This window comes from Erigeron canadensis, chromosome 3, assembly GCF_010389155.1.
Source record: "Erigeron canadensis isolate Cc75 chromosome 3, C_canadensis_v1, whole genome shotgun sequence".
NCBI classification, from domain to species: Eukaryota; Viridiplantae; Streptophyta; class Magnoliopsida; order Asterales; family Asteraceae; genus Erigeron; species Erigeron canadensis.
Window position 1 is genome coordinate 27,232,629 of NC_057763.1, and position 132,240 is coordinate 27,364,868.

The 132,240-nt window shown below is 32.8% G+C and overlaps 15 protein-coding genes and 3 long non-coding RNA genes across 22 annotated transcripts; 11 read left to right on the plus strand and 7 right to left on the minus strand.

The window, feature by feature from the left end:
* The first annotated feature begins 1,912 nt into the window (after positions 1–1,912).
* Positions 1,913–6,698, plus strand: LOC122592878. Of its 2 annotated transcripts, XM_043765201.1 has the most exons (6): positions 1,913–2,441; positions 2,542–3,260; positions 3,339–3,428; positions 4,902–5,352; positions 5,434–5,591; positions 6,257–6,698. In XM_043765201.1, exons 1-6 carry the CDS (start codon positions 2,360–2,362, stop codon positions 6,353–6,355), a joined length of 1,599 nt encoding a protein of 532 aa, XP_043621136.1. In that variant the 5' UTR covers positions 1,913–2,359; the 3' UTR covers positions 6,356–6,698. The 2 variants fall into 2 exon arrangements, with proteins under 2 accessions (XP_043621136.1, XP_043621135.1); XM_043765200.1 differs by having other exon boundaries at positions 1,915–2,441; positions 4,902–5,591.
* Positions 6,699–11,479: 4,781 nt separating this feature from the next.
* Positions 11,480–12,839, minus strand: LOC122594421. Of its 4 annotated transcripts, none has more exons than XR_006322994.1 (4): positions 12,566–12,839; positions 11,869–11,970; positions 11,661–11,757; positions 11,480–11,569 (listed from the first exon to the last, which is right to left on the minus strand). It is a non-coding gene; the product is annotated as an uncharacterized LOC122594421 (long non-coding RNA). The 4 variants fall into 4 exon arrangements; XR_006322992.1 differs by having other exon boundaries at positions 11,869–12,243; XR_006322993.1 differs by lacking the exon at positions 12,566–12,839 and adding an exon at positions 12,146–12,372.
* A 2,206-nt stretch (positions 12,840–15,045) lies between these two features.
* LOC122592313 (riboflavin biosynthesis protein PYRR, chloroplastic) lies at positions 15,046–19,273 on the minus strand. The gene is made up of 9 exons (XM_043764516.1): positions 18,750–19,273; positions 18,396–18,530; positions 18,214–18,313; positions 17,998–18,123; positions 17,608–17,921; positions 17,185–17,304; positions 16,854–17,099; positions 16,148–16,273; positions 15,046–15,504 (listed from the first exon to the last, which is right to left on the minus strand). The coding sequence occupies exons 1-9, from the start codon at positions 19,083–19,085 to the stop codon at positions 15,229–15,231; spliced, it is 1,779 nt and encodes a 592-aa protein (XP_043620451.1). The 5' UTR covers positions 19,086–19,273; the 3' UTR covers positions 15,046–15,228.
* Positions 19,274–25,962: 6,689 nt separating this feature from the next.
* LOC122593678 lies at positions 25,963–27,466 on the plus strand. The gene is made up of 2 exons (XM_043766119.1): positions 25,963–26,666; positions 27,124–27,466. The coding sequence occupies exons 1-2, from the start codon at positions 26,025–26,027 to the stop codon at positions 27,208–27,210; spliced, it is 729 nt and encodes a 242-aa protein (XP_043622054.1). The 5' UTR covers positions 25,963–26,024; the 3' UTR covers positions 27,211–27,466.
* Positions 27,467–29,452: 1,986 nt separating this feature from the next.
* Positions 29,453–31,103, minus strand: LOC122593723. Its single transcript, XR_006322856.1, has 3 exons — positions 30,762–31,103; positions 29,841–30,039; positions 29,453–29,751 (listed from the first exon to the last, which is right to left on the minus strand). It is a non-coding gene; the product is annotated as an uncharacterized LOC122593723 (long non-coding RNA).
* A 1,243-nt stretch (positions 31,104–32,346) lies between these two features.
* On the minus strand, positions 32,347–36,606 carry LOC122591805. Its single transcript, XM_043764039.1, has 9 exons — positions 36,410–36,606; positions 35,759–35,993; positions 35,478–35,647; positions 34,851–34,993; positions 34,571–34,748; positions 33,772–34,342; positions 33,549–33,661; positions 33,153–33,396; positions 32,347–32,574 (listed from the first exon to the last, which is right to left on the minus strand). Exons 1-9 carry the CDS (start codon positions 36,604–36,606, stop codon positions 32,347–32,349), a joined length of 2,079 nt encoding a protein of 692 aa, XP_043619974.1.
* Positions 36,607–42,905: 6,299 nt separating this feature from the next.
* LOC122594517 (probable helicase MAGATAMA 3) lies at positions 42,906–51,333 on the plus strand. Its single transcript, XM_043766964.1, has 20 exons — positions 42,906–43,113; positions 43,285–43,438; positions 44,498–44,625; positions 44,862–45,068; positions 45,598–45,792; positions 46,019–46,054; positions 46,442–46,527; positions 46,620–46,670; positions 46,800–46,911; positions 46,987–47,092; positions 47,549–47,646; positions 48,016–48,129; positions 48,197–48,289; positions 48,470–48,523; positions 49,161–49,219; positions 49,290–49,374; positions 49,804–50,172; positions 50,261–50,383; positions 50,741–50,827; positions 50,942–51,333. The coding sequence occupies exons 1-20, from the start codon at positions 43,006–43,008 to the stop codon at positions 51,146–51,148; spliced, it is 2,472 nt and encodes an 823-aa protein (XP_043622899.1). The 5' UTR covers positions 42,906–43,005; the 3' UTR covers positions 51,149–51,333.
* A 64-nt stretch (positions 51,334–51,397) lies between these two features.
* LOC122594519 (fasciclin-like arabinogalactan protein 19) lies at positions 51,398–52,470 on the minus strand. The gene has a single exon (XM_043766965.1). It carries the CDS (start codon positions 52,341–52,343, stop codon positions 51,501–51,503), a length of 843 nt encoding a protein of 280 aa, XP_043622900.1. The 5' UTR covers positions 52,344–52,470; the 3' UTR covers positions 51,398–51,500.
* A 5,505-nt stretch (positions 52,471–57,975) lies between these two features.
* Positions 57,976–61,694, plus strand: LOC122590901 (bZIP transcription factor 12-like). Its single transcript, XM_043763078.1, has 4 exons — positions 57,976–58,655; positions 58,829–58,900; positions 59,019–59,048; positions 61,289–61,694. Exons 1-4 carry the CDS (start codon positions 58,140–58,142, stop codon positions 61,361–61,363), a joined length of 693 nt encoding a protein of 230 aa, XP_043619013.1. The 5' UTR covers positions 57,976–58,139; the 3' UTR covers positions 61,364–61,694.
* A 98-nt stretch (positions 61,695–61,792) lies between these two features.
* LOC122590900 (protein RETICULATA-RELATED 1, chloroplastic-like) lies at positions 61,793–65,174 on the plus strand. Its single transcript, XM_043763077.1, has 7 exons — positions 61,793–62,584; positions 63,242–63,340; positions 63,438–63,661; positions 63,740–63,809; positions 64,060–64,139; positions 64,545–64,609; positions 64,740–65,174. The coding sequence occupies exons 1-7, from the start codon at positions 62,057–62,059 to the stop codon at positions 64,931–64,933; spliced, it is 1,260 nt and encodes a 419-aa protein (XP_043619012.1). The 5' UTR covers positions 61,793–62,056; the 3' UTR covers positions 64,934–65,174.
* Positions 65,175–65,465: 291 nt separating this feature from the next.
* Positions 65,466–68,080, plus strand: LOC122594123 (protein RETICULATA-RELATED 1, chloroplastic-like). The gene is made up of 7 exons (XM_043766600.1): positions 65,466–66,042; positions 66,664–66,762; positions 66,872–67,095; positions 67,182–67,251; positions 67,323–67,402; positions 67,536–67,606; positions 67,728–68,080. Exons 1-7 carry the CDS (start codon positions 65,548–65,550, stop codon positions 67,919–67,921), a joined length of 1,233 nt encoding a protein of 410 aa, XP_043622535.1. The 5' UTR covers positions 65,466–65,547; the 3' UTR covers positions 67,922–68,080.
* A 703-nt stretch (positions 68,081–68,783) lies between these two features.
* On the minus strand, positions 68,784–71,227 carry LOC122591806 (protein ROH1-like). The gene is made up of 3 exons (XM_043764040.1): positions 69,963–71,227; positions 69,157–69,208; positions 68,784–69,081 (listed from the first exon to the last, which is right to left on the minus strand). Exon 1 carries the CDS (start codon positions 71,225–71,227, stop codon positions 70,031–70,033), a length of 1,197 nt encoding a protein of 398 aa, XP_043619975.1. The 3' UTR covers positions 68,784–69,081; positions 69,157–69,208; positions 69,963–70,030.
* A 7,172-nt stretch (positions 71,228–78,399) lies between these two features.
* On the minus strand, positions 78,400–81,797 carry LOC122592614 (tubby-like F-box protein 8). The gene is made up of 5 exons (XM_043764890.1): positions 81,577–81,797; positions 80,332–80,727; positions 79,782–79,869; positions 79,433–79,568; positions 78,400–79,231 (listed from the first exon to the last, which is right to left on the minus strand). Exons 2-5 carry the CDS (start codon positions 80,686–80,688, stop codon positions 78,508–78,510), a joined length of 1,305 nt encoding a protein of 434 aa, XP_043620825.1. The 5' UTR covers positions 80,689–80,727; positions 81,577–81,797; the 3' UTR covers positions 78,400–78,507.
* Positions 81,798–96,847: 15,050 nt separating this feature from the next.
* Positions 96,848–100,636, plus strand: LOC122593853 (cytochrome b-c1 complex subunit 6-1, mitochondrial-like). The gene is made up of 5 exons (XM_043766303.1): positions 96,848–96,931; positions 97,005–97,065; positions 97,619–97,703; positions 99,043–99,132; positions 100,332–100,636. Coding segments are annotated over exons 2-5 (210 nt in total). The 5' UTR covers positions 96,848–96,931; positions 97,005–97,063; the 3' UTR covers positions 100,365–100,636.
* Positions 100,637–101,856: 1,220 nt separating this feature from the next.
* LOC122594474 lies at positions 101,857–105,421 on the plus strand. The gene is made up of 3 exons (XR_006323014.1): positions 101,857–102,300; positions 104,906–105,006; positions 105,338–105,421. It is a non-coding gene; the product is annotated as an uncharacterized LOC122594474 (long non-coding RNA).
* Positions 105,422–116,748: 11,327 nt separating this feature from the next.
* On the plus strand, positions 116,749–121,009 carry LOC122592977 (cytochrome b-c1 complex subunit 6-1, mitochondrial-like). Its single transcript, XM_043765310.1, has 4 exons — positions 116,749–116,879; positions 118,026–118,110; positions 120,612–120,701; positions 120,792–121,009. Coding segments are annotated over exons 1-4 (210 nt in total). The 5' UTR covers positions 116,749–116,877; the 3' UTR covers positions 120,825–121,009.
* A 2,073-nt stretch (positions 121,010–123,082) lies between these two features.
* On the plus strand, positions 123,083–123,823 carry LOC122591807 (vesicle-associated protein 1-3-like). The gene has a single exon (XM_043764041.1). It carries the CDS (start codon positions 123,083–123,085, stop codon positions 123,821–123,823), a length of 741 nt encoding a protein of 246 aa, XP_043619976.1.
* Positions 123,824–128,329: 4,506 nt separating this feature from the next.
* On the plus strand, positions 128,330–129,103 carry LOC122591808 (vesicle-associated protein 2-2-like). Its single transcript, XM_043764042.1, has one exon. The coding sequence runs from the start codon at positions 128,330–128,332 to the stop codon at positions 129,101–129,103; it is 774 nt and encodes a 257-aa protein (XP_043619977.1).
* Positions 129,104–132,240: the final 3,137 nt, after the last annotated feature.

The window sequence follows — 132,240 nt, forward strand, 5'->3', positions numbered from 1 at the left end:
CATGGCCTTCGTATGGTGATTCGAAGGGGTACATCGTCAACCCCTAAGGTAATGTGAGCCTTTAATGTTATTATCCCTTTAAGTGTTTTTTTATGTAAACTAGTAGATTTGTCAAATTAATTAATTAATACAAAATTATTTTAAGGATTTTATGTGTTTAAGAATAGTAAAATTACTTCTATTACTAATTAACACACGGTACATTTAAGCGACATTACAAAATTAAATTTTAGGATAAACTGGAAATTATAATGATTATTAGTTGTTTAATTGTAATCTAAAATGAAAGAAATTGAGAAAATAACATATTTTCTTTGGATAACAAACATTATTTATGCGACACAATGACATATAATAAATGATTTTAAAAAATCTATACAGATATATAAACTTTTTATGTAATATCTATTAAAATTGTCAAAAGTTAGATAAAAGTAGTTGTAAAAAACAAAAAATCAAATGAGAAGTTCACGTTAGATGAAAGCATGACTGGAAGAACAAAATCTTAAAAAAAAATTAAACAAAAATCAAGCAAGTAATGTGACAAGTAGTTACATAGGGGATCCTTACATTAGGAGCCTGTTAACCATAACACTTTACAATGCAATGAATAGTAATAATACACTCAATGACTCAATGCATCAAACCATAGGCACAGGACCAGTTTTGAATGGTTATAGTAAAGAATGTGATATGAAAGTCAACACAATGACACAAAGGAAAGTGTCAATTAAAGGAAAGCTAGGTTGCGATTAATAGTCCATTTAGAAATTCATACGCATAATTTGGATTGGTTTTAAAGGAGTACAAGATACGAATCAAGATGGCATAAAATTTCATTTATTTAAGCCAATGTAATGATCGCATAATGCCAATGGTACGAGTCATGATGTTGTTTTGACTATCTACATGATCTAGTGATAACACATTATTTAGTATTGCTTCATTAGGCATACAATCCTTTATATATTATAAGTAAACTAAAGTAACTATCAATATTTTCTTTCACAAGTTATGTGTTTTAAATTTTAATGTCTTTAACGAGATAAGACAAAAGTTGAGATATAAAAAATTTTACCCTTACCTAAAATAAGAACACTGTTTTTAGATTTTTCCTAAAGTAGAAAAAGGTATCCTATTTTACAAGAAATAGATATCAAATTCTAAGACCTCTAGCTATGTTTTACACTAAAACTATACTAGAAATACTAAATTAATTATACTTTGGACAATATTTATCACACATAATTATACTTATCGTTGTTAAATCTTACACCATGTAAACTAATTAATGAAACAAAATTACATCATGAATCTAATAATTGATTCACAAGTATGAAAAGAAGTCATCACAAATAACAGGCTAATCTTTAAAACGTTTAACAGTTTGTTATAACCATTGAAATCTCAACTTCATATCTCTTTGTTTCTTGTAGGGTTTGATTGGTTTAGGAAGTAGTAATCTAATTTCTAACTACTAAAACAAAATTAGGGTTAATAATACAAAACCTAATTTCAAAAATTTTTTTTTTTCTAAAATACAAAATCATAATAACTCACCCACATTCACACACTCACACACAACACCAAAGTCACCTATACACACAAGAAAACTTCCGGAATCCCAACCCTTCTTTCCATCTCTTTTAACAAACACACACATTACACATACATACTTGTGACATAAAAATTTCTTCTTCTACAAGGCCAAACGAATTACTCACAAAAAAGGTTTTATCTTTTTTCTCTCCCTCTACACTCTTTACATACAAACAATATATATATATATATACACACACCATAATCTCTGTTTAAGAAAAAAAACCAATTCGAAACTGTTGGTTTTTTTCCTTACAAACCCAATTTTAGGTTGCCCATTGGAATTAAATTACAAAAGGATAATAAAAATTCAAAGGCTAATTAGGGTTTTCTTGGGTTTTTTATATTTTTTTGAATTAAGTGGTTTTTAGGTGTGTTTAGTTTAATTGTTGGTAATTAGTGGCTAATATTGTTGCAAATTTACAATACCCATTTGGGTTTTAGGGATTATTTGTTTGTTTTTAATGAGTGTGGCCTAGTTTCATCAACAATGGTTGTATGAGTATGGCCCAAATTTGGAATTAAGTGCTAGTCTTGAGGGGGATTCGATATCGAGAGAGTTTTCGATTCTTTTGTTCGATAGTTTTGTTGGTTTCGTAGGGTTCGGATTTTAGTTGGATGAGGGTAATAGGTAGTTGGAGTTAACTAGGTAAATTGACAATCTTGGTTTGTTAAAGAAAGGAAAAAGGTGGATGCTTTTTCAGAGTTATTACTCTGATGCAATTTGGGAACTTTTTGTTCGTTATGTTCGGTACTAGTTATGGAAAAAACTGAGCCAACGTTCATACCCGAATGGTTAAAGAGTAGCAGCGGGTTGAGCACGTCGTCTTCTTTGAACCTTGGTAATTTTTGTATTTGTGCTTGTTTTTCAATAATGTTGGTTTCAATGGTTATGATATATGGTAGTTTTTACAATATTTGATCGTAAATTTGTTGGTGTAGGTAACCAAGGCGTTAAAAAAACTGTGAGAAATAAATCATTAAATAGTGATTTAGGACGTCCTTCTGTTTCAGATAGAACAACATCTTCATATACTCAACGTTCTTCTGTTAGTAACGGTTCAGCTTCTTCAAGATCTTACAGTAGTTTTAATCGGAACAACCGTCGTGATAGGGACCTGGATAAGGACATATATGAGTTTAGGAATAAAGAAAGGTCTGAGAACAGACATCGGGAGTATTCTGATCATTTAGGAAACATTTTGCCTAGTAGATTCGGAAAGGACGGGTTAAGACGATCAAATTCAAGTATATATGAGAAACGAGGTGAGTCATGGCCAAGAAAATCAGCTAGTGATTTTGCTATTGCCAACAAAAGCAGTCACAATAATGGTTCTATCAGCAGTGTAAAGACATCATTTGAGAGAGAATTTCCGTCTCTTGCAGCAGATGAAAAGCAAACAGATACTGGTATAGGAAGGGTGGCATCACCTGGTTTGAGCTCTGCCATTCAGAGCTTGCCAACAGGTAGTTCGGCTGTGATTGGTGGGGATGGATGGACCTCTGCTTTGGCAGAGGTGCCTGTAATTGTTGGTAGCAATGGAAATGGAGCATCCTTGTCACAACCAACTACAGTCTGTGCAACTACAGGAATGACAAGTGGTCGCAACATGGCAGAGACTTTGGCTCAAGGTCCACCTCGAACTCAGAGTGCTCCACAGGTAGCATTAGTGTTCTCAATTATTGTGGCAATTCTGAGTTATTGCATATGCTAACATTTATTTGTAAATTCATTGTAGGTGGCTGTTGGAACTCAAAGACTTGAAGAGCTTGCTGTTAAGCAATCCAGACAGTTGATTCCCATGACTCCTTCCTTGCCTAAAGCCTTGGTAAGTCTTTTATTTGCTATCCCATGTTAATTTTTGCGTAGCCCATATTCTTTTATAAATTTGTGTCAAATATTCAATGTTGTCATCTCATTATTACAAAACCTATTGGTAACTAGAAGTTGTGTTTTGGATACAACAAGGAATTGTAATCAGTCTACAATAAAATTTTGTAATAAAAAGGGAAAAAAAGGAAGTCAAAGTGAACGATAAATGTCTTTTATAGACTTGAAGTTGGTTATTTGGTTGAATCTAAGTCAACTAATCAGAATAGACATGCATTTGGAAACAAAAGAGAATCTGGAAAGGTTCAGAAACATACCTTACATGTATCTTTCTGAATTCCATTTCTTGCCTTGGTAGGAGCTTTTTTGGTAGTAGTTTATTTGGTCCCATGACTCCTTGTCTAAAGTCTTGATAAGAGCTATTTTGGTCACCTGATTCTTATAATTATGAGTTTGTGTCATTATATGCATTAAGGGGGGTTTATCTTTCCCTCAATACTAACAACTTGTTAAGAATCACAGTTCACGAACCGACAATATTATTAGGTCAATATCCTTCGTAAATCATGATTTGATTTAATCATTACATAGCCCATTAGTACATATCATTATCTTAAGAATCTTAAAACTGGAATTACTATTTTGGGTAAAATAAGGAAATGTGTTCAGTCTACGGTGTGTCTTAGTTATAGGCTTAGCTATATAAAGGAAAGAAGGAAGTCAAAATAAAGTATAATGTGGGAGAAAAAGACGTTTTTTCTGAGACTTAAAGTTGGTTACTCTGTGTAACCCTAGTCGACCAATCAGATTAGCAGATATAATGGAAGAATTGGAGAATTTGGAAAGGTTCCGGGCATGATAGGTAATCTTTTTTTTTTCTTTCCAAGGGTATAATAATTAAGAGGTTGTTATTCATAACCTTTCCTTACAAGGGACCTTGAATGTCACACTTAATGTTTACATGCGTCTTATACAATTAGCATTTTTTAGGAAGTTTCCGTACAATTTACATTGAAGTTACAAAATGTTATATATTTTGTCTGTAATTTGTGTTGTAGTTACTTTTAGCTTTAGGATCTTTTGTTATAAATGACTAGGCTTTTAAATTAAATTACTTCAAGTTTACACGTGGTTTAATTCTTGTGTCAGAAAATGAGAAAACCAGACACCGACAATCTAGACCTAACTGTTGACAACACCTTTGCATGTATCTTCTACGTATTCCGTACTATGAAGAAGTTTCCATGTTTAGAAACTTTGAAGTTGGAATATTTCAGTTTCAGTTTCTAGTTTGTGCCTAATTATTGTTTTTAATGTTCTAATCCTGAAATTTTGAATATTTGTTTGTGTTTATTCTATACCCATGTGTTATATATTTATGCATACAGTCGGAACAGAATATTTATTTGTATGCCCCCTTCTTAGATGTTATTCATTTTCCTCTAATTTTTTGAACTTTTGTTGCAATTAGGCCTTAAACTCTTCTGATAAATCAAAAACGAAGGTTGTGCAATCACAGCTTCAGAGTTCTCACCTTGTCAACCTTCAACACACTCCACGACCTGTATCAGTGAAGCCAGAAGTTTCTAAGGCACCTACTGTGGGAAAACTTCTTGTCCTTAAGCCCTCACGAGAAAGGAATGGTATCTCACTGACTGCAAAGGAGAGCTTGAGCCCTACAGCTGGCAGTAAAATATCAAATAGCCCGCTTGCTTTACCTTCGGTTGGTGGACCTGCTCCATTGAGCAAGCTTAGTGTACCTACTTTGGAGAAAAGACCCTCGTCACAAGCTTTGAGCCGAAGCAATTTTTTCAAACTTATGAGGAAGAAATCCATGTCCAGTAATTCTTCCGTGGCCCCTGAAATCAGTTCTGTCTCATCCAGTGGCAAGTCTGGTGAACCCATGTCTCTAGCTGCCCAGGGTGAGCCTGGTGATCTTGTTGTGAACAGTTCCAGTGACACTAAGGTTGATTCGACCTGTAATGGTGATGATTGTGTTGCAGCTATGGGATCTACTAATAATGGGAAGAGTGGTTCAGGCTCTGTTGTCATTCGTTGCTCAGAGGAGGAAGAGGCTAGGTTCTTACGTTCACTGGGTTGGGAGGATACTGCTGAGGAGGAAGGCCTCACTGAAGAGGAGATTAGTTCATTCTTACAAAGTGTAAGTATTCATAAATATTTCTTATTTTCTTCTAGTTCCACTATCTTAGAATTCATTTTCGTTGAGGTAGCAATTTTGGCTCGTTGAGTTAATAGGTCAATTTTGCTTGTAATGTGTCGTTAATGTTTAAATGGGTCAGTTTTGAAAAAAATAGGTCAAAAAAGAACTGCATCGAGACCTGCCTAAAGTGTAGTTTTAATACATTTATAATAAAATAAAATGGTAGCACTTGAATCATTTTGAAGCTAGGCAAGAGACCTTGAAAATATCAAAACTTGGAGAGATTTTGTAGAAATTCTGAACCTATTATTTGTGGAGGTTCTGTGAGAATTACGTGTTGTGTCTTGCAAACATTAATTATATCTTTAACTGCCAAGGTAGCCTAGTGGGTTGGCAACCTGAGGTCCCTTTCCAAGAGGGTCTCAGGTTCGAACCTTACTAGGTAACATGTTGGGGATGACCAGGGAAAGGACTTAGAAATGGCTACCAGGCCATTGGGATACTCTGCTTAGGCCCCGTTCTTCTGAGTCAAAGACTTGCCCCATTTTGGGTAACCAGAACAGAATTCTCATCCGACTACTTTTAGCACTAACAGTGTACATATTTTATTGTTTGATACAAATTATTGAGTTGGCACTGAAGTTTGCACTTGTTTGTAATTGCAGTACCGCATAAATATGAAGCCAGCCTCAAAAATTTTAAAGGTGCCAAAGCCATTAATGCCAATGGGAGAGATCTCTTCCAACTCTAATTTGGAATCTTGAAGAAAGGCATTATTTGGCTTTCCTTTTGTTTGTTTTTGTCTTTGATCAACATGAGCATCAATCAAGATTCGAAAATCCTTGCAGTAAAGGTATAAGTACATAACATATGGGCCAGGATAGCTTGAAACTATTATGGGTCGACTTTTGAGGGTAGAATTTAGGGTTCTTTTATGTGGGCTGGAATTACTCCTGGTTGTGCAAAGAAATATCGGGTTTTGCTGGTACGGTTTTGGTTTTATTTTCTTCTTTCTTGAAAGGGGGGTTCAGCTCAATATAACAGAAATAGCTTATGATGGTTTAATAGTCATTTTCATGAAAAAGCAAGAAATTTAGTTTTTATACATTTCTTGTCCCTTTTGTTGGTTTATTATTTCATTACTTCCCATATTTATTTATTTATCTCCGGTTTATGCTTGTGGTTCTTTTTGCATATATATGATGATTTGTATATAATTCAATCATGATCTAATTTGCATGCCCTATAAGTCTATAACTCCCAGTCTTTCATCGGATAAAAGTTGTGACCCTTAAAAATGGGACTATGGGTCATGACGCTTGTATTTGATCTTCCCATCCAAGTTTCTATGAAAGATGTTTTAACTTATGGGATCATCTATTGAGATTGACTGCATAAGCTTCAAAAAGAATTATAGTATTTGTTAAATTCTTTTGGTGTTCAGATTTTTGTATGCTGGGAAGTCTTCACGATATACAACATAAGTGTCACATTCACCTTTCTGCAAAAATGTCTCAAATAAAAACTTTGTTTGGATGTAACTAATTTGAATGTTTGGATGTAACTAATTTGAACTTTTATTTTTTAAGGAGAAAAATTCTAATTGAAATGCCAATTGAATTAGCGTTTTGAGATCTTTTCGTTTTGATTTATCTTTTCAATTTACAAATATCCTTTTTTTAATTTTTGGTTGAAGCATTTGATATGGAAATTGATATTAATACCACATTTTTATAAATCTACCAATAATTTATATCTATATAATTATTAAAATAGTAATTAACTGGATGATTTTAGAGTCTTTCCAACCTAAAACTAGCTTCTACCATGTAGGATTTAATCCTATGTGTCATTCTCATATTTTTTTACAATTACAATATCAAACAAAAATAATGTGGAACGGATTGGATCCAAAACATTTGGCTAACAAAATTTTAGAAACTATTAAAAAAAACATATATACAGCGTATATGCAATAATTTATTATATCTATTAGATCAAGATTAATTTGTATGGTAAAGATATATATGATTAAAAATATATCAAATTATATAATATTAAATCCTTTCATTATAGGAATTTAAATCTTTCTAATTAGATGAATGATATCAATTACCATTAACCAAAAAATCACACCCACGTTCACCCTATACATACACGAATATTATGTGTTCTTGCATTTTTCCTCTACACGATATAACTAGATTCGTAAGTTTTCATATTACTTTCTTATTTATTTAAAATATATGTATCTATGGATTTTAGTTCCTATTTTTCTCGTGAAAAGTACGTATGTAGGATATTGATATGATAAATTTTTTTTTCTTGAATTTGAGTTGTATGTATGTATTTTGTGGATTTAATATGGATGATGATTTTATTTTATTAGTTATTCTCCAAAGGATTTTCTAACTTTTCTTTTCTTAGTTTTTAATTGATTCATATGGTGTGCATTTGTGTTTTGATAATTAAAACACCTTTATTATGAAAAGTCTGAGTTGGTATTGATATTTACGGATTTGTTCTTTATTATCAAACGTGGTTACATTCTATTGACTTTAAACCAATCATAATGCAATACAAATTGTATGTTGTTAGATAAGTTTTAATGCAATTAATGGTACACACATATATGGTATTTTTTGAGAACTATGGTAGTGGGATGCTCTACATCATGCTCATATGCTAGAGTCGGACAACACAAGTTGAAACTCGAGTTAATAACAACTATCAATTTTTGACAAACTTTTAGATATTTGAATAATTAACTTGAAGTCTTTAGGTAATGCCGATTGCTTAGCATTTGTTTGCAAAAGAGGTGGCCGACATGAAGTAAAGTTTTGACTTGATGGACACACATCATGTCTACCCGTTCGTAACTATTATACGACATGTAAAGTTTCAAAAGTAAACAATGTCTTGCATATATATAGTATGTGAAAGTTTTTTTGAAGACCAAATAAATAAATTTTGTAAGATTGAGTTGTTGAAAGCTTTCAACTAAATAACATTTCTTTAGTCATTACACTTTTTACAATATTCGTGTAATTGTGCATCTATCATGTCAAAAATGTCAAAGCAAGCTTAACAAAAGTTGCGCTAAATCCGTTAATTCGTCGCATTAGTCGATTGTTCATAAGACGATATTTAAACAATCTGCGCATCGCACGGATAAAAGACCTAGTATGTATTATATACTTGTACTGTTTGTTATAACGGTTATACTGTGTGGTAGATTAATAAGAAAGTATGGTATCATTGTGGCTCCTTTTTAATATCTACTTTTATCATTTTAAACTCTTAAGTTGGAGTTGCAGCTATCATATCAATCATCTTTTAAATAAAAGCTATAACTAAAAGTTTTGCTTAAAAGCTATGGGTTATGTTCCAATTAAAAACTATAGATAATCATTCCAAACATACACATGGTTTACCAAAAATACCCTTAATAAACTAAACCTCTATGTATTAACTACACTGTCATTTTAACATTGATTATCTATACATGAGTGTGGAAATCCATCTAGTACAGTGATATAGATAAAGATAAGATGAAATGTAAAAATAAAAATGAAATGAAATGTATAATTGAAAGTGGCTAGTCATTCTCATATGTAAATATATGTAAACTTAACTTGTTTCATGTATACTTGATTAAAGTTTAATAATATGTCGCAACTTGATGGATTACAATGTGGTTGTTGGTTGTCCGAGTATTGCTACTTTGAAGGAATCAAGGAACATTAGAGTGAGATAATCAACTACTTGAAGCAAGAGAGAGCTTACGTTATCTCAATAACCAGTTTCTTTACAATAACTTGCCACATGCTTATTGCTAATCCTGTAGATAAAATAAAAACCAGAATCACTTATTGCAACCCTCAAACAGATCATTATGATTTCGTGTTAAAATAACTGGCTCAGAGTCGATCCCACTAAATAGTTTCCACCTTCATTTTCTTTGTTGATTCTTGTTGTAGCATTTTGTACGGTCTTGAGTTTGCAAGAACGTTTATTTTTGTATACTTTTTTGTTGTCATTTGGGTCATTTTTTGATTGTGTAGCTTGCAGAAGCTTAAATGATCGAGACCCTTTTTGTTGCTCTCAAGTAATTTTATTCATGATATTATTACTGGATTTTTAAACAAATGCATATAGTTCTTGATTTAGTATATTCTTTTCTTGTAGTTATGTCCAATCAAGCATAGTATGTGTCGTTGAACCCACTAGGAAAACCGTATGGTTCCGTCAAGACGTCCATGTATAGAGTATGAGTGTCTTCGTTTATTCTTCTTTTGCGTCTATTTTGTTTGGAGATTCAGATTATTATTGTAATTATAGTTAATGTGTGAATACTTTAAATTATTAGAAATTAAAAAAAAAAAAAAAAAAGGTGATTCACTCTAACCCATTCTGAAGAACGACCAGTTCAAAACTTCAACCAGAACTCATTCTACCATGTTTGATGTTTCCGCATAAGGCCATCTTGCCATTCCTTTTTTTAATACATATAGGCATCATATAGTTCTTATTTTTGTTCTTTAATGTTCTCATTGATATTTTTCATTGGCAGACTTTCTCTCGTATTGAAGCTAAAGGTTTTCTGTTCCCATCTAACTTGAAGGTTGTAGAAGTTACTTATCCTGTTTATGATTTTGATGATTCGACGGAGCTAGGTGATTGCTCTGATAATGACTCGTTTGCTGCTAATGATACTGATTCGAAGGGGCATTGCTTTGATAATGACTCATCTGTTGTTAATGATACTGATTCGATGGAGCTAGGTGATTGCTCTAATAATGACCCATCTGTTGGTGGCTTATCCCGGGTTGATTTGCAGTCACTACAAAATAAGTGACATTTAGTGACTGAAAAAAAGTGTCACTAAATTTGTATAATCAGTCACTAAAATCCAATTTGGTCTTCTCCTCCTGAAAAAGAAAGTGTCACTAAAGGAACGGTCGCTAAAAGTCTATTATTACACTAAATTTCAGTCACAAAAGGTCAAATACTATAGTGTCTAAGTCTTTCAGTCACTAAATGTAGTTAAAACTCCTTCAATCAAAAGGCATTTAGTGCAGTTACTTCAGTCACTAAAAGTCTTCTTCTACCCATTTCAAATTTCACTCTTCGATATTATATAGCCTCCAACTAGAAAGAAATGAAAAGGAAACTGTTCACTCATAGTTAACAGCAAATCAAGCTATATATATTGAATCTCCAACTAGATATACAATATGTTTGTAAGACATAAATTTCAGAAACATAGAATGACATCAAATCTAAGTTTGAAAACATAGAAATACAATATGAAGTTATTTTTTTGCTCTAGATATCTAACTGGAGTTAAGACCTTATTTTCCAATCCAACTCAATAGCAGCAAGTGCAAAATCCTGTTCTCGTTACATCAGCTCAATATGTCTCCCCATTGATCCTTTAAAATTCTGCAATTCTGCATAAACAACCATAAGCACTTAATATGAACTGCTTCATTTGCTTAGAAACATAACTCAATTATGTATCCACATTACATTGTAAGAATTTAGACCTAACAGACTTATAAAAAATCGTTGAGGCTTAACAGAGTTACACATACAAAATTTGGTAAAAGAATCACTTTCATATCTTATAAAAAATAGCCCAGACTACATCCTGTTGCACCTCCTCATTATATAACCATTATAACCAAAAAAAAGTAACCCAATTCCGATATGGTTTTATCTACCCTGCCTACGAACTACAGCAGTCCACACTATCAGAGCCTCAACCATATACACTAAGATCATACATTTAGAGTAACACGTGACATACCTCATTAATTAATGACCATAAACAGAAAATTAAAGCCAACACATAAAGGTTGCATGAGATCAACAATTTACAAACCTTGTGGATCAACCTCACGAGAAATTTTGATAGCAACATATGTAGCAAGATCCTAGTTGACAGAAGAAACTGCTAGAATAATGCAGTTAGGCTACAAGGCAAGTGACCTATATGGTATTAGTATAAGAAACCAAAGTAATACGCTTGGTTAGACTGGTTAAAATATAACTAAGATAACATACCGTTTCTATGTTTATGAGTTCATTTCCTAACATTGCTTAGAACGGTGTGAATGGAGCATCGCTTTACAAGAAGTTAGAAGTGCTAACAATTCATTTTCTGAAACAAATTACAAAAACTAACAATGAGTATTTAAGACATCAATATATAAGAATAACAATTATCATCAATGATTTAATAGCCATATAGATATATAAACCGAAACCATACCTTGGAGCATAGGGTATTTTACATCCAGAATTCGCCATAGTTGCCTTCTGTTTGGTGCAGCCTTGCATCAATTTTATCACTTTCTTCCATTTCAAGCTGGAACTGAACATAATATATGTTAGCGCTTAAGGTGGCAACGTCATCCCAATTACACATAAACAGATCAGTATGGGTAGTATTGTAGTGGTAATGGCAAAAGACTCTCATTTTGTATTAAGGCCATTAATTCACACACACTTTGTCCATAGTCGAACTACATTCACACCTTTGCCCCTACCTCATGACCTCTTGGTTGGTGCCTACATTGATGCAATTGCAAGGCATGTCTATCTAGTTCTACACACATGGTTAAAGCCACTCATGTAGGCCAGACAGCTGAGAAAAACAATCAATTTACGCAATTAAATCGATTAGAGAGAACAACTTACACAATTAAACCTAAGTACAATTAGATTAAATAATATGCATACTAGTAATTAATTTCAAACCACAAATAAGTAAACCACAAATCAGTAAACCTCAAAATTAAGAAAGCAATCCACGCTATCAAACTTAATTACAATAAAAATATGCATAAATGAGATTAATAATAAAAATCAAAAAACCTAATCGCAATAAAGAATTGCAATCAAGAATCATAAACCTAAATACAAAGCAATTGAACTTAGGATTGAAAACAAAAAGAGTGTAGCAAAACCTCGGTAGCTAACAGAATCGCATTGGAGAAGACTGAGGCGGATCTCCGATGACGGTGATGTAAATGCAAACAGAATCACGGAGAAGGCAGAAGCGGTGACGGTGACCGAATTACAGAGGAGACGGAGGCGGAGGTGCCGGCGATGTCTGGTTGCCGGAAATGTCTGGTCGCCGTAAGAAGGTAGGAGCGGTTAGGGTTTATTAAAAGATGCGAGAAGTATGAAGTGATCCGTTTTCTAATTTTATGGTTTTAACTTTTAACCTTCTGAAATGATTTATTAGATTTTACGAGTATTACTTTTCTTATAAAAAGGATATAAATATTGTTTTAGTTACCGAAGATATTTCAGTTAGGAAAAGTCTCAGTCACAAAATGTCATTTGTGTTGTAGCGAGTCCAATGCCGCTACAAAATGTCAGCGGGTGACTCCAAGCCAGTTAGTTGCACTTCTTTATGATCGTCAGCGTTATCAGCCTCTGTTAGAGAGATTGGCACAGGAGGATGCTAGGACTGCTGGGGTGAAGTTAGCTGCATATGGCCCTCCACAAGTTGATAATCAAGATGTTGAGCAGGTTGGTGATGAGGGAGATCTGACTACAAGACGTGAGGTAGGAGCTGAAGACGACGGGTCGGGTGAGATTATGGTGATGTTGGAGCCGAGGAGGCCATTGTGGGACCTGAGATTTAGATTTGATTCTATTGGGTTGTGCGGTATTCTGATATTTTTGATACTAAGGGTTGTAAAACACCTTTATCGGTGCTCACTTTACTCCTAATTATTTTCTATTATTTAGGTTATGTGTGTATGTATATATGTTAAAAAAAAGAGGGTAATGGGGGAACCCTAGCCCCGGTACCATAATTGGATACCCATTGACCCACCCCATATAAGCCATATGATGCTGGTAAAATACCCCCATCCTAATCCTCACATGATCTAGGCACCCCAAAGGATTGAACCCGCGTATTTAAACTTTACATATGGATCTAGGCTTCATTGGTAACGGGTACCTTAAAGGAATAATTTTTTGTCCCTAGCGGGGATCGAACCAGAGACCTTAAGGTCACCAAGTGTTTGCCTTACCATTAGGCTAATTCCTTGTTATCTTAAATGGCAATCTATCCTTCGGCTACTTTTAAACTAACTCCGATGTTTAGGATGGAACCTAGGACTTTACGAAAATGCTCAAACATACCCTCCCTCTCAAGTGTTGAACCTTAATGGGAAACCCAGGTATAACTACCTGGCATTTAGGTCATGTATATTATTCATATCATGTGATTATATTGTGTATTATCTATAATACTTCTGGCTAAAAAGAATACTGTGATGAATGCAGCCTAATTTAAACATTGATCTCTTACGAGACTTTCAGGTCTCCTACTAGGCTACTACTATGAGAATAAACAACTGGTCCTTTGGTTTTAAATGAGATGGTTGCCTGGTTTAGGAAAAGGCATGAAAAACCGTATTCTAGGATAAGACTAGGAACAAATGGTGATAGATGGTCGTGGCTGGGTAATAGCACAAGTGTTCTCTGTCAAGACTGTCAAGGAGTTTCTGCTTAGCTATAAGGACTTGAGCAACAGAATATAGGAAGCGATAGAATATAAGAGGCTGATGTGATATCAGACCCCTAATTATCTTCTCGGTTGAAGACTAAGGTTCACGATCATGTGGGGATAATAAGAAGATGTTTTAAAGGCATCGTAGTGGTTGGGTGTCGATGCATCTAGATTGCTAAGAATGGACAAAGGTTCTCCAATTCGGCGGTTTGCCCATAAAAAAATACTCAAATTGTTAAAGTCTCTTGGTTACTTATGGTATAAGAACAGATCGAGGAATAGGATCAGTTGGGAAGATTGGGTTTATATCTTGTTTGGTACAATACAAAACAAAAGAAAATATGATCGTAATAAAACATTCCCAACCCCGAGTCACCAACCCAATCATTTTGAAGTTTTAAAAACTTGAAATGTCAAATATATATTCTCATATATTAAATCATCTATCAAAAATACATCTCTCATATAGTCACATATTACATCATCTATTGCCTTATCCTCAAACTACATAGAATACCCTTTCAATGACTTCTTAATCAGGAAAAGAAACCCATATTCCTGAAACACGAAACACTTGTTACACTGATGAATAACTCAAACAAGTTCGGTATATGAATAACTCAAACAAACCCTACCCACGTCTCGCCACAGTCTCCATTACTAATATATGTATCAAAAGGAATTTTGTTTGACATGGACTTCCATATATATTATCACACAACATCCATATAAATTGTCATGTAAAGATAAAGTAAAATACTACACCGGATAAACATCCATATAAATGTTTATAAATTGTAATTAAAGTGTGTAAGTTGAATAAATATTTTGGCTTTTAACATAACACATCTCTAGACATTTGTCCCTTCAATTTAGCTACGAGATAATAAATATAATCTTCTATAAGACCTACAATGAACCAAATCAACCAAGTATTCATGTATAACATCTATTTTTTTCGTTTTTTTTCTTTCTTTCCTTGTATACACTGTTAATTGATACAAATAAAATGTCCACGACATGGTACATATACATTGCAAATTAATGTACTAACTTCTGCTCAAAACCACACAAGCAATAAGACCATATCAAATGTATTTATGATTGTGATTCAGCAAAATCTGCAGAGAACTCAGGCTTGTTTGTGTCGTCCCCTAGAAACTCGGATCTTAACATCATAAGTAACCGCCCTAAATAATTGAGGCCTTCACCGTCTCGGCCTCCACCCCAAAAGAGATCATGAGGAGAAGCTTCAACCAGTACACAACCGGTAGTTGATAAAAGCATCGATTTCAAGTGTGGGTAAATCGAGAACTTGCATTTTAATGCTTTGTACATCACTACAGTCTTCACGCTTTCCCAATCAGATCTTACCTGCATGACCAATGTGATCTATCAACATGTCCTCCAAAACCTCCAAATATAGTTTATATGTCTATATATCTCGACTTCTGATATAAACTAATAATAGGTGAAAATGTCAGCTCATTTGCATATGACTATTGAATAGGTCTATTTAGTTGTGTTTTAAACGGGTAGAAAGTCAGTCAAAAGTATATTTTTTTAATAACATAGTTCTTATCCTATTTAACTTATTGAATCTTTTTAAAGAAATATCTTAGATGGACAAAAAAATTTGTTTGTGCGAACCCATCTTGATCCAACCCAGCCATCTCCCCAAAGTATAGTAGGCTAGAAAAAACATTTGAGAAAATTATATAAAATATGCGTTTTGCAAAGTGTGATGTAAGTTTTTTGGGCAGTTTTCCACGTTCTGCTACTCATTTGCAACTTTTGCTCGCATACACTTAAGTACATAAGAAAAGATATTGGAAGCACAAGACAACCCTAAAGCTTCCTTATTCCTTTGAAAATATCTAAACTGATAAATAAGGTTTCTTGATTGCTTTAATCCGTGAACTCTTGTGCTCATGTGAACCTAAATTTAAAAAAAGGATTATCTTCTATCTAGAGCTGAATTTGGAAATAAATCACATTAAGTGTGTAGAAGGCATACCATATCTGGATGCTCCCTTTGTATTTTCCTTCCCATTCGTGCAGCTTCTTCAGGACTTTTTGTCATATATATTGCTTCAACATAACTTCTAGCATTAGGATTGCTTGACCCCACAAACTTGTGTGCCTGCATTTTAAGAGGTAAAATACTTCAGAGAGCATCACATGGATATCTCAACCCATTTAATTAGATATGGTCAGTTAGGGTTTAGAATAAAATTTTAACAACCTGAAAAATAAAGGATCGATACTACCCCAAAAGTAGAATTAAAATATATAGAACCACATTTCTAGTAAGCGGGAAATCCCATTAGATCAAACTGGCGGCCAAATCCATTCTCCATGATTATGAATATTTATTAAAGTAGGCAAGTGGCATAGGGGATTTCAAACCATCGTGATATGGACTAAGGACCTCCTTGGGAGAATTCGAGTGCCTCAATGCTAAGCCACCTATGTGCCCAGCCACCCCTTTGGGGTTAAGCATAAAACCTCTTAAATCAGTGTAATTAGAAAACTAAAATTATTATTGAATTATATAATATTTGTAATCATATTTGAGATTTATTATATATTAAAAAATGTAGACTGTTTTGGGTCAACCTGACCAAATGTACTTCAACCCACAACGAATATTACCCATTTTGACCCCAGTCTGTTTTTACCTGTTATCAACTCCCACAGCTACAAGTAGTTTAGATGATAACCTGATAAAAGTGCTCTACACTTGACCAACTGACAAAACTACCACTTTCATCAGGCAGCTGAATTGGATGAGGAGAAAAGTTGGAGAAACTTCCATATGGGTCCCATGTCTTATAGAAGAATATGATTTGCGATTCATAAGGAGATAAAGATGGATCAATCACTGAAGTTTCATCAACTGAAGGAATCACAGGTGTCAAATCAGGAATGGGTTGCAGATATCCACTAATAAGCACATCAGATCCTATCTGCAATTATAGTCAACAAATGAACATTTAGAATTAAGAACATGTACTCGTAATACATAGTAACATTTAGAACATGTATATCAACCTGCTCATAAGAGATATCAATTAACTCTAAAGCTTGTGTCATTTCAACCATTCCAAGTTCCCCAACCGGAGAAGGTGCATTCTTTCCGCCGATTATTTTAGGAGCAACAAAAGCATGCACCTGTATCACAGAAGCATGTACATATATATATGTATATATATACATATATATATATATTGGTATGCAGTCAGAAATCACTATGGTTTGTATATGATAGCAGTGTAGTACAGGAATGGAAATGAGAATAAATTTCAAAAACCCACCCTCTTTGGCAGGTATGGGGACTCCCAAATTTTGAGGATATGATTCCTACTTTTAAAACCCATACCTGCAACCCAAACACCTTCTATGATTACCATTTACATTCACTCGTACTCAATCACATTGTTATTATAACACTTAAATCAGAACACAATCACACACCTTGTGTATAACACCAGAAGAAATAGCTGAAGCAGATAATGTCCCTCCACATTCCCACAAAATCGAAAGATGACCACGATCATAAAGGTAGTCCACAACATCTCTGGGATTCAAGATGTCAAATTCCACTACTTCAACACCTTTTGATGCAAGAAACTTCTGAAAACTTCTTCTTGCACCTCTCTGAGTGACGACCATTGTGGGCACCTCACTGACATCCCATAGATTTGCAACCTCAGGAAGATCAAGAGTTTGTGACATAACAATTCGCATAGGTAAATGTCCACCTCCATGTCTTGGAGTTAACCGCGGATCTATATACAAAATTAAAATTAGATAATAGTAGTAAAGGATACATTAAGAATCAGCAGAAGTCATAAAGTTGCATACTATCTTTGCGCACAGTATTTCCTCCTACAATAACCGCATCACTTCTACCACGTAATTCAAAAACTCGAGATCTAGACTGCTTGCTACTTATCCACGATGCATGCCCACTACTAGCAGCAATTTTTCCTATCAGAATTTGGTCAACAAAAAAAAATCGTTTAAATTAAGTCTTAAAAGATTAAATTTTTAATATTTATACAAGTGCATTGTACTAACCATCAAGGGTCATTGCATACTTCAGAACCGAGAATGGGACACGGGAAGCTGATCTATAAAGCAAAGGAGCATTGACAACGAGACAGGATTTTAGAGCATCCTAGAAAAATGCAATATAACATCAACAAACGTATGACTCTCTTAAGAAAGAACATCCAATATAACAAATATAGGCAGCATACCTCAATGGATGAATTTCTTATATCCTCCCCAAGAACATCGACTTGCAGGCCTTCGTTTCTTAACGTGTGAATAGCTTTTCCCCTAAGATGTTGTAACGGATGTCTGATCCCGATAACAACTCTAGTGATTCCTGACTAATGCTTAAACGTCAAATACACGTAAAATTTAAGTAATCCACTCGGCTAGACCTTATCCTACCTATCGGGTATTTTGTTATCGTATTTAGCAAGAATAATTAGAGGCTTATTATTCGAAACACAACCGAAAGGCACAATTTTTATCCCTAATTAACAGATAAATTTAAAAATTGGGGGGGGGGGGGGGGGGGGGGGGGGAGGGGGGGGAAGAAAGACCTGAATAATAGAAGAAATGGCTGTAAAATCACCATGGCAGTCACCAGGTTCCATATTAACATACGCAGTGGCGCCACGGGAAAACTCTCCGGCGGCCTCCACCGCCTGAACCTCCGCCGGCTTTGTTCCCTGTGCATAAAGATACCCTTCTCCGACAACTTTTCCGGTTGTTGTTGCAATCACGCAGCCAAAGTTAGGATGTGGGGAAGTGAAACCGGCGGATTTGTCGGAAAGTTCGGCGGCGCGTTTCATGTACGACGCATCAAGCGAGTGGGAATTGATAATGGGTGTTGCATTGCATCTGATTGGAGTCATAAACCCCATTGCCATCGTCATTAGGTGGTCGGTTGACGGTGGTGGCGGCTGGAAGTTTAGGTGGACGCCGGTGGCCGGAATTTCAAGTGGAGGGGTGTTGGTGGTGGAAATGAGCACACGGTGTTCACGGTTTGGTTTCAACACACTCTAAAACTGAACCATTTTAAAAGTCAAATAAAATCAAACAGTTTTTTAAATTGATGCTCAATCTGGTTAATAGTCTGATGGGATGAGAAATTTGTTTCCGGCTACAATTATCTTATCAATTAAAAAATATATAATAAGTCACAGCGTTTTTGTTTCAACTCGACTCGTAAAATTTAACTCGTGCCTCATAAGTGGAATCCACTTGTGACAAACATATGATTTTTGAAGGATTTTTAGGTTAATGTTTAAGAAGATTTGGTTCAATTCGGTTAACTACATCAATTGGATATAAAAATCGGGTAACCGAACCTTTTACACTGGTTTTTCAGTTTTTTAAGACTCCGCTTTTTTTTTTAATCGGATCAAGTTGTTTCGTTTTCCAATTTTATAGCTCTTTTTTACACACTTAATATCTTATATTATATGGCTTATTTGAAAACATTTTCCACGACTGAACGTATCCGTAATGACTCAGCTTAATATCTTATAGGAGTATGAGTATGACGACTCAATAACGGATCTTGAAGGAACTCAGGGCCAAAAGTCACGGGAACCAAAAGTAATACTAAGAAATTTTTTTCACACCATATACGTATAAAGTAAGACCACGGGGCGAAAAAACAGAGGGTGGTCGGAGGCCTCACGGGTTCTTAATAAAATCCTCCCATGTGACGATCATTACGGGCATTAATCCTTGCAATAACCAAAAACACAATTAACTAATGCATATTCACTTTTAAATTTGATACATCTAAAGTGGTTTTATGTATTCGTGAATTACTAAAATTAATAGGCGTTGTTAATGGGTTAAGAACTGCACTTGCGATCACCTAATCATCAGACTTATTACGCAACAACCATCTAAATCTAAACTTTAAACAAGAACCTAATATCAACTCTTAAATTAAATAGATTAAAAAAAAAGTTAGAAACAAACTCAAATCAATCACCATTTCGCCAATGAAAGAGGTTATAAACAATAAACTTATGATCTCATAGGAAATATTGGATCAAATAATGTAGGCAAGACAAAGAATTGAATCCGTTGGATGCGGGTTATAAGTAATTGGGCTAGATCACTATATTAATGGGTCACTGGATTTAATGCAATGAGTGCCAGTCTTTTAGCTTTTTGACGCCAATAGTCCAATACATTAATCTCGACCCAATGTTATATATTGGGTATTTGGATGTGTCATGGGAAATTGAGAAGTTGATTAGTCTTCTTGTTAGCAAATAAATTTAGAAGAATATATAGACATATAGTTGTTTCCATGATTCAAACATTGAACTTTGAACATTGTTTGGATTATTTTAGTTCACATAATATTTTTAAAAGAATCAAAATTTGTTAAAAAAATTAGAACTTGAAAGTTTCAAACTTTATCATGTGTTTGGTTAATAAAATTATCAATAAAAATAGGTTAAAAAAGTCCAAACAACAAGGTATGTGTGATTTTCATAATCACAAGACATACTTCGCGATCTTGATAGGTACATTGTGAAAATTTGAAAAAAGTGATTAAAAAGGTTTATCTTATGTAACTGCGATTTGTCAAAAATTATGTTGTGATTTCATCGCATGCTACCAAGCCAAATTGTGTTGCAATACACCCGAAAACCCTATTTTTGTTGCGGCATGGCTGGTAACCCAATAAATGTTTAAAAAAAAAGAAGCTCAATTGTGATATTTAATATTTTTTAAAATACTTTTGATCTTTTTTTGAGTGGCATATATTCTACTCATACTCTTAAAACACAAATGTATTTAATGAAACTCAAGAGACTCAAAAAACATTCTATTAGTCAACCAACACAAATGTGGGAAGTAAGATCGACTTAAACCTAAATGGATTCTCTTAAGATCTAAAACTTTACCAATAGGCCTTATCAAATACCCGTCATCTGTCATCCATCATTTTACATTGTATTGTATATGTATATATTTTGTGCACCACCTAAGTTTTTGTTCTAAAACATGTTCTTTAGCTCTAATTTCTTTATGTTAGCACCAGTGGCGTTTCTATATATAAGTTATAGTGGTCAATGGATCACCCTTGGAAAAGGAAAAATTATATAGGTTTTGTAAGAAAAATTAATATGAACCTCCTTATAAATTGAAAAGGAACCCCTTAGACTTTAAAATGGTAAAATAAAGAAAGCAAATAAAGTAAAAATAAAGACTCTTTGGCTCCATACACTTATAGATATTATGATATCGGTTAGTTTATTTGTGGTTATTATCTAGAGTATGAAGATAGTTCAGTTATATATTTTTAGTCAGTAGCAAATAATACTTTGTATATATTTTATTTGTGGTGTATCATTGTTTCCTGTTTCGATTTTGTTACTTCAAAAGTTTAGGGCAACTTTATAGTTTTAGTTAGAAATGAGCAATGAAATCGATTAAAATCAAAGTGTGAAAGAAAATAATTAAGAAAACTGGTGTTGTATGGTATTAATATGATCAAGTAATATGCTCGAATTTATGTTTATGTGTTTGGACTTGTGACCCGTTTGGTTAACCATGCCCGTTTTAGTTTTTTCTCATCCATTAACTTGTCGAGTCAAAGTATTATGGACCCCTATGACTTAGAATGCTAGATCCGTCACTGGTTAGCACCCAATGTTTATGTTTGATATCTTAAATTCTTTTTAGAAAAACAATACGAACAACATGTATATAATTCACACAAAATTGTTCATCCTATCACGTGGTTTGACCCACAATCCTAATGCAACACATTTTATGCTAGCTAGCAAGTAGCAACCGACGTCGAAACCTCTTTTTATGGTCGTTTTGAAAAGTTAAGTAGATTTAAATGTACAATGACATCTCATCTAATTATCTTATAAGAAGATGAAAAGATATTGGTGAAGTAGAAGATTATTGCACATTTGCACATGATTTGATTTCCCTTAGTCCCTAAGATATATATAAAGTAGTAACATGCTTTAGAAACTAAATCATCTTTTTTCCTTCATATATGATGCGGTCATGCATGTTTTTACATTCTTTTTTTCCCTTTTGGTATAAGTTCACCTCAGATTAAACTATGAAAGCATATAAAGTTGATGAACCACTTGCAAAATGATGACTATGCTTATATATTATTATGTCAAATATGTAAAAGCTTTTAATTCCGATTCTCCAACTTTTATTAACTAAAACTATGATGTTTATATGTGTAATTAAACATGGTCGTGCATGTGAATATGTGATAATGCGCATCTAAAAGCTTTCATTTTCCTATTAATAATAATTAACTAGCTGGAGCAAATTAAGTATGCATGTTATTTTGGCAAAGTTACGAACTTAAATTTATAGAAAAATCACGGATTGTGAGTTTAAGATCGACTCTCATAGTCTCATGATATGTTCATAGACATTAATTTATTTATTTTTTCTTACTCATTTTTTAAGAACACCCGTTATGAGACAAGGACAAGAGCAAAGTTAATTTCCGGTTATTAGATGGAATTAGAGGTATATCATATATTATTATTTTTTATTTAATCACTGAATTAATAACTTATTGTACGTGTAGATTAAAATATAACAAACTTCATTTATAGCCATCTACTAATTGTCTCTGGTTGTTGTCTAATGTTGTGTTTAGCTCGATTTGGCATCATCCGGCTTGCAACGCCTAGGTATTTTGTTTTTCACATATATATTGCAACACAAAAAATGACAAGTACACACACAATGGTGGTGGCTGACTGGCTGAGACAATGGTCTAGTAGGGTCGACGACAAATGATGATGACGACGATTATTCGTGGTGGTGGCAGTGTCTAATGATGTAGATCGATGTAAATATAACTAATTCAAAAGTGTTAATGTAAACATTTTAAAATATTAATGTTTAGAGCGTTAATTTGTAAAATAAAAGTTTATGGTGTAAATTAGTTCATTAAGTATAAATTTTGTATTTTTTTTCCAAAAGAGTACTAAAATTTTTACATGATGAAGATATGATTAATACAAATATGATTTTTTCTAACACATGTGAAGTAAACTGAAGTGACCTTCAGAGTGGCAAAGTCGGTCCTTATCTCGTAATACAATTTCTGTTTTTTGCCATACAACACACCAACAACCACAACAACAAAAAAGACCCAATCTCTCAGCGTGTTACAGAGGAGGTGAGCTGTAGACAGTCTTACCTCTACCAAAAGGTAAAGAGTCTGTTTCCATAAGGACCTCTGACCACAAAGAAGTGAAAGTCAAAAAGAGTAAAGAGGTTAGTTATCATACTTGTTGTTCGACGATAGCAGAGAAGGAAATACATGTCTGTTAGTGTCACCTGGCTACATTAAGCGTAGGGGGAAGTAGCAAGCATGCAACCTAACATATTTTAGTACAAGTTCGACAATACATATACACTAGCAACCCTATTGAACATATTAAACAATATAAAAGTGTAACAATATAATAAACTTAGCCTACAGCAAGAAACCCAATATGGGGTATGGAAACAACCATGCATATATACATATAAAAATGGAAACAACCATGCAAAAAAGATAACCGGTGTTAAACGACCTATGAAACTAAAGTACTAAGGCCACCTAGCTAGACTAATCCTAGTCCTCACATATACTTTCAAAATCCCTAAACTAATCATAATCCTCTAGATCCTCTCCCATTAGTCATGTCCTCCGACAAACAGAACATTTTAGAGCTTTGTTTATATATTTGAATTTATACACCCTTTTTCTGACACGTTTTGGGTATTTAAATTCTCCAGACCGTTTTTCAACACAAATAGATGATGATTAATCTACAACAACCTTTAACACTCCATAACAATATAAGCTATGCGGTTATACATTATTTATATTTGATGATTGATGACTAATTGGTTATATGTTGTAGACATAAATTTAACAATAAATTTGGTCTTAATGATATTACCTGTTCATATCTATATATTAACTAAAAAAAATAATAGCTCCTATGTTAAAAGTTATATAAAGAAAATGTCTAAAATATCTTTAATGGTTATATTACACTATCGATATTTTATTCTTTAAATATCTTTATTAACCCTTATATTAATTACTTTTACATCAATTATCCACACCATTAGACACCCCATATACCACCAACAGTCGTCCCCCTTCTACACCAACGCCATTACCGTCACAAACACCGCCGCATTACGCAGATATTGTACATGTATCCAATTATATATATACTAAAAACCTATGTAAATGTACAAGTATTTTATGCGTGGAATGTGCAACCTTTTAAAGCCATACTAATTTTAATCAAATTTCGTTTTAACCCCCTAAGATTTTTTATTTTACTTTTACCCCACATCAAAGTTTTCGCTTTCATTTTCGTGACATTAAATTTTTAGGTTCTCATGTTTTCATCAAACAACTTTCACACGATTACTGTTTTACTTTTAAACATTTGGTCTTTGATTATTTTCATTTGTCTTTTTGCACATATAGTGTTTTCATTATACAATAACTTTTATTTTCATTACGTCTTATGTTCATGTTATATTTACAACATTAATATATATAGTTATTGTTTATGTTTCTATACATCTTAATATTCTTTTACATTATTTTTATTGTATTGCTACATGTTTAATTATTTTTTTAATGAAAGTTTTCATCTTTTAACTTGTATCTCATATCAAAATTTTCCTTTTGATTATTTTCGTCCGTAATATATAATAACTTTTATCATGTTTACGTCTTATATTCATGAAACATTTAAAGTATTAATATAGTTATTGTTTGTGTTTTTATACGACTTATTATTCATTTACAATATTTTTAATGTTATTGCTAAATGATTAGTTGTCATTTTTAAAGTTTGGGTTCGAATGTTTGACATAAATTTGCCAAGACTTTATTGTATAAAAAACGTACTCTGCGGCAACGCGCGGGGTAAATAACTAGTTACAAATCTAAAAAGAATTTGATTTTTTTAGAAAATCCCTTCTCCTGCTCAATAACTATTTTGTTTATATATTCTATATAAAGAGAATTGAATTTAATACTTTAAACATTTTTTACAATATCTTTAAATTACCCCTAACTCTAAAATAAGTGGTGTGAAGTGAATGTGTGTTAATTACTTATTTTAGAGTTAGGGGTAATTTAAAGATATTGTAAAAAATGTTTAAAGTATTAAATTCAATTCTCTTTATATAGAATATATGTAATTAACACACATTCACTTCACACCACTTCTTTGTCTCCTTTTTTTCATACTATCACTTTCGAGTGTCCATCATCACCGACACCTTGACCATCGTCTTCCATATCCATTACCACCACACTTAACCATCGCTTTTTAAATGGTATCGCTGCAACGCGCGGACACCCATTTAGTACTATACTATAAAAAGAATAAATTTTACTTATTTATGGAAATGTTGAAACTTGTGTAATATTTACACATAGCACTCCTTAAAATATTTTTATCTACACTACCCACTTTAACATTAATAATTACATTACACTATTAATCATTTATTTTTTAAAATATCTCAATTAATTAATTACATCATTTACTTTTATATCAATAACTTACACCACTCAATACTGTCTACGCCATTAATAATCACCCCTACCATCTCACTATCGCATGTTATTGAATTTAAACCGAAAACCTTTCAAATGCTTCAAAACACCAATTCATTTGATTTTTACAACAAATGATAAAAATGGAAACAGGAACAAGAATAGATCAGTGGGGCCTCCCTCCATAAACCTCATTGTACTATTTTTACTTCACTCCACCACCCCTCCACATTCCCCCCTCTTTCACAAACAACCAAAAACAATGACTCACCACCACCACGTCGACATCCCACCACCGTCATTCCCCCACCACCACAACACCACCACCACCACAAACCACCACCGCCGTCAACAACAACACTACATCCCACACACATCCTCATCCGCCTCCCTCCGCGGCTGCTGCTGCTGCCTAATCCTAGTATTCTCCTTCCTCATCCTCCTGGCTCTCACTCTCACCCTCGTCATCATCCTCGCCGTCAAACCCAAAAAACCACAATTCAACCTCCAAAACGTCGCCGTTCAGTACATCACTCTCACACCCACCTCCACCTCAACCTCCACCACCACTCTCCCAACCAGCGCGTCACTCTCACTCGCCATCCAAATGCTCTTCACTGCCAAAAACGAAAACAAAGTCGGAATCAAATACGGAGATTCCACATTCAACATAATGTACCGTGGGATTCCGTTGGGCAGAGGTCGGGTACCCGGGTTTTATCAGCCTGCACATAGTGTGAGGCAGATACAGAGCTTGGTTAATGTTGACCGGGTCAATTTGATGCAATCGGATGCTTTTAATTTGTTGAAAGATGCCCAGGTGAACGATCGGGTCGAGTTTCGGATCCTTGGTGATGTTAATGCCAAGATTACTATCATTGGTCTAACTTCCCCTTCTGTTCAGGTTCCATTATTAATCTCATTCCACCCACTATTTTTTACATATATAAAGTGTATATATATGTATACACATATTGATATTCATAATGCTCGTAGTTTTTTTAGGAATATTACACTGTCCTGTCCAAACTGGTTAATTACGAAATAGAAGCGTGACACTTATTTTGGGACGAATGTAGTATAGTTCAAAATAACTACAAGTTGTGTCTATTTAGACCACACAGTTAAGTTTCTTCTTTTGTGTTGATTTTTGTATGTTAATTTGCTTTATATTGCAATTTTGAAGCTCAAATTAGTTTATAGGAGTATGACTATGTTTATAGAGTTAAATGGACTAATATTGAAGTATGGTGTTGTTACCAAAAATCACAATTACCTTGAAAACATTGTTTGTGTGTGTATTTATTTGCTAAAAACGAAAGGGTGCCGTTGAAAATCTTAACTGGTATCATATATTACAGGCATCCGTTGATTGTACAATAGCTATAAGCCCATCAAAGCGAGCTCTCATATACAAGCAATGTGGATTTGATGGCTTGCAAGTATAAATGACACAGTGTCACCAATTATCATCAGATTCAGCCACCGTTAAGATGAGTTTGTTTGGTGCGGTTTTAAATTGCTACCGCTATAATATTATTGGGAATAGTATGACTAACCATTTGCGTATACGGGTTTTCCTTTTCTCCCCCTCAATTCTTGTAATTTCTTGTAAACCCAAGTATATTTCCAGGATGTTAGAAGCAATGCTTTTTGAGTTTTTGTGAATGGTAAGTCAAGTATAGTGATTATTTACTCAAACTAGAATGTCTTTTAGTATGTTCCAAACACAGGTGCTATCTGTTTATGATCCCAAGTTGAGTGATTTTTTGGTTAATCAAATAATGAAAGTTGATTTTCATATGTAGTGCTTTTTAAGTCATGTGTGGATGGCATTGAAGAATTTTTTGTATAAATGATGAAGAAGCGTAAGATTCAATTATAGTAAGATAGAAACTTCTAAGTGATTTGCATACCCATATAGAGCAACAAACCGATTCGCTGCTAGTTTTCTTACTACGGACAGACACTAGTGACCGATGTGCCATATGTATAAACGAAACCTACCTTCATTTAACAGATCATGAACAGATTCGAACTTGTTCATATGTATCTCTAAAACATATCATTGTTAGGATATAACTCTGACCAACATTGGTGGTCACTGTTACAAAGGTTTAGAGCAGGGAATCCTGTTTATGCTTGGTTGCTACTTGCTAGGTTGGAGGTTTAAATGCATAAACATAAACAATGTTGGGGAATGCTTGAAACCAAGATAGAGAAGCCACATTCACTTTCATCAAAGTTCCGAGATAGAGAAACACATTACACCTTCGCAAATTAAGTCATAATAAGATCTATGCTAATTGTGTTGCAAAGAAGGCACCACTCGCTTTATAGACTCGTGAACATCATATTACTAATTACAAACATCATCAGCAAATGGTACAAAGTTGATATATTATATATAGTGTTTGGTTGTGATTATTTGCAGATCCAATCATCTTTTATAAGCCTCATATAAGGCCATTGAACCATCTCCAGCTCTCCATTTCACCGTCTCCACTTTTCCAGCACACCAACCGGTATTTTGTTTCCCTTCAAGCATTTCACCCTTGAGGGTAACCTACCATTTAGGGCCGGTCCTCATTATTTTGATGCTCAGGACACGATGATCGTATATGCCCATGTCACAAAACTTTAAATAATTAAACACAATATATTTAAAAATGTATAACTTAATCAAGCTAGGTAGCTCACTCTCACGCTACTTTTATTAAGTATATAAATTTTACACGTTTAAAATTTGAAGAGATACACTTTGAATTGGAAGTATAGCGTACGAATTCGAATTTCGCTTCCTACATTTGTAGGAGTGGATTATTAGGGAGGGTTTTCGAGAGTCTTGAGTTTCATTCCAGACATGCGTGATTTGAGCATTGAATACTGCCTAATTAGATATCACGGTGGTGTCTCGAATGCGAACTACTAACTCACTGTTTAAAAAAAACACCTAAAATGATATATATGTGCATTTTTTGCTACGAAACTTCAATCATTTCGTCTAACTTGCATTAACTTCTTTCAATACTTAAAATTCCCCATTTCATAAATCAGATTCAATTATTTCAATTTATTTAAAAAAACTCATTTTGCAAATGCTACCATAATGAAAATAATTAGCAAAATCTTGTCTGGTAAGTGAAAGTTCACAACAATTTTTTTGTCAAACAAATATAATATTACGAACAGACATATACATAGAATCTAATTAAAAGTTAAAACAATAACCTATGGCAAAAAAAAAAAAAAAAAAAAGACTTTTATCAAGCTATTTTCAGTAAATCAATATCTCACGTTAAAAATACTATAGTTATTATCTCACTTCAAAATTTACACAATTATATTTACACAACTAAGATTGAAATTCTAGACTTTGATATACGCTACATAATAATTATATTGAATATCTTGATTTTAATTAATTTAATTAAATAATATTAGTATTAATATTAGAAAAAAAATTGCCAAAAAAAAATGCCAAACTAACCTTTAATTAAATGAGGTGTACATATATATGAGAACTTAAGTATAAAACTTCAAATTTATACATAAGCAAAAATTCTATTTGTCACTTAAATGAGGTTCTCACATAAATTTTTTATATATAAATTTATAGATATTACTTACTTGATTAATGGATTAATGGAAAAGAAATGTTCAATATTATGAAAAAACATGATATGTAGATTTGTACCAAGTACCAACAATGAAGGGCATTAAATTAACTTAGATGTGACCCTTAGTAATATCCTTTACAGTAAAAAGGTAAATAAGTAATTTAAATCCTACTTATGAGTAAATAAAATAAGTGAACTTTCTTCTTCTTCGTAACTCTTTGTAAGTTTGTAACGACAAACATATTCCCTACTTCAAGTTTTCCACATATACTAAAGTAGTTATCTGATACTCAGGGTTCTCACCCATCCCGCCTTATCTTAGGGCCGACCCTGTTTCCATTCCTCACCAATGTCAAACCTGTTTCACAACTTCAGCAGGGATAAAAAAAACGTAATTAAACATTTATTTTTCTTTATCATCAATAGAAAAAAAAATTTTTATTGAAACAGAGTTTTACGTTCAAAAGCAGCCTCCAATTTTCAAAGAGCTTCAAAACCTTTGTCTTCAAAATCCAACAACTTAATGATCCACTATCATGGGTTGTAGCGGATGTCATTAATATGGTGTAACGTTCAACCCAGATTTATTCAATCAACTCATCGGATATAAATTTCACGCGCATTTTCATTCACGACAGTGACAACCAAAGGCTATCTCTGCAAAGGAAAGTAAGAGAGAGAGATATTTAGAAAGGGTTGCGTGTGTGTGAATGGTTGCAGATGTGAAAAGGAGGGTTGTTTTTGTGGAGATGCGCATTTTAGACAATTCTCTCTGAGTAAATTTCAGCGGCGAGTGTATATCTATTATTAAGTAGTAAAGAAGTCTGCAATATAAATACAAGATTCATTCTTCTTTATTAATAAACTATAACATGATTGAATTCTTTTTATCGACATATGAACTTTTTTGGATTGATAAGTGTATTATATATTATTGTTATTATTATTATTATTATTATTATTATTATTATATAACAAAAACTAAAATAATTAAATTCTTAATTTATAGTTATACCTTATGATTTTTATACTCTATAAAGTGTAAAAAGATAGAAAAGTAAAAATAGTTTTTTCCCTTTCAAACTCATCTTACGAAGAACAGATGATATATGATTACATTGTATTTAAATTTTTAAATACGCTTTTTTTTATTATTAGATACTAACCAATACTTCTATAAAAAGTATGTTTTATTATTAGGCTATTATTACCGACTATATAGATATTAAAAACATGTAATGAAATATATTTAAATTTAGTTTTTTTTTGAATAAAAGATGAATTGCTAAATATATATTTTAATCCGTGTACATAATAATGCTAGTAATAAGAAAAAGGAAGATATATAATAAGAAACATAATTAGAATATGAAACATACCTCTGCAATGAGACGTTTCTGTTCCATCAGTTATCAATTGTTGAACATCTCGGTCGTAGAAGTTCTCCATTTTTTTCAAAATTATGTGAAGAAAGAGTTATTTGAAATTGTGTTTCTATTTATGAAAGTAGTCTAGACCACACTGATTGAAGCCTGATACATGAACTCCAGGAGAAAAAAATGACATCTCATAAACCTAAAAATGTGTGGTGGTGGTGTTATTGTTGTGTGTTTAGATCTATGTTTGTTGTTATGTATAGATAATAGTGAGGGATGAAGATAGTGAGTGAAAATTGGAATGAATGGTGATAAATATGAAAAGTAGGGTTTTTATAGGGGGATGAGTTGTGTGTGATAATGATAACTAGGTGTTTATATATGTATGTATATATATATACACACACATATAAGAGTTGCGTTTTGATCGGTTGGTATAAGTTAACACGGATCATGGTTAGGGCCGTTGGATTAGATATGTATAAGTTGAATGGTGGACATTGGTTGATTTTTATTTGTTTGGATGGTTTTGAACCATTGGAATACATAGATGTAAATGAATGGTGAAGATTGAGTTGGTTTCTGTTTGTTTGAAAAAGATGTGAATGCATTAATTTAATTCACATGTAACCTTCAAATCTACAATATGAAGGAAAATGATTAATCAACCTAATTCATATGCCTAAAAATCAGCCTAAAACCTTAAGAATTTAACATGTGGATTCCACTAATTCTCTTTCCTAATTTTGCCCCTCTGATTTTTCCACATGTCATCATCTTACTATTAGACATATCTTTAGGCACACTAATTAGGCTGATTTATCATTATCGTATGTTTAGTACAACACATTTAATTCATATAGTATTAACAAGCGGTTTTATCGTGCCAAAATGGTATTATACTTGTGTTGAATAGACAACCAAAGGGAAATACCCACATTCCTTGTTTAGATTATTGCGATTACCTATTGTTATTGATGTTGTGTCACTATATATATATGCTTAAAACTTTGACATATCAAACGAATATTTATTTAAGAGAAATAATTGAAACCAAGGAACGTGTGTAAGGGCTTCCATAGGAAGGTGAGCAAGGGTTTCCCTTCATCTGATATTTGAAACAAATATTTTTTACTTCGAGAAAGCTCTCACGGACCCGGTTAAAACAACATATGCTAGACACGAAATTGACCTTTAAATACATTCCACCACCTACACCCCTTCTGATTAAAGGTCTATCATATGCATGAGGGTCAAAAGTAGGACTCATGAGAATCAGCTCCAAAATTGTCAAAAGTTAACCGTCCATGTCACACACAGACATGAAGTAGTATGTGTCGGTTAATAATCTCAACTAGAGGCACACAAATTGGCAGGTCAGGTGGATTGGGTAACTTGTTATTACAGATAGTATGTTCTGGTCAGGTTAGGTTGTTTTGAAACATCTTTTGTCCAGTTTCTATCAACTTCAATAACCGTTTGAAAACCACAATGTGAAACACAAATATATTTCAAATAAACGCATATATGGAACTATGTATTACAAATTTATGGTTAATATACATAATGTGTGCTTTGTGAAGCTGCATTACTTCTTCTTCTTGTCTTCTTGAGCTCTTTCAAGTACAACGGGAGCTGCTGGTATACTAAACCACCACTCTTTCATTCTCCGCATCCATCTTTCTGTTTGTGCCCTTCTCATAGGCGAGTACTTTGTGAATTCTTCCAAGAAAACAGATATAGCCACGTATCTAAAAGGTACAATGATCATAAACAAAGCGAATGCTGCAAGCGCAGCTGCAAATTTATTACTTGCCTGAAGACATACAAAAGAAATGTATGTTAGTGTTTTTTATACATAGAAGTGGCAAGATGGATGGATCTCCCAACAAAAATGGCTCGTTTTTAAGTACATGTCCAAGCATAGCAGATCGGGTTGTGTTGATTTAAACTTATTCGACATAAAAGAAGGTTAACAAATGTGATAGTTATGATTACAATAACAATCAAAATATCTCAAAAAAAGGATCACAATTTACACATCCAGATAAACATGAACATCAGTTGTTTTGAATTCAACAGTTAGGAATATTTGGGATGCTGAGAGCATTTATATATGTTTGTACACAATTAAGTCATTGAACAAAATAAGTAGCGGATAAACCTAAACCAATGTAAATGATGTTGTGACAAGTACAAACTTATATGACAGTGTTAGTTTTTAAAAAACGTGCAAGTGCGCCGATTAGAAGGCTCATTTACCAATATATGTTCACAGGTGCCAACTTACCATGCTAGAATCAACAGAATATTTCTATACTACGCTATGACTCTAAGTCCATACTTCAAAACTGTATGCCTTAAGGAGTGACTTAAAATACGATAAAAGATTACCTGTGGAAATATGGATAGCAGCAAGCCACGTATCTTCAGAAGAACGACGTTTCCCTCTTGGACAATCTCCTCAGCTTGAGAAATTGCATTCTGAACAGCCAAGAGCTGCTCCATTTTGTTCATTGGTGGGGGCACTGTGACCTTGAGTACATCAACTGGCTTTTTTCCATTAGAATATCGTGCAAGCATCATACTGCTTGCACAGTAAATGAGCAACAAAGAAAAGACATAAGGCATCCATCCGCTGCACATGGGAACGTCATATATTTTAGGGCGGCACAAATAAAATTCACAATGCACATAATGTTTAAATAATGCAGTAGAACTTCTGACATAATCACCATTACCATCGTAATGTTCAAGAAGGAAATAGATACTCTGAAGTATTGATCTCACCAGTAAATGATGAAGGAGAATATTAAACAGAATGCAATAGACTTTGTAGGCTCATCCCAGTACAATAGTGCAAGAAGATGATTCCCTACTTCAATTACAGGAAAAAACAACTCCTGCAGATTACAAAAAATAAAACAATCTTATGAAGGATGCTATGGAAATCCCACTCTACAAATCATGCATAATAATAAAACCAAAAGACTAGGTTTTTGACTTGCAAAACCTTAAGTACGGCTAAATTGGTGTCAAGGCCTTCAACTTTAGCACCGTCAACCGTTGCTTGGGCATCTGCAACCATCTTGTAACTGCTTCTGGATTCATCTACAGCTTTCTCTAATGGAGTCATTTCTCCGACAGTGATCTCACCAACAGTAATCGGTGACTGATCAAGACCCGAGCCAAAGACAGACCCAAGGCTTGAAGCCATGGTGCTAGCTGATATTGAATTCATTATGTCGCTTGACTTAGCACTGCTACTTCTTTCTGCACCTTTGGAAGTCAACATGGTAGCAACTGTTTCCAATATCCGGTCACCACCTGGTAGTTGATCACAGACATTGAACATAAGCCCTGCCTCGTAGCACAGTGGGATTGTGGAACTCATGTAACCGAGAGCTTGTATTCTTAAAATTCCAAATATTGCTTTTAGTAGTGCTTCATCTCGTTCAGCTCCTGTAAGACGGAACTTTTGAATAAATCTGTGAGCGTATAAAACTTCACGCACAATGGCTAGCCAGTAGTCACGCCTTGTATGCCCTTTGAGCTCGGGAAGCTCCATAATAACCTGTTCTGATCTACATTGGACCCAATATCAATTCAGATAACTTTCCTTAAAATACAAAGAACATCCACCAGAGAAACAAACCTTATATTATATATGAATTGTATAATGTAATAAAGGGAGTTTATTACATCATACAATATTGCTGGTAAATTTCTATCACAACACATATATTGGCATTGAATGCCATACAAGACTATAATGCTAAACAAGATAGCAATCACATATGCGTTTAACTTACAAGGAGCTCGACTTGTACAACACGGCCTTGTCAAAAAGTCTCGTCCCCCATGGGCCAGTCAACTCAGCCTTGACAATCTGCTTCAAGTCATCTGCCAACTCATAAACTGTTGGCGTATCATATGATACGACACGAAGTGCTTCAAAGTATAAAGCATGGTCTGTCAGAGTTAACCGACCTGACAACATAAATATATGCATGAACACACATATAAGAACTTTAAAATTACTATGCATACCAATAAAGGTATATAGTGGTTAACTTTGACTATTTGACATACCCGGCCAAGTTGAGATGCCAAGATGTTGAAGGACTGGTTGTGTGGTGACAGTACCCTCCACTTCCAAAATCCTTTCCCCTCTTGTACTTCGTTCGGATGAAAGTAAAGACGACTCTGACTGAGATTTAAGTTTTTTAATAGCCCTGTGAGGAAGTCGAGATTGATCAACCTGTATTTAATGGCCCTATGAAATATCTTCTAAACAGGCATATTTAAATTGATATCAGTATTAACAGTAACTTTCTTCCTCCCATTGGTGGAACCACCAAAAAGATGGAATACAAAACTGTCCACTCTCGAATACTAGTAGATACACCAACTTCAACCCATTTATGAGAATATGGGTTGATTTGGGTTTATACGGAGTACTGGGTCACGTTAAAAGATTTACCTACAACACAGTTGAAAGTCATTCATAGATTCATAATATAAAAAACCTTTGGAATCATAATCGTAAAGGAAATGAGAATTTGAGAACATAAGGTCCTCATACTTGACCCTGCCATACTAAAATATTGCCCCCAATGTGTTTTGACCTGTTATTTAACTCTTCACCCGTTCCATTTTTCCACCATAAAAGGCTTATGCCTCGCTATTGAACAATCAGATTGCAGAAGTATTGACTACCTTTCCAATCCGGTAAGATACTTCTCATAGGTAGAAAACTGAAGTCGCCCTCCAGTGGATGCTGTAAGAAACTCAAAGATATAATTACCAATTATCACATTCGCTATAATAGGCACTGCTGGGGCTATCCGGGAGAAGGCCTCTGCCCCCACTGTTGCATCCTCATCTATCTGCATAGTGAGAATCATAGTATGAACAGTGAGAAATATGCACAAACTTCTTCGTTTTACAACTAAATTTTTCACTTATCATCATTATATTTATGTAACAAAAGAACATACATCTGTTTCAGGCTGACTGGCAGCATCTGCAACTTCCCAAGCAAGCATCATATCAAACGTTAATCTTCGAAACCTTTTGTCTTCCATGTAACCACTAACTTGCGTAGATTGCACAAGAGTCCTAAAACATGTATACTCCAGAAAATTCCGGGCATATCGTGACGGATTTTTGGTTACATCAGAAGCCTCCTTCTCAAAGTTTTCACGAAGCTGATCCGGAGAAACATCAAGAACTCTGCAATATAATCATATATAAACCGAATAAGCTTTCATTTTAGCAAATACTGTTATTTGACTAGCATATTAATATACTTTACATGTTCTGCATATTATAATATATCAATGTACTATAAAATTTATGACTAATAACAACATTACTAGCACTTTGTTACTAATCGTCGCAATATATTCTCATTATTGGGCCATTGGCCCAATAATAGCAACATATTCTGTATATCGATACGATTGGTAACAATGCAAAGTATTGTTACTATTGTTCATAATATGTGGTTCGTTACTATAACTTGTAAAACATGAAAAGCGCTATTATAAGGAATTAAACCCAACGATTATATTACATATATACAATCCATATGCATATAGTGAATCACATGATCAATTAATGAAGTGATACTGTGGAAACGTACGTACTTGCAACAACGACGAACAACTGCATTTGCGACGGCGGATAGCTCGTGAATCCAGTTTTTGTCTTCAGCAGAGGGAGACTTTCTCATTTCCTCAAACTCATCATTGTATAGATTATGGTTCTTTTTAAACAATTTAAATGATTCATCTCTTACATACTCTATCATATTTTTTGTTTTGCTACCACTTGTTGCAGCCATCTTCAAATTCTGTTAATTATTGTTCAAATTAAGGCTATCAAATTATTTGAATAATAATTTTTCATATGCAAAAGATAAATCATGACAAAATAATTTTATCAAATTATTTGCCAGAATCTCAAAATGAATTAGAGATTCACATAGACATACGTGTGATCAATGATGCATGTTGTTAGTTTAGGATTAAACAAATTAGAGTAAATGACATTTTTGGTCCCTTTAGTATCTATTAGTAAATGATTCACTAATTGTATTTTTATTCCACCTCGGGCCCTCGGGGTTGTCTAAGAATTATCAAATTATGATGACATCGATCAATAACCAACTCGAAACTCATATTAACATAACTTTAAAACACCTTCCAACCACATATGTATATATTATTAGAAACAACTGATTAAACTAATAAATTCTAACATTTTAAATATTTCAAAGAGTTTTTCATGACCATTTTCTTAATACTATATCCAAACAAGACATGTTTTTAATAAAAATTGCTAGCTAGAAACCTCTTGCTAAACATACTTATAATGAAAATGAATCTTCTATACGTCAATTCTTAAATTATCACATATCCTAAGCATTTCATCATTAGATTAACACAAACTTAAACACACGCTAAAATTTTCGATCAACAAAGACTTGTCACTAAAAGATTTTTAAGATATCGTAATTAATGGAGTAATTCACAATTAATATAAAGATATAGTCAGATACCTTAAATTCGTCGTTGGTCTTGAAACCCAAAGTGGAGCAAGAACACATATCTAATCTTCCACCCCCAAAGCTTTTTCTATCTTTTTAATTAATGTCCTCGAAACTTTATTGTTTGCGACTTACCAAGGATATCTTTTACTAGTAGTTTCCTGAGAATCTAAAGCCACGTGGCATACTGACATTGCACCGAGTATGGTTTTTGCCACCTCAAAACAAATTTTTCATACAACTTTGTTATCTACAAAAAAGTTTCCTACGATGTTATAAGGCCTCTCCTTATAACACCCTCTTCTTCCCTACTTCTTACCCACTCCTTCCATTATTCATCAGTTTTCTCTCTCCAAGAACACCTCCTTCTTATAATACCCACTTCTTCACTATTCATTCACTATTTTGTTATTTCATTTTTTTTACACAACATTTAAAAAACACATTTTATTACAATTAAACACACATTACATTATTAAAAACACAATACAATAGTTAAAAAGACGGTACTAGAAAAAAGCCTGAAAAACTGAAAAACAATACGATTACTCTTTAACGTCATCGTCTTTGATTGACAATTTTCCTATTCCACGGTAAGCCGTTTCATTTGCCCACCACTTGTCGTGTTCTGGGCATTTGACTTCCCACGTTGTTTTGTCTTCTCCGCAGTTATCGTGGTACGATTCCACCCAAGTGCATTGGTCGGTCAACGTGTGACCGGCCTTAAAGACATGGTTGATGGCCCTCTTCACCCTTTTACTCTCATCTTGCAAAAGATAAGAGTATGTATGTTCGTGTTTCAACACCTTTCGGCCTGGTGCTTCTATTTCCTGAACGGTCTGGTCGCATTGTTGTCTCTTCAGTTTGAAGGAGGGTGTCCTCTTTGACATTCGCCACGATTCGTGTTTTCATCTTATCTTCGGTGAGACGAGGTCGGTGAGGATTTGTCTTTGATGATGATGAAGCCATTTGAAATGGTGAGTGAGTTAAGCAGATGAAACAAGTTTGTAGAATATTTTGAGTGGAATGGTGATGAAGCTGGTTAAGGCTCTGGGTTGCTATTTATAGATTGAAAATGTAAGTAGCCGTTAAGGACTGTAAATATAAATATTTTGAAATTGTTGGCCATTTCAGGGACTGTAATTGTAAATATTTTGAAGTGAACGTTGGAGGGACTGTAATTGTAAATATTTCAATTTTTGAACGTTGGAGGAGCGTCTTTGACTTCAGGCTATAAATATTGCCTCTTTACCAGATCTTTCATTTCAAAACTCAAAATTCTATACATCTGCAATGGCTTCTTCATCAAATGCCCCTAACCTAAAACCACCAATGAGTGTCAATCAAGTTGATGACAGTTATAATGGCTGATATTCTGGACCACCAAAAGTTAAAAGAAGACCTTGTTGAAATTGGTGAAAAACTTCAAGCGAAAAAGAAATGGTGTGAAGAACAAATATATTATATACATATGGGTCATTGTACTGAGCTTGAGTGTCAATACTTTACTTATTTGCAGGGGAAGTTTGACAAGTGTAAAGAAGTTGTGGTAGAAATTGCTTGTGCGATCATGATCTTGAATGAGTTCATCAGCTTTGGCAAAGCAGTTTATGCCCAGAAGAAATAATTATGCTCTTTTAATGTTATGTTGTATGTTTTTATTTAAGCGGTTTGTAATATTTTTAAAATTATGAATAAACTTATGTTCTTAAAGTAGACTTATTTTATTAAAATACTTAAAAACATTACAAGTAGAAACAAAACACATAATTCAAACTAAAGCACACTTAATAAAAGTACAAAGTCTACTTCATAATCCAGAACAATCTAAAACGCAACAAAGAGAAGCTGCCTGAAGACATGCTCGTATCTGAAACTCCTCCCATGCTTCTCCCGATACATCCGATTCGCCGTTGCGTAATATTCCTCATCATCTTCGTTCCTGGGATATGCAATCAACTGCATCCAAATTGCCTCAAATTCTTTGCATTCCCTCCTCATTTTGCTCCAGTGACCTTGCAGTTGAGCCTTGCTTCTTGGCCCTCCATTAGTCTACTCGTTAAACATCTCAGTAACGTCATCCCAAAACGAGACGCCGGGATTATTCATTTCAATCGTACCCGTAACAGGGTCGGGTCTCCTCGTTACCCAACATCTCGACAAGCAAAGATCTTCTTCTTGAGTCCACAAAATTCTACACATTTTTCCAATGAAATAGTTTGAGATAAATGATTTATGAAATGGGTTGAGAAAGATAAAATGGTTTGAAAATGATTTGAAGTTGTTATTTGAAATGGTGGTATGGAAGGGGTATAAATAGAAAAAGAAAAAAAATGGCATGTAGCTGTTACATTTAAAAAAAAGGTTTGAAATTTTTTTTTTTATTTTTTTATTTGGCTCCAACGGCACAAAATGGTCCACCACCACTCCACAAACGCGCATTCGAAAGAAGGAGAAGGGGAGAGGACGCCGACGAAGACGCGACCGTGCTTATAGCGTCCTCGCCGTGCTTATAAAGTTACTATTTCACATTCACAAGATTATTTTTTGAAATTTTTTTTTTAAAAGTAAACATTACAACTCCAAATAATCCTAAATTACTCTCATTACCGTCTTTTATACCAAAAGGTATCTTGTTTTTTTATCTTAGACCATCTTTACCTCAAACTTAATGTATTAGTACCCCGTCATTAATATATTAAGGTACAATACTAACTATATTTATCATTAATTTTTACATTAAAATCTCAGTTTATTAGTACCATATCATCATTTATGTTAGAGAAAAATCAATAAAAAGATAATTGTTTTTATTTAAAATTCTTAGTAAGGAAAACCAATTTAGATCTCGTCTATTAAAAATATTTTATTTCAAAAAAGTTCTCGATATAAGTAATGTCGTTAGGTTTTTTTTTATCGTTAGTCACTTGTTAAGTATCTTGTTGTCATTAAAAAGCACATTTAATAACAAATTTATAATAATTTTATATTCAACTTGTAATAACTTAAAATTCTCTACACACTTGACACTACAACTTAAAAATATGGCAAAACTTCATTTGAGTATTACAATGAGAAATGATATTCGTATTATTTTTTTTGATACATTTATCATGTCGCTGCTTTAATAATTTAAATAATATATAAGTTGTATATTATGATAGATGTATCAAAAATCATATGAATAGCATCTTCCTATAATAATGGTGCATAATGAAAATTGAAAACCGACTAAAATATGGATATATATATAGGGTGACAATCAAATGAGAATCAAATTAAAATGAGAACAAATGAGAACACTTAAAAACTACATTTTGATGCATTAAAAGGCCATAAAACTGACATAGTGCATAACTAATTATCATTATTTAAGTGTTTAACAACACATTGATCCGTCAAAATAAAAAAAATCACGTTTTTTGTTGGATGCATCATTTTGATGAATATGCATCCAAAATGGATGCACAAAACAAAAAACGTAATTTTTTCGATTTTAACGGATCAATGTGTTGTTAAACACTTAAATAATGATAATTAGTTAAGCACTAGGTTAGTTTTATGGACTTTTAATACATCAAAATGATGTTTTTAAGTGTTCTCACCGTTCTTATCTTAAAAATGTTCTCACCGGAGTGTTACCCTATATATATATATATATATAGTTAATGTGAGAACAATTTGAATTGAAAGAACCATGAGAATTTCTAAATTAAAACTTGATGTTTATTTGTATATAGTATATGTGAACATATTCGTTCACATATGAACTATCAAGTTATATTTAAAATTACCCATGTTCATATATGAATAATTCTCACAAGAACTTTACCTTATATACATATATAGGTTTTTGGTAAAATAAAACAAGTATTAAAGTAAAACAAATAAAATAATAGATTTTTTTTTCAATGAAAATCAATGTGCATCATGAAAATCGCCGTGCATCAAATATTTCATGAATCTTCGTACATCAATTTAAGCATGATCTAAAGGTCAAGATCTTCTTTTATTTGTTTTACTTTAATACTTGTTTACAATACCCAACCCATATATATATATATATATATCACCTTTCCATTCCATCTTCTTCTTCTTTTTCTTCACAATTGGGATATCACCATTGGCCTGCAAGTCTTCAACGAACAAGAGAGACCTCACTTGATATTTTAAAAGTTGGGGGCTAATTTACGTATTTTAAAGACTAATTTAATATGTGAGTAGCGAAAAGTTAAAGGTTGAGGGCTAATTTAGCTGTTTTAAAGACTAAAAAATTGAAAGGGATGAAATGCTTTGTTTTATATTCATGTAAAATTAAAGATATGCTTGAGTGGTAGCATTAGACAATGATGCTTCAATGTTGAGTTAGTGGATCTAGAAATTCGTCGTTAAAAAACCCCGAAAATGGATTAGGAAACGTATTCATTGATCTATTGACAATATACACAATAGTTATTTTAACAGCCATATTTATAGCTAACAACTTCTTTTACGTCACCACAACCACACATTAAAATCGATCCGTCGATAAAGTCAGACGTTATTATCATTAGTCATATTTTTTCACTCTAAAAATCTAAATTGTATAGTTAATTTTGAAAGAAAAAAAACTGTTTTGTGGGGACAATTATATAAAACTTAAATTTATAAAATATAACTTTATGAAGTTATAATTTATTTTAGTGGCTAGAGATATCTTATAAATCCGTTATGTGGGCCTCGATGTGAGTTTACTAAGATCTTGAGTTCGAATCTTGAGGTTCTTATCTAAAAGGAATTTTCAATAAGGATGAGGTTAAAGGTTCAGAAAGATATTTAACTCATGTCAAACATCTGAATAAAATCTTGATTGACACAAACAAAAGAGATCCTCATTTTAGTTGGAGAAATAAGGTGTTGGATAGAATGAATTAAAAAAAATAAAAGATAAAAACATGAAAATGTATAGATTTGACATTAGTTTAGTTAAATTTAGGACCTAATGAAAAGTAATCCATTATTTCACATAAATGTAATTGATGTGTTTTTTTTTTAACTTGTTAGTTTGTTCGAACCTTAACAATGACATCCAAATGAGCCGTATGCTAGCGGTTGGAACCCGAAGGCACCCCTAGAGACAAAGGGTGCGATAACACGGCCCTCACGCGTACGAAGAGGTAAATGTCTGAGACCATGAGGAATTAAGATTCAATTCCAGGTCTCCCAGCCAATATCCGCTCCCATAAAAACCCTCAAAAAGGACCCTAGGTGGCCACTTGATCTAAAGACCAAGTGGTTGTAATTGATGTGTTGTACTATTGTGTAAAGTAACTTTGGACCCCAATAACCGATACAAGTTATTTACATGATGTAACATTGTTTCGTTGACATACCAAAAATGGATATAATATGAGTGGTACTACACAAATCATCATTTAACTACAACTAGCTAAGTAACCCTGTTTCAACTTAGGCATTGTAATTAAAAATTTTAACCAAAAAAATGTTGTTAAAATTGCTTCTAATCTAAATTCACTTTGGAAAAAAAGAATAAGAACAATAATGAAAAAATATTTATTACAAGTTTTTAAAATAAAATCGTAAAATATACTCGTATCTCATTAAATAATTTGAACATAGAGTGAGCTTTTGTCCTGTTAAAGCAAACACACTGCTAAAACCCTAAACCCCCTTCCGTGGGAGAAAGAAGAGGAGATGGCCATTGAAAGTAACCTAAAACAAGAAGACGGAATCCACAGATTCTACAAAATAGTTCTTGGCTGGGATTATATTCGTCTCCTCAATGAATCCTCCTCATCTTCTGTATGTACTTTCTGTATTTTTCTATCTCATTAATTCTTTATTTTCATACCCATCATTATAGCTATTCGATAGCCGACCCATTATCGACCTCTGCTGACCATACCATTATAATTATAATCAATGTATCTATAGTTATAATATTGTATTTGTTATTTGATTGACTGATGGCAGAAGAAAGGCAAAAATAGTGAAGAGAATTTAGGGTTGAAAGAAGTAAAGAATACTTATAAAGATGATAAAGATTACATCGATACGTTTGAGCCGCTTTTGTTTGAAGAAGTTAAAGCCCAAATTGTTCAAGGCAAAAACGAGGAGGACGAAGAAGGTATTTATGTGTCGTTTTTCCGTAGATTTTGATGTAAATTGTTAGTGTTAATACCAATGTTATATTTTGCTAGTTATTGTAAGATGGGTTTATGTGGTGTGTCGTGGGCGATCTTGTTAACAGTAAATTTTGATACTTTTTCTATAAAAGTTATCAACTTTGGCTGCTGGTTTATCATTTATGCATTACAAAGTGACCAAAAAAGGTACGCGAATACATCTTAGGTAAATGACTTGTAACCTACCTTTTGGTGTGATAACCATTCAAGATATAACTTTTGAAAGTTTGTGACATTGGTAAGTAAGTTTTGTAGCCCAATATGTTTAATAGCAAGTTGTGTAAAGTTGGATGATTAATATGGTACAATCTGCGTTTTGGGTACATTTGAGTTTTAGATGCCAAGTCGATAGATTTTTTGCTATAAGTTTGATGTAGAAGTTTCTTTTTGCTCAGGAAATAAATAGCTTACTACATTGCATCTTGAAAGAATCGGGTTTGACATGAAAAGCTTAAATATAGGTCTGCGTTTGAAAAGGTTTTGACTTCCTAAGTAATAGGATTGGTAGGGCTGTTGTATCAATGTCGTGTTTTTACCGTAAGATCTTCAAGTTTGTTTCCAGGATTCATGTTTTATGGTATTTCTTGTCTCCTTTTGTAGCCTACTCTGACCTGTTTGAGATAAAAAACCTGTTGGTTTTTTTGCTTGATTGTTCTTTTTAAATGCAATACTGTGTGCATCAGCTAATAATGTGCTTGTGCATCTGTAGCAGTGACATCTAATTGTATGTGTGTTTTTCCATATTTCTATTAAAACCTGAACGACAAATGCTGCCTAATCTCAAATGGCTTTACAGTAAATTTCGCATCTTTCCCCTGGGAATAAAATCAGAATCAAGTTTCTGCTATAAAAGTTTGGTAATAAAAATTTATTTATGTTTTTTATCATCATGAAACTTGTAATTTGTTTCCATTATTCTTTTTCAGCAGCTGTAGTAATAATAAAATAGACCATGTATTTTATAACTGTGACATGCTTATGTGTGGTTTTTTGATTTAAAGAAACGGAGTGGAAGCTGGGTATAGTAATTGACTGTACTGAAACCGATGGGTTTCATTTACTAGAAGTTTTTGGTGAAGACTGGGGATCATTATCTCAAAACGACTTATTACTGTTATCGAACAAGAAGGTGAGCATTATATTGAGTTTATCAGGTGTTTGCTCTATTGCTTTATGCTGTACTCTATCATAGTGGGTACTACATCACGTGAATCAAATTTTATTTTGTTTCTAAATAACTCAACTTCTTCCCTTTTACCATTTTTGTTTCCCTTTTATTTATATACAACAGAAATACAGTCATATATGATTTCTTGCTGATTAAATATGTCAAGGCTGACAAGTTTATATCGATTGCATTTACAGTTTGGTGATGGTGAAAAAATTCCCACTGCATATGCGTTTGCATTGGTTGAAGATCGTCGACCAGATAGGATTCGACTCAGAATGCAGTTAGATAGAGAAATAAAGCGAGTAGATATAGATGAGGTCAGTCCTTCTAAAAGGAATAATAGGCTGTCGCGGATGCGTTCTCTTATTGTGGAACTTAAAAAGTCGTGGAGCATAATGAAGGTATTTGTATTCATCTGTTATTTCTAATAAATATGGTTCTGGTATCTCTATTGCAAAATATTTTGTTGAAACTTGAAAGTCCCCTTGTCTATCCTAGTCTTATATTTCTATTTCCAGATGTATTGTTTCCATGCTTTCTTATAATTGTATGATATGATTAAAACAATGACACGAGCTTCGGTTCTGTATCACCAAATTAAACGCTGAGCTGAAAAATGCACTATGTTTCACATGATGTTCTGCTCACAAATAAGTAACCTTTGCTCCGAGTCTTGTGTTTTTTTGTAATCATAATGAGTAGTGATACATCATCGTGGCATTAGTTACAAAATTGGCCTTTATTGGAACACCTGTTTCACCACTATTCTTTGTCTCCGCATACTTTTGATCATCATTCTCCCAATTTGCATTACGGTTAACATCGTGTTGCCAGTATCCTATGTATAGTTTAAGCTTGTTTTGTGCCAACAGAATCATCTTCACTATGTCCTTTGACCAGATTGCTACAATCCAATTGTTTAATGTGCAGATTTCTAGTCTATCAACCATAGTTCGTGAATATGTTGCCATGCTATCAATTAGCAACCTGCCATGCAAGGATGTGATTTTAGGAGCCACTGACGATAGCATTAACAATTCTGAAGATCAGGCCTGGAAAATTTCTAAGCCTCTTATGGAGTACATTCAAACAAATCACAACTCAACACAGCTGGAAGCCATACGTGTGAGTATTCATCAGTCCCTACCCCCCAAGACACACACACACACACAATGAAATTGGTCTACGTTTACCTACTTGCCATGACTTGGCTGATAAGTAATTGTTAGACTGTCCTGCATTATATTTTCTGTTGAGACATTACGTCATTCCATTTTCTTGACTGTAGACTCCAGTATCAGCTTTACACATAATTGGACAATAACTCTATCTATATGTTTGTTTCATGCAGGCGGGTCTCTCACGTAGAAAGTTTGTTCTGATTCAGGTTGGCTATGTACCAATGATATACTGATTTTCTGGTTCTTTCTTGTTTTAAACTAAATATGCATCTTTGGTTGTTAGATGAGTAATCCTGTTTCTATATCTTAGATGGTGGAATTAAAGCAAACTTCTTTCTTTTGGTATTAATTAAATACGGATAAGAATTTCCCTACTCTTTTATTTGTAACGTAATATCAAATTCAATCTCTTGCTACATTGGTTCTTTGCCTCCCCTGTTACATGGCTTCTTTTTTTCTTTAAACTTTGTTTACATGGTCTTACCACTGAGAATCAGTAATTGTAGAATATGTAATTGTAAGTCTATATTAGTATATTTAGCTAACAGTTAGTCAGGATGAGTGTGTTAATACCTACCCGATGCTCCTTTTAGGGTCCGCCAGGAACAGGTAAAACACAGACAATACTTGGGCTTCTTAGTGCCATACTTCATGCAACTCCAGCTCGCATGCATACCAAGTGAGAATCAAGTTTCTAAGTAATTGCTCGAGTGTATTATATATTTGTATGATATTTATGGTTCACTTCCTTTGTTCATAATGCTTGTTCAGGGGTAAAGTAACTGAAATCAAACGTGGGCCAGAACAACACGTTCAAGACAGGTATGCTTTTCCCCTCTTATGACATATATTCATACGTTCGAACTCTTTTACTTAAGTACTTCTGTAAAACGGAGAATCAGAGACCACCTTTAATTGCTTGTCCATCTTTCCCTTTACTCGTTTTTGTAGATACAAGCACTGGGCAAATGCTTCTCCATGGTTAACTGGCATTAATCCTAGAGATGCAAAGATGCCTAAAGATGGTGATGATGGGTTTTTCCCCACTACTGGCAACGACCTGGTAAGTGTTGATTTCAATTTTCTTATGTATTTATCTAGGTGGTTAATGCATAATAGCTTATTATTTTGAAAATAGAAACCAGAAGTTGTCAATGCCAGCCGGAAATACCGTGTTCGTGTTTTGGTGTGTGCTCCTTCAAACTCTGCACTTGATGAGATTGTGCTGCGGCTCTTGAGCACTGGTATATGCCAATGTTTTGTGCCTTATTTATTCTTTTTGTGCATGATAAGCTTACCTCTCACACTTGCCCAAAACATTCATGCATAGGCTATTGGTGTTCATCATATTAAAATTAGACTGGACCAGACCAAACCAGAATCAAATACCAAAAAGGTATAGAATGATCAGCATCAGACCTAAGCTGGTTTACTACCATTCTAATTCTGTTTTAGAACCAGTTCGGTCTAAAACCAAATGCAAATTCAGGGTTCTGGTTTTCTTATCTGAAACACACACACACACAGAGACACACACACACATATATATCATTATATCAACATCGTTTCAGATTTGAAATATTTATTTTTTATACAGACTTAGCTTGAAAAATTGACTTGATACTCAATACTTACTTTCTGTTTCTTCGCTATCTCCTTAGTTGCTCATAGAGACAATAATTTGTTTTGATTATCTTCAGGCATTCGTGATGAAAACGACCGCGCATACACTCCTAAAATTGTCCGGATTGGTCTAAAGGCACATCATTCTGTCCAGGCTGTATCTATGGATTACTTAGTAAGTACCTGAAAATAACTGATATCAGATGTACATAAAATACTAATGTAGAAGTTGAGCGTACTGGTCAGAGGTGTTGGCAAAATGGGTGGTTGGTCGGGTTGTGTGTTTAAAGAGGTAATATTGCTACAGGCCAGGTTAGATAGATCTAGAAAACCCTTTTTTGTTAAAAAAAAATGATTTAATAAATGATTAGTATAAGTACAGAAATTAAACTATTTGTTTTGTATTTTTGAGTATGAATATTACCATGGGAGGTTTGAGTATTTTTTGGTGATATACTGTTTTGGGCATTTTTTGCAATGACATAGCCGTTGAAGCTCTTTCAAATATTAGATGAATGCTAACATGAGAGGTTTGAATTCTCAGGTGGAACAAAAACTTTCAGGCATGGATTTCCAGACTGCCGACAAACAGAAACAAGGTGGTGGGGCAAGGAACAGAGACACAATCCGTGCTTCAATCATGGATGAGTCAGCAATCGTATGTACGTTCAGCTTTATGGTGAGATCCAAATTTCCATGACTTATGAACATTGGTTTTTTGGCAGGTCTTTTCGACTCTTAGTTTCAGTGGCACAAGTCTTTTCACTAAGCTTAATCGCACTTTCGACATTGTTGTGATAGATGAAGCTGCTCAAGCGGTAAGTTTTTCTGGATATTATTTCACTGTATTATGCTTTTGGAAGATAAATTTCCTAACAACAAAATACGTGATAATTTAAGACATCACTGGTCAGCTGTTATATTGACATTTTCTGTTCTTGTGAGACGTCCAATGTCAATAGTTTTTCATGATAAACTTCAAATTTTTCTTTCAACAGGTGGAACCGGCAACACTAGTCCCCTTGGCCAGTGGATGCAAACAAGTATTCTTGGTATGTACTTTAGAGGTTTTTCAAGACATAAACTTCTCAAAATGATGACATTTTTTAATTGAACATAAATATGTTCATTGTTAAAAATATAGAAAGTGTAAATAAAAAAGAGAAAATCCAAGTGAAGTGCACGTGTAATATATCATTTTGAGGTCTCTATATGTAGCTAAATTCTCTTGTTCGGTCCATCCATTGTACTATTAACACATTCACACTCTTTTGCTTGAGAGAAGAATTTATGTTTTAGCTACTCGTGATTAATAATATCATATAACAAGGTATTGATGCAGGTGTTAGATAGCCCTCTTCTCTCCAACCCTATTCCCATTCAATTTATTAATAATGACCGAACATATCATACTTATATGGGTCAATCACATGTCTCATCAGCCAGCATTGTAACTACTGACTACTTTTCCTTTTGGAGAAGGAAAAAATTGCTATGACATATGATAAGATCAATTACCTAAACGATGATATCACACACTAGATCAGGTTCAGCTGTTAATAGATGTAAAGTAATGTTTATTAACCTGAAAGCTTACATCAACCTGACTTGTATGTTTAAAAATATGTAAGAGTCTAAATATGGAATCTGGGTGGTTTTTTCTATCTTATTCTTCTCCATTCTTTCCAGGTTGGTGATCCAGTTCAGTTGCCTGCAACTGTTATTTCCGAAGTTGCTCAGAAGTTTGGGTAAGTACCCGATGAGTGATTATACCTCCTTGTAAGGTTCTATATCTAACTTTGATTATCGGTAATACAGTTACAGCATGAGCTTGTTTAAAAGGTTTCAAAAGGCCGGGTATCCAGTGCAGATGCTGAAGACACAATATAGAATGCATCCTGAGGTCTGGGCTTTAGCATCCTTACAAATACTCGTAATTAAATTTATTATGTTCCGAAACCAGTAAATTTACTAGAATAGGCAAAATGGGTGGGCTAGGCAGGTTGAGTTTGCCGTTGCTTTCTATAAATTTATTAATAGTGGTGTCAAATTTGAATCCAAAAACGTAATATTATGTTTAAAATGTTGTGTTATTTCTTTAATAATATAAATTATTGAATAAAATGATTCCAAAATACAGTTCGGACAACCTCGACTCGTTTTCTTTGAAGTTTTTGTTATATCATTACATGTTAATAATACATTACCTGAATCTGACTCTTTATAAATAAGTGGATTGAAATAGCCACCTCTAGTATCTACATTCAACTAGTACAAGCCCTTGGAGTGGCTTCTAGTTCATCTATTAATGGAAGCAGCCTATTTCTCACAGATAAGAAGTTTCCCATCAAGTGAATTTTATAATGGAGAGTTGGAAGATGGAATGGATGTTAAAGACAAGACAAAGCGCTTATGGCATAAATACCGTTGTTTTGGACCCTTTTGCTTTTTCGATATACACGAAGGGAAAGAAACTCAGCCTTCAGGGAGTGGATCATGGCAAAATGTTGACGAGGTTGACTTTGTTTTGCTAATGTATCATAAATTGGTCAGTCACTATCCAGAGCTTAAGTCAAGTTCACGACTTGCGATTATATCCCCTTACAGACAACAAGTGAAGCTCTTTCGTAGTAAATTTAAGGAAACATTTGGTATAGATTCAGAGAAAGTTGTAGATATTAATACAGTGGATGGCTTCCAGGTTAAAATTTCATCTCATTGAATACGCATTATCCTTGTTGTTCAAAGATCTAACAGTAACTGTTTTATTTTTCCTTATTGAAATACAGGGTCGAGAAAAAGATGTTGCAATCTTTTCTTGTGTTAGGGCAAGCAAAGAGAAAGGCATTGGTTTTGTGGCTGATTTTCGGCGAATGAATGTTGGTATAACCAGAGCAAGAGCTTCTGTCCTGGTATGATTTGGTATTAGTTGAGAACGTTTTTGCGAGTTAACCCGAGTTAAATGGGACAAGCTGGTGAAAGTGATTCGAATATATTCAAATTCACAAAACCTTCTAAATTGATATGTTAACAATAATTTTAGATTTATATTTTAAGAACTTTCTTTTGTATCATATTCAATTATTCACCACACAACTACAGTCAAATTCAAAAGAAAAGAATAAGTGCTGCGAGTCGTCCAAGCAGTACTAGATATTGGTCAAATCGCCTTAAACCTGTTTTGACCCATTTCCCTGCCAACCCGACCTTGTTATATTTGGCCAATCCCATTCTATCATTTGATGTGATTGATGTTTTGGTTATGGCAGGTGGTTGGCTCAGCTGAAGCCCTGAGACAAGACGAGCACTGGAAAAACCTGATTACAAGTGCAGAGGAGAGAAATTTTCTGTTCAAGGTAGGTTTTCTAAATGGTTAACCATAAGTTGGTGTTTTCCGTATCTCTCTGTAAAAGTTCATATCATCCGTTTGCATTATTCTTATCTCGGGCTCTTTTGTATATCTTTTTCAGGTTTCTAAGCCTTACACTGAATACTTCAACGATGATAATCTCGCATCCATGGCAGTAGAGGAGCCGGTATCAGAAACATTAGGCCCAGATGACATGGATATGGAGGCACTAGGTTATGATCTTGGTATGGAAGCTGATCAACGTCTACCTGATGATGATTATGGAGACGATGATGCAGGAGCAGATGATATGGGCATTGACGAATAGTATCTATAAGACTATAACTATTTCTATCCTTACAAGTTTCAATACTATCAAGTTAACAGTTACATAAATAGTGCTAGAAAGAGTAGTCGTTTTTTTCCATATAAATCTGGAAACCGAAAGGTTCTAGTATATGGGTACTACTATCATTGTAAACGGCATATACTACTAATCCTACATTATGGTCAGCCAGTCAGGTATATATATATATATATATTGATGTAAAAACAAAGCAAACATTTACTGTTATTTAGAAACGATATCGATCTTTCAGTACATACATTCAACCATCAAAATATACTACATATCATATCATATCGATCATATTCGCAAGATATTACCAGGTATACGTTTGCTATATCTCTGCACATATCATATTAGACTTGAGACGATTCACTATATCCTCATCTTCAACAACAGTCAAGCAGTCCACTTTTTCACCATCCACAGTACTAGTAAATTCATGTAACCTGTTACTAGTCGCTTCAGTATCAGAACGAATCTCTAGCAACTTCCCTCTAGATCTGCGTTTTTCATGCTTCAGATCCAGATCAGGCTCATTCAGCACCTTATTATCCGTCGTATCAGAAACTTTAGGAGACTCAAACGTGAAATTTTCGATCATCGAGCTAAATTTACTCTTCAAACTCGCCAACGAAGCACTAGTAACCTTCAAATCAACCGAATTCCCCGATCTGTGCTCTAAAACACCTTCTAATCCATGAACAGCCACATCTCTACCATAAAACATTCCAGGAATCACAATATCAACACCTCCAACCGAAATCAACGACCGCACCGATCTCCGCTGCTCAACAATTACGTTTTCACCATCAACCAGCGTCGGAAGCTTATTCGGCCCAGGCGGAAGGCTCAACAGATCCGCCGTCGACATCCGCCGCGGAACCACATGATACCTTAGCGTCGTGACGTAATTCGTTGCCGGCAACGTCATATCGAGAGCGAAAAGTGCAGAATTGATCGGCGCGAATAACGTGTAGTTGTTACTGTCAGATCTGAGATCGTAGTGTACGTCGGAAGTTGCGATTGCGTTCGCAAACAGATGGTAGCCTCTTGCTCGCATCACGCCGAACATCACCTCCAGTTCACCTTCCGTAACTGCTGTAACGGTGCCGATTAAGACGAGTATGGTGATCATCATTATTCCGACGGTTTTGACTCCGGAAGTTGAAGCCATTTTTTGCGTGTGATTTTATTTTGGCGGGAAGTTTAGCTTTTTCTGTTGTTATCTGAATTTAATAGCGTTTATATAGTCGGTGGAAAGGGGGTTGAAAATGATGATATTTGTATATTACTCCGTAATAATCAAGTTTTTTTTTACATAATTGAATATTTATGTATTTATTAGGCTTGTTTAGGCTTGATGATTAGAAATTTATGTATAATTTATTTAACGGCAGATTTCTCGAGTAGAAATTATCCCTAACCATTCAAAGGTGAATATCAGAATATGTACGTAGCTCAGATCAGGATAGTTGGTTATTTTATTTCCTCCACGTCACATTCTTCGATAATTGAAATGTATATATGTATTGTAGATGTAGATATTGATCATGCTGGTTTGGTTTATTGGATCGTAGTTGAGTTTTAGGTGGTGGGTGGTTAGTTGTCAATATTCACATTGAAAAATGATGATTGAGGAATTGGGTGTCTTGTATTAAAGGTGCGTATGTGATTTTAACTTCGAAATTGGAAATTTTATATATGAACATGTCAAAAGTTAATCTACATATATTAATCTGTTGTAAATTGTAATTTCTGTAGTGAAATGTTTAGAAATCGCGAATTGGTCCACCAAAATTTTAAGACCACTAGATAGAAGGACGTAACTAATGTATAGTTCGTTGGATTATGCTAATCTCATGTTTTGCGTTTTTGATATGCAAGGTGGCAAATGATCGTTTAAATGGATGACGGTTGATTTACGTTAAATTGCGGTGAATGACAATTATTTCGATGACAAGTTTGAAAATGTAAAATTTGAAAGCACGATTGCTGTAAGTTTGAAAAGTCTAGATATAAATTTTTGATAAAATTACCTAAATAGTCAAATGAAAAGATGTATATCTAGATTTAGACATTTATAAAAAATTTTACTCATTTGGTCAATAAGTTCTTACTACCTAATAATTTTAGTAAGAAATAAATTTATCTAATAAAACAATGTCATGCATAAGTGTATAACATGTAGAGTCTAAAAATAACACTATTTTGATACTGACTTATTTTTATCAAAAAATATTTAATTATCTTGAATTACTCCTTTCGATTTTTCAGTCATGGGCTTAATATGAGGGTAATAGGGTATCAAGCAAAGGTACGAGATAGTGCAAAAACAAAATAAATTTTAGAATAGGAAACAATGAGGGTTTAAACCATTATGGGACCATCAATTTAAAAAAAAATTGTAGAAAATAGCAGTTAACAGAAAAATTCCCATTGCAAGCAGAAGATCGAATGTAAAAACAAAAAATATGTCATTTTTAGCTACTCACATGAAATGAATTTCTAATATAAAAACATATTGTTATTTATATATTTGTGTATCTACCTTTCACAATGTTACAATCTTTATTCAAGTGAAGAAACTAATATGATTCACTCGATCTTAAGTCTTACACTCTTATCTTATTCGTACAAGGTAGAAGAAACAAACACTTTTATGATATGTTTGTAAATTTAATGAAAAGTTAGACCCAATATATGACACATGACGTTTCATTGGTTAGATTTATTTCTTATTAAAAAACTTAGGTAGTAAGAATGAATCGATCAAATAAAAAAAAATAGATGTCTGAATCTAAATATACAATTTTTATATTTGACTATTTGTATAATTTTCCCTAAATTTTTTGTAGTGAAAGTGTGAAAGGCTTTGACAATGAACAATAAAGTTTGGCTAAATCAATAGTAAAGGGACATTATATGCTCAAAACTGCGAAACACAAACAGAGTTGGGTAGCCCAAATTCAGCGTCTTTAATTTTGAAAACACTTGTCGACCGAAGGTCCACTATGATAAAACCTGACATAACTTATGTTTGAACCGTTGATCAATGACCAACCAATCTATTCCATCACTGTCCATTACCACTATATACCAAATTGAGAGTAGTACACTAGTATGAAAAGTTTGGATATTTTTTCTTTTGAACGTCATGAAAAGTTTACATTCAAATTACAAGTTAGGAAACTATTTGGTTTATAAATGATTCGTACTTGTAAGTTGTAACCAAAGTTTATCATAACTATTAATACGCCTCTTTTATAATAACTATAAACTATAAATGAATACACCTCCTCTATTATTGCAATTCTATGCCAAAAGTTCTAAACCATAAATTCTGGTACATTTATCAACCTTTGCGAGTTTTGGCTTGTGGATTATACCACATTTCAGTTTGAGTGATTGGGCATAACAACATTTTGATTGTTCTCGTTCTTTACTTTAGTTTTTGCTTATTGTTGTGGTCTTGTGGATGTTTGGTATGTGGATTAATGTTAACTTAGTTATCTATCTTTCCTTTGACTTTTTTCCTTCAAAACTACTAATGAATGATTTTTTTTTAATATAAAAGTTAAGTACTTAGATTTGAGTGTGTCAAATATTAATGTTAATTTTGAATTTAAACCTTTGAATTTTAAAATTATTTTTGAAAATTGGGTATAGCTTTCATATTTATTAGGGTTATTTACTGAAATGGTATTTGGACTATCCATCATATTACTACTTTCATACCTAAAACTTTAAAATTACTCTCATCATACCCCAACTTATCAATTCTCAACTCGAACGATACCTGAACCCGACGGACGTCAGTTTGGCCGTTAATTTGGGGTATGACTACCGTAAATTTTAAACTATATATAGGTAATCAGTAATATGGTGCATAGTCCAAATACTATTTATGTTATTAACCATTATTATTATTATTATTATTATTATTATTATTATTATTATTATTATTATTATTATCCTCATCATCATCATGGTTATTGTTGTTGCTTTTTTTATTACATAAAGTATTATTTAGGATTAAATAATTTTAAAAAGTTTATTGATATATTTTGTAAATATCTACTTTTATTTTATAAAAGAATTCTTTAATTAAATAAAATTTATTTTATTAAAAACTATTACTATATCAAATTATAGATCCTTGATGATTTGAATTGTGTATTTTTATATTTATTTATTTTTAGAAATAAATTCAAGTTTTATAAAAAAAATACTATTATTTATAAAATTTATTTTTTAATAAAAAATATTTTATTTTATAAAAGATAATTTTTAGTACAAAGTTTTTAGTTTTATAAAATTTTTAATTTTTTTATTTTCAATTTTCTTTTTAAAGAGGTAAACAGAAAGAATATCTTAATTTCTTGTATTGCATTAGTACATGTACAACTACCATGTAAGGTTTGAATTAGCTCAAATCGGATTTAATCAACTCCATGTGGTGGTATCCATTCAAGACTTCAAGTGCATTTATCAATGCTTTACATGAAATTAAATATTTACAATAATTTTTTTTTTAAAAAAAGTATTCTTTTATAAAATAGAAGTAAATAATAACAATAATAATAATAATAATAATAATAATGGTTAATTACATAAATGGTACCTGGACTATGCATCATAATACTGATTATCTACTTATAGTTTAAAATTTACGGTAGTCATACTCCAACTTAACGGCCAAACTGACGCCCGTCAGGTTCAGGTATCGTCCAAGTGGAGTATTGATAAGTTGGTGGTATGATGAGAGTAATTTTAAAGTTTTAGGTATGAAACCAGTAATATGGTGGATAGTCCAGATACCATTTCAGTAAATAACCCTATTTATTATAACTCAAAACAATTAGCATGTTTCAAGTATAGAAAATGATAAATACTCTTAAAGATTAGTTTAAAAATTCTCTTAAAACTATAAGAAAAAGACATGTGGTATCTACTGATTCCTTTTATTAATCTTGACCAAGGTTTCATTTAATAGTTAGGATGATTTTTTGGTTATTACTTTATGAGAATTTGTTATTTCCATTTTAAGTATTAATGTTTTTTCTTTGTATCTATTTTGTTCTAATACCCGAAATTATGAATCAAATGGACGGTTTTAAGTCAAAAGCTTAACTTTAATATCTCATTAGGCGAACGAGTAAGATGCATAATGGGAAAGATGTATAATTTAAAAGGTTTAGTGAAATTGTGTACATTATTATTTATAACGTTGTTTTTATCATTATTTTAACATATCATTGTAATGGTAATTATATAGTTATTCAACTGTATTGTGTGTTGTATCAAAACGTGGGTTGTAATCAGGAGGATCCATTAAAAAGGCTGGATACTGAGGGACAACTCACAGCCATAGGATCAAAACATATCAACGATCCAGATCAAAGTAAAAAACATCCCGCTTCCTTCCCGTCTTCTTTTCTTCTTCCCTCTAAAACACGACCCCACACACACCCCCTGTCATCATCTCCGACGCCCACCACCACCATCATCTCCGGCGCCCACCAACGCACAGACACGCGGGGGTAGCTCAGTAAATTCACCAGTCATATTCTCACCCAAACACAAAACACCGTCGTTCAATCCTAAAATCAAAATCAATCTCTGAAATCAAATCAAAACATACATCTGGCGAATAACACTGAAAAATTCTCCGACTATCGACATGACTATAAACGGTGAAGTTCTCCAGCTAATCAATTTCCAATCAAATCTGATTGAGTTGAGTATTATTGTTTGATTGGCTATAGTCAATCAAACTTGATTGGTAACAAACAAACGCATCTTCATTCCTAGTATGCAATCAAATTTGATTGAATATTACCAATCAAACTTGATTGCATACTGGAATGTAGTCATTCGTATCAAAATGTGTTTTACAATTACCAATCAAGTTTGATTAGCTTAACCAAATCAAGTTTGATTGTAAACAGGTTTGTTGGTGGTGGTGGTCAAAGATGATGGTGGTGGTACTGGTGGTTGTCGTCGCTAGAGAAAAAAAATCAGAGGGGGAAGAAAGTGTGTGTGTGGTGGTGGCGGTGGTCGCCGTCGCCGGTAGAGGTAAAGGTGGAGATGGCGGTGGTTACAGACGCAGTCGCCGGAGATGAAACACAAAGTGTGTTTGTGTGTGTGGTCAGGAATGATGGTGGTGGTGTTAGTCGTCGTCGTTGCCAGAAAAGAATGAGGATGAGATATATATATATAGAGAGAGAGTCATATTGTTTGTGTGTGTTTTTTCATCCGGTGGTAACCGGTAAGAAATGATATTGAGAAAGTTGTTTGGAAGGGTAAGCGATAGTGTTTAATCTTAGCCATTGATGGAATGATCCAAATGAGTTGCTCCCGGTTTTCAAGAAAAAATCAGGACTCAATTAAAGGATTAATTTTTTTTCCTACTTACATCACAATCTTAATACAATCTTAATTTTATTTTTCATTAACATTTCATCCGACCATATACTTTATCGATTTTATTAACACAATGAATTATTGAGGTGCGTATGGTATAAATTTCTATTCAAAAGTACATATAAAAGTACAAAATATTAGGTAGAAAAGAAAATTAAGGAAATCGAGAAAACCTAAAAAAAGCAACTAATACTTTTCTTAATATAGAAACTGAGAAAGCAAATGTCGACACGCATCTTCCCGTGACCTCCCCCTGCCGGCTTTCTTATGCAGAGCACCTTTTACTAAATGACAAAACTATCCCTCACATTACTCTTTTCACCTTTTTTAACTCCACCTCAATTAAAGGTCATAACCGTCTTCGTACACTTTCTCTTTTGTTTCTCTCTCTATAACTATTTTCTGTATCTATTTTACTAGTATACTTCTTTTTTTTAAAATTTCCGAACTGCCGGCAGAGCAAGTCTCTCGTTCTTAAAAATCTGTATCTATATATCTATATATATCTACCTATATTTTTTTTTCTACTGTGAGAATTATTACAAGTATGGCGTCGTCAAAGGTGATGGCAACAACATCGCCGGCGAATCAGGATCGGACACGTCATCAATCATTTGTCTCCTCCGATCACAACAACGACAGTAACAATTTCGCTACTTCAATGAATATGGACGATCTATTAAAAAACATATACGATCAATCTCCGGCGAGTTTTCCGGCAAATGACGGTACCGGTGATCCAGAGATGACGTTAGAGGATTACTTAACAAAAGCCGGAGGTGTCCGAGAAGAAGACGCTGGAGTGAAGCTAGCTCTGGTGAATTCCGAATATTCCGGTGTAATTGATCCGATTATGTGTGCCGGTGACGGAGCTATGACCGTTGTTCCATTTCAAGGTGTGCCACGTCAGCAGCAGCACATGCAATTTGCCACCGGAGGTGGTGGAAGGGGGAAGAGGAAGATTGTGGTGGAAGATCGGCCGGTTGATAAGGCGACTCAGCAGAAGCAAAGGAGGATGATTAAAAACCGAGAATCCGCCGCGAGGTCTCGAGAGCGAAAACAGGCGAGTGACCGACTGAATTTGTTTATTTTGGCCCACTGGTATCAGTATCTTATCATGACTATAGTACTTTATTCGTTTTTGCAAATGATTAGATTGGATTAGAGTAAAGAAAGTATAATTAATTTAATTTAATTTTTAATTCGAGATAATAATGTGTGGTTGTTAAATTGTAGGCGTATACGGTCGAATTGGAGTCTTTGGTGACACAATTGGAAGAAGAGCATGCTAGATTGTTGAAAGAAGTGGTAATGATGTAATTTATTTTGTGTAATTTGATGGAATTATGCTGGCATTTTCTTTTTAATTATGTGATAATTATTATGGTTTTTCACTTTTTTGGTGATTGATGTTGATTTTTTGCAGGATGATTTGAACAAGGAGAGGCTTAAACAGGTTAGTTGTTATTGTATACATTATGAAATGAAATGATGATATTTGGTTTCTTTGTGAAATTAGCTCAAAAGTTTAACTTTTGTTTTTCTTGAGTGCTTAATTGGATTTCTTAGTTGTACCTTTTTAAGTGATTTATATTCGGCTATTCGCCTATGTGGGATTAGTATACTTGGTAGAGACTCGCGCCTCTTAGGAAGAAGTCCAAGTTTAATCCATGGCATATGTGTATCTAGAAACGTTTGAGGTAATTTAGTGGTTCGAGTAGAAATGATGTAAAGTTGAAGTTTTTTTTTTAAAAAAAAAAACAAGTGATTTTATATTCCAAATAGTTGTGTTCTCTAGGTACTTTATGTGGATAATGGATACCCAATTAGACAAATCAGGGACCATCTAAATATCTAATGGTGGGTGAGGAATCTAAAAGGGTTATCTTTTTTACTCTAATTTCATTTTTGAAATCATAAAAGAAACTTAGAGCATGTTTTCATTGAGATTTGAACTCGGAACACAAGAGTTCTACTGCCTTGAATGATATTGTTGTGCCAAGACCATTTGCTTTGGTTGTCTCCGTAAAATTAATCGAAAATACAACGAATAAACTTATCTTTATTTTTTTTAATTTGTCATAAAACAAAACTTATAAATAATATGTGATCCTCTCGTTGTAGAAACCAAAGTAGCAGTGATGAACTGATGATTTTGTTGGGGTTTTTTTGTGTGTGTCATTGTATATTTATTTACCTTAGAGTTTTCAACATTTGAAGACTGGGATGTGATATGTACACAACACGACTTAAAACAATATGTTCATGCTTTACATATTTGAATATTGTGTAGTGTACAGGGGCATCTCAAGACTTCTGTCATATTTAAATATTTTTATTTTATACGAAACTTATTTTTTCTACCAATCTTTATGCAAATTTTGAACTATAATAGGCAGTTTCTGTATAACTTGTACTCATACTCAGTGAAATGTATCTCTGTGATTGGAATCAATGTTTTCCGTAAGTCTGCTGCTTAGTTTTGAAGTACTTATATATAATGACTTACAGATATTGGGCCTTACAAAGTCAGGGGCTGAAGCTGCAAATTTATCATAGAGTCCATACATTGTATCAATTAGTACCCATCATATGACTAAGTTCTGTTGTGTACATGTCGACATGATCACATACAGGAAAATTACTCAGAAGTTCTACCTGAAATGTGGTGGTGGTGGTGGGGGTATAGATTGCTATAACTTTTAGATAACCATAGCTTAACACTTGACAGTTTATCATATGGGTGGTGGCAACTTAACTCAAAGTCTCTTTCTTGGTGCTTCAAATCTTAAGATGCCAAAATACTTTCCTTGTGTGCATGAAGTAAACTTCCATGTCTAGTTATAATAGGTAATGGTGGGATTGGCTGGTATTTGTTGGGTGGTGGGATGGGCTCCCATGTGAATCCATGATACATGTATAATTTCTCAAACTGAATCCTAAATCCCCCAACACTTGGCTTGAGTTAATCTAAGTCTGTGTGAGATTAACATAAATTTAGTTTAGGATTAATCTTGCACGGTTCAAGTGTATGGTGCATAGCATTGACTTGGTAGGCTATTATTAAAATACCACAGTTACCAAAATGATAATTGCTCTAAGCCATGACATAGGAAGTGCAATTTCATAACGTTTTGCTTAATTGGTAATTTGGGTTATTATTGATGCAATACCTAGAACTTGAAGTAGTGGATATGCTAAAAAAGAAGGGGAGTTTTTGCTGTTAAACAAACTTCTCTGCTGATTCGCTGAATTAGCAATTTAGCATACATATGTCGATATAAAAGCCAAAAAGTTACCAAGTTTACTGATGTGCATGGGTTCAGATAGCAGAAAGTTGCATTCTGATCTGTATTGCTTTCATCCGTCCAAAAATGGAGTGATTTGTCCATTTCAGTATCTCTACACAAAATATACTCATAAGCTTAAGATATATTGTTAAACAGTATTGTTCTTCAAATGTTTGGTCCGTTCATTCCTGCTGCAGTTGATGATTATCTTCTAGAGTTCTACTTCTGCTTTAGTAACCCGAGAAATAAAAAGATAAACTATATTGTACATCTGTTAACATACTACTAAAATCTAAAAGGATTTGTTTGTTGATGCATTTTTAGTTTTGGAACTCCAATATGTTTTTGTATTAGTACTTCAACACTTTGTCAATTTTAACATTGTTTTGATTCCTTTAAAATACAGTTAATGAATAACTTGAGGCCAGTTGTGGAGAACCAAAGACCACCAAGAGTTCTTCGAAGAACTAACTCAATGTGAGCGAACAGTTTCTTGGTTAAACTTAAACGTCTACCATCAAAATGACGAATGAAAGTTTTAAGGAATGATTCACTCATTTGTAAAGAGAGAGGTAAAAAGGACAAAAGGTGGTGATCAAGTTATCTACGGTGCATAGTGGTTAGGGGCCCAAAGAAAATAGCAGCAAGAATTTCTAAATCCTCAACTAATTTATATCTACTTACTCATGTCTAATGTCCTTACTTCTGCTAAGTTTAGGAATCTTGTTATGTGATTATACAAGGGAGTAAATGGCCATCAAATTTTTTAATCAAATAGTCTTTCGCTTTAATAAATGTACTTTGTTCATCAATAATGTGTTTGCTACCAAAATGTTGTCCGTATACCATGTTTACATACTCATTTTTTATAAACTCTCGATTGATATATATTTTTCTGAATTATGTGTTTGCTACCAAAACAGAATGAACCAACATTGGCCGATGGCTAGGCAAACATATCTTAAAGATCTTGTTATTAGCATATCCATACGTATTGAAAACGGATAATGATCCACAAGGGCATGAACAGGGCCCAAGAGAAGGCCCAATTCTATGCAGTAGGGTTTATCAAGACAACAAAAAACATACAAAATTTCCTTTTCCACTACACTACATTGTGCATTATATCCAAGTCAAACTACTTAACTCAGGTGGAAAGATTTTCATTCTAACAATGGCACTTTCTGGGCCACCAGGTTTTTTCATTGTAAGACTTAATAATGATTCATCTCAACAAAGAACCCAAATTATCCAAAAACAATTTGCAATAGCTTTCAAAGCAACTCTCAATTACAATAAAATTTCCATTTTTTACAAAAACCCCATTTCAAAAAAAACTTCATCTATGTATATATGTTTTTCCAAATCATCAGATCGTAGCGATACTAGTAACTTGGGTAACATGGGTATTGTAGCTAAGGTGTTTGATGAAATGCCTGACCGAAATAATGATGATGATGACGAAAGTGATAACGGGAATGGTGGTGGTGGTGGTGGTGATGTGCCGCCGCCGCCACCGGGTGGTGGTGGTGGCGGTGGTGGTGGTGAGGATGATGAGAATGAGTTTGGGCCGTTGATGAAGTTTGATGAAGTAATGGAAGTGGCTGGGGCATATGGTGTTGATCTTCCTAAAGATATGTTGGATGCTGCTAAGGATACTGGTCTTAGGAAGCTTATTCTTACTCGGTATTTGGATTTACAGGTATAAAATCATTTACATATACTGATATACATATACACACACACACACACACACACATATATATATATATATACACATACATACACACACAGTCATTCAAAAATGTTATTTAAAGGGTCGGGAGTTTGGAAATGTATCGAGCTTTAGGCGAAAGTTTTAATACTTATACTGCATGTATTTGGTGGTGTCAGCAAAAATACCACCAGAGAAATTAGTTAGCAATATTTGAAGTTACTGTTATAAATTTATTTCAAATTATAAGTTTATTGTATGTATATAACTTTGATGTAATGTAGATATGGCTGTTGTATGTATCTGACTATCTGGAACTCGTAGTATTTATGCTCATGTGGCATTAGCGTAAGTTGACAAGTCACTAAGTCAGTCAAATATTATTTAATTGATTGATTATGTACAATAGCAATATTGAAGGGTTAAGTGCTAGAAAATGTATGAAAGTTTAGCCTGGATTATATACATGTTTGAAGATTAAAATTGAAATTTTGATACATATTAATAGCATGTCTTAAGTGGCATGTGTAGTATATAGCAGTTGTGACAAGTTGGGTACATTTGGAAGTACTTGGCATGTGTTTTTTTTTGTTTGGTGTTAATGCCAATGTTGAGTTTGTTGCTAATCTGATATATACATTACAGGGATCAGGTTGGATATTAGGTTTCTTGACAAGACATTTTGTAATGCTTCGGAACAGAATGCTTGCTGATCCATCATTTTTGTTTAAAGTTGGGACTGAGGTATGGTACTAGCTGTTTGAGACTCTGAGATGTAATGAAATTGGTTTTAGATTTATTCTAGGATCTTGAAGTGTTTATGGATTATTTTATGACGTAGATAGTGATTGATTCGTGTTGTGCGACGTTTGCTGAAGTTCAAAAAAGAGGGAAAGATTTTTGGGATGAGTTTGAGTTGTATGCTGCCGATCTTTTGGTAGGGATAGTAGTTGACGTTGCTTTGGTGGGTATGTTGGCACCATATGCTCGCATTGGAAAACAAACTGTAGCAAGTGGTGGCTTGTTCAGTGGTTTGAAGAACTCTATTTCAGCTCTTCCTAGCAGGTTGTCATCATGTACTTGCTGTTTTTTAGTTTTTCAAAAAGTAATATTAACATACTTATTGTTTGTTGTTTGGTGTAGTGTATTTGAGTTTGAGAGACCGGGGTCTAGATTTTCAGTACAACAACGGCTTGCTACTTATTTTTACAAGGTTAATAAATATTTCTCATGATTCATAAGGACAATAGGACATGTCTCCATATTGTATATAGTCATTTTAACCTGTTTAAGCCTTCTCATTATAGCCATAAACTGGTTTTTTTGTTCGTGGATATATTAACAAAATGGTTAACCCCGTCTATAAATCTTTTACATAAAAATTCAAATAATTCAATAGATTGGTATGAATTTTGTAAAGATGCCTTTTGTGATAACTTATGTTTTGCTTTTTATGGATTCAGGGTCTCTTGTATGGTTCAGTTGGATTTGGTTGCGGTATTATTGGCCAAGGAATTGCAAATATGATTATGAATGCCAAGCGGTATGTTATCACCCGACCCTGTCCTTTGTCAATTCACAAAATTGTTGTCAGTTTGTGATATAGGAAGCTGATTAGTTTATCTCATCAAATTATTTGATTATTAGTACAACATCGATACCGAATCCCGCCAAGGGAAGGGTATGGGAGAGGTGAGATGTTATATATTCAAGCTGTTTATTTCATGTGGAGTTTGCTAATGGCCAATTTGGAAAGAGATTAAGAAAATTCCAATTGGTGCATTAACCCATTAATTAAGATAATTGAGCCAAACTTTGACTCACAAGAACTAGAAAACCAAGGAATATGAACATGAACCATCCGACCCCACCATGAACCATTTTGTTAGGGCAATCAAAATCGAAAGTGTTGGTATTATTTTAGGATGTATGCTTTTTGAAATTTCAGGAGGATGCATGCTTCAGAACGTGATGTACGTGTGCCCCCGTTGGTGCAAAGTGCTGTTCTATGGGGTATGTTTTTGATCCTTTTGCTGTTAATATGTGGAGATGTGATTTTTGGGTCATTTTTGCATAAGAAGTTAAAATTTAAAAGGAACCTAAGTAATGGTCTGTGTTCATTACTTCATTATGAAATATGCAGGTGTTTTCCTTGCGGTGTCTTCGAATACCCGTTATCAAGTTATCAATGGATTGGAAAGCGTGGTGGAAGCTTCTCCATTGGCGAAACAGGTCCCTTTAGTTGCAATGGCGTTTACAGTTGGTGTGCGTTTTGCAAACAACATTTATGGTGGAATGCAGTTTGTAGATTGGGCTAGATGGAGTGGCGTTCAGTAATAGTTGTTGGTGAAAAGCAGTTGGGTTTGAATGTAGATTTTTGATCACTAGCAGTTGCTTAGGCAGTTATAGCCTATTAGCCTGCCCTTTTTTCTCATCTCTTTCCCCCAATTTGTAGCCCGCGCTTTTCAGTTAGTTTTCAAATAAGAGAATTACCATCACTTGCTATATGTGTTGCATTTGGAGGACCGTTTGACGAGTATTTTTTATGAAATGTTCTTGTTAGTTTTTCGGGGCTGAATTGAATGTTGTGTTTCGAATGTCGACCTGTAGGTTCATCCTTATACAATGCTTTGTTGTGTGACATCCATTTGTACTTAATTGGACTGGGTTAAGAAACTCTAGTTGGACTGGCATTAAATAATTGATGGCTTATAAGCCCATCATAATGCAGCTAGTTAAAATGAATTAAAAACCCAATTACATATTTACATGCAACTCCAATTCATTGGCAACCATTAATTCAAGGTTTATCTTTATCATGCCATAACCATCCAATTTTCTTTAATTTAATGTCGACTGTTGTGTGAGGCTGTTTGCAACTTAAATTCACGTGGGTTTGTTTATAAGAGTTCCATCCAAACCTTACTGTACAAAATTATCCTGCAACAACGATGGCACTGTCTGGACCACAAAGTTTCGTCATTCTAAAATTAAACGATCCGTCTCGCAGAAATGAACCCCCGAAACAATTTGGCGTAAACTTCAAACCAGTTCTCAATTACAAAATTTCCATTTTTTACAGAAGCCTTGTTTCCAATTCAATCACCAGAAGTATTTATATAAGCAAGTTAAGTTGTGCTAAATTTGATCATGTAAGAAACATGGGTATAGTAATGCCTGACCAAAAAGGCGATAATGATGATGGAAATGGTAATATGCCGCCACCTGGTAATGGTAGCAGTGGTGGTGGTGGTGGTGGTGGTGGTGGTGATGGCGGTGATGATGAGGATGATCATCAAGAGAAGGAGTTTGGGCCGTTGATGAAGTTTGATGAGGTTATGGAAGTGGTTGAATCACATGGTGTTAATCTTCCGAAAGATATGTCAGAAGCTGCTAAAGCTACTGGACTTAGAAAACTTATACTTACACGTTATTTGGATTTACAAGTATATTTACATAAATTCAACTCTGATATTTACAGGCGTTGCACATTTAGAAATATGTATCCAGCTTAGAATACTTTTACTATACGTGTCCAGTGGAGCTTTGGCTAACGTGATAATCATATAAGTTGCCATAAAGTACCACAAAAACATACATATTTTTAGAATTTGATTACAAATCATTGATGTTTCTAAGCTGGATACATAGAATAGATTATAGACTATAGTTGGATACATTTCTGAGCATTCAAGCTTATTTACAATGGATAGTATTATCTTAAAGTTAAGTCTTACTATAGCTATTGTTAGATATAGTTTGCAATGTATTTTCGTACCTTGTTATGGTGTGAAAACTTCTGAGTATAGTAATTGGTTTGTTTTTTACTGAAACGACAACCATACAAGTTTCCACGTCATGGAAACCGTCTGGATAACAAGTTCTAAGAGTAAAACTGAAATTGATTCATACTAATTCTAAAGCAAGTTTTGAAGTCTGATATGTATTATAGCAAAGGTGACAAGATGGATACATTTAGAAGCCATAAGCCGGTGGTTTTATTTTGTTTAGTGTTGATGTTAATGTTGTGTTTGTTGCTAACTAGATTTTTACATACATATATACAGACATCAGGTTGGATTTTAGGTTTCTTGACAAGAAATTTCGTAATGTTTCGAAATAGAATGCTTGCTGATCCATCGTTTTTGTTTAAAGTTGGGGCTGAGGTATATGAATAAAGCATACATGGTACTAATTTTTATTTTTTATGGTTTTTTGTTACGCCGTAGAATTTTGAAGCGGTTTTACATATATATATTTTACAATATGATGTAGATGGTGATTGATTCGTGTAGTGTGACGGTTGCTGAAGTTCATAAAAGAGGGAAAGATTTTTGGGATGAGATTGAGTTGTTTGCTGCGGACTTTTTGGTAGGGATAGTAGTAGATATTGCTTTGGTTGGATTGTTGGCGCCATATACTCGCTTTGAAAAGCAATCTGTAGCGAATGGTGGTTTGTTTAGTGGTTTAAAGAATTCTGTTGCAGCTCTTCCTAGTAGGTTGTTATCGTCTACTTATTGTTTATAACTTTTAGTTAAAGTAACATTAACTTAAACTAGATAATGAACTTTGTTCGTTGGTGCAGTGTCTTTGAATTTGAGAGACCGGGGTCTAAATTTTCTGCACAACAGCGTATTGCAACTTACTTTTACAAGGTATGTTAGGCGCCTGAACCTACTTTAATTCCCCACATTTTACCCATGAACTGCTTTATTATGTTTCCTAGGGTCTCTTGTATGGATCAGTTGGATTTGGTTGCGGTCTTGTATGCCAAGGATTTGCAAATATGGTTATGAATGCCAAACGGTATGTTATCACCCGTCTTGTCCTTTGTCAGATAATAAACCGAACTATTACCCACATGAGCCTTGTACCATGAACACAATCCAGTGCTTAGGACTATCAAAATCAAGAGTGTTGGCATACTTTTTTATTGCAGGAGGATACATGCTTCAGAACATGATGTAAGTGTGCCTGTGCCCCCTTTGATGCAAAGTGCTGTTCTTTGGGGTATGTTGTTTTCGATCCTTTGTAATTAGTATATGAAGATGTGATCTTGGGTCGTATTTGTACGAAAAGTCAAAAGAAACCCAAGTAATATATATTAATGATACCTTATTTTAATATGCAGGTATTTTTCTTGCGGTGTCTGCAAATACCCGTTATCAAATTATTAATGGCTTGGAAAGCGTGGTGGAAGCTTCTTCATTGGCAAAGCAGGTCCCTTTAGTAGCAAGGACATTTACAATTGGCGTGCGTCTTTCAAACAACATCTATGGTTGGATGCAGTTTGTAGATTGTGCTAAATGGAGCGGCGTGCAGTAGCAGTAATAGTAGTTAGGGAAAAGCAGTTGGATTTGAATGTCGATTTTTGATCACTGGCAGTTATAGCTTATCAGCCTGCCCTTCTTCTCCAGCTCATTCCCACTATTTGTAACCCACATTTTTAGTTAGTTTTAAATAAGAGAACCATCACTTGCTATATATGTTGCATTAAGGACTTCTTCCCAAGATTTCATGAAATATTCTTAGAAGTTCTTCAGAGACCAGAGCGTGGTGGAGTCTTCGACTCTTGTAAACAGCTAGGGGAACCCGCTTTAGATCTTTAGTTGCCCAGTATGACACGTCTGTGATGCAATTCTTTTTTGATTTTTTTTTTTTTAGAACAGTAAGGGCCGGATCACGGGTATCCGGACTGGATACCGTGGACCTACCCGATCCCCTCCCCCCGCCCGCCCCACCCGGGAAAAGCTCCACGAAAGCCAGGACAAATCCTGGCGGGCAATCACAGGCCGAGAGTATCGAACCTGTGATGCAATTGATCGATTCTTGATTAAAGAATCGTATTCGTGTTTTGGTGAGTATAATCTCTTGAGCGTTCATCAAGTATCTAGTATCTTAACGTGAAACACTTATGCACGACAGTAAAAGCTGAGATAGTTTCACTTAAAGTGAAGTATAGTTCTGTTCCTTCTCAAGATCCCTCTGGTGAACTAGAAAGTTTACCACTCTTAGCAAATTGGAAGGCATGTTGATCAAGTATAACAATATATAGATTTTAACGATTGTTTCCTTTTATATCTATGACGACTGTCTGCATTTAATCCTATAATAAGTCCAGTGTTGCTTTAAAATTTTAACTGCTATTACTACAGCTGGTATACTCACATATCTAGTGCATTGTACATATTATCTAGTGTATAAAAATGACAATAACCAAGTAAGTATAAGGTTATGTGAAAGTGTATAGCTTTTCTGTTTGGCACAAATACATTACTGGAAGAAAAAAACTTGGAACACATCTTCATACCCCAATAGTAACAACATGAGTACAAGCTTACCCCTATATGGTGACCCCTGCACGCCAAGACTCAATGTTATCGGGTTGGGAGTGAAAACTTATATATCAATCTTTAAGAAAGAAAAAAAACTGAAAAAAAGATGCCTCCAGGACTTGAACCCCCCGACTTGCCAGTCCTTCAAACCTTAAGGATAATTACACTTGTTAGAAGGTAATAAGAAGTTTAATATGTGAATCCCCACCAAAATGAATCAAATACCTTCAAACTCTCGAACTACTACTCCTATGGGATTCTGCAAGAACCAAAGTGGCTGCAAAACAACATAATATATCATAACTTTAGCGAAAACAAATTAAAATGTGATAAAAACGGAATGAAGATAGCTAGCACTATGAAGTATGAACCATTGAGAAAAGAACACAAAAGTGACATCTTAACAGTAGAAATGATTGTGCAGTCGAGCGGGTCAGGTAAAAGGGCAAAACGGGTTCAGGTTGCAAAACGCCATATCTAGCATGGGATTAAATAGGCATGGTCTGATTAGGTTTGACAGCTCCAACATTCTCATGATTTCTACAAGCTAATCTGGTCTGGCTACTCAAGTCACACACTTAACATCCTTCATATCCACTAAGAATGCAAATTTAAACACAAGAAGTGGATTAACACAAGATGGATGAGAGAAAGGTTACGGACATATATGAAATAAATTAGGAGCATCTAGGAATCTTGGACAATATGAACATATATCTTAGACGTGGCAATTTTGACTCGTTTACATAAAAATGGGTGATATAACAAACTGATCAACTTTACAAAAGTTAGTATAAAACAAAACGACTTGCAAAGATTAAAGTGACCCGAAATATATTATTAGTAAAAACTTATTTACCTAACCTGTGGGTCAACACTATGTGACCTGTTATGACCCGTTTCGGAAAGTTACCCATTCTGACCAAAACCTGTTTCAACCCGTAACCCAACCTTTCATGCCCTGCCCGATTTGAAATCTCTACTATATGTAATTATTACATCAAAATCTATTAGATTATTAGACGGGTTACCTGCTAGAAATCGAATACTATCATGTGAGTTTCTCTTGTCTGTCCTGTTTCTGGCTAATGTCAGCTCCTCAAGAACATGTCCTGCATAGGTTTTGAAGACCCTCCAACCGACATGACATAATTTTGTGAAACACTTGTCTTACTTGGCACTCAAACGGAAACAACCACTTCTCATAAGCATTATTAACCATTTGTAGTTCGCCAACTGCCAGTTTCACTTTTTCCTTTTCTTCTTCAGTTAATGGAAACTGGTGACCCGATTCATCCAAATTTGTAATGACACGGACAGATTTTTCCATTTGATAATTCTCTTTTAAAAGTCCAAAACTATTCTTACAATCATGCTTTTTGGATTCATTGATGATTCTAACTTGAATTATCGACAAGGGACTAGCCCATAAGAAATTGTTTGGTACAGATAAATTAGTGAGGATACCTCTACCTTGACAGGGGATTGCAGCCACTAGTGCCCACATGACAAACATTGTTACAAAACTCATTGTAAAAACAACGTTTGCAAGGCCACGATTTGTCGTTATCTCATATGGTCCAGGCAAGATCATGTTATGCGACATTGACTGGAGTTGTTTACTTGCAGACCATGAATTAGACACACTCCAAGAAACAGATCTCTTGAGGTCTTTTACTTTGCTTGAATGCCGCCCAAAAGATTTAAGTCTCCGTGATCGTGATAAGAACCATCCAGAATATTCCTTACTATTGTCAGTCATAACATTAGATAACCCGGTCAACGCTTTCTTTGCCCTCCTGAACTGCCCTTTGCTCATCGGTCGTCTTTTGTCCCTGAAATTCAAAGCATCCAAAACTATCTCTAAGTACTTATTGGAACATCGAATCTTGTCAATCCCATCGCATACAGCATTACAAATATCAAGGCCCTTGATACTAATCCTATCAAAAAACTCCTTAAGAAGCTTATCTAAAGGAGGTTTTGCAAAATCCGCTTTATGCTTGGACGTAAAATCCTCAAAATCATGATGACAAGCAACAAAAGCTTCTAATAACGCGCATAACCAATCAAGGGATAGGATTTCATCATTTGGATAGTCCGAAAGTTTCTTGAACTGGCTAAAAACTTGATATTGAAATGCTTCAAGTTCCTTATCAAGATGAATATCAAAATCCCTATTAAGCATTTCCATGGAATAAACTTGATTGTAATCGCTCCCAAACCCAAATAATAATCGGCCTAGAGTCTTGCGTGACATCGTGTAATCACTTGGAGACAACATTTTGGCCTTCATTATAGTTTCTCTGGAACCCCTATAAATGGCTTTCCCCTATAAACCTCCTGAAAGATTCAAAGTTCATAAAAACTCCTTATACCTCGAGTTTAAGCACCCGAATGTAGAACAATATTCCACATTGGATTAACATGAGATTATTACATTTTTACATACTATCCGTTTATCATTTTTGTCATTGCAGTGTAGAAACACATTTTACAAGTTGAATGAATAAATGTCTCATAAAAGTATGTTACATTTTATTTTACAAGTTAAAAAAAAAAAGTTGCCATTATCATGCATAATGTAGCCTTACAAACAACCAAAATTATTAACAAAATGAGATCATGAATTAGATAAATAGCTACATGTGTAACAAATTTTATACAATATCAATATATATATATAACAGATTGTGAAACAGATTAATATGTCAAATATATAGATATGCATGAAAGTTGAATGAATACCCTCTTTGAATTTGATCATGGACTTTATATATAAAGAGAAGGATTTGAAGGGGTTCCAAAGTTGATGGAATTTATGGAACCCTAGCAATATATCGAGCTATAAATCAAATTATTCATGTAATACGTTTGATATTATGAGATAAGGTAATTACAAAAGCAACCCTCCAGGAGTCCAGGTATTAACTAAGTTGAGGTTTACTACTTAAAGACTACTAACGAATAGAATGTTCGCGAGGTTCAATTCGAAAACCTGTGAAAGTTTTTATATTGGCTTCATCATGTTTGTTATTATCTTAATTATTATACTAAAATAGTAATGCTTATTTAGGGATTGACATAAACCAACACAAACATTAAGCATATTTTAAACATTTAATGTTAGGAAGTGATATTTCTACAACTCCTTTTAGTCATTCACAACAATGCAATCATTGTGCAGTTGTACACAGTACAGTAAAATAGATACAATTGTTGTAGATGGCTAAAAAATGATGTAGATATATCACCCCATTCTTGTTTGAATGTGTTCCTTTATAAAACATTAATTGGACAAACATTATCCTATTTTTGTAACAAATTAGGGTTTTTTTTTTTCTTTTCATTTTCCCTTTTTTAGACATTGTAATTTTTTTTCACTTAATTGGGAGACATTAAAAGTGACTTTTAATTTCTTTATGTGCATCTAGACCTAGACATTAATTATTATTATTATTATTATTATTTTTGCTATGTATGTAAGCAAAGAGGTCCATATCAACAGTCCAATTACATATATGCTATTGGAAGGATTCTAATTTTTTCGGTAGGTTGTTAATATTTGTAAGATGATAAAACTTGTATGGATGTACTTCTATTTCATGTTGTAACATTTTGTTACATATCACAGCTAATATACAAGACTGTTAAAAAAAAAATTCTATTAAGTTGAGATTTGAAAATGGTTAGGGAAAAAATTTGGAAACAGATATACCGAATAGAATATATACATTCCCCGAGATACCAGAATAAGATACATTTCATCCATTACTTAAATTTAAAGAAAAAAAACGCGAAGTCTATAAAAGGGCTTTGATATTTTATTCTAAGAATTAATTTGTTGTTTTTGTTCTGTTTTGATTCTGGTGTAATCATTGCAACAAAGCCAAGAAGAGAATAAGCATAGGCAGAAGCTAGGCAATAAAGGAGACAAAATCATATGAAAATACATACTCGTATTATATATTTGTGTGCATATGCATACTATACGAATTGTGTTCACGTTAGTTTGAATAGATGGGTATTAATCCTATATATCTGTATATCAAGGTTTCGAATAACCGAGTTGAATATCAAATATCCAAGTTTTGATATAGAATCTCACATATGACTTTTTTTCTAATATTTCGCGTTTGGTTCACATAATTTGATGGAATTTGATGAAATTGGAATTGAATTTCATTCCTTAGTGCGTTTGGTTGCACAAAGAAGAGGGAATCTCATTCCATAGGAATGTAAACATTCTATCATTTGATGGAATCTCCATTCCTTGAGGATGGAGGAAGGAATTTCATTCCTTCCATCACTTGAATTTTCAAAAAATTAAAAACATTCCGTCAAATTCCATTCCTTCAAATTCCAATTCCTTGAAAGATTCCATTCATTTCCCAAAACATTCTGTGAACCAAACGCTGGATAAATAATTGAGGCTTATGTTTTTTATGGATTGCAATATTAAATTGTGAGGGATTTTATACTCAAACTTAAATATTTAACACACACATATTTTCATTCTTCTTAATATATGTATCGAAATCCATTCTTAAAATTTAAGATATATGTACTTTTCACAATAGCTCAGTGGTCAAGCACAAGTTTTTCATGCTGCAGGTCTCGAGTTCGAGACATGAGAAGGACATTTGAAGGATTTTCACAATAAAGTCCTCCAGTGAAGCATGTTTGAGTCCTGCAGAGGGGGGCATAGTTTTATCCCAATTAATTGTCATGTTTTCGGGCGGTTTAGTTGGGAGTTTCTCCTCCTACTATGTATTGAGGGTGAGAGAACTCTCTAGCGTAGATCCGGTTAAGACAACGTAAGCTAAATCTCTTGTTGCGAGCAAATGATCCACACCGTTGAAAAAAAGATATATATCCAACTTTAAACACTTTTCGTGGTAGTATTATGTGGTCATTTGGCTATTTATACAATATATTCTATAAGAGTAAAAAAAAAAATTTTCTTTCTCTTATTATTATGTTATCTTATCCTATATCAAAGAATATGGTGGATTTAATCATATCATCAATTAGTTCAGTGTATTTATTTTCAATAGCTGGGTGTCATATTTCCAATCTTGCCTAACTATTGGAAGCTAATAAATGCTCTTGCTATCGAGTATCGACATATACTTATTGAGTTATTGTACTGTCTCTCTTTTAAACCACAAAAAATAGATTACATTGTACAGAAGATATGGTATAAGTTAATTATTGAAATGTGACAACTTCTTGGTATATTACATGTACATCACTTGATTGGAAATTCCATATACGTACATATTAAATTAACAATCATATGTTTTCATGAGTCATATTAGAATGTCGACTAATCTTTCTATGAATTTACTACGTATAATATAATTTTGGGTAAATATGTAATTATGTGTCTTAAATAGGATATATATGTAAATTTTCCTATAATATTACTATATTCTGTCTCTTGAGGAATCAAGGATATAGAACATATCATGTTCAAGTATGGTCGTAATATTAGTATATTCTGTGTAAACATATCATAAACAAATTAGTCGACATTGTTATAAACCAACATTTTACATTGATAGACAGTTATACTTATGTACAATGTTGTGTTGTTGGAGGTTCCAACTTCTAACATACTGTCTTACTTGGATCTCACTGGTGAAATTCAAAACATTAACATCTAAAGTTTGTCTTTTTTTAAAAAAAAGTACAATTTTTGTAAGCTTAGAAACGATAATGTAATTAAGTTTAGACCTAGTTTAGTCAATATATAATATCTAATATCTTGACAACTTTAATGTATCTATACAATGTGTTCAATATCTAATATCTTTACAACTTTAATATATCTATACAATGTGTATTTATCTTTAAAAAAAAAATAAAGAACAGCTTTTTGATGGTATAAAGCATAAACAATAGAAGAAAAACTTTGTGTCCCATTCATAGTGTAAGTGCATTTATATTGGCACACATTATTCATAGGGTCAGAAAGTGATGGACCTTATCACCCAATCTTTTGGAATATAACATAATGGTGTAGGTTGCTCCCTATGGCATACATAATGTTTATATGTAGAAGGCCAAATCCACCTACTATGGCCCTCTGCTAACGAATGCTAAAATGCGTTAATCAACTAGATAAATTGACATGTTATGTAGGAATTCAGTAGAGTTGACTTGTAATAACCTTTTACACATTCTTATTTAGATTTTATAAGAAATTAGTTTGTTATATCTTATAATATTTTAGGTATATAGTGTAAAATATAATCAACCATTAGCCTTGGCTTACATCATCAGAATCTAAGTCTAAAAACATCATTAGCCTCAACTTGTTATTTTTTTTCTGTTTTAAGTTTGAATTTAGCTGTAAAACATCATGTTTTGATAGTGATAAATTATGAAATTCATCATATTAATTGGTTTTATTTTTAGATTTATATGTTCGTTTACACACTTGTGCTTTGTGAATCTTCATGCGTCAGTTTATATATTTGTGTTTTGTGAATATCCGTGTATCATTTTCACATGATCAGATGATCAAGATTTTATTGTATGTATTTTACTTTAATATTTGTTTTATAATAACCGACACCTGTGTATATTATTTTTCATATATGTGATTGTCAATTGTGTTGCACAACATGTTTTATAGAAATATAGAAACCCATTATTGTACTTGAGACATGATAATGTGTGTATAAAACCCACTTGAGTTTTATAAAATTTGTCACATTAAAAGTTAAAATCGCTTTGTATATTAAATTAAAAACAATACTTTAAGACACCCAATTATTAATTTGGTTATTGGAAGAAAGAAAGAATCATATAATACAATAATAACAAGTTGAAAGCCCCCTTGAGGCATGTCTTCTCGTGTTGGGACAAACTATTTTATGGGACCATCATATGGTTGGTCGTTTACTTTATACTCAGTATAACTGTTTTATATAAGTTTTTGATCATATAATTAAATTAAATGACATGTGATTTGGTTTTAATACTAGACTTAATATCATAGTGCTACACTTTGAATATTTGTTGTCGCACTAGTAGTTTAGTAGTGATTTATTTACATTCTCTTAACTTGGGCATAGGAACAATAATGGATCTAGTGTTGTTTCTTTCTAATAAAATAATGATAATATGTGCATTGATGTATATATTTTTAATACTTTTTTTTAATACTAGGGTTGTCAATCTCGACCCAATCCGAAACCCAATCTGACTCAACCCGAAAAAAAACAGGTTAGGGTTGTGAAATCTAGACCCGTCAACCCGCCAACCCACTAACTTGATTTTTTTCGGGTTGGGTTCGGGTTGACCCATTGGGTTAACAAGTTGACCCGCCAACCTGATAAGAATTTATATTTATATAATTTTTTTAATAGGTCGACCCACCAACCCATTTGACCCGTCAACCCGCCAACCCATGACCCATTTGACCTAAAATTTACCCACCAACCCGTCAACTGAAAGGACCCGACTCGATAAACCAAAAATACAAATTTTTTTTTTTACCCCCACTGCGACTCAGTGGGGTTAGGACACCTCCACTGTGACTCAGTGGAAAATTTCTGACCTTCGAGGTGAAAAACCTCCCACTGCGCCGCAGTGGAGTTGGACACCTTCCACTGCGACTCAGTGGAAAATTTCTGACCTGCGAGGTGAAAAACCCCACTGCGCCGCAGTGGGTCTAGACCACTCCCACTGCGCCGCAGTGGGCATTTTCTGACCTGCACCTGATGCAAAAACCAGCCATTTGACACACCAAACAACTCCAAACTATAATATTCATTTTCCCAACTTCCACAAACTAAATTTCAAATATTCTAACAACTATAAAGACACATTTCAAACACAATTACAACATCAACGAGTACACAAAATCAAGGTTTCCATCAAACGGGTCATTTACCCACTTTGACACCTTTTTGACCAAAATTATGAATTCACAACTATCCAAAAACTTTACAACTGGAACATTTACATAAATTTACCCAAAAACATGACCCCAAACTAAAATGTACCATGAGCCAAGAAATGAGGGACAACTAAGCTTCTATACCAAAAGATCGTCATTCGCCCGGGAATGACCTAATTACCTTCAAGACGTCCAAATCGCTTCAAACTCTAAATCAACTATCCTCAATCAACAATCACTAGTTCCTTCCTCCGGAACTACCTATATAAGAGGGTAAACATCTAAAATATAAGCAAAGACTTAGTGAATATACTTGCATACATTTACGAATACGAAGGAGGGCATAGTACAAGGACTTTCACATGTAACCTATGGCATCGTCATGTCACATTTACATATTCACCTTGCACACAAACAATACATATATGGATCCATATAAGCTAAACAATTATAACAAATCATATCTATCGGGATTCTTAGGCCCCGGAGGTTCTTAGGCCTCATATCACATCAACTATCGGGATTCTTAGGCCCCGGAGGTTCTTAGGCCTCATAACCAATGCCCCACATGGGCTTAACGCCGAACCAATTACCACGCTTGGAACATTAACATCTCATGGTAATTGGCCCAACGTATACCTAAAGGTATGCAAGAATACTCACCTCCTCCGCAACAAAGACAATAACGCTAAACGAACAAGTACAAGCAAGCCTCAACCTATGATCATATCGTAAAAATGCATAAGCTTACATTCACAACTATGACTGGCTCAACCTAGTCATACTCAATCACTAGCCTTTTCTAAACCCAAAACCCAACCCATTTGTCATTGAGCTTCATTTTCTTTAACAAACACACTAGGTAGTTCAATCTACCATTTTCATCAACAATTCCATAACTAGTCAAAACTCATCTTTTCTCAAGAACTCAATTTATCACATGCATTCATTATTTTCATAATCAAACATATCATTTAACTCAATAACAACTAAGTTAACTAAGGAATTGGGGAAAATCAACCATAAATCAATTTTCTAGTAAAACCCCCAAATTGGTTCACTCATGAACCCTTATTCTCAATAACAAATGAAATAATGAAGTAGAAATCAACACCTCACAATAGAAGATAATAACTTAGGTTTTCAATTCACCAATTTTTTTCCTTTTTCCTAGCGAATTTCGGCCACCATCTAAAGCCACCAAAACCCTAACTTTCAAACTCTTGAATGGAGATAAATTGATGGTGATGATTGTTAGGGTGGTTTCTAGACTTGAAATTGAAAGTATTTTGACTTAGATTTTGGAGGAAATGGGATGGATTGCATGAGAAAGAAGAAGAACAAGAATAATGGGGTGAGTTAGGTGAGTTGGTGAACTTTCAAACTCTTGCACAAAGACAAGATTGGTTGTTGTTGTCAACTTGTCATTGTATTCTCTTGCACTATCCTAAATCCCATATGACAAGTTCACCAATGGATCTCTACAAGATTTCTCTTAACAGATTATTATAACAAGAAAACAACCAGAATCTTTTAGTGGTGAACAAGACAGAAGGTTATAAAAAAAAAGTCTAATTTCAACAAGGTACACACAAAATGGACAACCAAAGAAATGCAGTTACTATTTGTCCATTGCTCTTGGAACCCTAAAATGTTAAAATTTTCTATTCACAGGCTAATTTGGTGTCAAAGCTGCTTAAACAGATTGCAAATGCTTGAAATGCAGATAACGGGTATCGATAATCCATGGTAAACATATCTTTCCCGACTTTCCCGAACTGCAATATCACTTTATCATGCTCTGGTTGTGGCGGTGGTTGTGATGGTTGGGAGGCTCCGACAGCTGGTGGGGCGGCAATCAACTGGAAGTTCTTGACTGAAGCAATTGTCACCCGTCCCCTGAAATTTAAACACCAACATTGCAACTGTTCGTGCCACCTAGGTGACTTGTTTTTCAGGACTAAGGGCAGCTTTGACTTCTCACTATCCGGGACGTCAGTTGATGTGGCAGCTCCCATGATCTCGGAAAATCTAGAGCTGCTGAATTCGGTTGAGTGGTCAAGTGACTTTGAAAAAGACATGGTCCGGAAAGAGTCTTCCAGAGAGCGAGGTGGCAGGAGGTGCTCTGGCTGACCGGGAACTGTGCCACCCGGTTCAAGGGAGGAGGCAGGAATTGAGTGCATGACACAGTGCATTCTACGTGGGCCACGTGTACCTAGCACGTTAAGCTCATAGGTGATGTGGGCGATATTGAAGCTGCCGCTCGGCACTTTTGGTGAGACCTTCTTGGAATAAAATCTTTTGGATCGGCCTGGTGGTGGGATATTGGCAGCAGAATGTGGAGGCTGTGTGTCATATATTATGAATTTTGTCCCAAGAAAATTTGATCTGTAAAAGCAAAGAAAGGAATTCTGAAAAACCAAAAATTTCCAATATAACCAAGTTCTACCAATCTTTGAAATCGTCAAACAGATAAAGAAATGAGTAGACAACTGCATAGCTCAAAAAAGAAATCTTTACATCGTATATCAAATACCAATGACCCAAACCTCAAAACAATATAATGAAATTTTGTGGTAGTATATATACCTGAGTTTTCCAATGTAGGTGCTGCTTGATCTTGAAATGTTTTCTGCATCCATGGAAATGACATATTCGGTACAAGTAGTCCTTCGAGTTCTTTTTGCAGACAGCAGGAACTTCCCATTTTCAACTAGCAAAGCAGCTGCAAAATCCAGTTCTCTCAATAATTTGTAGCGTAATTTAGTTACATCAAGTTTGCCTTAGTATTAACATATATGGAACACAACCCACTTTGATAATTATCTATTGTAAGCCAAAACGGCTGTAAAACATTTTCATACTAGTGTTCTTATATAGGAAGAACTTTGTGAGGCTCATAGGATGGAAGGAGTTCAAATGAATAGCGTGGCCTTACCTGGACTAAGACACAGGAAAAGATGATAAGTTAAGTTTGATTTATCCCTCTTGATGAAGCATTGCATAGTAACATCGCGTGGCCCTGGCTGAAACAATGTATACAAATAGTAGTAACTTCAGATTCTTTCATAAAAACTACTAATAATTTGAAATGGCAATTTTGACCGAATCTTATGAGTCAATCAGTTTGGGTCATGTCGTATCTCCAAACTGGTCAAATCAAAGAAGGTAGTTAAAGGAGAACGGGTTGAAAGTCACCCAAAGTCTATTATCTGATGCATACAGTATCATAAATCGTTTTATTCACGAATTTAGATTATTGCTGTATTGTAAAACTATTGTTTCTAAAATTTTAAATAAAGCAGCTAAGAAATGGACAAGAAATTGCTACAGACCAACCATTTAACCCAGCTTGACCCGTACTAAAAAGTGCTGGTTTCACCTAAAACGAGCTTGACCCGTTGCCCAACCCACCAGACTCGCCCATCATGCCATGTGCAGTAGTCATCATATATATGCATATCAAGATTAGAAAAGGGTATATATACCTGCTTTAGCGAAACTGGGAAAGTAAGCTTCCCACAGGATTCAGGAGTTCTAACAATTTCCTTACACATACTCCTCCACGACCTACAAACCGCAGCACAAGCAACAACATGTTTCCTACCAGGCCATGTACTTTCACTCTCTTCTAACCTCTTAATTACATCAAAAAGAAGCTCGGGAGGGAGATTAGCCCACCGACTATTTTGGACCACAAGTGCCGCCTGATTATCACTTAAATCAGTAATCGAACCCTGAGATTTTCCTCTGCTATGAATCCCTGATAGCCTCACATCAAAACTACGCCTAGATAAACTACCAAACCCGTCTCTAACATCACGTACTATACTACGAAATGACATTTTTCAAAATAATTAACTAGACACACACTATTTCAATGCCTGCAAAACAATCAGACAAAACTCGATTAAAAAAATGTAGTAAAAAGTTATCAAGAGCATACGCGTAAATTAGAAACATAGAGAACCCAGCAACCAACAAGATAACATTTTCATATCATACTTTAGAGAATTAATCTATATGGAGCCCAAAAACTGATTTACTCAAATAAGTGTTTTGTCATCAATGATATCACTAATTATCCTGCAAACAACAACTGAATAGTAGTATCATGTACTAAAGTCAACACCATTATTTGTGATAAAGAAATGCTTTGAAAGTTTATAAAAGATTGAAGAAACAAATGGCAAGACACATGGCTTCAATAATGTTTGTCTCAAAAAAATTTGACCAAACAAGGCCAGTAGAAAATGTCTTGCAATGAAAAAGTCAAAGACTTCCCTATCAGCAAACCTATAAAATCTAATTTTCTTTATATTTTTATAAACAGTTTTTTGGGCAAAAACTAGCATCAATTATTTACACCAACCTCAGTCATATATCTTCACTAGAATCCTCAGAAGTGTGTGTGTGTGTGTGTGTGTATATAATTAAATAAAAAACAAGAAAAAACCTGTTTTTAGAAGCTGAAAACAAGTTCAAGAGAACGCAAAAACACCCATCAAATCAAGGTAAAAACTTTGACTTTTGAATCACTAAAAACTTGCTAATTTTTTGAAAATTTAGGGATTTTGTTTGGTTTTCTGAGATATCAAGAAAAACCAATCAAGTAGATCCAAAAAAGTTTCAAACTTGTTAAGAAAAACAAAATGAAATGCCCACAAAAAAGCAAAGTAAATAATGCAAAGATTATATATAGATCTATTATCTATCTATCTATATATATATACCTTGAGAAAAGACGGTCAGCTACTACACAATGTTTCATGTTTATAATGAATGAATCGGGTCTAAATTTTCATAGAGGAATTTCGTCGAACAGATTCAAGACAAAATAAATTAAAAAAGGAAAGAAAAGCTGGGTCAGACACAGGAGCAGATATAGATATAGATATATATCTCCGTGAAACTAAAACCCACACATTCTCTCTCTTTCTCTCTCGTCTTAGACGACATTAAATCTAGTTCAACTAACCACAAGGAACAACATGTAAAAATTTATATATACGAGTATATATAAATAAAGTTTAAGTTAAAATAAAACAGACATTAAAAATAAATCATATAAAATATTTTTTCTGAAAATTATAGTACAACAAAAAAATCATCATATATATATAATAAAACAATATTGTTTCTTATAAGTATTCTTAGAAAGTTTTTTATGTGGCAAATCCATATTTCTCTTAAAAAATCTTTTATTTAATTATAATGTCATATATAAATAAAATAAAAATAACCCTTTACATGTTTAATTAAAATATTAATCATTTATTTAAAAAAAAATCTATCTTATATAATATTACAAATAGAATGTCTTTTTTTATTTAGTTGATTTATTAACTATATGATTATTGTGTTAGTTGAATTATTAAATTTATATCAAGTTATAATGTTTTAAGAACAAACATAAAATAAATTCTTTTAATATATTTTATAATTTTAAAATTTTAATTAATATGTCCGGGTTGAACCCGGGTTATTAACTAGTATATATATATAAGAGAAAGATAAAATGAGTCCAGCTTATTTTGAGTCCAATTTGAGTCCATTAATTTTCTTTATCTGTTCATATTCCAACCACCTCCTACCACCACCACCATCATCTCCGACCACCACCATGATTTTCCGGCGACGACGACCACCGCCACCACGACTTACACATGTAACTTACTGACTTTTTTTGGACTCAAATTAAGTTGACTCAATTTATCTTGTGTGTTTCATGAATTTTCGTACATCAATTTTATCATGATTCAAATGTCAAGATCTTGTCCGTTTGCATTACTTTAGAGTTAAATGCAATAATGGTCCTTGTGGTTTGTCAGTTTTTGCAAAGCAACGATGGTCCCTAAACACGTGTTTAGTTGCAACGACAGTCCCTCTTTAACGGAACCGTTAATTAATGTCGTTAAGTTTTCCATGTGAGTAGCACGTGAGGGGTATTAATATCTTTCCACCTACACAAACCTAGGGATGTTCAAACATGTCCATATCTGAACTTGTTATCCGAAAATCTGATCTGGTTTTCTTCAAAAAGTCGGATATCCTATATTTCAGAATTAGATTCGAATAGTGACTTTTGAAAAAGTTTAAGAATTCCAATTTTTTTTTCCTAAAAATTTAAAATATCTGAAAATTTTAAAAGAATATCAAAAAGATTATTTTCATTATACGAAAATATTCTAAACTTTATGAAAATATCTGAAACTTAGTCTCAATACGAAAACATCTAGGATGTATTTTTTTCTAAAATTTGGATACTTCGAATATCATAAAACTTTGAATATTCAAAATTTTGAATATGTTCGGATATTAAAAACTTTTATCCGAAATTTGAATATCTGAAATTTTGGGGGATATCCAACTTCCAGCTATCCTATTTTTGGATATTCGAACTTTCGCATAGTGAATTTCAATATCCAAACTTTTCCAATATTCTTGGATATTTTCAAATGCCCAAGATTTTCAAAAATCATTATTTGGATCCGAAATTTAGGATATCCGAAGTTTGAATATCCGACTTTCCGATAAAATCAGATCGGGTTTTTCATATTACAGGGTCGGATACGGAACTGTTGAACACCCTATGTTTGTGTAAGTAAAAGGACATTGATATCCCTTACGTGCTACTAACTTAACGACACTAATTAACGGATCCGTTAGAGAGGAACTGCTGATGCAACTAATACATGTCTTCAGGGACCACTCTTGCTAAAAAATCAGGAGAGGGACTGCAGTTGCAAAATTTGACAAACCACGGGGACCGTTCTTGCATTTAACTCTTTACTTTATATTTATTTTACAATAACCAACTTCATATAAATAAATATTGATATAGATATAAAATATATGAAAAAAGTTAAGTTAGTGACTCCTTATTTTAGGGACCATTAGGGACATTTTTCAATCATTCCTTTTTCATCATCTCCGACCACCATCACCACCACCACCACCATCATCTCCGACCACCACCATGACTCTCCGGCGACGGCGACCACCGCCACCACGACTTACACCTGTGTAAGTACAACTTACATTGTACTTACACATGTATAAGTTATACAACCACCATGTCCACCACCATCACCATAATCTCCGACCACCACCATGATCCTCCGGCGACAACAACCACCGCCACCACAACTTACACATGTGTAAGTTACATGCCCCTAATGGTCCCTAAAATAAAGAGTCCCTAATATAACCCAACCCTAAATTATATAATGCCTATATCTTATTATGATATATATATATATAAGAAGCATCTATCATACTTTTATTTTATTTTTTGTTGTTATATCAAAATGAATAAGCAAGTTTTAATCTTAATCGGAAAATGTCTACTTATGCATTACCATGAGAACCGGTACATATCGACAAAAATAAGATACCTAATACTATCCAATATCCATATGATGTCTTACTGTAAGTAATATATCGTAATATATCAACAAAGACATAACACTACATTAATACAAGTGATGACACTTTAATTGCTACAAGTTTAATACGTAGATAACATGTGGTTAAAAAAAAAGTTATTATAAATAACAAAAATGTATAACCCGATAGCATAACTACTTCACTTATTAGCATAACTAAAAAACAAAGCTAAAATCCATAACCCATAACAATAGAAATAATATAAAACGTAATAGCGTTATACAATAGATATAAAAAAGAAAAGGACAAATTAAACGTTGTCAGTTCTAGAAAAATGATTAATTCTTTTAAAATAATTTCTAAAGATTTGATTTTGTTATATATCATGATCTTGTACTTTCTTTTTTTTTTGAAAGTTATATTGGTTATTTAAAATGATTATCTAAGATGATATATTATTTTTCATGAATAAATGTATTGATGCAATGGTTGTAATTATCATGTTATGATAAGTTTGTTGAAATGTTAGGATAATGAAAGAATATGCATTTATTTGTGTTGAGAATTTTAGGTTGAACTTAATATTTGAAGGTCAAATAATAAATGCTATCGTGGATTAGATCTGAGTTTCATTATTTTAAAAACTAAATTTTTTTATGGTGACTTGTTAATTAATAATCAAATGGCAAGTTACTGTTTTTATTTTCAAAAGAATTGCTAGTTTATTGTAAGAAAAACATATAAAAATTGCTAGTTTAAAGGCCAAAGTATTTTTTTCGTCTTTGTGGTTTTTCGAATAAACATTTCTCATCATCGGCGTTAACTTTTGGATAAAATCGTCCATGTGTTTGCATTTCGTCCCTGCCGTTATAACTTTGCCGTTAACCCCCTCACATGCAAGTCACGTGAGGGGCATTTTCGTCTTTTCATAGAGTTAAGTGTAAAAAGTATCTGTGGTTTATCGTTTTTGTATTTTTCGTCCTCGCCGTTAACGATTCCAGGAAAAATTTTCAAAAAAAACAAAACAAACAAAAATTATTGTATCGATTTAATCCAAACAAAACAAAAACCTATATACCTATATTTGAGGATATGCTCAATCACTTTCAAATGCAAACACTTACCTACAATGTTTTAAATATCGGTAGTATACCCGTAATACCGGTATCGGAGGGTACCCCGCTACAACTATTTCTGATATTTTCGGTATTACCGTTCCGGTACTTCCGGTATTCACATTTTTTATTTTTTGAATTTTTTTAAAAATTATTTATATAACACTTTAATGTTTTTTTTTTTTGTAATTTGTGAACTTTCTTGTATTTTGTTATAAAGTACCTATTTGTTTTTTTTTAGTGAATTGTAATTATATTTTGACTATTTTTGTGAAGTTGTAGTAAGTTTTATAACAGTTTTTTAAAAAATAAAATAAATTAAATTAGTTGTACCGACCGATATTAAATTAGATCCCCATATGTAGGTGTATATATAGGTTTTTGATTTGAGTTTGTTTTGATTTTTGATTAAATTTTTGTTTGGGGGTTTGTTAAATTCAAGGATGAAAAATGCAAAAACGACAAACCATAAGGACGAATTTTGCACTTAACCATAGGGACAAATGGGTGAAAAGACATATATGCCCCTCACATGCAAGGCACGTGAGGGGGTTAACGGATCCAAGGACGAAATGCAAACCACATGGACGATTTTAACCAAAAGTTAACAGCGAGGATGTAAAATGCTTATTCGAAAAACCATTGGGACGAAAAAATTACTTTTTTTGCCCATGTGGTTTTTCGAATAAGCATTTAATTATATATAAAAAAAATGATATGTATTGAATAGAACGTGAACTTCTGTAATAGGTTAAAAGGATAAATGTGTCACTCTAAATACATTAAAAGAGCTATTTTGCTACTCTTTTTTTCATAAGAGCTTATTTGCCACTACAACTAATACATAAGTATAATTTTGCTACTTTAAATACATTAAAGGTAACCCATATTGCTATATCCTGTTTGGAATTTACTATTGTTAAGGAATATGACAATATTAGATGATCTAATGCTATTCATGTTTGTGAAGAACAACCCAAAGTTTTTGAGAAAAGAAAAGAAAACTAATGAACGATTCACCCTTTGAGGAAATAAAATAAACAGGTTTTGATAGTCATGCAAACGCTAATATATAAGCTACAATTATGAATCAGTCATAGCACCGTACTAACCTCGGGTGCAACTTTTAGACAGAAGTTGCCTACAAAAAAAAAACAAACCAAGAGTTAGAAACAATTATTATTTTTATTATTATTTTTTTAAAAACTAATGGTGTTTGCTGTCGTTGTAGTGAAGTTTATGAGAAACGTTGTCTTTTTAAAACTAAGATTTAAAAACGTTGTAGAAACTAATGGTTTTGTTTGTTTTCGGGTTTCGGTTTTGGTTTTTTCGGGTTTTTAGGTTTTGGTTTTTTCAATTTCGGATTACGATTCGGTCCGGTTTTTCTGTTTTCCGGTTCCTTTTATCACACCCCTATCACTAATGGCAAAATTACACTTATGTATTAGTTGTAGTGGCAAATAAACCCTTATGAAAAAAGGAGTGGCAAAAAAGCTATTTTGATGTATTTAGAGTGGTAAATTTGCCCTTTTAACCTCTGTAATATTAACAAAGTCTTAGATATATGGTTTCATTATTGTATGTTGAAATTTTTACTGATGTTAAATACTGACTAATTGTTAAAACAAATTGAGGTAAAAAATGACTTATCATATAAAAAATATATATATAAATATAAATTATGTTTATTTTGTTGTATTTCTAGAATTTGGTATACTATTGGTTCTTTCTCTTCTAGAGTTATTCTTATTAAGATAGTTATTTTTGTTGTTAAGGTTATATTAACATATAGGGTTATTTACTGAAATGGTATCTGGAATATCCACCATATTAAAAATTTAAAATTACTCTCATCATACCCCAACTTATCAATTCTCCACTCAGACGATACCTGAACCTGATGGGCGTCAGTTTGACCGTTAATTTAGGGTATGACTACTGTAAATTTTAAACTATAGGTAGGTAATCAATAATATGGTGCATAGTCCATGTACCATTTATGTAATTAACCATTATTATTATTATTATATTATTATTATTATTATTATCGTCATCATCATCATCGTGGTTGTTGTTTTAATTACACAAAGTATTATTTATAAATAAATAATTTTAAAAAGTACATTGATTTTTTTGTAAAAAATATTTACTTTTATTTTATAAAAGAATACTTTATTTTTACTTAAAAACTATTGTAAATATTTATTTATTTTATTAAAAACAATGCATATATCAAACTATAGATCCATGTTGATTTTAATTATTTATTTCATATTTATTTATTTTTTATATAAAAAAATAAGTAAATTGAAAGCAGTACCTTAATTTCATGTAAAGCATTGATAAATATACTTGAAATCTTTAATGGATAGTTGGATACCACCATATGGAGTTGATTAAATCCGATTTGAGCTAATTCAAACTTTACATAATAGTTGTACAAGTACTAATGCAATACAAGAAATTAAGATATTCTTTCCGGTTTACTCTTTTAGAAAAAAATGAAAATAAAATATTTTATAAAAATAAAAAACTTTGTACTAAAAATGATCTTTTATAAAATAAAATATTATTTTGTTAAAAAATAAATATCAAATTCTTTAATTTAATTTCTTTTAAATATCTACTTTAATTTTATAAAAGAATTCTTTAATTTTATATAAAACTTATTTTATTAAAAACTATTAATATATCAATTTATAGATCCATGATGATTTTAATTGTGTATTTTCATAATTATTTATTTTTAGCAATAAATTCGAGTTTTACAACTATTTATTCATAAATAATACTTTGTGTAATTAAAACAACAACAACAACCATGATGATGATGATGATGATGATGATGATGATAATTATAATAATAATAAGGGTAAATTACAAAAATCATACCTGAGGTTTGTTCGAAACTACACTGGTCATACCTACAATTTAAAAATTACGCGAGACATACCTATCATTGTTAAAAACTTACACTGATCATACCTATCGCTGACGGTCGTCTATTTGACCGTTAAGTCAAGTCACGTGCCTTGCATGTGAGGTATCAAAATCGTAATTTCGCGTATACTTCAGGTATCATCTGTGTAATTTACTCTAATAAAAAATTATTAAGATTATTATAATTATATTTCAATTATTAAATTGGGTAGATATTCTATATTAAATTTCATATATATAGGGTAACACTCTGGCAAGAACACTCTTAAAATAAGAACGTTGAGAACACTTAAATACATCATTTTGATGCATTAAAAGTCCATAAAAGTAACATAGTGCATAACTATTTATCATTGTTTAAGTGTTTAACAACACATTGATCCGTCAAAATCAAAAAAATCACGTTTTTTATTGGATGCATCATTTTGAACAATATGCATCCAAGATGGATGCACAAAACAAAAAACATGTTTTTCTTTGGAACTCCAAACCCAAAATGCTACATATTGCTAATTTGAGAAATATTTTAAAACCGTAATGAGTTTTCAACTTTGCTTTACCCCTCTAATCTCAGGGGATGACAAAAACCATATGAAAAAGTTATATTGCTTTTTAAAAAAAAATTGTTTTGTATCTTTTTATATACAGCTTTCTATCAAAAAGAATAAATCATAAGAAATTAAATAATAATATAAAAGTAAAACTTTAGTGGTTTTTATGGTTATCATCTTTGTTATATTCACTATACACATATAACAAAATAATAATGACATATATAATAATAAATGCATTCTTGCATCAATTATTTTTCTCGATACATTTTTCATTAAAAAAAAAACCTTTTTTTCATAATTAAATTATTTTCTTTTTTTTCTCTTTTTCATATATACCCAACTCAATAATTGAAGTATAAATAAAACTCAAAAATTCTTAATAATTTTTTATTAGGGTAAATTACACAAATGATACCTGAAGTATACTAGATATTACGATTTTGATACCTCACATGCACGACACGTGACTTGACTTAACGGCCAAGTAGACGACCATCAGCGATAGGTATGGTCAGTGTAAGTTTTTAACAACGTTGGGTATGTCTCGCGTAATTTTTAAATTGTAGGTATGACCAGTGCAGTTTCGAACAAACCTCAGGTATGATTTTTGTAATTTACCCTAATAATAATAATAATAATAATAATAATAATAATAATAATAATAATAATAATAATAATAATAATGGTTAATTACATAAATGGTAACTGGACTATGCACCATATTACTGATTACATACCTATAGTTTAAAATTTACGGTAGTCATACCCCAAATTAACGGCCAAACTGACGCCGGTCAGGTTCAGTTATCGTCCGAGTGGAAAATTGATAAGTTGGGGTATGATGAGAGTAATTTTAAAATTTTAGGTATGAAACCAGTAATATGGTGGATAGTCCAGGTACTATTTCAGTAAATAACCCTAACATATATGTACAACAAGTCGTTAGAAAGAAACTATATTTTATTCTCTTTTGATATTTCCAACATAATGATCTTTCGGTTAGGAATTGTCTAACATATATATCGTTTTACTTGAAGAGTAACTAACTATTTGAGAAAATTGAGGTTTTGAGTTCAAATTCTGATATGAACAAAAATGCTCCCAGATTTAACACATGAATTTTTTCTGAAATTATTAACTATATGTAAAAGTCACCAAATAAAGTTGTTAATTAAAAAATGTTAGTTGATGCTAGTGATATTCGAAGTAATCAATTAGCCAAGAAGTTCAGAGGTTTTTACTATATATGAAGAAAGAGGTTGTGCGTTTTTAATTTTTAATCCAATAATATAATCATAAAATATTCGTATGAATTGGGGTAGACTTGACACCCCAATCTCTCTCCTTTAGCCTAATTCCCCATTTTTATTAATCTTCTGTTTTTTAAATTATTAAATCTATAAGCCCCAACCTTATTATTAATAAAAAAGTTTTTTTATTTTCAAAAGTCTCCCAAAAATTATTACATTTGTATATAACCTAGAAATAAACCCTCACATATACTCAACCAGAAACAAAAACCTATGACCAAAACAAAAAAAATTAGTCATCTACCAAGAAGGTTTTTTTAAAATATATTTTATTCATATTTAATTATTATTATTATTATTATTATTTAACATTAAATTCTTATGTTATTGACTTATTGTTATTATTATCTCTATTAATTTAGTTTGTTGTCCATTATAAATTAATCATGACTTCTTCTTCAACAACAAAAAAAAAGACTACATTAGCTTATCTTGAAGATCTTTTGCCAACATATGTTAACCATCATCTACAACTCCGTGTTGTGCATGTATGGACTGTTTCAGAGTGAATTAAGCCAAAGAAAATCAAAACATTCGAGATGGTCTTTATTGATGAATTGGTATGTACTTTTCAAAAGTTATATATTTTTCTTTAGTTTTTCATAATTATAGTATAAGATTGTAGCTTGTGTTTGTCTTAAGTTTTAGATATAACAAACTATAATTTTTTTTATTTAACTAAAGTTGAAAAAAAAGGATTAACTAGATTCAATATTTATATGGAGTTAATTTTCATATGTTTCATTCTTTAGTTTTCGTAATTATAGTCTAAAATTATTATTTGTGTCTGTCTTAAGTTTAGATGTAACAAACTACAAATTCTTTATTTAACTAAAGTTGAAAAAAAATGGTTAACTAGATTCAATATTTCTATGAAGTTAGATTTCCTATGTTTCCTTCTTTAGTTTTCGTATTGATTAAGTTGTTCAATTGGTTATAGGGATTTTGTCGCTTCACGATAATTATAATGTTTAATATAAACATTGAACATTGGCTTCGGTATGTTCGAATAAAAAGCAAGAAAATCAAAGAAAAACCAAAACCAACGATTTATCATACTATCATAACTTTTATATATATTGAGGAGCATTTGTTGTCAAGAACAATAATATACATATGCAAAGAATGATACGTAGTATTTGAAAAATAATATCAAAAAGTTAAAACAACAAACTTTCAAAGAAGCCAGATTTCTCCAAACCCCTTTACACTCTCAAACCAACCACATTAAATTAGATGTTATTAATTAAATAAAGATTAACAAAAATTGTTACGAAACTGGCGGACCTGAAGTCTAAAACACGGATCTAAACACATCATATTCTCTCCCCTTACTTGAATTCCAATTTTTTTACTTTGATTAATGTATTTTGAGACTACCCGTTTATTGGACGAGCCTGAACAATAGTTTTTATATAAAAACTAGATATATTAAGCTGTAAGGCAAAAGTCAAAACTGGGTACAGTAATTAGGTTTGATACGTTAACAATTTCACATTGCTACTCTCCTTTCTTTCGTTCATAAATAATTTACATGTTAGATTAGATATACATATACTATTGCAAAATTATCACATAATATTAGTAAGCAAATAGAAAAGGACCAAACGACTTCACCGATTTCACATATTAACACATGTTTTGATGAATCAAATTGTTGACCAATATCTTGTTAGTTGTAATGTAACTATCATTGTATTCATTATATTTTATATATCACCAAGAAAATGTTTGTTAGAATTATAAGTTGCCTAAAACGACCTTTGGTAATTACTTTGCAAATTGCAATATTTATATTTATATTTATATTTATATTTATATTTATATAAGACTATATAAAAGGATGGTTCACTACTAGAAAACTAGGAATCACCTAATAATTTTGACGGGTTTTTTTCTTCTTGTCGTGACGAAGTTTAAACAAAAAGAGCATGAATAAAAGTTGCTAATTTTCTCGGTTAAACCGTTTTTTTTTATAAATTTCCAACGACTTTTAACGTTGTTGAAACTCGGTTTTTTAGTAGTGGTTAAAATTATTCGTATTGGACATGTTAATCTATTTATTAATATTTATCAACGTGTTTTGTTTTTTAAATTATTAGGGATTGATGGATATAGTCGTTGGAATTATTTTGAAAGTATTGTATTGGTATTGTAGTTTAAAAATTATAATATAGGGTTAAATGCATAAGTAATTGTATTGGTATTGTAGTTTATAAATTATAATATAGGGTTAAATGCAAATTTCATCCCTGTGGTTTTTCAAATAACGGCTTTTTATCCCTCTGTTAATTTTTGAGTTTTTTTCATCCTTGTGGTTTGACTTCCGTTAGATACACTCGTCCCTGATGGGCATTTTTGTCAATTTACCCGCCTCCATTCTTTGTTCTTCTTCAATCTTCAAACACCACCCTTTACTTCAGCCATGTTCTTATAAAATCCAGTATACCTAGCTTCAAAGCCTTCAAACACCATAATCTAAATACCCATATCATAAAATACATATAATTTCTCAATCTATATATCTTTTTTCTTAATTTTCACTCCAATCATCATATTATAGATTTCAACATTTCTGCAACTATGACAGTATATAGATACACATACATAAACACATAAACTAAAAACCAAAAATATATACACATATACACTTCTGGTATATAGATATATCACTTGATCACATATTGATTTTTCACACATAAAAACATCCACCAACTACATATAATACTTTTGCAACTATGAAGTTATATTGATACAAAAACATATAAAGACACACTAAATACAAACCGTGTGAAATTTTTTTAAGAAAATCACCATCTCAAAAAGCTTTCGCATTCTTCTCGATTTTTGACATTTGAAATCATTGGTCAACTGCAACTAATACTAAAGATGGAATTTACCTCGATTTGGCAGCAGCGATGGGGAGATCTGAAAGTGGTAGTGTGGCGACGATGGGGAATTTAGGCTATGGTGGTCCGGCAGCGATGAGAAATCCGGTTGATTTCCAAATCGTCCATTCACCGAAAAACAGTTAACCCAAAATCTTATTCAAACCAAAACCCATGAAACATCAATTCGATCGATTGATGATGCTTCTGCTAAATATTTGTTCTCACAAATCGATCTAGCGATCTATTTTTTCTCAACATCTCTTTTCCGTTTCCTGACTTCAATTGATCGATCGATCGATCCGATGATGATTCTTTCTACTGTGTGTCTGTATATATATATATATATATATTGATTTGTATGTGATGCAGATTTAGATTTTGATTTGGTAAGAATATTGATTTGTATGTGATATAGGTTCAAATTGATTATAGATTTATGAACATATATATGATTTGCTCTTGATTAGGTGTATAATAGATATATATATATATATATATATATGTCAATATATGGTTCATTTTAATAGATTGATGTAGGTTGTGAATATATTCCTCGGTTTTGAAAGGAAGGGATGAAATAGGCAAAAAGACAAAAGTGCCCCTCACATGACTTGCATGTGAGGGGATTTAACGACAAGGATGAGTGATTTTTAACGGAATTCAAACCAGAGGGATGAATAAAACTCAAAAACTAACAGAGGGATGAAAAGGTCATTTTTCGAATAACCACATGGACGAAATTTGCATTTAACCCTATAATATATATTATATAAGGTGGTGATCAGTATAGCATACACCTATTTCTCTATGTAATACACTGTTTATCATAATTCAAAAATAATGTTTTTTTCTTTATATTGACAAAATAATTAATAGATTATTACTGTACTTAGTGTTATATTTCTATGTATGGATGGATGTTGTGAAATGGTTAAACAATGTGTGACCATGTGTCAGGTTCTCAGTGTAAAATGTGTTGTAGTCTTGTTGGACATTTCAAAAGAAGTTAGAACAAAAAACAAAGTCAGTCGCTAAAGTAACCAAGGAAAAGACACAAAATTCATTGACGCTCATATATGCATGTGTCGTATTAAACGTGGGTTATCTACTGATACAAACACAAAGTACCAGAGAAGGCAGTAACTCACTATCATGGGCCAAGTATCATTATTGGGTGTTGTGTCTTTACCAATGAATTTTAATCCAAATGGTTAAAATAAAACACTTAAGATACATTTAGTTCACATAATATTTGTGTTCACATAATATTTGTGAAATGAATAAAATTTACCAAAGATGTTATTTTAAAGAATAGAATTTGACGGATTTTTTTAAAAGTTTTTTTAGAAATTTAAGTGACGGAAGTAATAAAATCCTTTCATTTTTGAGTAACCAAACACATTAAGAAATGAAATTAAAATCAAATTTCGTTAGATTCCATCAAATTCTGTGAACCAGACGCGAATAAAACGAAAATGTCATAGTTTTAAGTCCGGCATAAAAGAAATTCTGGAAGTTTTTTATGTTAGGACCAGAGGTTTTCTTTCATATATGACGGTTTTTTTTATTGATGTAAAGATGATTTGATGAGTTAGTAACTCGTTAGTGACTCAAAGCTCGCCTTTAAAAAATAAAACAAGTATGTGGATGTAGTCAAAGAATTGGGAAGGGAGGTGGAAGAAAAAGTAATACGAGCTGAGGAAAACATACTGATAAGCATGGGTGGCTCAATAGTAATAAGGGACTAAGCAATCGCTTGAGGCCTCTAAAAATTTAAGGCCTCCATTTTTCATATAACAGATTTAGTGTCTGAACTTTTTGATAGATATTATCAAAAATTTGCATTTTGCAGCAATACTCTTATTGTTTTTTTTTTACTAGTAGTTTAACAACATAAGTTAAACTAAATTTTTTTTTGTTCACTTAAATAATATACTAACGAAATGGGCCCTTAAATTTGATCTCATTTAAAGCCTTAAAATACCTTAAGCCGGGACCGCCGATAAGAATCAGAAACAATAATAATGCTCCAAAAAAGGTCGTGTGTAGCACATGTGAGGACATGATTTCATACCTCATGGAAATGTATGTAGTGGTGTCCTATTGGCTAATGTAAGTTTTTGTGGTGAAAATTAATAAAAATGAAGGTGTTAAAAACAATTAATATGGGTTCGAATCTATTCTTATTGAGAGTTAGGAATCGATATTTTAGATTATTTCATTTAACAATATTTTTAGTAGACCATATATGTTAAGTGGTAGGTATTAAATGCCCATGAACATCCATCAAAGTTGTTATTAGATAACGAAAACATGAGGTTATGCTTTATATAAAACGAGCATGGTATCTGCGTAATACGGCGGCAGTGGTGGAGAAGACGGTCTAGTGGTGTCGGTGATGGCACTATTCGTGGTGATGGCGGTGACGGTGTCAAGTGGTGTAGGTTGATGTAATTGTGATAATGAAAATTTTTAAAAGATAAGAGCTTAATTATTAAAATAAAAGTTTAGAGTATAAATTAATTAACACTGATAATTAAAATTGTTAATTATTAAAGTATATGATAATGTATCAGGCTTGAGCCTCTGCCCGTGTTTAATTGTTCTTCTTACATATGCTTAAAAACATCTCTCGTAATAATCATGTTTGACGTACAATTAACAACCCATTTGGGGGGCATATAATGATATAATTAGGAGTATAATAAAAGTATCAAAGTATATAAAAATTACCCAATTTATTTGTGAAATGCTACTCATAAAGGGGATATGGCGACATGATTAGCTTTTGACTTTGAAAGCGGAGGTAGGAAAAGAATAATCATGAATTACACCAAGCATGTTTTTTTTCACACGTCAATTATTTTTCTTTTTATGTATAAATCATGAGAATTTTTTAATTGTGCTTGCTGAATAGTGAATACAATAAAGATGAAATTAATGTATCAATATTCTTTTCGAAACATTAAATTATATTTTTCGAAAAGATTTTGATACATTGTTCATACATTTCGATGTTTCAGTTTTGTTTTACTCTGTATAAAGAATCATTTAAAATTGTTCGGTAAAGAAAATACATATCAAATATTTTTGTCAATTATGGCCTTATGGGCCTTTGTAACAATTTACTCGTAACATTTACTTGGGTCCATCTAGCATAAAAAACCATTAATAATACAAATTTTGGCCCAACGTAATCATCTAACGAATTTTTGGAAAAATCACATAATCCTCAACTCTTAGCAACTCATCTCATCTTTTGATCCCTAAATTAAAATCTTTTGATCCATAAATTTTAATCGAGTAAGCTACATTTCTTTTAAGGAAAAATGATCCGTACTGCATGACTTTACCTATATTAGGTACTCGCATGTTAAAAGAATTATAAATTAAACATTTAAATTTGATAAACATACATACTCCTAAATTTTACATAATCTTCCCTTAAAATACACATGTTTTACCTAAAATAAGTACTGCATGCTTTACCTAATCATTCCCCTTCTTATAACTTAGACTCGCAAACTATAATTATCACATTAAAACCAATGAAAACATGATAGGCATATATTCACGATCAGAGACGGATTTAGGATGTGATAGTGTAGGCACATGTTCACGTTAACGTTGTGTTTTGTAACTAATTTTTTTTTTCTTGTCAAGACCGTCTATGAGAAAATAAAAAATAAATAAATTGGAACCGGCTGGATGATTTTTGTAAACTCCAAGGACTAAAAATGATATAGTTGAAACTAAAAAGTGAAAATGAAATTTACCGAATTTATTGGAGTGTCAAAAATTTAGCCATTAAATTGAATCAGTCCTCCATCCACCGTAAATACATATAACAGTTTTATTTCACTGAATCCTTTCCTCTGTGAAAAAAAGGGTAATTTTAGTCTTTCAAATTATTTGATCCATAGATTAGAATTTTACATACACTAATCAATATATTTATATAGATTGTGCAGGTGTATTCATCAAGCCAGGTTTAATCTGCAGTTATTTTATTTAAAAAAAAATGTAAGTTTGATTTATTTTGGTTTTTCTTTTTCATATGCTTCTATTTGTATTTATTATGAGTATGAAAAATATTTATTATTAATTCCTACCTGAGCATGTTATTTGAAATACAAAACTTGTTTGAATAATGTTATGTATAGACAATAGTCACACACACATATTTATGTTTATATGTATTATAAAATTATTATATGTAAAGACAATGTTGGTAAAAAAAATGTTAGAAATGAAGCATTTTTAAGACTTACATCCAAGAGTCAAAGTTGTTGAATTTATGTGGATATATTGCGTTTTCAAGTGCGTATGGCTTATTGTGATTTTTGAATCTAAGACGCGGTTAGAAGGGTTTGGGTATTAGTATCAGGTGCGTTTTAGCTTATTTGAACGGAAAAAAGTGCATTTATCTGTAAGATGATAAACACGACGTCCGACTTGTAAGCAGTTAAAATTATGCACCCCAGAAACTCGTTTAGCATGAGGTTGTGAAGGGTAAAGTAGTTGTCAAATTATCATTTCAATGTATTTGATGTGTCGTCGTGTTTGTTTATAAAAGGGGTGATGCAGAACCAGCTGACCAAAAGAAGTACTTGGAAGACTCGTCCAAGCCCAAATGTGTTAGGCCTCTAATCGAGTATCAGGTGCTTCCCACTACATTGCAAACTCACCTTTTACTGTTTTTGATGTATTCTTAATATCTAAGATAATACGGTGAAATGTACCAATTTAAAAAGTTTAGGTTGCATTTAGCTGTAAAAAAGTTAATATCTTAGTTAATATGGTAAAATAGCTCCTTTTTTTGTAGTGCGGCCTTCGAATTGAGTATTTTTGTTTGTGATCCGAGTTAGGATGCTATGTTAATGGTGATTATAGTTCCTGTGTTCAGACCTACTGGTTCTGAAGTTTTTTGTGTTACAGTAACTTGATGTTGTAGCTGCAAGTTCTTTTGATTACTGAAATTAACAAAACCAATTGAGGAGACAAAATTTTTTTTTCAATTTAAACCATGAGTTTGTAAAAGTATGTAGATTTAAACGCACTTTGTGAATTGTGGGTGTTTAGGTAGTATAAAATACAAAATATGTAATCTGGATAACTGGGAGGCATAACTAGAAGTCCAGTAGTCTAAGTATTACTGAAACAACTGTTATAGTGGTCGAGGACCGAGTTTGAGATATCGGTTATAGCGGTGGTATAGCGATAATTTTAATACTATGCAATATTTATATATTATTATTATTATTTTTGTCATATGTTTATAATTAATACTTTATACTTGGTAGAAATTATCAAAAGTCAAGCTTAAAAAGTGTCAATATTTGAAATGTTAGTGTTAATACTTGCAAAATTTAGTGTTTCTTTAAGTTTGGGCCAAAAAAATAAAAAAAACACGATAGCACCGATATCGGTAAAATAGCATCGTTAATAGCGGAACTGCTATTTTGCTTGTGGACCTCTAACCGCTATAGCGCCGCTATTGATAACATAGCTAGTAGTAGGCTTTAGATCATATCATTTATCACAGGGAAACAGAATGAAGAGATGAGAGAGAATGGAGCCTCACAGAATGCATTTAAAAATGAATTGTAAGCTGCTGGTTTAATTATCACCCATATAAATGAATATCATAACCAGCCGAGTCACGGAGGAGGATGAAGGTCAACCAAACATGTTGTGGTCCACAACTTGATCTAACACTCCATCTAGATCTACCTACATGAATTGGTTCAGTTCAATGTGGTTTGAATGTGTAATCTATTTTCACACTCTTGCATTTTGTATACTTCGAATCGTGTTGCATTTCACGTCTGTTATGATGGATCTTGGTTTTCAAGCTAGAACAGAGCCTTTAGTTTGAGCAAGGAAATAAGATTTTGCTTTTACATTTGTCTTGTATCATTTTTGGTGAAATACTTTGTTTGTCCTAAAGCCCTGTAAGTTTTAAATTTGAAAGTAATTCTAATCTTATTAAATTTACAGGCATGTGTGAAAAGGGTAGAAGGAGACGATACAGGAGAAAAACATTGCACTGGACAATACTTCGATTATTGGCATTGTATCGACAGAGCTGTAAGCTTTTTCTGTCTTTGTGTTTCTGTTAGAGGTGGCAAAGTGGGTGGGCCAGACAACAGTGGCGGATCTAGGAATCCGTTACTGGGTATGCATTTTTTAATAAAAAATTTTTTTTAGTTAAAATAAGAAAAAAAATTCTGATAAATTTTATTTTTTGGGTATATATTTTCTAGATAATTTTTATTTTATTTTAATACATACAGCTTTTTTACTCTCGCATTTCAGTTGGATTATTTAGTATGGTTTAATGGAACCGAATAAGCACAAAATGAGAATAGATAACAACTTGTTTATACTATTGAACTAATTTATATGTGATAACAGGCTAAGTTCTTACCCATAAATGATTTACAAAACTGTGTAGCTTTACTAATACGTTTGTTGATCCAACAAAAGAAAATGATTTATAATACTATGTCTTATCCAAAAAGCGTGTATTTTGAAACTAGTATCTATAAACGATATGTTCCTGATTCATGACCTACATACACACACAAAATTCGACCAACTTCTCAAATAATCTATAAAAGAAATCACCCATCTCCTATTATTTTGTTAAAGGTAATGAAAAAGAAAATACATGCATTATATATTATGCAAGTATAAACTAAATCACTAATTTATTACATCTAATACAACCAATAATGAATTGCTTTCTAATGACTAATTATAAATTAATACAACCTAAAATATAAAGGTACTAGTTAAGATGATGAGTCATTAAATTACTTGGAAACAAACACATAAGACACGTAACTCAAAAGAGGGTATGCAATGCTTTTTCCAGGGATATGCACTTCATGTATTTTAAGTATAAAAACAATAACATATCAATTTTTTTCTATTGGTTTGAAAGTCCATAGGGTATGCATTTGCATACCCAAACTTGAACGTGCGTCCGCCCCTGCCAGACAAGTTGGGTAACAAGTTAGAACTGCTCGGACGGTTGGATCGAACCACAAACATATTTCATCCCTTCTTTCTCAAATATGTTTACCGAAACTATATTATAAAATTTTGAATTAACACGATTTAGGAGGCTGTGTAAAATTTTATTAGCTAAATTCTTTGATGTGATCCATCTGAGTTGTTTAAGATTAGATAACCCAGATAGACCCCTTTCATTAAGGGTTAGAAATGCTACCTTTAAACTTCAATCAACAAAACAGTTTTACCAAAACCTTTATTAATTGCAGGTTGCACCTAAGCTGTTCGACAAACTCAAGTGAAAAGGGAGGTGTTTTAGGACATCATGGTTCCACAATCATCGGATTGAAATTGAATAAGTGTCATTTCATTTGGTTAGATTAATTATGAAATTGAACTTTGCATCATACCTTCTTTTGTTTCTAGAGCAATAAGATTAAATAATTCGTATACTTGGCGAGTTACCTAATGCTGCAACTCTATGCGGAATCCTACCTGATCCTTAAATACCCGAATGGTATTATGTTTGAACCTCAAATATTGATGAAAAAAAATGATTAGTGATTATTACACATGTTTTCAGGAGTGCGTTATTAACTATATACATGAACCATGTAATGACTACCACACAATGTGATAATTACGGTAGTGACCACAATGCAATTGGTCCAAAACCTCTGATTGACTGCTCTTGTGTTACCATGTGTATCTAAGTTGTTTCAAGATGTTAGTGTCGTAAAATAACAAAATACTAAAGATTAGTTTTCAATTGAAACTAAATAAAAGAAGACCAAAAAAGATTGTCAATTTATTTCTATAAAACATCATCACTGGTGTTTACAATGTAATTTGTAGTCGGAAATGTACATAAATGAAGACACCGTAAAGTATATTATCAAAACTATGTAAGGCTTATAAATTACACTGTAAACAAAAAGTGTTTTACACACATTTCATTACAAGACTATGTTAAAAAGTTGATCTCGCTACTGCCACGATTTAAGTTTCATAGCTTGCTTGCTTCTTTTAAAAGTCTATCATCTCTAAAGTTCCACACTTTGTCCGTACCCAATAAATATATGTCATAAGCAACATATAAAATATCAGTTAAACAACAATAGTGATTCCATGTATATGAACCTGCAAGGTCCGGATACTTGGAGTTCCTAATATATTTTAAGCTTTTCAAGTCAGGTTCATAAAAAAAAAGTTTCCATTCCCTATAATGGACAAACATTCCTAATATAGGTTGGCCATCCTTTGTGAATCCAAATACTTTTTTCCAAGATTTCCAATATGTTGCAAGTTTTGGTGAACCTACTGGTTGGTGGACAGTGAATTTCTTAGCGAATGAGTTTTCAAAACCACCCGGCTCCATCATCCATACTCCGATTACTTGTTTTCTTACATCAAGCACAACAAGAGACTCCCTAAAGCTTAGATAATTTCAAGGCAGTGTTTTGTGATGCTGCTAAAGTAGGCGGGGGATACATAATTCAGTAAAGTGTTCACTAGTGATATCAAATGACAAAATCACATAATTTTTTGAACCAGCCTCTGCCCCATCAATAGCAGGCCAATAAATAAACCTGTCCGTCACTACTTCCAACTGCCGATTTACGAGGAGTATTAGAAACAGTTCTCCAAGCCCATCGTAGGCACGATAGCATTACAAACCACCGTGAAACCAAAAGAATCAAAATAATTAGTTGTGCGGTTAGGAGGGAGGGGTATAAATACGGATTTCCTAATTGGTGGATTCCAAATTACTAACCTATCCATGTTATTGTGAAATCCAAACAATCCTTGCGAGTAACCTATCAATTTAAAGTAGAAGTCGAAGTTCCGGAAATTATCATCTGACACCGGAAGAGTAAGGATCTCATCATTGCATAATTTGTTTTGTTGTTTATCTTTAATAATTGAAAAGTTTCGGCTATTTTTATAACCTACAAAAAAGAGATCAGAAGGCTGCTGCTGTTGGATGTTGCTGTAATCGGAGATGAATGATGAGGATCGGATGATGGATTTCAATTGTTTGAGGTGAGCCAAACCAATGATTTTGGGGGAAGCCTTTTTAATATTTCAATCTCTATATCCAATCCCGATTGTATCTCCTCATATTCTACTTCTGCTGACATCATCATCGTAAATATTTATTGTTTTCAAAGACAGGCAAAGGGGGCGTGTTTCGAACTGTTATTAGGGTTTTGAGTTAATGATGGAACGGAACATAAGGTACGTGTTTAAGGGTGTGTTTGATAATACAAAATGATTTAGCACTGAATGATTTTGAAGTCTGAATTTTTCAAAAATTCTGAATGAATTTGATCCTGAATGAAAATATATGTTTGATACTTGTTCTGAATGGATAATCTGAATAATTAAAATGACCTTTTTAACCTCCTTCTAGATCATATGTTGTAAAAAGATTATCAATTAATCACAAGCATAACGTCATTTTATAACAAAGACATAAACAAAACTTGAATATTAAAATAGATTATGATAATATCAAAATAGATTATGATAAAATTAAGCTCTTGAAGAATAGATTAATTTTTTTTTCTTAAAGAATAATAATATATACGAAGTAATATATTAACTTCAGTGCCGACAATTCTGTTAAACCTTGTTGTTTCAATTTCGGGAGGAATAAGATCACATATCACGATTTCCTTTTAACAGATCTCTTTGCAAACTATATAGTTTGATAAAATACCATGAAACTAATTCTTGCTACTATACCCACTTGGCCACTTGCCAAAGAATACGGGAGTGATATGTATAAACTTTATCACAAATACAGTAATAGATCTGGATATTTTTGTTTTGCAAGAGTGATATATATTATAGTGATATTATTATTAATATTATTATTATTATCAAAACAATAGATCGATCTGGAGATTCTTCTTTTAAAGAGAGATTGTAGCTTGTAAAAACAGAAGTATTAATGAATATTTGTAATGTGTAAAGAAGAAAAGGGCGTGAGGATGAAAGAGAGGAGGAGGGGATTTGGGGAACAGTTGGTTGCTGAATGGTTAAGAAAGACTTTGAAGGTGGGATGGTTCAACATCATTTGGATTTTCGTTCAGCATAGTTTCTTATTCAGATGGGCAAACCAAACACTCTGAATGCTGACCGATTCAGCACTCAGTGCTGAATGGTGCCATTCAGTTGCAATCAAACACACCCTAATTAAACAACCCTCTCCATGCCAATGGGCTGCGGGTTCTACTTTTGGGCCTTCCAAATTACAGACTTTTTATTTTATTTTTAAACTTCTCTTATTCCTTTTTTATGACCAAGTATATCTATCAATAGAAGAGTAAAACAAACCACTATGTATCATTTCTTTAACTTATGAGACTGATAAATTCGTTACACCAACTTTTTAGGGAGTATTCGGTCTTGTATTTAGAACCTGTTTAATGGTTTCATTGTAAGTTGAAATTAATAAGAACAATTTGTTTTTCATTGTAATTGTCTGCTTACTTTAGAGTATATTTATCAGTTTTATAGCAAAGAGAAGAGTTTTCCACGGGTTTTAGGTCCCTATAACGTCTTCGACGGTGTATGGGGGAGATTGAGATGTAGAGAGTCTTACCCCTACCAACGGTAAAGAGTCTGCTTACTGTAGGTTCTACCAAAGGTAGAAAAGGACCACCAGCCTTGCTGGGCATGAGGATCGAACCCATAACCTCTGTCTCCAGAAACAAGGGGCTTCAACCACTGATCCAACCTAGTTGGTTTTATTTACCAGTTTTATAATATTTGCATCAAATATAACTATCTAAAATTGATACGTGATAGGAACAACATAGTTTGTCGTTCTTAAAGGATAATTTTGCCACTCAAATTAATACTTAGGTGCCAATCATCCTATACCTAGCTCGAGACCCACATACCCAGACCCAAACCTAGCCCAAAAAGTCGGGTTTCCGGTTTTCCCACATGGACATGTAATTTTGAGTTACAAATTTGCTTTTTGCATACATTTTGAGTGACAAGTTTGCCTTCTAGAAAAATGAGCAAATTTATCCTTTACATACACTTTGAGTGGTAGAGGTAAAAACGGTCAACATCTCAACTTCCCCCATACAAATTTGCAAAAGGCCGGAGGTCTTTTTCTATTATTTAGATAGAACCTACAAGCAGACTCTCTACCTAGGTAGAGATAAGACTGTCTTCATCTTAACCTCTCCATACACCGTCGAGGTGTTGAGACTCAAAACCCTTGAAAAACGACATTAGGTGTTACATTTACATTTATACATTTTATGTGGTAAGTTTGCCATAAATAAAATTACCTATAGAGATACAGGTCCATTGTTGGCTATCCACTTACCGGGTTAGGAGATAGTTCTAGGAGAGGAAGGACCATGGTTCTATCCGTCCTAATAAATAACCACATGTATCATGTATGTATATCAAGCTAGAAACCATCGTCTAAAAGTCTCAATTTATTTCAAAAAGTTCAAAATACGAAGGAAAGTTGAAACTTAAAATTATTTTGCACTGAGGAAGAATATCTTTTAACTCTCCGCACCTTCCATTAGAGCCTTCTCTAATCCTTTTTTATCCGTTGTTGAACACTCCTTTATTCGTAGATGTTTTACAGAAAAATATAATTGTCTATTTAATCTTATCCTTGACTTCTTTTTCTCATGTTTAACATCAGTGAATCAGTTTCTCTAGAAGGTGAATTGAAGGAAATTAAGGTTTATAAATGAAAGATAAAAATGTAGACAAGCTATCCTATATAAGTATATAGGAATATATTGTTTCAAAATTGAGCAAATATGCTTTACAACTAAAACATCAAAGATTAATTCTGTAGGCTTTCATTGCCATGCATGTGGGAAAAGGGTAAGAGATGGTACAGGAGAAAAGCATTGCACTGGACAATACTTTGATTATTGGCATTTAATCGACCGAGCTGTAAGCTTTTCCTGTCTTTCTGTTTCTGTTAGAGGTGGCAAAATGGGTGGGTCAGACAGGTTGGGTAACAATTAAAACTTGAATCACACACATATTGCTTCTTTCTTTTCCTTCTCAAAATGTTTGCTGAAACTATATTATAAAAATTCTGAGTTAAAGCAATTTAAGACGTCGTGTTAATGTTTATTAGCTAAGTTTTTTGATGTGACCCATTTGGCCCGTTAAAGATGACACATAACCCAAATAGACCCCTTTCATTAAAAGAATAGAAATGCTACCTCAGAAACTTTAATCAACGAAACAGTTTTACCAAAACCTGTAATGGTTGCAGGTTGCACCTAAGCTGTTCGACAAACTCAAGTGAAAAGAGAGGTGTTCGACAAATTCAAGTGGATAAGTATCATTTCATTTGGTAGATTAATCATGAAACTAAACTATGAATTATACATCTGTTTTTAGAGCAATAAGATTATAACAATTCGTATACCTCGCGAGTTACTTAATGTTGTAACTCCATGCGGAATCCTACTTCAAAAACTGACGACAAAACCTCTGATTGCTGATAAAATTCGTATACCACACATGTGAGTTATAACAATTTGTTATAACTGTATACCACAGGTGTGATAATTACGGTAGTGACCACAATGCAGTTGGTCCAAAACCTCTTACTGTTGTGTTATCATGTGTATCTAAGGTGTTTAAAGATGTTATTGTCATACAACTATTAGTACACCAAAGATTAGTTTTCAATTGAAAACTAAAACTTACTGATTTTTTCTTTAACATAAAAATTCTTATATGCAGTTGAAAGAATTAGAAAATTTTACATAATTCTTGGTGCAACTGAGAATTTAGGTGGTGTTTGATACAAGTGAATGATAGAAAATGTAATCGATATGAGGAATGGAAAAGGAATGGAATGGAAAAAAATGGAATGATTCTTTTGTTTGGTATAACTAAAGAATCAAAGAGCGTAATCCGCTTCTCTGATTTGGTTACGCTATTTAGTGGAATGGAATTGATATTAACATGTATTTTTTTTTATATAAACTTGATTAAACATAATCTGAATACAATAAATTATTTTAATTTCATATTCAGATTTATTAGTTTTTAATTTTCATAAGTACGAAAATGTTTCAACCTTATGATTATGAAAGAAAGGACTTTGAATATTATTAGAATTATTTGAATGAATAACATATACTCGTGAGTAAGAATATTGTTACCAGAAAAAGTGAGTTTAAGAAAAAAACAATATCTAGATTTTGAGCAATTCATTTTAGTCGCTATCATTTCTTGGCCTCCCCACAAACAGAGGTATGATATCATTCTACTTATTTTTTCAACCTACCATTAATATTAGTATTAATCTTTGTTTGAATTCAAAAGGAAAATCTTTTTTTAAAAAAGAAACAAATTCTTACAGTAAAATAAATATAAAATCATGTATGATGATTACACAACCATACAAACAAGACAAGAAGGCAAAATAAATAAATAAACAAAAAGCAAAAGAAAACAGCTATACATGATTTGGGATTGTGAAATCAGATAAGGTTGCTGTTTGTAACAGATCTGTAATATGTGAGCAAGAATAGAAGGTAAGATCTAGCATTAATGGTGCCGAACAGTAGTTAATTTGAGCATAAATGTTGATGAAAACAATGACAACCAAATAGGGTTTGAGTTTGCAGTTGAAGAGGAAAGGAGACATGTGAATTTCTTTTTTTTTTTTTTTTTGATTTGAGATGGAATGTGCAAGTCACGTGAAACTGGTACTTATACCAAGCCTTTTCTTAACCAGGCATATCATTCACATGAGAATGAGAAGTGAGAAAGCTCCCGTGTAAATTTTCATTCTCCACATTTCTTTACCTTTTTTAGTGGAATCAAAAGTAGAGAATGAGAATGAACATTTCATTCCATGTTTCCATTCTCTACATCACACAAACAAGGGATGTGATTCTTTTTCCTTTTCTCACAATTCCTTTCCACCCTACCAAACATCCCCTGAATAACCAATTATTCCTTAGAGTACCATCTAACTTATATATTCTTGTTGCACTATTTTATTTTGTTTTGAATGGCAATATGGACTTGAACCCAGATGGATTTTTTAAGGTCAAAGATTTTACTGATGGGTCATCAACCCTATTGGCTGTTGCATTAGTTAAGATCAAAACTACACTGTACTTACAAATTATGTCACATTATTTTCACTTGTACCGTGTCGAGGTCTTTAGAAAGTCTCTGCTTCCAAATAAGTGGATATAAGTTCAGATTTGTAGTTTTGATCTAGTAAGTTATTTGCGATAATAGCAAGTTGTAGACACAACAGCTATCAACTTATTTTAACAAGATTATGTTTAAGTTCTTTTTCAGCATTATAATGCCTGCTTTGAACTGAAAATTTTTAGTTACTTCCAATTAAAATGTAAATCACTCATTAACATGCAGATAATATATATATCATAATATCTCAACAAAATTGTTGTAAGATCCATTTGATATACTCATTATGGATCGAAGTGGAATTAAAAAATTTTAAGTTACATCCAGTTAAAAAGTAAATTCCGCAATGGAAAAAGTTTAATAAGCATGTCCAATCAAGTCAGTTACTTATACTTAAAACATCATCTCACTTGCTGTGATATAGCATAATACACACTTGCTGCTTTAGCTTCATAGCGGTTGGGGTTCATGGTTATCAGTCCTTCATATAGGTATTAGGAAGTGTAAAATGCCTACAATTTTGATTTGAAAGTATTCGTTTGGACGTCTCCGTTCCTACGTCTACCAAGGACCAAAATTGGAGGATCAAGCTCAAAGCCTAATAAAGAGCCATGACAAGGGATTACACTATACTCCATTGTCTAGTTAAAGAAACAAACTTAAGTACAATAAGTAAACAATTATACATAATAACTAGATCAATTAGCAGAGACCATAAGATTGTCAATTTTTTTCTACTAAAAATCATCACTTAACAGAGTATCAATCAGCAAAGAACACAAAGTGTTTCACACACATTAGAAAACTATGTTAAAGAGTTGACCTCTCGCTACTGGCACGATTGAAGTTCAAACGTTGCTTGCCTCTTCTAAAAGTAAGTTATCATCTCCAATAAGTTCCACACTTTGCCTGCCGGTACCTTTGTTCCCAATAAATGTATGTCCTAAACAACATGTAAAAATATCAGTAGTCAAGCAACAATAGTGTTTCCATGTAAGAACCTGCAAGGTGTGAAAACTCTTTCCTAGGTTTCCCAATATATTTGAAGCTTTTCGAGTCAGGATCATAATAAAGAAGTTGCCATATCCCAGGAAAGACCTTCCCTTGTATATAAGTTGACCATCTATTGTTAATCCAAGTACTTTAACTTTCCAGCTTTCCCAAGATGTTGGAAGGTTTGGGTTATGTGCTGGTAGGTTCATAGTGAATTGCTTTGTAAATGAGTTTTCAACACCACCCGGCTCCAACTTCATCATCCATACTCCGATTTCTTGTTTCTTTACATCAGTTTCAAGCACAACAAGAGACTCCCTAAGCTTAGATAATTGCAAGGCAGTGTTTTGTGATGCTGCTAAAGTAGGGGGGTGGCATAATGCTGTAAACTGTTCACTAGTGATATCAAATGACAAAATCCAATGATTGCCCTCAGCAATCCAATAGATAAACCTATCCGTGACTACCCTTGTTAATCGATATGGTTCACGAGGAGGAGTTTTAGCAACAGTTCTCCAAGCCCGGGTAGTTAATCTGTAGTGGCGATGAAGAAGAAGTATAGAAAATATAGGCTCGGTAGCATTACGAACCACCGTGAAAAAAAAATAAACAAAACTTTTATCACGGATGTGGTCAGGGAGGGTACGATAACGGGTTTCCTAATTGATGGATTCCAAATTACTAATCTATCCTCATTATTATTGTGAAATCCAAACAACCCTTGCGAGTAACCTATCAAGTTAGGGGAGTTGAAGCTCCGGAAATTATCATCTGAATCGGGAAGAGTAAGGCGTCGTTGAAAACCAATATCATCATTGTTTCTAATGAATGCGTACTTTCGGCAATGAGAACCTATAAAAAAGGGATTAGAAGAAGAAAGCTGCTGGTGCTGAATGTTGTTGTAATCGGATGATGGATTTCCATCGTTTTGAAACAGACATGAATCTAACCAATGATTTTATTGGCAGCTTTTCTAATATTTCCATCTGTATATCCAATGGTAAAGCATATTCTTCTTCTTCTGGAGACATCATCATCATATGTTTGATGATCACGAAGGCAGGCAAAGGGCCGGGATTTCAACTTTAATATTTGGGTTTTGATAATGGAATCAAAGAGAAGGTTTTATTTAAATAAATAAACAAGCTAGCCTCGATCGATACACACACTCTAAGCTAATGGGTCCTGGTTTTAATTTTTGGGCTTTCTATATTTTTGTATAGAATGTGAAACTATTTTTTCTTCTTATAAATAATCAAACTAGTAATTGATTTCTTCTTATTCTTGAACAGATCGATATATGGAATGTATACATACATCTCAGTCCATGACATAGATTTTTGTTTTTGTCATATGACCTGATCGAGAACTATTTTCAAACATATTCTTGTTGCACTAATTAAGATTAAAACTGAACTGCACTTGCTAATTATGTCGCATTATTCGTCGTAATAAAGTTTCTTCTTCCAAATTATTGGAAATAAGTTCAGGTTTGTCGTTTTGATCCAGTAAAACTGAACTGTAGTTACTAACTATATATGTCACATGTTTTAAGCTAAGACAAGTTGCTATTCGTATTTGATAATAAAGAAACCCAATCGAAGGCACAGGTTCATCAAATCTGTTTTGCTGATCTGATCGATATATTCATATGCATATAATATATCATCAGATCTCAACAATATGTCAAAATTGTTGTAAGATCCAAATTAAATATTTGACATATAGATCAAAGAATGGGAACCCAATAATTTGAAGTTACTTCCAGTTAAAAAGTAAATTGCTCAAAAAAGAGAAGAAGTTAATTAGTATGCTCAATCAATTCAGTTACTAATACTTAAAAAAACATCATGATCTCAGTTCTTACTGCGATCCAGCATACTACTCGGTTGGTTTGGTTTCAATTCTCGGCAGTTGGGGTTCGTACACTACATTAATTATAATACTGTTATGCACTTGAATATTCATACTCTGAAGCCAACAATGAGCCGTGACTCGTGGTCACAGTGTAATTTGTAGTCGGGATTACAAGTATAGGACCACATGTAAATAGAAGAAGTTGATCAATTAGCAGAGACCATAAAGTTTATAATCAGGACTATGCTAGCTTATAAATAAAAAGATATATTGTCAATTTAACATCATCTCATTACGAGTTTTGACGCTGGGTAAAATTAAAGAACACAAAGTATTTCACACATGACGTTTCATAAGAAAACTATGCTAGAAAGTTGACCTCGCTACTCCCGCAATTAGAGTTTCATAACCTGCAGTCAAACAATAAGCAACATACTGTAAAAATGTCAGCGGTCAAACAACAATAATGTTTCCATGTATGAACCTGCAAGACGTGGATACTCTTTTTCCCCAAAGTTCCCAATAACTTTGAAGCTTTTCGAGCCAGATTCATAAATAACGAGTTCTCGAGTTGATTTCTCATGGAATATGAGTTGGCCATCTTTTGTGAATCCAAGTACTTCTACGTCAAATGCATATGTATGTGTTGGTAGGTTGACAGTGAATTGCTTTGTGAACGAGTTTTCAATACCACCCCCCTCCACCTTCATCATCCATACACTGATTTCTTGTTTATTTTTATCGATCTCAAGCACAACAAGAGACTCCCTAAGGCTAGATAAACACACATAATTAGTGTGTGCTGTAGACAGGTCGAGGCATAATTCAGTAAAGTGTTCACTAGTGATATCAAATGACAAAATCACATAATTTTTTGAACCATCCTCTGCCGTATCAATAGCAGGCCAATAAATAAACCTGTCCGTCACTACCATCTGCATTTCGACTTGAAGTGATTCACGAGGATAAGTGTAGTAAACGGTGCTCCAAGCTGCTGCGGATAATGTATAAATCTGCACCGATAGTGGGTAATTATAAGTAATATACAAAATCGTAGGCTCGGTATCATTACGAACCACCGTGAAACAAAAATCATAAAAAAGACATCGCTCCTCTCGGTCAGGAGGGAGGGGTATAAAAACGGATTTCTTAATTAATGGATTCCAAATTACAAATCTATCCTTTCGATTGGAAAAGGCGAACAACCCTTGCGAGTAACCTATCAAGCGAGGGGAGTCGAAGCTCCGGAAATTATCATCTGAATCGGGAAGAGTAAGTTGTTGAAAACCGAATATTTTGTTTGTTTGTTTACTTTTGATGATTGCATATATTCGGTTAGCAAAACCGGATATTTTGTTTGTTTGTTTAGTTTTAATGATTGCATACTTTCCGTCATCAAAACCTATAAAAAAGAGATCAGAAGACTGCTTCTGTTGGATGCTGTTGTGATCGGAGATGAATCGGGAGGATCGGATGACGGATTTCCATTGTTTCGAAACTGAAGTGAATTTAACCAATGATTTTATCGGAAGCCTCTTAAATATATCAATCAATATATCCAATGCTAACTCCTCATATTTTTCTTCTTCTCCTTCTTGTTCTGAAGACATTATATTTGATTGATTATTATGCAGGCGAAAGAAGGGTTCTCCAATTCTTATTATTTATTAGGGTTTTGATGATGATGGAATCGAACGGAAGGTGTTTAAATCAACAAACATCCGTCGATATTATGGTTTTTACTTTTGGGCCCTTCCATAATCCATATCTCCCGATCTTTTCTTTTATTACTCGATTTTAGGCCCGGTTCAAATACGGCCTTACAACTTTATCAGTATAAGATGTTAGTTTATCATGGTTTAAACTTTTAATTTACAATTTTTAGTAATAAATATTTAATCTATATTATTAAACTTAGAGTTTTAAAGTGAAACTTTTTTAAAATATGTTCATCTAAGTTGTTTAATGTGACATACATAATGAGGATCAAATTCTAACCTCTGTTTTCAGAGGTAAGAGCTCTAACTACTGATCCAACCCACTTGGTTTTTATTCAATTGAATATATATTACTTATTTTATTATTGAAAACAAAAAAAGTATAAATTAAGGTCAAAATTGAAAAAACAAAAGTCAAGTTTAAGAAATCGAAAGTTGTGATTGGTCAATAAGTTTTTTGGGCTAAGTGTCTTTTAATATACTAAAAGAAAATACTTTATGGAAGAAATAAATTAGAAATAAAATGTTAAATTTTTTTAAATTAGTTAACTACAAATTGTAATAATTAAGTATTTAATGGGGTAAAAAGTGTAAATTATTGATGGAAAATAAAAAAAAGTGTAAATAGTTAAGTATTTAGTAGGGGTGGAAAATGTAAATTATTGATGAAAAATAAAAAAAATGTAGATTAGTGAGATTTTTTCTACAAAAAATAATATAAATATAATATAATAATATATTTGGATAATGATTATTAGTAATTTAATTTGTATCTATACTAATAATGACATCATCAATTTTCAATTCGATAAAATCGAGAGTTATAATTGATTAATAATGTAACACCTTGCTTTTAAAATATGGATTTCAAATTTTTTTTAAATAAAACATTCATTTAATGCGGAAAAGTCCCTTTTAAAACAAAATCATTTTCTCTCAGGAAATGTCAATCATAGTTTTGGTGTTACTGATTGCATCACAACGACAATTCAAGAAATCCATAAACAACCAAATGGCAATAAAGTCTTAATCAACCTAATAAATAAACGTCTAGGAAAGATGAGGCAAAACTATGGCAATTATAAGTCTTCGTCATAGCAACCATCTACTCATGCCTCACTCTATGCAATCTTTAATGACCAATTTGAGGAAACACAACATTTTCAACAAAACAAGTGTCAGCTTAAAAAGTCGAGTAAGATAACCACATGTTGTCTAAAAGGTTGCTAATTAAATCAATCTTATAAATATCATACGCATGTCAAGCATATAGCAATCGTCATCACATGTTAAGCATATATCAATCATTATCACAAATCAATCGAATAACACAATAGATTGATATCATTCCTACATGTGCCTAGCAACCTCAATCATTTCATCAATCATCCTTATCAATCTATATTTCAATCTCAATCATCAATCATAGGTTATGCCATTTTTCTATCGTTAAGCAGTGTCTTATGTCACAAGTAAATCAATCGCGGTTGTGCATAGGCGGTCATTCGACCTTTCAAAGGTATAATTGTCATTTATCATTTCTTTTCTCTTCAACTCAAGAATACAAAAAAGTTATATCTTCACTTCTTTTCATCTCATTTCCATAAAACTCAAGAACATACAATATATAAGAACTTCCGTCTCTTACCTTTTATTTTATTTTCATTTCAATTCACATCTTTTCTTTATTTTTTAAAAGAAACTCAAATACAAAGTGTTATGGTCCGTAGTCTAGTTCAAACCTTATATCAAATATTTGTTACTTACATGTCCTAAAATCAGAAACAGTTGAATCAGCGTTATTTGGGATAAAAAAAAAAGCCTTCGCTATCCATACGTTCTAAAGAAACTTCAAAGATGCCAAATCTTTGTACTCGTGGACTAGTATGACAAAAATGTCACAAAAAAGCTTAGAAAAAGTTGCACAATTTACACATATAAAAACTGTGGTTCATCTTCACAGTCAAAGATTTGGTTGAGATACATGAAAATTTGTCAGTGTGGGAATATGATATAAAGAAAGGAAGACCCTTAAAGTTATTATCATGATGGTTTGTTGGTGTATTTAAAAAGTAAAGAATGAGAGAAGATTGCATTGTCAAGATCTTGAAGATTGAATGTTGTCTCGAATCTCTACATATATATAAGGCTATCTCAAAGTGCTCGGGTGGCAGTCTCTTAGCCTGTCACGTCAATATTTTCCTACATGTCATCACGATATCGATACAGAGACATGTCAGCATCGATGTATGCGCCTACTTTGCTTAGTAGGCCTTTACATAAGTATCTAAGAGTGTCTTGCATTTTTAAAAAATAAATGTTTGTGTTAGGATTCAAACGTGACACTTCTAGTAAGGATGCTGTTTTTTCCAACTCACCTAATGGGAGATTGATGTTGTACTTCCTATTAAATGTTATATATACTTTACAAGTTCTTATATGTAAAATTGTGAGTTTTATATAAAAACAACATCAAATTTAATATTCTTTCTTTCCTTTTAAATTCATTAATTACATTTTCCTTTTAAATGATACCACTTTTTATGTTCATTTCTTACAATATATAAATGTATATCTGTATCTATATAATATTAAATAAAAAAAGTTATTATAAGGTGGTAAATTCTTATATTTTAGATTAAACACTAAAACTTAGGTATGTGTCTAATACACAATACATACGACATTTTCAATATAGATGTTAATTTGTTATGATTTCAAATTTAGTATACTATATTTTGTTAATTAATTTTAATCTATATATAAAAACTTTGACTTTTATATTTAAATACTTTTTAAAACTATGTCCATCGATATTTTTATCGTGACACGCTTATCGATATTTAAATATTAGAAAATCATAATATATTCATTAAAGTTGTAGATTCTGACATAGTTAAGATATTTGAATATTAAAAAAAAATCATAACAAATTATTATCATTTTATTTGTTTTATTGTTACACTTGATGTACTACATTCTTTTTTTACACAACTAGGAGTAATTTCTTATTATTAGATGAAACATATCCTAAATATTTCTATAAGAATATGACAGTGTTGTATATGTTTTCTATAAATATGTTTTTTTTACATACTTTATTTTTATTATATGTGTTTAAAAAAACTCTTCAAAAAAGAATAATAGTACAAGTACTTTTATATATTTACATTGATTTTTATTTATTTTTAATTTATCAATTTTATAAATATAAAATAGAACGTACTTTTAGTTATGATATATATATATATATGTGTGTGTATATATAAGCTTCTATTTTTTGGATATACATTATCTATTGTTTTCAATGTAGGTAAATACAGTCAACTATATATTACATATTATTCTTGAGCTATTATATTATAATTATTGGTTAAAAAGTGTAAATTTGTGATGGAAAACAAAAAACTGTAAATTACAGTCAAAGTTGAAAACAAAAGTCAACATAAAAAAAATTGAGAGTTGTGATTGATCGATAAATTATTAGAGCATCTGTCTTTTAATATATAAAAAACTACCTATATTTTTTGTTATTCAAAACTTGACATTGAGGAGAAAGTTTATTTGAGGGTAAATTCAATATGTGAAAATGACAACGGATCCGATTTTCACGAAGAATTGTACACTCAAGTTTTTCTGAATAGAATTAAAGTGCCTAGCATACCACGCCATCGTTTGATTCTAAAAGTAAGTGTACCAGTTATATTACTTAAAAGCATGGATCAGCCAGGTCTAACGACACCAAACTTTTAGTAAGGAAACTTGGTGAGCAGGTTGACAAAGCCTCGATACTTTTTGGTAGCAATACTCGGAAATTTATTTTCAACAAAGAGTATCAACAAGTTGTATGTTGCCTTTCTGATAGTCAAAAACAAACAATCATAGATGGTTTTGATTTTGGACAGTGATGATTTAGTTTCAATCAATTTTACAATTTTTCTTATGTAATAAATTCTAGGTACCTTCAATTTGTATACGTCTATTATGTTTTATTTTTAATTTTTTCAATCCATATGAAATGTTTGTTTATTATATATAAGTATTCATTTTTTGTTAAAAATATTCTTTTATTGTATGTTATTTACGATAAATTACGTAAAAAATAAAATAGATCGGTGGAACGCACATGGTTTCACCTAGTAGTAACTATATACCATTAACTTGCTATTTAGGGGAAAAAAAAGCGCATACATAGGTTAAAATAGAAACTAATTTGATAAGTATATATCTAATACTCCTTTATAATGATTATTCACCTCCTATTTTAGGAAAGAGTTAGAAAATAGTTAGATGAAAAATTACTAGATTGCCCTTAATAAACAACCCATAAGAAAAGGGTTATTAGATATTACCAAAATTACCCTTAATGAATTAATTTACACTTTAAATCCTTATCCTCTAAAATATAACTATCACCATTGTATCAACTTACACGGTTAGACCACTCGACACCAATTATCGATGTCATCGATCACCACCCGTCACCGACACCACTAAACCACCGTCGCCGCTTTGCGCGGGTACAATGCTAGTAAATCAATAAATAAACATGTTTAAAAATTTAGCGTTACCATCGAAAATGAAATTAGTAAAAAGCAGCACGGTTGGATCAGTGTTAAACACCCTTGCCTTTGGAGACAGAGGTCATGAGTTCGATCTTCATCCTATGCAAAGGTTGGAGGGCCTTTTCAACCATTTAGGTAGAAACTGGAAGCAGACTATCTACTTAGGTAGAGGTAAGGTCTGGCTACATCTTAACCTCCCCATACATCGTTGAGATATTGGAGCTCAAAACCCGCAAAAGACGTCACTGAGCAGTCACTTACTTAATTTTTATCGAAAATGAAATTAGTCAAATACTATAAAAAATGAAATTAGTCAAATACAAAGTGAAGCCAAAAAGCGATTTTGAGGGATATAGTCTTCCATTTTGTTTCACCCCCCATCAATTATTTTATTTCTGTAGCTGGTTGTTTCTTCCGATCTAAATTAGTCAAACCTGCCTGCCTGCCTGCCTTTCTCTCATTATCTTTCACAGCTTACTTAGCTCGATTTTATTAAACTTATGTAAGTCCTTCTTCACTATCTCTTTATAAATTAATTACTTGTCATTTTTCATACGTATTTATTTATTTAATCAACTGTTATTAATAGAAGATACTAAAATTCTTTTCAAAAAAAAAAAAAAAAAAATCTAAAATCCTTATAAATAAGCACAGAAGCAATTTTTTCTACAAGCGCTTGTTATTGCTTATCTGCTTAATTAAACAAGCAATAAGTAGAAAAATAAGCAATCCCAAACCCCCCCTTCGTGTGTGTGTGTGTGTTAATGTGTGAATTCAGATGTCTGGTTTAAGATTTCTTAAATGGTGTTTGGGTGCAGTTCTGAATAACTATGGTATGGGTTTGAACAATAGACTTAGGTGATAGACCGAAATGTTTTGTAAATATTTCTACTATTGGGATTTCCAAGTTAAAAACGGTGTCTTTTTGAGGGAAATCTTCAAGCTAACAAATATTTTTTAGTCGTTGTAATGATACAAGATTTTTGTTATCTCGATCAATATCCGAGTAATTATTCTTGGTTTTTTTTTTTTTTTTTCGGTTTAGTATGTTAAAAGATGTTTAGGTTTTTTTTTCTTGGGTTGAACATTTTTGTATCCAACTATCTATTCACACTTTCACAGCGTTTATTTATATATTGATATGAATTGTGAAAAAAAGGGTAAATAGGTGGGAATCCTCTTGCCCCATATACAATTTTGGTACCCAGAGATAATACCACATAGAACTCCCGCCGGTAAGTCACCATCTTCACACATGGATCACAAGATATAGTTTGTCCACTTGCCATTGAAAAGTTTTCAACTTGTGACCTAGAGCCTTCATATGTGGGCCCATGTGGTCACATGATCAAGTATGAAATGTAGTCGATACATAAACCATCACATGGCACATAATTTGGAACATTCTAGAGATGCCATAGTGTTCTAGCTCTATGATAGTGTAGAGTTCCTCATTAGGCCCGTAAATTACAATGGTGGTGGTAGTAGTTTAGGACTCATTTTGGTACACAACACAAATCACATTCACTACTTCTCTTCTCACTTTTTGGAACCTTATATGCAAGCTGGTTTTGCATTTAAATGATGTATAATGTATGTATTGCTTAAAAGTTCTAATACCTTTGTTCTTTTGTTCTTCTATATCCAGGGCAGATGAAGAACCAGTTGACCAGAAGAAGTACTTTGAAGATTCATGCAAGCCCAAGTGTGTTAGGGCTTGGCTCGAGTACCAGGTTTTTTCTTTCCCCTTTTGAAGTACTATGAACCATAATTTTAATGTTTTTAATTGTGTAATCTGTAAGCACATGTGTGTGTCTTACTGGTTGGGTATCTACAGTATTTCAGCCGCTTAAGCTTTATTGAAAAGATTTTTGACCTCAGGATGTGATAAGATCAGTACCACAAGTTTTTATTATTGACGAGGATTTTCAGCCTTAAGTAAGTTCTAAGCATTTGGTCGAATTTGTGATCTTAGAGGTAATAAGAATTGAATTAAGAACGATTATAAGTTAGTTTTAGATGTTGAGAAGCCCTAATTTACCATAGGTATGTTTAAGTGTTAATGGGCGTTAGAGGTGGAAATTCCAATCAATCTACTTATGAATGGTCGTTTAGAGGCGAAAGTTCCAACCAATTTAGTTATTAATGGGTCTATTCAGATTTAATTTTTTTTTCCTCATAAGTCAAAGTGGTATGTTTGGTTAAAGGGATTGGGATTGGAATGGGATAGGTTTCTATTGAATGTGTTAGCCACTTGAGTTAGCTCAAGTGACCAGCTACCCTCTACAAAGCCGGACCCTACCATGTATACCCTTTACCAATGATGGGGCGCAAGTTCAAATCCACCTGCAAGCATGTTTGAGGATATTTAACCATAGATATTGCTCATTTGTGGGGTATTTAGTGGAGGGGTCTTACTAGGATTTGTGTGGCATGGGCATGGTGGTACCAATGTGGTACCGGGGATCGGGGTGTTCCCTCCCATCTACACCTTTTACCAATCTATTGAATGTGTTTGGAATATAGGTTATTAGATTGGGTATAAAAAAGTGACAACCAAACCCATAGAAACACGTGGACTAAGGAAGTTGGGCTATATAATCCTTTCCTGGTATGTAAGCCTATACACTCCCTCTTGGCCCTCGGCTCTTTCTTTTTCATTCCCATGATTCTTCCACAAATCTCACATTAAAATTTGGGGTAATCGCTTGTTCTGCTTCTTCACAATAAAATAAAATGCTCTAATTTCCTTCTTCTCATTAAACAATCGAGCTCTTTTTTCAACTTCCGATCATCCTTTGTCACCACCTCCATGGACCTGCTTCAGTCAGATGTTGTCTTTGTTACCGCTGATCTGCTTCGATCTATCATCGTCTTTTTATTGCCTACAATCTCCTTACTTTCCTTGTAAAAGAAAGTTTCATAAATTTTCCTTTCAGTATAATGGAGGGTTGATGAATGATTGGTTTGGTTTTAATTTTTTTTGCGATCAATAAAGTAGAACTTAAGCATCTGGTTAGCTTATCTTTCATTTTACCTTATTAAAAGTATTTCTGCAACTGTTTTTATTTTTCACTTTGAACTAAGAACATGACTATTAATCCACTCTCAGTATGCTAACAGTATACTTGTAACATACACTAACCCACCAATGTTTACACAATTTGTTATCCAAAACCAGCATCAAACCAAACGATGTTAATAATGGAAATGGCTAATGGCACTTGAATGTAAGGAACTTCGGCTAAATTGCTAGTGTATGAACTGAACTTTTAAAAAACTGATCATTCAATTTTAAAGAACTTAGCAATACTTAATGTATAATCCTGTAAAGTTAGTGACGTGAATTCTTTTTAATATGTTTTTGCAACTTATTTTTGTAGACTTTTAATGAAGAAATTTATGAGTGGTTGATAACGAAAAATCCCCTGATCTTATATTATATGAAATATATACTTGGAACATAAAATAACCCACAATTGCGTATAATTTTTATTCAAACCCAACCATTAATCCAAGCAATATTGTTGGAAATAATACCGTAACCGTTACCTATTTCTACATCCGTAGTTGTAAGTATCCATACCCATTCTCATTGGGATTTCTAGTTATGCAACAGATGTTACCTGAAATATTTATCTAACAAGGAAATAGGTCAAACAAGTCTAAATTCTCTTCAAGTGTAGTAATGTTTTAAACCTTCTAAATCATTTATTTTCAAATCATTATATGGTATAACCAACTCACTTAGGTGGGTTGGCCTCCATCACGCCATTGAGGGCCTGTTATCTTGAGGGACGCGTGTTCGATTCTTGCCAAAGTCAAGACTGAGAATGGTAGCTAACCATCGATTCAAAAAATCATGGGATCTAGCAGGCACCAAGGCACCAATGCGGTACATAGGAGGGGCCGAAGGGATTCCAAACATCGATCTACCCTATTTTTAAAATCATTATGCTATTGTTAAAATAACATAATTTGTCAAAATATTTGAGTGACACTAATCATGTTAAAAAATGTAAATTTAGGGAGTAGAACCTGACTTTTGAGTAGTCACCTAATACGTCCATTTTGCCATCTGTGATGGGTGTCATGCAACTTGTTCCGTTTTAGATAAATAAACTTAGTTTTTATGTCACTCAAGTATGTGCAGTCCGATAAAACTAAAGGAAAATTTTGTATGAAAGGTGTTTGGTTGTCACGTTTCTTACTTAAGATCAATTGTTTTCCACAGGGATGTGTGAAAAGGGTGGAAGCAGATGAAACTGGGCACAAGCATTGCACAGGACAATATTTTGACTATTGGCAATGTGTTGACAAATGTGTAAGCTTATTATCCCAACCTGATGTCTCGAGTCAACCTACATGTAAATTTTTCCTCATTTTTTTAAATACAAAGATGATGTACCTGCAGGTCGCACCTAAGCTATTTGAGAAACTGAAGTAATGAAGAAAACTCTGATGATTGTGAAGACGATATTGGCAATGTGATGACTGTGGCCGAGTTGAAGTGATTGTTTTAACGTACTATTGTCTCAAAAGTCTGAATGAATGTTGTATTGTCGAAGATACTCCCTTGTTTATCTGTCTTCTCTAAATTTGGTTTTCTTATGATAAGATGTTCTATCAAAATATCTTGACAAAGCAGTTCCAAAAAAAATAAAAATCATCTTAACAAAATGAAAACATTTTGTGAGATGTACATACTTGAGAATTGAGATACATACTTGGTTTCGTTGGTTAAGCCAGTCGGATATTATGGAAAAATTAAATGCATGGACGTTGAGGAGGTTCGTTTAAGTCTGCCGATTCTTCAGCTAAGAATTAGTATCGATACCAACAAATTAGCTACTTAATTAAAAAATTCTTTTGATTGGTTTTAATCTTCTATATATCTTTGAATTTTGATACTTTAAAAACAGCCTAAAGGCAGTTTCCGGTTATTTCGTTCTAAAATTTTCCAAACCATCAAATAGATTTGATTTTCACGAATTTCAAAGATTCCAAGTATTGTTCTAATTGTTGCAATTTCCTGACTATTTAAATTCGTATATATTTATTCAATATTATATATGGAAAATGTTAAATATAACTGTTAGTATAAAAAGCTTATACTTTTCCTATCTAAGCTCACTCCTGAAATTTATTTAGTATTAGTAAGTATTTTATATTTTATTAATTTATTTGTTTAGAAAACTTAATTGGGATATTATATCGGGTGAAACACTAAACCAGTATATTGAATAATGTAACCCATGTTTTTCAAAATCAAATGTTATTCTAAGAAAATGATACAAGTATATGATTAGATAATAAAAAAATATGTTATTTTACATTAAGTTTGATTATTTTTATTAAACTTCTTAATGGAGGATTTATAAAAATTAAAACTTTAATATGATGTCATAAATACAATTACATAAAAAAGTTTATTAATAAGAAAAAGCCTCAAAATGACAAATAAGGTTTTTTTTTTTTAAAACAATGATTTAATCAAAATTTTGTTTTATTTATATAATAATAAATAGATACAAGAGATAATTTATGTAAAAAAAGTAACATGATAGGTTATCCTAAAAATTAGACTAAAAATTCTTCTAATATCTTAAAATTATGGCAGGTGAATTTCATAAATTCTCTTTACTAATCTTATCGCTTGTCATTTGTTCTCATATTATGATTAAAAAGATTCATAGTCTATTTAATTAGGATAATTAATCATTTTTCATAGAATAATTAAGATTTTTTAAAATTGCTTTCAATTTTATAGATAAAACTGAACCAAATTTAATACTTAAATTAAAATCAAAGGTTTAGATTAAAATATCAAGTTTGAATCTAGTTAACATTGATTTTCATTCAAGTTTGAATCTGCTTAACCCTTGATTTGCATACAATCGAAATCTAGCAAATAACTTCCTAGTTGAAGCTTATTGCATTGTCGCCTCTTGTTGCGTCTATAATCGATCTAGAATGCTTTATAGTCTTTTATCAGTTTAGTTTTGTTGATGGTGAAAGATCTTGGGTTAATTGGGATCATTAGTTGGGTGATCGATGGTCGAGGTTATATACCGAACGGATGTCGCCCTCATCCGTGCGGTCTTTTTTGCATGAGTTTCCTATCTGCATAAGGGAGGAACCGTGCGGTTTGTACCCTGTTAGTTCGCAATTGATCACCTGACTCTATACTTTTGAAAGGTGCAAATCGAATAGCATAATGGATTCGTATATTTATGTATGTTATTTATTTTATTTACAAATGGGGTGAAATTCCAGTGATACTGTCATCATGTAACCACATGAGCATAAAGTTTTCAAAACTTGTCAAAGACAAGTATATCATGCGATTCATCTGTGAGGATGGTGACTTACCGGACATGATTTTTATGCGGTGTGCGCTCTAGGTACTAAGATGGTATATGGACTAAAAGGTTCTCTCTCATTTACCTTTTTCTCTTTATTTTATTATTTATTATCTTATTTGTTTGTTAATTTAAAAAACTTAATTAGGATAAAATAGCGGGTGAAACAGTTTTTCATAAAACTAGGATGGGTTGTTATTTCCCCTCTATAAATACGGGTGGCAGCCAGAATGTACGTATATATATGATATCTCCACACAATCCCAAAGTCGAATCTATATATAACTGGTCAAGTTAAATACAAGGAGATTATTATTTGATTTATTGTATCTATATATCAACAATGTTCAGTGCTGTGGATGATCATAAAGATAATGGCGAAATTCAGCCCGAAGAACTAAGGTTCACCTTCAAACCCAAGACTCAAATGTCGTGTACCGTAAAGTTGATCAACAAATCAAATCTTTCTCATATGGCATTCAAGGTGAAAACCACACATCCGAAACTCTATAGTGTAAAACCAAGAGCAGGCCTTATCAAACCGTATGAAACATGTGAAGTCGTAATCATGAGACAGGCTCAACTTGTAATGCCTCTTCCTCGCGAGATGGCCAAGGAAAAGTTTTTGATTGAAAGAATATTATTGTTAGTCCCCGAAGATACTACTACTTCAATCAGCAAGGATAACATCGCAGCTTTATTTACATCCGAAGATTGGAAAAAACATATAGATAAAAAGAAACTTAAGGCGGTCATGACTACTACTGATGATGATGGTTGTCATACATTACCGGTTAATATTGAAAAATTCGGTGCAAGGCTAGGTGATGTTGAAGAGCGTATACGATTACTTGAGGAGCAGAAGAATTGTTGTAGTAGTGATCAAAAGAAGAGTGCTAAAGATGAGAAACGTATGGCCATGATGGATGGTAAAACTACTACAGTGGTTAATTTTCAGAAATTCGCTGCAAGGCTAGACCATTTGGAAGACCGATTACGCGAGGTGCAGGAGAAGTGCTGTTGTGATGAAAAGAAGAAGAAGAGTAAACATTTATCCTTTTTCACCAGGTGTTTTAACATCTAGTAGTTAATTGGTTGGTTTAGACTCAATAATTAGTTTATTGTCATCTTTATCAGAGTAATTGTTTAATGATTAAACTTCTTTTGATTGTCAATAATTTTTGAATATCTTTTCAGTTTTGGTATTTTTGTTTGGAAACATATTTAGGAGTAGAACTGATGTATATATTTGGCATTGTTGTTCAAGATCATGCAAATTAAAAGTGCAAACACTTATAGAGTAGTAAACTAAAAGTGCCTCAACTTGACATGACTTGTACCTTTCATCTCTAAACACTATAACAAAAATGGCAATTATGGAGGACGAAAATCCTCACAATAAGTCCAATAAGTCCTCGCAACATCTCCATCACATTTTTTGTAATTTTCATCCCCAAACCAAGTAAGTCTTTGACATTTTTGATAAGTGTAAATTACGGTTTTAGTTCTTCTAAGTTGTTGAAAATTGCACATTTAATCCAATAAAAAAATATATTTTTTTATGATTTTTAAAAAAAACATTTATAAAAAAATTATTTTTTTCTTTTTAATAGTTTATTTTTGATGTGCATCTTACTTTGAATTTGTGATACAAGATATTCAAGCAAAAATTTTCTTTGGATTACTTTTTTTCTAAAAATTAGCTTTAAGTATTTTTGTCACGTGTTTTATTTATATTTTAACTACTAAAATTAGATGGATACGACTTCAACAACACTTTTGTTTCCCATTTTTATTTTTATTAACATGTTATTATTTCTAGTTTATCTAGTATATTAATAATCACAAAAATAAAAAAGAAAAGTATTCGAATAAATCAAATATAACTTCTGAAATAGTAGCTTAAAATAATTATATGTGTTATTATATAAAAAAGTGAACATATAAATTGATAATAAACTTAAAAGAAATTAATCATAAAAAACTGTTTTTTTATATTTTATTTGAGAGATAATAAAACTAAATGATGTGGTTGTTCATTTTCGTGTTTAAAAGTTAAAACCCTCTGAAAAATTAGTAAAATTGGTCTAAACTTAATATTTTTGTCGCATGTTACTTCCTTTAGTTTAATGTAGTCTATTTATATTCGTTAAAAAGTGCCCCTCACGTAATGAAACTTTTACTTAAAATCCATCACAAACTATAAGGATAATTCTTACAGCTAACTCTAAATTTTATTTTTGTTGCCATTGATCTATTGTTAATAATCTTAAGTCCCGTTTCTTTTTCACCTGATAAATTTAATAGTTAAAACTTATTAATTAAGTCAAATTATATATATATTTTTTGACTTAATAAACAAAAATAATCTTTAATTACATATCTTTCAGATAATATATACAAACATTATTTATACATTTAAAAATTTAATATATTCAACACTTTTTTTTTGAACAGCGGGTGGGAAGGTCATTCCATCGAGCTGAGCAGTTATATCCAAACGGACAGTATGCTCAGGGTTCGAGACACCTTACACCGCTGGTACCCCCAATGGGAGCCCATTTTACGCTAAAAAGGTAAATGTCCGAGATCAATGGAAAATATAAAATTCGATCCCATGACCTCCAATCCAACATCCCCTCTCGCCAAGGTACTCAGAAGGTACCCCGACTGGCCACTGCGCCAGAAGCTAGTGGTGTATATATTCAACACTTATTAACTAAAAAAGGAAACATGCGAGAAAGAATTTTTGTTCTTCCACTACTAGTAACTTCCAAGTAAGTTTTCAGATCAAACAGATTTCAATAATTTAAGAAAAACACATTTTGATCACAATTATCATATACATATACATATGTTTAAACATATTTTCGGGCATACTTCTTGGTTTGGGTTTCTCTCTTTTCTCTCTCTCTCTCTCCACTCTTTTTTCTTCTCACCTCTAACAGCTTTTTCTCCTGGATCTTGGATCGGAGCTTCAGCCTATGATTTCAAGATCCAGATCGATTATTTGAGATTGAGAGTTTGAGATCGAGATTATTCTTATCCGGTTAAAGTTTCCACTCCGGTGGATCTAACCATATTTTTCACTCTTTGGGCCGGAGGTCCCTTCCACTTTGGTGGATCTAGAAGCAGCCTCTATACATTTGTATAGGGGTAAGGTCTGTCTACATCATACCTCCCCTTATGCCAGGATTGGATAGTTGTCGTTCATATGCTTAAACATATTCAATGGTAAAAATTATTCTAATTCTAATTTTCCAATATCAAATAATACATTATTGGAAATAAAAAAATTGAAGTAAATGAAAACATATTCAAGAAAACATCAAATGAAATCAGATCTATAATTATTTTTTTTCTATCAATGTAGTTTGTTTGTTTTATATAATAAAAAATTAAACTTTATTGTAAAAGGTCCAAAAGAATACAAACACTTTTAGCAATGAAAATGATCAAATTAAAACATTAAAATTAAAAATCTACAAAAATATATATGAAAGATACGAATAAATTTCTGAGTTTGCCTTGTTGGCATGCTCAGTGGTCAGGTGATGTATGATGATGCATATTTTTTTTTTTTTTTTTTTTTTTTTAGTAAAAAAATTCATAAATTGGTAAACCTATTATTTTATTGATGAAAGGAGCCAGCGAGGAGCTAGATTGCAAACAAGAATGTAAAGAAAACACGTAAAACATGGGTACATAGATAACTCATAACTGAAAATTAGGAGAATAAAAAATTAAAGCTACACCATTTGAGCCAGTCAAAGTCCAGGTTCGGTGATCGATTAAATATCCATTGAAAGCTTGTTCTATTAACGTCGATCATGGCAAAACGCAGGCTGGGAGTAAAAATTAAACCTATTTATTTTCCATCTGTTAAGTGTCACGTTGACTTGTGGTGTCATTATAAATGCTTACGTAAAGTTTAACTGGAAAATAAAAATACATTTTAGTTTGTATATACTAGCTAATCAACCCGCATATTATGCGGGTACTTGAATAGAATTTGATTTTTCAATGATATACCATAATGAACGTCTTTAACTTTTTATTACGTTGAACACTATTATATTGTATAATTTGAGTAAGCGATGTTAAAACTACAATTTGTTCAAAATTTATAGTATATATATCGCATTAGCTATGTTGAAAAGCTAATGATAATTCAAATCTTATACCTTTAACTCCCAAATGATATTATAATAATTAATTATTCTACATATTTGTTTCCCATTTCAATAGAAACCTTTCATGATTATTTACTAAAAATATATTAAAGTCACAATATCTTGGAATAAGTTTCCATTATTTTTTTTGCCCACTTTTAAATATTATTAGATGATGTCATAAAAAAAAATCAAGATTACATATCAAGAAGTCTTCTTAAAATAAAATGACATCATCACAATCTTGTTTTATTAATACTAGCATGGTAACCGCGCGTTGCAGCGGGGTACCATGGTAAAGACTTCAACAAAGTAATAGTAACAGATTGTTGGTTGCAACGACATTAGGGCTGCAGAAGGCGAGATTGGAGCGCGTCTATTGGAAGCATTGATGGAATTACGTACCAGGAGTTTAAGGCTGTGTGTGCGAGTGTCGACGATGTTTCCATTTGCGCGATGAAGAAGCATCGGGCCTGTTTTTGCCATTTGAGGACACAATATAAAGATCGAAAAGTTTGTTGATGTTGTAGTATTAAAGTTTTGTGTGGAATGAAAGCTATTTATATACAACTCAATAAATCATAGCATTTTATAATTATGGAAATTATTATGAATTAAGTAAAAGATTGTTCCAAAAGTTTTGAAAAGTTATAAATTATATATTAATGGGTCGTTTAAAATTATGTATATATTGATAACAATGATTTAAAACTTACCATAAGTAGGTATTTTGTGCAGACATTTGTTACTCGTTTCTTAAATTTGAAAATTATGTATTGAAAGAATGAATTAAATACTTACCATACGTATTATGTATTGATAAGAATGAGTTAAATACTTACCATACGTAGCTGGTATTGATACTTTTTTGCTTGAGATAATTTCAAGTGATTTGATTTGATATGAGGGCATAATAGACATTTTTCTCCTGTAACTTTCAACAGGGGCCTATATTCTTTAATAAGGATATACATACATAATATTTTAAACTGGTAATATAGCTAGTTAAATAATTCAATAAATACATGGTAACTTTATTATTATATAAGTAGAGTTATCTTTAAAGATTTCTTAATTAGAAATTATATCTAAGGTACGTAACTAAATAATACAGTAGTTTTTATCAAGATTAACAAAAAGTGATCGAGTTAAAAATAAAGCGCGTTAAAACTTAAAACCCTTCTAAAAATAAGGTGAACTCTTGTTACCATAAATGAAAGATGAAACGGTTTTGGACTCTATAAACTACTACAGCTAGGATTGGTTGTTATTTCCCATCTATAAATAAAGGTGGGCAGCCATGTATATTATATTCATCATACTATACAACCCCAAAGTCGAATCTATATAACTGGTCAAATTATTACAAAAAAAAACCCTTCTGCGATTTATTGTATCTAAATATCATCGGAGCAATAATGGTGTATGTTGCGGATGTTAAAGATTATGGCGAAATTCAACCCGAAAAAGAGCTAAAGTTTGTTTTCAAACCCAAGAGTCAAGTGTCGTGTACGGTAAAGCTTACCAACAAATCAAATCTTTATCATATGGCATTCAAGCTGAGAACCACACGTGCGAAACTCTATAGCGTAAAACCAAGAGCAGGCCTTATCAAACCGTTTGAAACATGTGAAATCGTAATCACGAGAAAGTTTCGACGTGTAATGCCTCTTCCTTGCGAGATCGCCAAGGAAAAGATTTCGATTCGAAGATTATTGTTAGTCCCCGAAGATACTTTCATCAGCGAGGATAACATGATTGCGGCTATATTTACATCCGAAGATTGGAAAAAACATATAGATAAAAAGAAACTTAAGGTGGTCATGACTATTACTACTACTACTGGTGATCATGATTGTTGTCCTACAGTACCGGTTATTAATATTGCGAAAATCGGTGCAAGGCTAGGTGATGTTGAAGAGCGTATACGATTAGGTGAGAAGCAGAGGAATTATTGTAGTAGTAGTGATCAAAAGAAGAGTGCTACTAAAGATGAGAAACATATGGTGAAGCTGGTCATGATTGATGGTAAACCTACTATAGCGGTTAATATTAAAAAATTCGCTGCAAGGCTAGACGCTGTGGAAGACCGATTACGTGAGGTGCAGGAGATAAATTGTTGTTGTGAAAAGAAGAAGACTACTACTAAACATTCATCTTTTTTCACCAGATGTTTTAACATCCAGCAGTAGTTTTATTTGGTTGGTTTAGATTCAATTAATTAATTCATTGTCATCTTTATTAGTAGTGTAATTGTTTGGTAATTAAACTTCTTTTGATTGTTTTTTTAATTTTTAATGTTTTTTGAATTTTGATATTGTTTTTTCAAACACGAGGGTATTTTAAATATATTGTTTGTATGTATAATGTTGTAGGTCTTTTAAAGCGTTTCATATATTGTGTTATTGTACCGCATATATAATCTCTTATTAAACATGGGTTGTGTACCGTGTAAAAGATTATATGAAAGAAGTTCGAACTAAACATTCTTTGAAAATTAATCTGTGTATGACACATCCTCCGTAATACCCAAATATATATATGCTTGTAGTTGGGTTTCTTAGGCAAGTTGCCAAATTTAACTCAACTTTGTTAGTCAATGCAACATCAGTAGAACTATATACAACAATGACGATACATCAATGATGTGCCAACCTAATATAAGTTTTGAAGTAGAAATTAACCGACTCACGCATGCAGTTTGATTTATGGTTTCGGGTATAGAACCAACCATTTCGGCCTAATCGAAGCATTATAATTTGTGACCCTTTTCAACTCAAATATCGAACCAGATCTTCTCCTAACTTCCCTCATAGTGTGTGACGACCCCCACTTGCTTGCCCATGTGTATAAAGCGAGGAAACAAATGTTAGATTAACGACCGCGTCAAACATAAACAAAAATCATAAAAGGAAATAACTTATAACAATTTTTCTATACTATTATTTTGTGATTATATTTATTATTTAATACATGGGTTATACTATTTACACACACAATGCAAGAAACTATTTACACTTACCCTAGACGCAGCGTCCTTATTCGTACGGAGCATCTAAGACGCTGTGTACATTGCCATACACGGCGTCTAAATGTTGTGTAGATAGAAAACACAACATCCTTAGATGTACACAACATCCTTGTTAACTAGATGCTGCATACATTGCTATACGCAACGTCTACACGTTGTGTAGATAGAAAATGCAGCGTACGTTCTTGTACGTGACGTCTAACTCCTAGACGCAACGTACGTTAATATACGCAACGTCTATTTTTAAAAGTGTATTATAAAAATGGCCTGAAAGCCCATGTATTATATACTATTTAAAATATGGGATGTAGTTAAAATGCAAAAATGATAATCGTGTATTTAACATAAAATTTAAGGCGTACGTTTTTGATATATATATATATATATAGGGAAATGCTAAATACAGCTCCAAGGGCTGTATTTAACGTGCATAAAAAAACTTGTACCTTACATATTAAAAGTCCGCCCCCTGATTTTCATGGTAAATGTACAAACAATTTATGCACCTTAAACACAACCCTAAGTGCTGTATTTAGCAAACCCCATATATATATATATATATGGAAAAGTTAAATTAGAGACTCCTTATTTTAGGGACTGTTAGGGACTCCTTCAACTTCCTTCTCCGGCCACCACCACCATCATCTCTGACCACCACCACCACCACCATGATCATCTCCGACCACCACCATGATCCTCCGGCAACGGCGACCATCTCTGGCGAGACTTACATATGTGTAAGTAACTTACACATGTTTTAAGTACAATTTTGTTTAGGTAGATCACTCATCACCGGTCACCCCTTATGACCTATTACCCTCTATGACCTATCACACTATGACCTATTACCCTCAATGACCTATCACCCCCACCAGTTTTGGTTTATGAATATCCTTAAGGGCGAAACCCGCTTCGAATCATAATTTTTACTCAACTTACACATGTGTAAGTCTCGCCGGAGATGTCGCCAGAGATGAATATGGCCAGAGATGTCGCCGGAGATGATCAGTGGTGATTAGATCTGATGAAAATGGACGGTCTAGATCGAGTCCCTAACAGTCCCTAAAATAAGGAGTCTCTAATCTAACCCATCCCTATATAAATAAGGTATAACTTTTTTTTATACACATTAACACAAACATCAAGATTGTATAATACAATACAATGTAACAAATATTTTAAACTGTTAATATAGAAAGTGATCATCAAAGATTTTTTAGAAGATATATTGCAATTGCAATATATATATATATATATTATAGAGATATAGAGTATAAGGTAACTAAAAATTACTCACGAATTGAATCTACTTCTTTCTAAAAATAAGATGAACTCTTATTACCATATACAAAATGTTTTTAGGTCTCTATAAATAAGGGCGGCAGGCCGGCAGCGATGTGTAGGTGACGTATCCATCTACAAAATCCCAAACTCGAAAATCGTTTATTCTTGTTTACGCGCACGTACAATATGTTCAGTTGAAAAAAAGAAAAGAATTCAAATCTTTCTGCAATGAAGAAGTCTTCAATTATTTATGTTGTGGATGATGAAAAGTATAGCGAAATTCAACCCGATCAGGAGCTATTTATTAATTGTTTGTCTTCAGACCAAAGACTCAAGTGACGTGTACCGTAAAGCTTACCAACAAATCAAATCTTTGGAATATGGCATTCAATGTGAAAACCACACATCCGAATCTCTACTAATTAATTTGCAAAACCAAACAAATTAAGGTACGTATTATCAAACCACGTGACACATGTGAAATCGTAATCACGAGAAAGGCTCAAAAAGTAATGCCTCTTCCTTGCGAGATCGCCAATGAACAGTTTTTGATCGAGAGATTGTTTGTCCCGGAAGATACTACTACTACTAGTTCCCTCTCAACTATATTTAGATCCGAAGATTGGAGAAAATATATAAACGAAAAGCAACTTAAGGTGGTCATGACTGCTGATCGTGATGGTATATATCGTAGCTAGGCCTACTGCTTCAGCGCCACCGCTTAATTTTGATGAGGTGGAAGACGAGGTGCAGGGGAAACATTCATCTTTTTTGATCACAAGGTGTTTTGACAGCATGTTATACTATTTGGCTAAATTTCTACATCATGTTTTTTTACCAGGAGAGAATCGTTTAGTAATTACTCGTACTAATTATTAGCTAAAACTACTTCTACTTTTGATTGTTTTTCATCTTTCTTTTTTTCTTCTTCTTTGGATTTGGATGTTGGTTATTGTTTTTTTTCTAAACATATAGATGATGACGTACCTAGCTTAAGTACTATTAACGCTAGTA

Bases quoted from the DNA above. Each gene is read 5' to 3' on its own strand.
- LOC122592878 (XM_043765200.1), top strand. From the start codon at position 2,360: ATGGAAAAAACTGAGCCAACGTTCATACCCGAATGGTTAAAGAGTAGC. The intron at 2,442-2,541 runs GTAATTTTTGTA...TTGTTGGTGTAG, and splicing joins GTCGTCTTCTTTGAACCTTG to GTAACCAAGGCGTTAAAAAA. The intron at 3,429-4,901 runs GTAAGTCTTTTA...TGTTGCAATTAG, and splicing joins CTTCCTTGCCTAAAGCCTTG to GCCTTAAACTCTTCTGATAA.
- LOC122593853 (XM_043766303.1), top strand. The intron at 97,704-99,042 runs GTGCTTCCCACT...TTAAATTTACAG, and splicing joins GGCCTCTAATCGAGTATCAG to GCATGTGTGAAAAGGGTAGA. The intron at 99,133-100,331 runs GTAAGCTTTTTC...TATTAATTGCAG, and splicing joins GGCATTGTATCGACAGAGCT to GTTGCACCTAAGCTGTTCGA.
- LOC122594517 (XM_043766964.1), top strand. From the start codon at position 43,006: ATGGCCATTGAAAGTAACCTAAAACAAGAAGACGGAATCCACAGATTC. The intron at 43,114-43,284 runs GTATGTACTTTC...GACTGATGGCAG, and splicing joins ATGAATCCTCCTCATCTTCT to AAGAAAGGCAAAAATAGTGA. The intron at 46,528-46,619 runs GTGAGAATCAAG...ATGCTTGTTCAG, and splicing joins CCAGCTCGCATGCATACCAA to GGGTAAAGTAACTGAAATCA.
- LOC122591807 (XM_043764041.1), top strand. From the start codon at position 123,083: ATGTTCAGTGCTGTGGATGATCATAAAGATAATGGCGAAATTCAGCCC.
- LOC122592614 (XM_043764890.1), bottom strand. From the start codon at position 80,688: ATGTCATTTCGTAGTATAGTACGTGATGTTAGAGACGGGTTTGGTAGT. The intron at 79,870-80,331 runs GTATATATACCC...ACATTGTTTCAG, and splicing joins TCCCAGTTTCGCTAAAGCAG to CCAGGGCCACGCGATGTTAC. The intron at 79,232-79,432 runs GTATATATACTA...TTGCTTTTACAG, and splicing joins ACCTACATTGGAAAACTCAG to ATCAAATTTTCTTGGGACAA.
- LOC122592313 (XM_043764516.1), bottom strand. From the start codon at position 19,085: ATGACGATGGCAATGGGGTTTATGACTCCAATCAGATGCAATGCAACA. The intron at 18,531-18,749 runs GTCTTTCTTCCC...TTTAAGCATTAG, and splicing joins CCATTTCTTCTATTATTCAG to TCAGGAATCACTAGAGTTGT. The intron at 16,274-16,853 runs GTTATCATCTAA...CTTAAAATGCAG, and splicing joins GTGTAGAGCACTTTTATCAG to GCACACAAGTTTGTGGGGTC.
- LOC122591805 (XM_043764039.1), bottom strand. From the start codon at position 36,606: ATGGCTGCAACAAGTGGTAGCAAAACAAAAAATATGATAGAGTATGTA. The intron at 34,749-34,850 runs GTATGTCAAATA...TTATGTTGTCAG, and splicing joins TGGCATCTCAACTTGGCCGG to GTCGGTTAACTCTGACAGAC. The intron at 33,397-33,548 runs GTGAGATCAATA...TCCCATGTGCAG, and splicing joins TTCTCCTTCATCATTTACTG to CGGATGGATGCCTTATGTCT.
- LOC122594123 (XM_043766600.1), top strand. From the start codon at position 65,548: ATGGCACTGTCTGGACCACAAAGTTTCGTCATTCTAAAATTAAACGAT. The intron at 66,043-66,663 runs GTATATTTACAT...ACATATATACAG, and splicing joins CACGTTATTTGGATTTACAA to ACATCAGGTTGGATTTTAGG. The intron at 67,096-67,181 runs GTTGTTATCGTC...TCGTTGGTGCAG, and splicing joins GTTGCAGCTCTTCCTAGTAG to TGTCTTTGAATTTGAGAGAC.
- LOC122593678 (XM_043766119.1), top strand. From the start codon at position 26,025: ATGACTCACCACCACCACGTCGACATCCCACCACCGTCATTCCCCCAC. The intron at 26,667-27,123 runs GTTCCATTATTA...CATATATTACAG, and splicing joins TAACTTCCCCTTCTGTTCAG to GCATCCGTTGATTGTACAAT.
- LOC122594519 (XM_043766965.1), bottom strand. From the start codon at position 52,343: ATGGCTTCAACTTCCGGAGTCAAAACCGTCGGAATAATGATGATCACC.
- LOC122591806 (XM_043764040.1), bottom strand. From the start codon at position 71,227: ATGAAGGCCAAAATGTTGTCTCCAAGTGATTACACGATGTCACGCAAG.
- LOC122590901 (XM_043763078.1), top strand. From the start codon at position 58,140: ATGGCGTCGTCAAAGGTGATGGCAACAACATCGCCGGCGAATCAGGAT. The intron at 58,656-58,828 runs GCGAGTGACCGA...GTTAAATTGTAG, and splicing joins GGTCTCGAGAGCGAAAACAG to GCGTATACGGTCGAATTGGA. The intron at 59,049-61,288 runs GTTAGTTGTTAT...TTTAAAATACAG, and splicing joins ACAAGGAGAGGCTTAAACAG to TTAATGAATAACTTGAGGCC.
- LOC122591808 (XM_043764042.1), top strand. From the start codon at position 128,330: ATGGTGTATGTTGCGGATGTTAAAGATTATGGCGAAATTCAACCCGAA.
- LOC122590900 (XM_043763077.1), top strand. From the start codon at position 62,057: ATGGCACTTTCTGGGCCACCAGGTTTTTTCATTGTAAGACTTAATAAT. The intron at 63,341-63,437 runs GTATGGTACTAG...TTTATGACGTAG, and splicing joins TGTTTAAAGTTGGGACTGAG to ATAGTGATTGATTCGTGTTG. The intron at 64,610-64,739 runs GTATGTTTTTGA...TGAAATATGCAG, and splicing joins GCAAAGTGCTGTTCTATGGG to GTGTTTTCCTTGCGGTGTCT.
- LOC122592977 (XM_043765310.1), top strand. The intron at 118,111-120,611 runs GTTTTTTCTTTC...TGTTTTCCACAG, and splicing joins GGGCTTGGCTCGAGTACCAG to GGATGTGTGAAAAGGGTGGA. The intron at 120,702-120,791 runs GTAAGCTTATTA...ATGTACCTGCAG, and splicing joins GGCAATGTGTTGACAAATGT to GTCGCACCTAAGCTATTTGA.